The sequence below is a fragment of the Dromiciops gliroides genome, chromosome 3 (assembly GCF_019393635.1).
Source record: "Dromiciops gliroides isolate mDroGli1 chromosome 3, mDroGli1.pri, whole genome shotgun sequence".
Lineage (NCBI taxonomy): Eukaryota > Metazoa > Chordata > Mammalia > Microbiotheria > Microbiotheriidae > Dromiciops > Dromiciops gliroides.
The window spans coordinates 664,588,069-664,732,247 of record NC_057863.1 but is presented as its reverse complement, the minus strand read 5'-3'; the positions used below and the strand labels follow the sequence as shown (position 1 = coordinate 664,732,247).

General features: G+C 42.2%; 1 protein-coding gene and 4 pseudogenes across 1 annotated transcript; 3 read left to right on the top strand and 2 right to left on the bottom strand.

The window, feature by feature from the left end:
- Nucleotides 1-2,156: 2,156 nt before the first annotated feature.
- On the bottom strand, nt 2,157-3,258 carry LOC122751879 (annotated as a pseudogene).
- A 24,283-nt stretch (nt 3,259-27,541) lies between these two features.
- On the top strand, nt 27,542-28,588 carry LOC122748428 (RNA binding protein fox-1 homolog 1-like). The gene is made up of 2 exons (XM_043994063.1): nt 27,542-28,268; nt 28,575-28,588. Exons 1-2 carry the CDS (start codon nt 27,602-27,604, stop codon nt 28,586-28,588), a joined length of 681 nt encoding a protein of 226 aa, XP_043849998.1. The 5' UTR covers nt 27,542-27,601.
- Nucleotides 28,589-44,305: 15,717 nt separating this feature from the next.
- Nucleotides 44,306-80,593, bottom strand: LOC122748427 (annotated as a pseudogene).
- Nucleotides 80,594-95,515: 14,922 nt separating this feature from the next.
- On the top strand, nt 95,516-96,603 carry LOC122751880 (annotated as a pseudogene).
- Nucleotides 96,604-125,185: 28,582 nt separating this feature from the next.
- LOC122751871 lies at nt 125,186-126,024 on the top strand (annotated as a pseudogene).
- The last annotated feature ends 18,155 nt before the right edge of the window (nt 126,025-144,179 follow it).

Here is a 144,179-nt window from a genome sequence, read left to right as displayed (position 1 = left end):
GTGGAACTGTGACAAGGAATAAAACTTACTGGGGGACTGGATATGTTCCAGACCCCATCCCCAAAGTTTACAGAACTGACCCAAGTCCATTATCTCAACAATAAAACTTAAAGGAGACAGTGAGAATTTAACAAGCAAATAACTTTAAGGCAAAGGGAGAGACTAGCTATTCTGGGAGGGCTAGGTATCTTTCATACTCCATCCTCAGAGTTGAATCTGACCCAAATCCATAATCATACCATATATTGAACATTCTGTCATATGCAGTTACGTTTGCAGGCTTTACTGGTTTGTTCATTTTTTGAATATACATGTATGTTTGTATACATGTATACGTGTGTATACATGTGCATCTTTGTATTACAGAGAACTGGTCAATGGCGAAATTATGTTTGAATCTGTGAATTGCTGCCATATAAAGACATACTATATTAATAAACTTTATAAACCCCTCTCCCACAATATAATTGATGTGATGAGTTTCACAATGTTTATTAGTGTTTCAATGTGTTGTTTAAAAATCTAAATGGGGGTTCATTCTGTCCCCCCCAGTTTTGGGGGATGCAGAGAGACCTGGAAAGACTTGTGTGAGCTGAGGTAGAGTCAGTGCTCAGAAGCAGGAGAACAATTTCTGCTCTGACACCAACACAGTCAAGGATAAGAGCTGGGGAAGCCTCCAGGCCTGTCCTGAAAAGACTCAAGTGTGAAGGGGTTTTCCTTGACCTTCAGGTGCTACAAGGGACAGCTTGGCCCAAAGCAACTGAGAAGTGGGGAGAACTTGTGTGTACGGGGACGTGCAATAGGCATGAACAAAGAGAGCAAAGACATGATGCCCATGGGATAGGGACTAATGAAGGAGCTGGTGGTGCTTCTCAGTCACTTGTAATGAGGGAGGACCTACATCTGCATGCTTGTGGACTCACGGATGGGGGAGCACAGGGTGGGAAAGAAGGAGATAAAACAGAACCCAACACTATCAATAAAAATGTTTATTACACCAAAGATTAAATTCAAATTTAAAAATTAGCTATCTAATGAAATTCAGAATCTTTTAGAGATTTGACAATTAGATGTTGTTCAGTTTTTACATATGAATCCCAGATACAGGCAAAACAGAAAATTAGAAGCTCTTCTTCCTTCTACTTCTTCTTCCTCTTCTTCTTCTTTCAATTCTTTCTTCTTCTTCTTCTTTTCTCCTTATGACGATTATTATTTTTCTTGACATTATTCCATTCCCTCTCTTGTCAGGGGAGATTCCACTTCAGAATTTCAGAGTCCTAGTTATGGGTTGAACGGCAACACAAACACGAACTCAAAACAAAGCTGTCTGGATTGACCACCGCTGTCGTAACTGCTAAGAAAAGTGGATGTCCCTTTAAGGCATCGGTAAAGGAGTGAAGAGGTTGTGCCCATATGGCCTTCTTTAAGACAGGACTGAGACCATTGTGATATTGTCTAAGAAAATGATTCCTAACCTAGTTTCATCATTCTTTGTATCGTTTGCCTCATTAACCACCCCCATGCCATTAGGAGAAATGGAAGCATCTGCCTCAGCTAGCTGCTAAGAGATATCGAGGCCAAATCCCATACTCTGTTCATCCTATGGCATCTGAGATGATTACAGGAAGCTGCCACCAAAGAAGAGGGAAGAAACTCTCTATATGGTAAGGGAGGATAAGTCATGGCCAAACTTCATGACAGCTGCAGGCAACGGTGGTGCAGACCGGCAGCTGTGCCGGGTTAGGCTCAAAGTAAGCTCGGTGGGGTGTGTCCACTCCACGTGTCCTCCTGGGGAAGTTAAATCAGCACAATAGTACCTGGGCCCTTGCCAAAGTCCTTCTCCCAGACTTTCCCAGGACACTCTACCACGTGCTCATGGTCAGACTCAGGAAGATATCGATTCCTGGTCCCACAAGGACTGAAAGAGTATGTTCCAATAATCAAAGTGAATTGGTGAATTGGTTTCTTGACTCAGGATACAGCGACAACACACAATCCCCAAGAATACCACAGCTATGTCATTATTATCACAGAAAAATAAAGGACAAATGGGAATTCGTTGTTTGTTTGCTTGGAGGGGAGAGGTGAGGTAGAAGAGGGCATGAGAAAAGGGTTATGGGGTGGGGGATAGAAAGGTATCTGTAGGTCTTGTCCACTTAGTTTTTATACTGAAAGGATTGTTCTCCTCTCTCATTGAGGTGACAGGTATGGATAAGGGCCTCTGTCACTGAGTAAGGGTCACAGTTGGCAGAGGGGCAGAAATCTTCAAAGTAGCCCTTCTTGTCCTGCCCAACCATCGTGGTCATTCAGGTGCTGGTGCCATGGTTGGCTATGCCAGCAGAGAACTCCTTGGTGTTGGATGGCTCATGGAAACCTGTCAGGGGATGGGCATCATCCTGACCCCCTTTGGGGTCTTAGGCTCTGATGTGATACTTGTGTTGCTTACTTAGTCTCTCGATGGCTTCTTCATCAATCTTTAGACCATCCTCTTCTGGCCTGGCCTTGCTGCTGAAGTCAGGAGGGCAGCCAGTTCCATTCGAGTTTCCAGGGATTGGCTTGGGATCGAACGTCCCACTCATTCCAGAACCTTCACACACTTGGTGGAGGATGAAGCGACAATCCAGAGGTGATCCCCATTTCTATCCCTTCACACGGTCCTATCTGGAACTCCCACTGAGCGGGCATTACTTCAGCATCTGCCCCGCCACTTTTGACTCCAGCCAATAGGCAAGTACTGTAAGGAGCTTCTGCTCTATCTCTTCCATAGGCGTGACCAGCTCCCATGCCACAGTAAGAGGGACCCTGGGGCCCAGGAAACCACTGGAAGGACAACCAAAAGGGCGTCCATCTGTTCCCAGGAGAGTATACTCTTGCTCCATTCCAAACCAGGGTTTCTGGTTGGTCACCATATCCGTTATCCTTTTAAAGGTATGCCTCAAAGTGGTCGTCTCTGCTGGATTGCAGTTATACATGAAAACTTCACAAAGAAGCAGTCTGTTGGGGTCCCCTCTGAAGGGGTCTCAGAACAGAGCAGCAGGAATAAGGTCCATATCACTGTTAGAGCCTTTAGACTGAAACATGCTGGAGCCATTAAAATCCCATTCAGGTATTTCATCAATGCTCTTTGGTTCATTGTCTAGGGTGAGAGTTCTACAGTGCACTCCCTCACCAGTACAATCAATCCAAATGTACATGGTTCAGGTACATCGGCTTGATATTTTGGTTCAAGAGAGAGCTGGCTGAGGTGGCCATGTTGGAAGCTGTCCTGTGCCTTGAAGGGTGCAGAAACAAACTGTCAATGTCGAAGGTGTGGGACGATCTTTCTGCAGGCTGGCAGGCAGGTGGGCAGGTGGGCAGGTTGGCAGCTCTAGCTGTGGTTGGTGGAGATGGCTGTGGCTATAGCCAGGACAGCAACTTCTATTCTCAGTGACTTCCAGATCTCATTGGAAAGAAAATGGAAAGAGTTATTTTCAACTTGATGAGTCAGCAATAGTCTCTAATCTTTCAAATATTGAATATACAAATGAAACTTATTTAGCATCTTCTGGGGATGAAAACCCAATTTTCATCAGGATAAATTTCCTAGAAAGGAGCCTATGCTGGAAATGTCACTGAGAAAGATAATGTGCAAACAGCAAAGATTAATTATCTCCAGCAGAGATTAAATATATATATATATACATACATACATGTAGACAGACTTCACCATTTACACTATCTATACGGCAGGGGAAGAATTACGTATTTTGAACAATATGCATAAGATGATGAAATTACTTCTGTTCTAATGAAATCATTTCTACAATAGACCATTAGCAAAAAGCAAGTCAGCATTTCAAAAAGAACTAATTGACTTCAATGTTAATTGCCATTAAAATGGGAGATGGAGGGAAAAGAAAAAGAATGAACCTGACTTGACTGTGTATTAAGTAATAATAGGTTGAAAGAGTCCATTCTAGGGGGCACCTAGGTGACTCAGTGGATAAAGCACCGGCCCTGGGTTCAGGAGGACTTGAGTTCAAATCTGGCCTCAGACACTTGACATTTACTAGCTGTGTGACCCTGCTCAAGTTACTTAACCCCCTCTGGCAAATAAATAAAAATAAAAAGAGTTCATCTGCCTAAACAAAAGGGAGGAAAATCATCAGACTTAGACATGAAACCTCATATGGCAAGCAATTTGCTTCCTTTCTGTAAAACTGGGCATAGAGTAAAAGACAGGGCCCTAAGCAACATTTCCCTGATAAGCAATTCCCTCCTGAGGGGCAGTTTCAGGAGCAAGGAGGAGTCATATCTTTTCTGGGCCTCTAAACTCTGAGAAAAACCCAAGTTGTGAATTAAAAAGTGGGCAGCTTTGGAAATGACAGGAGGAGGACGCAGGGCCACTTTGTCCTTCTAGCCAGGACTGTCAGTTTTGTAGACACCCACTCCAGAAGGCACCAATTTTACAGAAAGATCAGGGAATATTCAGAGTGGCTGCCCAGCTGGACTTTACAGGGATAAAACCTCCTCTCTTGATCACTTCCCACCCACCCATTGCACCATGCTCCATTTTGTCAGTAGCCAGGGCAGATAGAGGACTAATAATTTCTACATCTCCAAACTGAAAATATATTAAGTTTTTTTACTTCTGCAATTCTGGAAAGAACCAAAGCAAGAGTTCTCAACATTCCAGAATGAGGGTGAGGGATCTTTATGTAATCATTTAAGACTGGAAATAAAATTTCCCCTTCATGAACTTTGCTTTCTAATTAAGAGAACCCAGTGGTAATTGCTGTTGAAAAAATCTAAAGCATTAACCTTCTTTAATTTGAAATGGTACCATCTGGGTTCAATTGTTCTGATCAATGTATGATTGAGTGTGCATTGCCCGGGACTCTAAAGGTTAACTTAGTCTAACAAAGGAAAGCTCAGGAAGGATTCAGCCAGAATATTTATATTCATGCTCTGAAAATTACTGATTTATGTCAACACTAATCCTGAGTTGCTTTTTTCTTCTGATTCTTCATGATGAAGTAAAAGAAAAAGATAGCATTATGAAAAAAAAACACTTTCCATCAGGGAGGTAAAAAATTTGATTAAACCTTGATATCCCATTTTAAAGATCACAGGAAAAAACCACACACACATTTTGATTACTTCAGAATGAATGGAATGTTGAGATTATCCCATGATTAACCTGTTGGCAAAGTCCTATTGATTTTGGAGGGGGGAGTTTCGGGGTCTAGGAGAATGAATCATATATTGTTATAGTGTGGTTATATCTTTTCCTTTTCCATTCACCACGTTTTATAACATAAGTTCTTAGAAGCCCCTTGCAGTTTAGTTGTATGAACTAGAAAGCCCCTATGGAGGGTGACCATCAGTGGGCTTTTGGTCTGCTTAAGCAGCCACTGGCCATGGAGAAGCAAATGTTTGGAATAAAACTCCATGCCCATCTCAGAGAACAAAATACACCCATTCTCCAGTGCCCCATTCTGAGACAGTCAGATGTCTATAGCTTGAAGTTTCTGGAAACTGCAAAGTCAAGAAAGGGAGACCGTGCTTAGTTGGTCACAGGTTATAAAATCTTAGAAGCTCATGTTAGAGTTGGATCCACGTGGCCCTTACAAGAACAATTTAAGCATATTAAATGGTTCTAATTAATTCATTCAGATTTATTCACTGGTTCATTTGTCAATTCCGCACCTTCTATGGATTCAATTCTGTTTTACCGATTGATTTGTGAAGCTTACATTTGAAAAGGTGTAGTCTAGTACTTTGGACTCAACAAGGAAATAAAATTTTTATCCTCCCAATAAAGGAAGGGAAGAATAGACTTAAAATGCTGGAATGGCATACAATCAGGAGATTCTAGAATACCAGAGGTCAAAGAAACCTTAAAGATCTTTTGGCTCCAGCTTCCCATTTCAAGTACTCTTTCATTCAGTCTTTTTACGTCCCTTTTCTTTTTCCTGACTTGATGCTAAGGTGTCAGGACAAGAAAGGGAGATGCTACTGAAAAGAAACGAATATCATACAATCTACAAACCATAGAATGTCAGACATGGAAAGGTTCTTAGAGGTCGCTTGCTCTAAGGCCTGCATTGAACAGTAAACTTTTCTAAGACTGCTTATCAACCTCACTTCTCACAACCACTCCATGGTAATTATGACACATAAACCAACCCACCACAACAGAAGCTTGCCTGTCTATTTTTCTAGCCCACAACCCAGCTTACAAAGAGACTGACCATAGAGGGGATAGGATGGGAAAACGGCCCTATTGAAATCGACAGCAAAAATTCATTAGGATGAAAGTTTACCTCAGGCTAGCCTTGTGTCCCTATTGGAGACACACGCGATCTCTTCATGAGGCTTCTGAAATCCAAAGGGAACAAAAGAGGACCCATTTTAATAAACAGTTAAGGCTGCATGGTAGAACCTGAGTCGAATTTATAATGTCATTGAACCAAGGAACTTTATCTGCTGTAAGTCCTCTATTTTTAGCAAGAAAGGGAAACATGTACATTAAAAATGTGTGTTCCTTTGTGTTCATGCATGTGGGCAAATGACTAAGGAATTCTTTTATGTTTGGGCACATTCACCAATGATTTCTTTCTCCCCCTTCATAAATTCTTTGATAATCACGCCAGAGTTGGAGGTACTTGATACTGTCCCAATCACTTTCTGATGTTTTATTCCTGCCCACAGTCACAGGAGCCTGTCTGCTGGGCCAGTCACACTATGGCTTGGCAGAAGAGAGTAATGCCACACTTTGAGATGTTGGGTGTTATTCTAGTCCTACTTCCTGATATTTAAGATGAGGAAATTAAGTCTGTAGAATTTGAAATCCTCTTGCCAATGGGCAAACAGCTAAATTGGAAGAGCTACGTCTGAACCAAGCTCCTCTGCCTGCCCACACTCAGAACTCTAGCTGAAAATCTGTGGACAGGACTCCAAGAAAGAGAGTAAAAAAAAGATGGTGGCTATACAATGAAAACCTATCTACAAGACAGGTCTTACCGTAAAGAAGGAAATCCCCAGCATCCGCAAGTGGCCTCTTCAATCGATGATTCCGAAGGTCCGGTTTTTTCCTCATCATTATCTAAAAATAAGATTTCAGTGAGGAAAACACTGAAAATTACCCCAATGATTAGCAAAGGTTAACAAAATAACTCATATTTCAGTTATATAAACACAAGTGTAGCACACGTGGTGTAGTATCATGAGCTCTGTATTAAAGGTCAAGAATATCAAGGGAATCAATGAAAAAAATGGAAAGGATACAGCAGCAATCATCTAAACTACTTGGTACTGGCTAAGAAGTAGTGAGGGGGATCAGGGGAATGGGTTAGGCACTCAAAAGAGTAAATGAATATAGCACTCTCCTGTTGGATAAACCCAAAGACTAGCATCCAGGATAAAAATGCACTATTTGACAAAACTGCTAGGAAAAGCAGAAAACAGCATGGCAGAAACTGGCATAGACCAGCATCTCATACCATTCACCAACGTAAAGTCAAAATGAGTATAAGGTCTAGACACAAAGGCTGATACCATAGGCAAATTAGAAAAGGAAGGAATAGTTTTCTGGTCACAACTGTGGAGAAGGGAAGAATTAATGAGCACAGATGAGATAGAGAACATTATGAAATGCAGAGTGGATCATTTTGACTACATTAAATTCAAAAGTTTTTGGCCAAAGGAAATCAATGCAAACAAGATTAGGAGGAAAGCAGAGGGGCAGCTAGGTGGCACTGTGAATAGAACACTGGGCCTGGATTCAGGAGGTCCTGAGTTCAAATCCAGCCTCTGACTCTTGACACTTACTAGCTGTGTGACCTTGGACAAAGCCCTTAACCCTCATTGCCAAGGCCTAAAAAAAAAATAAAAAGAAGAAGGAAAGCAGAAAGCTGGGAAACACCTTTTATAGGCAGTATTTCTGATACAGGCCTCATATTGAGAAGATATAAAGAATTGCTTCAAATATCCAAGAATCCATGTCATTCCCGAATTGAGAAATAGTCAAAGGATATGTAGAGACAGTTTTCAAATGATGAAATTAGAAGTTTAAGCAGCCATATGAAACAATGTTCTCAATCGCTACTGATTAGAAAAATGCAAATGAAATGACTCTGAAGTACCACCTCCCACCTATCCAGTTGGCTAATATGACAAAAGAGGACTATGACCAATGTTGGAGAAGATGTGGGAAAAACTGGAACACTGATGCACTGTTGGTGGAGCTGTGGACTGATCCAACCTTTCTGGAGAGCAATTTGGAACCCTGCCCAAAAGGTAAAGAAACGAACAAAAACAAATTTGTGCATGGCCTTTGACCCAGCAATACCACTACTAGGATTAAAATTTCCCCAAGAGATCATAAAAAGAAAAAGGATACACATGTACAAAAATATTTATAGCTGCTTGTTTTGTGGTAGCAAAGAATTGGAAATTGAGGGGATGCCCTTCAATTAGGAATTGGCTGATCAAGTTGTGGTATATGAATGTAATGACATACCATTGTGCTGTATGAAATAAGTAGATGGGTTACAAGAAAGACTTATATGAATTGATGCTGAATGAAATAAGCAGAACCCAGAGAACATTGCACACAGTATCAACAACATTTTATGATGGACCACTGTGATCAACTTAATTCTGCTCAGCAATACAATGATCAGAGGCAATGATGGAAAAGGCTCTCGACATTCCGAAAAAGAACTACAGATACTTAATGCAGAGTGAAGCTTAATATTTTCACTCTTGAGGTTACTTTTTTGTTCTTGTTCTTATTATTTCTTGCCTATTTTCCTTTAGTTCTGATTAACGTGGAAATATGTTTAACAGGACAGTAATATATAACCTACATCCAATTGCTTTCTGGCCTCAGGACTGGGGAGAGGAGGGAGGCTGGGAGACAAATCAGAAACTCAAAAAATATCTTTATATATAATGGAGAAAATAAAATGATTTTTTAAAGAGCATAAGCACATTATTAGCAGCCAGGAGCCTGGGAGTCTCCACTCCATGCCTGAAGAATCTCTCTGTGCCTCCTTCTTTGCACTTATAAATGACAGCAGGTTTGAAAAGATAACCTCCAAGGTTCCTTCTTATACTAACACTCTGTGACCACAAACAAAACAGTGATTCCTCCATGAAAATATTTCCTTCAGCCGACCCCTAACTTAACAAGGTCCTCTTGCTGGTATTTTTCATAAGCAGCACAAAAGAAGACCAAGCAAAGGAGGTGATTATCTACACAGAGGTCATTCCTTATCCAGGTGCCTGATTTGCTGGACAAAATCCAGATACAAGGCAATTCTAAATTAACTCTGTCACCACTCCTAATATCTCTGATATCTTTCTTCTATTCCCTTTGGCTGATCTTGAGCTACCCAATTTTTATTGAATGTCCTATGAACTGAGGCCACGATGATTCATTCTTACATGAACTGCATGCGTTGTTCCACAGCATTTGAATTGCTGATAGTTGTACCACTTCCTCGTTGCTGCATCTTTTATTCTTGTTTTCTTGCGCCTTTTCATCTTTGACCTGAAAATTTTCCAATGAGATTTTCACAACTTAGATTCTTGAGTCTGAAATATACCCCTCCCCCATTCACTCTACTCCTTGCTCCTCAGTAAATAGGATACTACTTATTCAGGCACAATCTGTTTACATGCAAGTTGCCTGTCTAGCTAATATGGCCTTGATTCAACTTCAAAGACATGGTTACTTTACCTCTGAGGAAGAGGTAATTCTATTTTTAATGGAAGAGATGAACACCAACAATGAAAAGAAAAGTCCTGAATGACCTCAGTGTTGTGTAAGTGTACAAAGAGAAATGACCAAGAGGAGATGACTTCCAGCTGGGAGTATATATCAGGGAGAGTCCATGAAGGAAGGACAAGGTTTGCAGAGGGAGAGAGGAGAGACCTGACATTCCACGGGGAGAGCTGTGTGTGGAGGTTGGAGAGTGTGGCAGTACAAGGGGCATTTGGCAAAGGCAAGTAAGGCGAGCTGCTTGCGCTATTAGGATTTCAGAGTGGCATCATGAAGAGTAATTCTAGAAAATCCCTGTTGGGGGTCAGTCTGCGGAAGGCTCAGAATCTGCATTTCATTTCCCTAGACAACAGGGATGCGTTGCCACTTTTTGAACTGGGGATTGGCTATGACCTTAGTATTCACGGAACCCTTTCTGATATAATAGCAGAACAATTCACTGTCAGCACTCTTTGAGAAATCCTGCAGAATTACCAAAAGTCTGGATAACTGGAGATGTTCCCATTTCCCTAAGGGGCCATGTAGTTTTCAACTCTAAAAATTCAAACCAGCATAAATTTTGAAAATTATCTTGAAATTGATGCCAAGTGAACTATTGAGGAGGAAATCCCTGATCAGCAAGAACCAACATGAGCTATCTGAAGATAACCCATACAAAAATCATTGATCACTAAATTCTCAGCTCATAATAAATCTCTTTTATTCTCCTTCCTTAAAACCTTCATTTATACCATCATTTTCACAGTCCCCAGATCCACAGTTGATAATGCTTTGTTTCCATGTTCTTCATACCCCAATGCTTTGACTTCATTAGGTCCACTGGCTATGTACATTAAAATGGAGGAATGTTATACACTCTGGAAATTCGAGAGTACAAGAGGTATAAAATAAGACTTAATTATCATTTGGCTCAGGCCTCCCATTCCACAGAAATCTGTCATTCAGTCAGTTCACCTCCTTTTTTCTTTTTCCTGATTGATGCCAAAGTGCCAGGATAAGAAAGGGAGATGCTGCTGGAAAGCTTAAAATGTCATACAATCTACAAACCATAGAGTATTCAGACATGGAAAGGCTCTTATCAGTGGTTTGCTCTAAGGCCTGCATTGAAGAGTCAACTTTTGTAAGACTGGTTATCAAACTCACATATCACACGCACTCCTTGGTAATTATGACACAGAAGCTGAACCACCAAATAAGTTTGTGTGTCTGTTTTCCTGGCTCACAATCCATGTTATAAAGAGACTGACCATAGAGGGGATAGAATGGGAAAATGGTCACATTTACATTGACAGCAAAAGTTCATTCACATAAAGTTTACCTCAGGATAGCCCTGTGTCCCTATCGGAGACACACGCGATCTCTTCAGGAGGCTTCTGAAATCCAAAGGGAACAAGAGAGGACCCATTTTGATAACCAGTTAAGGCTGCATGGTAGAAACTGAGTCAAATTTTATAGTATCATTGAACCAAGGAACTTGATCTGCCGTAAGTCCTCTTTGTCTAGCCAGATGGGGAAACATGCACTTTAAAAAAGTACGTCCCCTTGTGTGCATGCATGTGGGAAAATGACTAAGGAATTCTGTTCTGTTTGGGCGCATTCCCCGAAGATTTCTTTCTCCCCCTTGGTAAGGTCATAGATGTTGACCCCAGAGTTGGAAGGCACTTGAAATTGTCCCAAGCACTTGCTGCTGTTTCATTCCTGCCCACAGTCACAGGAGGGTGTCTGCTCATCCTCCCACTGTGGCTTGGCAGAAGAGAGGAATGCCACCCTTTGAGATGTTGGGTGTCATTCTAGTCCTACTCCCTGATGTTTAAGATGAGGAAATTAAGTCTAAAGGATTTGGAAGCCTCTTGCCTATGGGCAAACAGGAAAAATTGCAAGGTTTGAACCCAGCTCTTCTGCCTGCCCACACTCAGAACTCTAGGTGAATGTCTGTGGACAGGACTCTAAGAAAAAGAGAAAGGAAAAAAAGATGGTGGCTATAAATTAAAACCCGGGAGGACCAAACCATTGTATTCAGTTCCTTTTTGGTTGTGCATCTACAAGACAGGTCTTGCCTTAAAGAAGGGAATCCCCAGCATCTGCAAGTGGCCTCTTCAATCGATGATCCCGAAGGTCTGTATCTTTCATCATCATTACCTAGAAATAAGAACAATTAGGTGAGGAAAACACCTTTTGCTAAACGCAAAGGAAAACAGTAACTTGTCATTCACTCTTATAAGCACAAGTGTAGTACGGGTGGTGTAGTATCATGATCCCTGTATTAAAGGTCAAGAATATAAAGGGAATTAATGAAAAAAAAACGCAAAGGAAGGTGTCCCCACTGTACCAGTTCTAAAACTACATTATAAGGTAGCAACCATCTAAACTATTTGGTACTGGCTAAGAAAGAGAGAGGAGGATCAGTGGAATAGGTTAGGCACACAAAACCCAGCAATAAATAAATTTAGCACTCTTCCTGTTTGATAAACCCAAAGACTAGCCTCCAGGATCAAAATTCATTATATGACAAAAACTGCTAGTGAAACTAGAAAACAGTAAAGGCAGAAACTAGGCCATAGCCATACATAGACCAGCATCTCATCATCCCAAAAACCAAAGTAAAGTCAAAATGGGTACTAGATCTAGTTATAAAGGGTGATACCACAAGCAAATTAGAAAAGCAAGGAATAGTTTGCTTGTCACAACTGTGGAGAAGGGAAGAATTAATGAGCACAGATGAGATAGAGAACATTATGAAATGCAGAGTGGATCATTTTGACTACATTAAATTCAAAAGTTTTTGCCCAAAGGAAATCAATGCAAACAAGATTAGAAGGAAAGCAGAAAGGTGGGAAACAATTGTTAGAGGCACTATTTCTGATAAAGGCCTCGTATTGAAAAGATATAGAAAACTGAATCAAATATCCAAGGAGACACATCATTTTCCAGTTGAGAAAGGGTCAAAGGACATGAAAACCCAGTTTTCAGAGGAGAAAATTAAAACTGTCTATAGCCATATGAAAAACTCTTCTCAATCACTACTGATTAGATTAATGCCAAGTCAAATGACTCTGTGGTACGACTTCCCATCTATCCAGTTGGGTAATATGACAAAAAAGGATTCAGTGACCAATGTTGGAGAAGATGTGGGAAAACTGGAACACTGATGCACTCTTGGTGGAGCAGTGAACTGATCCAACCATTCTGGAGAACAATTTGGAACCCTGCCCAAAAGGCTTTCCAACTGTGCAGACCCATCAAAGCTATCTATTGACATAGGAAGAAAATGCTCTCAATCACGTCAGTGGAGAAATGGAAATTAAAACAACTCTGAGCTACCACCTCACACCTATCAGATCGGCTAATATGACTACAAAGGAAAATAACAAATATGGGAGAAACTGTGCAAAATTTGGAGGAGTAATGTATTGTTGGTGGACTTCTGAACTGATCTAACCATTCTGGAGAGCAATTTGGAACTATGCCCAACAGGCTATGGGGACTGTGTATAGCCTCTGCCCATGTAAGCAACACAGAACCAGACCAAGCAAATGGGGATGAATGTCTAGATATAGATCGGTCCTTAACCACATGCCTGTTTTGCTAGACAAAATCCACCGACGTGGCCATTGTAAATTAACTCTATCACCACTCCTAATGTCTCTGATATTTCTCTTGTTGACCCTTAATCTGATCTTGAGCTACCTGAATATTACTGCATCTCCCATCAGCTGAGGCCATGATCATTCCATCTTACATGAACTGGATGACTCTTGGATTTCTATGGCAATTGTACATCATTCTGCTTCTTTTTTGTTGGTAATCTGAAGTTCTGAAATATACTTACTTCTTTCCTTCTGCTTATTGTCTTCGGTTTGCAATCCTGTTTTTCGCTCGGGGTTTTCCTGAAAATTATCAACAGAATTCCAATGAGATTTTCACAACTTAGATTCTTGAGTCTGAAATATACCCCCCATCTCTGCACTATCTGCTCCTCAATAAACATGATTATTACTCATTCAGTCACAATCTGTTTATATGCAAGTTGCCTGCCTAGCTAATAGGACCTTGATGAAATTTCAAAGACCTGGTAACTCTACCTCCTTTCAGGAAGATGTAATCCCTTATGAGATGGGAGAGATCAACACCACCAATGAAAAGAAAACTGTTGAATGACCTTAGTGTTGTGTAAGTTTAGAAAGAGAAATGACCAGGAGGAGATGACTTCCAGCTGGGAGAATATATCAGGGAGCCTTCATGAAGGAAGGACAAGGTTGGCAGAGGCAGAGAGGAGAGGTCTAAGATTCCAGTGGGAGAGCTGCATGTGGAGGTTGGAGAGTGTGACAGTACCAGGGGCATTTGGCAAAGGCAAGTAAGGCAGGGAGACTGCACTACTAAGTTTTCAGAGTGACATCATGGAGAGAAAAGATTGGAAATCTTAGTTGGGGGTCAGTCTGTGGAAGGCCCGGAATCTGTGTTTCATTTCTTTTTTTGTATTTTTTTAACTTTTAATTTTCATTTTTTAGCATTTTCCCCAAGTTACATGTAAAAAAATATAAAAAATGTTTTGAAATTGATTTTCAAAAACTTTGTTTTCCAAATTTTCTTCCTCCCTCCCTCCTCAACCCTTCCTGTGAAATCAAGCAAGTCAATATATTTCATGCATTGGCAGGGGCAGCTAGGTGGTTCAGTGGATAGAGCACCGGCCTTGGAGTCAGGAGGACCTGAGTTCAAATCCAGCCTCAGACACTTGACACTTACTAGCTGTGTGACCCTGAGCAGGATGCTCACAGAAAAACCTGGAAAGACTTATATGACCTGATGAAAAGTGAAATGTACTATATACAAAACAACAGCAATATTGTGAGATGATCTGCTGTGAATGACTTGGTTGTTTTCAGCAATGCAATGACCTAAGACAACTCTGAAGGTTTTATAAAAAATGCAGTCCATCTACAGAGAGACAACGGATGGTATCTGAATACAGATGGAAGCATAATTATTTTTGTAAGTTACTTCATCTGAAGTTTTGTTTTTCCTCTGTTTTCTTTCACCTTACTCTCATCAGAACTGTCTCAAGGAACAAATAACATACACACTCAATTGGATGGAGTAATGTATCTAACCCTGCAGGAAAGACTGAGAATATACATTTGGAAGCTACCTCATTAACCCCAAATATTTCAATACACTTTAGAAGCCCTTCTGCCCTCCCCTCCAAAACTTTCAGATTGTTGAGCCTAGGTAAAGGGGTGTCATTTAAATGACCATTTAAAGAGAGGAAAATAGTGGAACAAAAACTGTGTTTCTATGCCCATACAATACCGTGCATTTGGGGCGAACATGAATTTCTTTGGTTGTCTGAATTCTCCAAAATGGCTGTTTCTTGAGTTCCTCTTTTAGAACACTTCTCCGAATGAGAAGCCTAGAAACCAAAAGACAGTCTCATTGAGTTTCATGTCCATAGAACAGAAATATGAGTAATTCGAATAGGTTTTCCAAAAGCTCTTTTGCTAGGGTGCTGTTTAATTACCAGAAGAATAAAAATTCATCAACTCAAGAAAAAAGTCAAAAAATCAAATTCATTTTTTCAAAAAGTCATTCTCAAGTTCTCCAGGTATGCTTTTAGAAATGCCATGAGGCCCTCAGAACAAAGTGTAGCAATGGATCACTGACCAAGAGAAAGCAATTTCCCTTTCACAACAACCAAAACTAGTCAGGGAAATGTTAAACTTGAATGAAATTTTCCACCCAGAAGAGTTAACAATATTTGCATCACAATGAATGGAGGAAAATGCACTTACTTGATACTTGGTTGGCTTTTTGCTAAAGCAAGATCAATTTCATCTTCATGCCAACCTTTTATCTTACAATCATTCACAGAAATTATCTCGTCAAATAGTTTAAGGCTGAAATGCAGAGAGAACATTGTTAACATTTTCATAAAACAAAGGGTAATATGTCATCTATATTTCCAAGATTCAAAGTTTCAGAAGTGTACAAACAATACTGTGTACACACACACACACACACACACACACACACACACACACAGACCCCAAACAAAGAAAACCATGATCTCTCCCCAAAATTACTAATAGATTCTGAGGGCTTCAGGAACCTTCCTAACTTACCACTATACAAAATTTTATGGCATATCCTCAGTTGGAATAAGCTATACATTACTCCAAGTGGGATGGCATGCAATCTCTCTCCAGAGCCATGATCATATCCTTTCCATCTTAGGACCCTTCTGAACCCAAGCTCTATTGGCAATGCCTTTAGGAACCCAGCATCATCTCCATTTCACCAACAGTCATGAGAAATGAACTTTGCTGAAGGCTGTTCAACTCTCAAAGTCCAAAATGTTTGAGAAAACAAGACAGAGGCATACACACTCTCCCATCATGACATTGTAGGTATTTCCCCCTGCTTGAGTGCATGTAGTATAAATCAAAATGCAAATGCCTTCACTGAGAAACAGACATCAATTTTGCCACTGAGGTCAAGTCCCATTAGAAGACAGGTGGTTAGGAACCTGCTATTTGATCACCTCCTGGAAGGTACTTCTGGTGACATTTATCAGAGTAATCAATGTCCTCAATGAACAAAAGCAAAAAAGAAGATCTCAGCCCTCAGCCTGGTATGACCAGGTTAGGCACAACAAAGGAAGGCAAGAGGGGAAGGCATCAGAGGAACATGGCCAGAGCAAAGCAGAAAAGGTTCTTTTCTGTCTTGCCTGAATTGTATTATAATTAGAGAAGATGGCTGACATTTTCCTTCAAGGAAAACATTTCAGATATTGAGGGTTAGAGTTTGGGGTAATTTGGAAAAATATCTATGAGAAAAAGAAAGCCAACTTAGTTAGACTTTAGAAATGAGAATCATTCTCATGCACATGGGCAGAGAATCTACAACTTGATATCATTTAGCCTTTATCCTATGGACTTGATTCGTAGGAATACTAGGCAACAGACTGGGATTTCTTGATGGAATCTTTTCTCAGCCAACTGTTTGTGAGTTGTTTCTTGCACAGCTTTGTAGGTACAGATGAATCCTACTTCCAGGAAGCCTGGTCTGGGACCAAGAAGTGGTTTCTAGCCTAGTCAAACCCCAATTGTATCTTTAGATTTGTTTTCCTTGAGGAGATAGTTATTCCACCTTCTCAACTAAATCAAAGGACTGAAGGATGGAATGGATCAGAGAGGTTCCATAAAACTCCCTGGAATGCAGGACCTTGCAAATGAGATCTATTCTAGCAGCAGATGGATGTTCAGGTAACAGACTCTTTGGGATCATCTAGAGGATGTGTACTGAAGGCTCTGTCCAATTTCAATGGTTGTGTGATAAGGAATATTATTAGGAGAGATGGCTTGAGAGGGAGGACTTTATACAGTCATTTTCAAGACCTTTAATTAAGTAGGAGTGTTAGGATGTGTGCGTGCGTGTGTTGTGTGTGTGTGTGTGTGTGTGAACTTGCTCAAGAATGCACCTGGAGATGTGACCACTTACTAAAGTAGCCTAGTTCAAAGTCTTCCCAGGTTCTTACTACAAAGCCAATTAGATTCAAGTTGCAAAATGTATTCCATGCTCACGTTTTCGATGTTGCAGCTGGACTTTCCTCGAATATCTTCGTGATTAAAATATGACGGTTAAGACATTTCCGATCCAAAGGGTGATAGAAGGCACAAAAATTGACCCCTAGTCCAGATCCATCTAGAAGTACAAAAACTCCAGGTGAAGTCTCACTCATTTCGCGAAATGCTAAGACTAAGCAAGCCGCACACATTCGGGTCAGCTTTTTGGGAACTCCTGCTGTGTTAAGGGCTTGGCTTCCCAAATTTCATTGAGAAGTCAGCCATTGATAAAGCAGAATGAATGTATTCCTCCTATAGAATTGAAATCAATTCCAGAAACTCTCATGAGGTATCTTAATTGGCCCTTGGCTCTAAACATTCAAGGAGGAATCAAGATACTGGCCTTGTTGACAACTAGGTGGGGCAGTGCATGAAGCTCCAGGCCTGGATTGAGCAGGACAGGAATTAAAATCTGGCCTCAGCCACTTGACACTAGCTGTGTGACCCTGGCCAAGTCACTTAACCCTCAGTGCCCCGCAAAAACAAACAAAAAAAAACTTGCATAGATAGACTCCACTTTAGAGGCAACTAGGTGGGGCAGTGGATCTCTAAAGTAACAGCCCAGAATTCACAAGGACCTGAGTTCAAATCTGGCCTCAAGACATTTGACACTTACTAGGTGAGTAACCCTGGGCAAGTCACTTAACCCTCATGCCCCACACCATGAAACAGGATACTGCCATTGGGATCAAAGAGTTTCCAATCTACTGGAAACATTGTTTTCGACAACAGCTTCCCAGGTGAGCCCACCAGAGACTATTTCATCAGATTTGTTGTTGATCTAGAATAGGTAGAGTGTTGTGGTTGTACAGTCACTCTTCTTGATCGAATTTAGACTTGGCTTTTTGGTTTTGTTTTTGTATTTGTATTTGTATTTGTTTTTTCTTTTCAGGGCAATGAAGGTTGAGGGACTTGCTCAGGGTCACACAGCTAGTTAAGTGTCAAGTGTCTGAGGCTGGATTTGAACTCAGGTCCTCTTGAATCCAAGACCAGTGCTTTATCCACTGTGCCATCTAGCTGCCCCCAAGACTTTTGTTTTTAAAGATACTGGAGTGCTTTGCCATTCCCTTTTCCAGCTCTTTGTACACATGTGGAAACTGAGGAAAACAAGGTGAAGTGACTTGTCCAGGTCACACAGCTGGTGCATGAGGCCACATTTAAACTCAGGTTCTCCTGAATCCAGGCCCCTCACTGGCACTCTACCCTACTGTACCGAGCCACTGCCCAGAGGAGGTAGAGTAGCCTTGGTTTATTCTGTAGTATTTCCTGAGGCAAGGGAAGGTTGACAACAGGAAGTGTACTGTTGGCAGATCTAGACCTGGGGACGAAGACCAGGGAATCTGCAATAGGCAGCTACCCCTTCCAGTAAACAGTGGGGAGGGACTCTACTCGGCAGGGCAGTGAGGTGGAGACTGGATATTCCTAGGAAAATATTCTTCAAGGAAATTGGGGGCTAATGTTTATTATACTTTCTCCATCAATATGAGTGAATCATTTGGAATTTTCATTTGAAAAACTTTGCATTATAGACATCTGAGTATGGGGAAAACATTGGTTTAGACACACCTGATGAAAAGAAATCTACATGGACTGACTAGGAAAGTGATGCAAAGACAGTTTCCATGTAGAACTCTACATATGAATGAAACACTTGTGCAAATGTATATACATGGATGTGTGTTTTTTAAATAAAAGAAAAGAATAGAGGTGGAGCCCACTTCTAACAATTCATTGACAAAGAGAACTCACCAATGAGAGAATTCCCTTTACCAGTGCATCTCCAGACTTTCTCTGCTGCACAAATTTGTGAGAGTGTCATAGGACACTATGGATTTCATTGATTTGCCCAGGGTCACACAGATGCAGTGAGTGTCAAGATGTGAAACTTGAATGGATGTCTTCTTGGCTCAGACACCAGCTGTCTGCCCACTGCATGACACCTGCCTCTCATATAAAAGAAGTGATTATACAAAGAATTTTGCTACTCACTTGTTTCTATTTCAAAGGAGAATAACTTGATTGTTCTGGTATAATCCATATGGATTTCTAATCAGGAAGGTCGCGCCAAAGCTCTGTTAGCACTCTCACCAGGGCAGAAGTGAGTCACAGAGATGCAACTGGTGACCTAAGAAAGGCGTCCGTGAGAATAAGGCAGAAAGGTTACAAAAGAATAACCCCTGCTATGCCAACCCATCCCTTTCAGTTCAAACAGTTGGAGTTGCTGCCCAAAAAATCCCCACACAGCTTCTCATGCAGAAAATGAAATACCATCTAGAAGAAAGTTCCCAAGGCCCAACACTAGTGAGGGAAACTCGGGAAAACTTGGTCAGCCTGAGGAACACCACATGATGGGTGCCTTCTATCTCCCCTGGAGCAAGGCACTCATCAGGAAAAGGAAGACAAAGCCTGACTGAGGCTTTCTTTTCACCCCCACAAATCGGGCCTTTTCCACCTTCTGGTTTTTATCCCTGGAAAACATCAGGAGAACATGGCTGAGAAGCCCTCACAATGGCAAGAACATGATTTTCCAATGGAATTCTTTGCGCAGTTGTGGAAAGTCCAAATCAAGTCCACATTCTTTTGCTGGGAAGTAGTTCTTCGAAGGAATCTTCTTCAAAGACTCTGGACAATGCAATTATCTGGTCATGTGTTCACTAGAACATCCCTGGCTCCTCTAGGCCCAATCCTTTGGATCCAGGTCCAATGAATAAATGGATTTGGAACGGTAAAGAGAGCAAATGCTGTAAGGACAGCTGGCACAGCTTTGGTGTCTATCAGTCTTTTCACATCCCAACTGTGGCTGCAGATCAAAGGCCCAAATGTTTCTCCTCCTCAATTGCCCCTACTGCTTCTCTCTTCCTCCTCTTCCTCAACATCCCTTCTGTCCACTTCATCACCATCCCACTTCCTCAATGGTGATAGTCCTCTGCCACCAGAGTCCGCTCCTGCTATGTAACTGCAGAAAAGTAGAGGTTGGCGAAGAATGAGATCAAAGACATTCAGAAGAGTCTTCTCGGTGCTGTCCCAATCATTCTTCCCTGAGAGAAACATTTGGATACACACACCCACACCCGAACACACACCCACACACACACACACACACTCACTCACACAATTTCTTGACCTGTACACACCCATGGGTGACTGGATGGATGGATGACTGAAATCTCACTGATTCAGAGAGTGACATCACAGGAAATGCTGCAAACACTGTGCCTGCCAACATATTGAGTTTATTCCTCGACCTGACATCCTCCTTTGCAGTTGATCTATACAACTGCTGGGATTGAGTGTCTGCTTGCTGTGCTGGGGGACTTTTTCTTTTTCTGGAGAACAAGTGAAGAAGATGCGAGGATCATTCTGACAAACACAGACAATGGGGATTGTCCACTCCTGCGAACCCTGCTCATGTCCACCAAAAGGCAGAGCAACCAAGAGGTCGATCCAGGGCTAGGGGTCCTCATTTCCAGAACCACATTGCCATCCCCCTTTAATGCCCAACAGTTTGGGTGGCCATGGAAGCCAATACCACTTCATGACTGAGCTGCCTCTTCCAGGAACACCACTCATTTATGTGGAAAGGTCTGTGGAACTCTCTTGGCATCAGCAGACATATCAAAATCTGGGGAAGATTGGCGAGGGGGGATGACACCTGAAAACACCTGAAAGAAACCCACAATTCTTCTGATCATGAAGGCTTAACAGGACTTCAGTTGTGACCATGCCATTGTGCCTACCTACAGACTAGAGAATTGAAACCACAAAAATCTTGCAACTTGTCTAAGGAACACCACCAAATGCAATCATCCAGAGGAGAAAGAAGGAGCACATACCAACTGGGACAAGGAAGGCTGTTGTCTCAAGGATTATTATTCTGGACGAGCGACTTAAAATATCTCCACAAAATAGTTCAGAGATATGGGGAATCCCTCATCCATCCACTCTCCAACAAAGTAGCAGGTAAATGCCAGGTTATTCCTCAGCTTCATGCCTTTTAACATCCTTGTAATTGGTTACCATGGTGAGAAAGTGTACGCACAACAATGCAGACCCCAGAGCAGCAAATCCTATGAGTTTTGGCCTCAGGAGCTTGAGGAGGCCCAAAGCCAGCCCACCATCCCTGAACCCTAAGTTCATTTGATCTCCTGATCCTCTCATGGGTCTTGCCCTCCATCATTTCTCTGGTATACACAAGGGCAATGCATCCTAAGGGATCCTGTCCAGCTCTTGGCTCGAACTTGCTCCATTCAGTCACTTCACTTTTTCCTTTAGCCCCTGACTAATTCTCCATTGGGATGTGCCAGAAGCCTGCATTTAGCCTAGATGACACCTCTTTCCTGACTTGCTTTGTGCATATATGTGAACCCCCCAGCCTCAATCGTCATCTCTCTGCTCCCTGTAGTCTCAGGTGCCACTGCTCTGACTTCCCAGTCCTTCAGGAACCACTAGAGGCCCAGCTTCTCCCCCCAAGGAACAAACACACATTGCCCACCATCTCTGTCTGCTGACCTTGCCTCCATTCCCCCAACACATTCCCTGCCCTAAGTTACCCTTTGCCTGTTCCTGGGAGCCCCTCTTTACCATTGCTATGGTTTCTTCTTTGCTGCTGTCCCCGAGGCATAATGGCTCCCTGCCCATGGGTAGCATTGCAAACTGACTCCCAATGGTCCTGCTGCTCTCTTTCAGCCTGGCCACTGCACTGCTTCCTCAAGGCTTCTCCCTCAGGCCTACACAGCCACTTGCCCAGCTTCTTTCTCACTCCTACCTGACCTCCATCCATGCTGGCTTTAGATCCTTGTTCCTTCCCAGCCACTTCCCAATACACCTCGATGGCCTAACCTCCTGACAAAGATAGACAGTGCGGATCATCTACACATGCCAACCCGGCTCAAGTCCCCGAAAAGACAGAGAAACCAGGAACTTGATCCAGAGCTAGGGCTTCACATTTCCAGAACCACATTTCCATCCCCATTGAATGCCCAACAGGTTAGGTGGCAATTGAAGCCAATACCACTTCCTGATGGAGCTGCCTCTTTGGGGTAATCATCGCATCCGGCAGATCTCTGAAGGATAATATATGCCTACTCCATTTCTGCTCCTCCCTGAAGACCACTCCTCAATGTGGAAAGGTCCGGGGAACTCTCTTGGCATCAGCAGACACAGCAAAACCTGGGGAACAATGGGGAGGGGCACTTCCACCTACAAACACCTGAAAGAAACACACAATTCTTCTGATCATGAAGGCTTAACAGGACTTCAGTTTTCATCATGCCATTGTGCCTACAGCCTGGAGAACTGGAACCACAAAACTCTTAACTTGTCTGAGGAACACCAGCAAATCCAATCATCCGGGGCAGAATTAGGGAGCACATACCAACTGGGACAAGGAAGGCCGTTGTCTCACAGACTATTATTCCGGATGAGCGACTTAGAATATCTCCACAAAATAGTTCAGAGATATGGGTAATCTCTCATCCATCCACTCTCCAACAAAGTAGCAGGTAAATGCCAGGGTATTCCTCAGCTTCATGCCTCTTTATAACCCTGTCATCGGTTACCATGGTGAGAAACAGTACGCACAACAATGCAGACCCCAGAGCAGCACATCCTATGGGCTTTGGCCTCAGTTGGTCGAGGAGGCTTGAAGGCAGCCCACTATCCCTTAACCCCATGTTCCTTTGATCTCCTGATCCTCTCATCGGCCTTGCCCTCCATTTCTTCTCTGGTACCCCCAAGGGAAATGCATCCTAAGTGCATGGGATAATTATGGATTGGAGTCAGATTAAACTCTAAGGATGGAGTATGAAAGATACCTAGCCCCCCACCCCCCAGAATAACTAGCCCCTCGCTTTGCCTAAAAGTTAATTGCTTGTTAAATTCTCACTGTCTCCTTTAAGTTTTACTGTTGAGATAATGGACTTGGGTCAGGTCTGTAAACTTTGGGGATGGGGTCTGGAAAATATCCAGTCCCCCACTAAGTTTTATTCCTTGTCACAGTACCACCAATTAGCACTATTTACTTTACTTCTGCTTAGTTTCCACAGGTCAGCCACACCTTAGTTTATGGCCTGTAATAAAAATCGTGTCTCTGAATCGTGGGCTTACTCCCCTCTCACATGTCAAAACCCCAGTCCCTGTCATGGATTAATTGCAGTCTGATAAGGGAGTGATTTCTGCCTCCCTCTTTCTTTGACATTCCTCAGACTTGTACCCCTTCCCCTTCTCCCCTCTGTTCTTGGACATATCTCCCCACATGGATCACGAGCTGGGCACGCACCTTGGTTGAGACAGGATTGAATGTTAGATTGTGAGCTCACCCACCCTAGGTATACCTGGGGACATTCCTTTTCAAGATTATTATAAAAACCTAGAGTATTGGGCCCATCTTTGCAAGATTTCAATGTGTAATTGGGTTTTGCCCATCCTCATGAGGATGCAATAAACCTGTCTCTGCTTGACTTGGTGTTCTCCTCGAGTTATTTGGGTAAACTGAGGCAGTTTGTCCCAAACAGATGGGGGTGCCTCCCCGACCTTTTTTTGAGGATCTTTGTAGCCTCTCAGGAGCTTGTCCTTCAGATCTAGGACGTCCCTGCTGCATTCAGCTGGTTCAGGGTTCTGGCTCTTGGTGAGGCTTCTCAGGTTCGATGCCTGGAGGGATAGAGAGAGAGAGAGAGAGAGAGAGAGAGAGAGAGAGAGAGAGAGAGAGAGAGAGAGAGAGAGAGAGAGAGAGACTTAAAAGCCAACCAGACACAGAAATGCCGGCTGAAGTATTTGATGGCAACATGAACACAGACCCAGATTGGTGAGTAAACTGGGTGACCATTTGGGGGGGGGGGAGGGGAAGCTTTCTATGAAGGGGTTGGACTTGAGTGGCCAGAGTGTGATGTGTGATGTGTGAATGAGACATGCGATTGAGCACGAAGTGAGAATGGAGCGGGGATGGAGGAAGGGGTGCTGTGTGAATGCCCTCTGGGAGGGAAGCGGGTGTCGTCTAACCAGCAGTGAGGAAGAAATCAAGAACCTCTACTTATAATCATCCTAAGGTCTGCTGAAGTTTTGCAGGGTTGAACATGTCAGTAGGACTGAATATTCCCACTGATACGAGATACAGCATCACTTTAGGACGCTTCTCTAGGGCCTATTGATTCTTGCGGGGTTGAAAACGGATCTGGGGATGCCTAACCAATAATAGACACCCTGAACCAAATACAGGAACTCCCCTAGGGGGGAATTAGGTTTACCTGTTGCGTTTGCGGGTCTGAAAACCCAGCCAGATGGTAGAGACCTTTTTAAGGAGGACCATGCTGGGCCAGGTTGATCAGGCATCCCAAGCAAAGACAGCAACCCGGTGAGTTCAGAGTCAAAAGGCCAGACCAGGCTGAGACCTTGAGCAAAAGACGGGTAGGACATCTAGAGTCGTGCAAAGTTTTAATAATTGGCAGGAGTCCCAAGTGACATTAAAGAAAAATAGAAATATTTTCAAGACAAAACAAAACAGACTTGGATAAGAATCAGTTTCCCTGTGAGACAACATGGGAAAGACACAATCTAAAAATACATAGTCTGATGAGGTGGGACCCTTGCCTGAGATTCCCAGAGACGAGTATAAGGGAATGAAGAGTGCAGTACCCTGTGAGCAGAACCTTAACAAGATATCAGAAATTACAGAAGATAAAGATGAATCCCCTATTGCCTTTTTCACCCGGCTCAGAGAAGGCAGGAGAAAATATTCAGGGCTGGATCCCGATGGAAATACAGCACAAATCATTCTTGGGGGGAATTTTGTAAGTAATTCTTGGATAGACATTAGTAAGCAATTGCAGAAAGAACAAAACTGGTCCACTAAATCTTTGGATTAATTGTTCCAGATGGCTCAGAGAGTTTTTGTAAGGCGAGGTGAGGCAGAGAGAAGAGAATACAGCCAAATGCTTCGTCAGCAATTACGACAGCAACAGGAGCAATCTAAAATTATGCTTCAGATAGCCCAAGCCTCAGTTTAATAATCTAGCCAGACGGATTCCAAACAGAAACCAGGGGAAAAGGATTCTGTCGGGAGCAGATCAGCAGAAAAATGGCCCAGAGCAGAGAGTCAGAGCCCTGATTTCATGTTTCAGATGTGGGTGACCTCGACATTTGTAGAAGAGTGTCCTGAGAGACAGCAGGTTTAATAGATGCCAGGACTTCCCGATCCCCCATGACAGAAATACCCAAACTGTCTTGACAAAAGAAGAAGAAAGGGAAATTGATTTCCTAGTTTGAGTTAGAGACAGGACTGAGAGGTTGTGGCAGGAGAGGTTGTAGAATTGTAAATTACTCAGAATTTGAATTAGGCCATTGGAATGTGGATTCGCTGTAGCTTCAGGTAAACAAAGGAAAAAGTGAATGTGACAAATTTGCTCTAAGAGAATACCTGAAATTTGTGATAGGTAGATTAAAGAAGAAAACCCCCTGGTTCTACCCTTAAAGTGTACAAATGGGGTCCTTTAGTGAAGTATTGGCTAAGCTGCCAGTTTGCTAGTTTCAGATGGTTTAAGTATGTTGAGAAGGCATAGTGAAGTTTGATTAAATGAGAAGGAGGAATGAATGGTTAGGAAGCTGTTTGCTGGCCTACATGGTCTGCCCTGTCTGCACTGACACTGTGACCAGGGGTATGAGAGTGAATAGTTGGGAGTTTTGAGAGGGAAAGAAGGAAAGAAGAAGGAAAGAGAAGAGAGAGAAAGAAAGAAGAAAGAAAAGAAAGCCCCCTTCTCCCCCACCCCCCACCTTTCCCCTTTTTCTGCTGTGGGGGAGGAGAGAGCAAATGCCTAGTGTATATCTGCCTTAAGATTTTCTTTTAGTGGAGTAGTTTAAAAAATCAGGAGTTATTTATAGTGTGTAAAAGTTTCAAGGAAAAATACTTTTTTGTGTGTGTGGTCTCTAATCATTGAACCACACTGCCTAAGTTCAGTTTTTGGCTTGGAATACAGGATAGCCATCAAACAATTCTAGGGGCTAAGAATATCTCAGAGTAAAAGGTAGAGGCATATCTAATTTAGCAAAGCCCTCTCTTAGATCTGTTGCATTGCCAGTGGTTAAGAAATATGCTTTTGATGTGCACAAACTTTGTTTAAAAATGATTAGAATTGACTAGAAATAATAAGGTAAATTGGCCTATTGGAACTTCTTTAACCAGTCTAAATCAGGATTAAGAAAGGAAATCTTAAAAAAATAAAATTATGTATGTCTAAATTTGTGCTTGGAATCTAGAAAGAAAAGGTTTTGTTTAATTGTTTGCTAAAGCTACACTAAAAACTGGCTAGGTTAAGGAAGTGGGGGAGGAGGGCGGAGCCAAGATGGCGGAGCCAAGTTGGTGGAGAGGAAGCCGCAAGCTGCCTGAGCTCTCCTTCTGTTCCCTCAAAACGAACATTAAATCAAGCCTCTGGAAGGATTCTGAAACTACAGAACTTGCAAAGAGACAGAGAGACACAGTCCTCCAACCAGAGATAATTTAGAAGACTTCAGGAAAAGGTCGGTCTGACTCGGGAAAAAGGGAGGCTCAGCGCAGGGCAGCAACCCAGCGCTGAGGGGGTCGGGGCAAGTCAGCAGGAGCTGCGGGCCACAGCCAAACAACTGAGGCCCCTGGAACCTGGCTCAAAAATCTGGTGGCCAAGAAGGACAGTGGAAAAACCTACCTGTACCAATTGGGAGGTCCACGAATGGGACAGGCGGGATTGGACGCCGGGATTGGGCACCTGGCCAAGCGCGCTCAGACAGGAAGTGCAGGGGGGCGAACTGCACACACTATAAAGGCCTCAGAGTAAAAAGCTGGTCACACAGCACCTATACCCCTGCACAAGAAGCCCAAAACAAGGACCCTGGTGCCCCCAGAGCAGACCTCAACTTAAAAAATAAATAATCAAGCTGCAATAATGAGTAAGAAGCAAAAAAGAGCCCTCTCCATTGAGAGCTTCTGTATTAATAGGGAAGAAGCCAACACAAACTCAGATGAGGACAATAGCCTCAAATTGCCTACATCTGAAGCCTCACGAGGGAAGGTGAATTGGTCTCAAGAACAAAAAGCCTTCCTGGAAGAGCTCGAAAAGGATTGAAAAAATCAATTGAGGCCCAGTTTGCTCCCCCTCAGAATGGAATCCCTGCAGAATACACAACTCCCCATCCTCATCCTGCTCCAGAGTACACAGGCCAGACAACAGTCCCAGAGCACATGTAAAACATGTACCCTCCTGCGCAGACGCATTCTGAACAGAGTGCCACCGACACGAGTGCTCAGACTGTCTCCGGCACAGCTACACAGACAGATGACGCAGCACAGACCGACGGCCAGCCTCAGACACAACCTTCTGAAAACACAGAAAACAAATCACAGCCCAAGCGGCTGCACGTCTCAAATATCCCCTTCAGATTCCGGGATCCGGACCTCAGACAAATGTTTGGGCAATTTGGTAAAATCTTAGATGTTGAAATAATTTTTAATGAGCGAGGCTCAAAGGGATTTGGTTTCATAACTTTTGAAAATAGTGCCGATGCGGACAGGGCGAGGGAGAAATTACACGGCACCATGGTAGAGGGCCGTAAAATCGAGGTAAATAATGCTACAGCACGTATAATGACAAATAAAAAGACAGTCAACCCTTATACAAATGGCTGGAAATTGAATCCAGTTGTGGGTGCAGTCTATAGTCCTGAATTCTATGCAGAAGGGACTTCTGGCCCAGACTCCTCGAGTTTCCAGCTCACCAATTTAGACTGGGTTTTGATAAGAGCCTGGAAGAGCAACAAGTTGGAACCTGATTGGGAAGGGCCGTTCCTGCTGTTACTTTTCACTGACATTGCAGTGAGGACTGTGGAGCAAAACTGGACTCACTATTCACCACTCTCAAGTAAAAGGGGCACCTTTTCCAGAAGAAAAACCAGAGCCAAAACATGAGCAGTGGACTGTTAATAAGGAATCTGATCGACCGAGGGTGAAGTTTAAAGAGACTTTAATGTACAATATACCAAGCCTGGTACAAAAAGGGGGAAGGGAGGTAACATTTTGGGGGTAGTGGGAGCTGCTCAGACAAACAAGTAGTGGAGAAGCAAAAAGGATTGTTTATATGGGCATCTGAAGGAGGAACTGATCCCGTAGGACAAATAGGAACATCCTTTGAAAATCTCATGGATCCTATATCCCCTTATCCTTTTAGAACTCCAGAAATAACCTCTCCAAGTCCAGAAGGGAAATTAGGAAACCCTGAAACTCCTGAGTTACAGGCCAGTGAAGTTAAGGATGTGAGACAGACTGGGTTTAGAGATTCAAATGCCCAGATGGAATGGATCAGTGCTTTGGGAAGACCAGGTGCCCATACTCTAAGTCCACATTTTAGCCTGGAGGGGTTCCGGTGTCTCCTTCAATTATACCAGAATGGGTTGGCAAAGGGTGGGAGTTGAGGGATTTGGAGCTACTCTTCCCTGTGATAAAAAGGACAGCAGAAAAGATCATACCCACTTTTTTTGGAGTCCCAGGAAACCATCCTGCCTGTCTCTCCAGATGGGTGAGAGGTTTTCTGGTCTTGGGTAATATGAGTTGTGTCCAAACATGGGAAGTAACCGAGAACAACTCGGTAGATTTTTAATCCCTGATCCTCCCCTGAGCCGACCTATGGTGGTATTGTGGTAGAAGATCAACCTTACCCCCTAACTGGGCTGGGACTTGTGGGTTGGTGCAGCTGGCCACCCTCTTTACCATGGCATCTGAGCATTTCTCCAAATCCGAGTCTAAATCAAGAAAGAAACACAGCCCAGAGTGGCAAAAAAGGGTCATCTGATGCTCTAGTCTGCCTAGATAGCATAGGATTCACAGATTTAGACCAAAAGGCAGAGGAGATATTCAATAAATAGAATGAGAGGAGCCAAATAGTCAAAAATAAAGAGGAGGGATTGTGAGAAATGGGTAATTGTCTCCTCTCAATGTGGATATAACAAGTCAGTCATACTCCCCTGACCTGTTTGTAGGACAAAGGTCTCAGATCCCCTGCTCCCCCTCAGGTTAGCAAGGTCACATGGTTCAAGGAGCCCTGATCTCAATTAGGTCCTCTCCAGAGTTCTGTCCATATAAGGAAGTATAAAGTCCGGTCCTGAGTTATGCCCATACAAGGAAGAGGGGTGGGAATACTGCATTCCGATTAGCTAGTTTTTGTATGTAGATTGTAACTCCAACCAGTGATGAAAAAGGGGAAGGTCCAATCGCGTTAGGGACCAAGGTATAAAACAGGGCCTGCAAGCCCCCTTTTTGGGCACCCACTAGCTGCACACTATGGTGCCTCCTCACGAGAAGAAAATAAAGCCTTTGTCAACTCAAAAAAAATTTTTTTTAAATCAATTGAGAGAGGTAGAAGAAAAAATGGGGAGAGAAATGAAAGCAAAACAAGAAAACTATGAAAAAAGAATCAGCAGCTTGGAAAAGGAAGCACAAAGATTGACTGGCCAAATGGGAAAAAAGTGCATAATCTCATTGAAGAAAACACTGCCTTAAAAAATTCACTTGGCCAAATGGAAAAAAAGGTGCATAATCTCATTGAAGAAAACACTGCCTTAAAAATTAAAATTGGACAGTTGGAAGATAAGGAATGCACGAGACATCAGGAATCAGTCAAGCAGAATCAAAAGAATGAAAAAATAGAACAAAGTGTGAAATACCTCATTGGAAAGACAACTGATCTGGAAAACAGATCGAGGAGAGACAATTTGAGAATCATTGGACTGCCTGAAAGCCATGACCAGAAAAAGAATCTAGACACCATATTCCAGGAAATTATTAAGGAGAACTGCCCTGATATCATAGAATCAGAGGATAAAAATCATCATTGAAAGAATCCACCGATCAACTCCAAGGAATATTGTAGCCAAATTCCAGAATTATCAGGTGAAGGAGAAAATAGTCCAAGCAGCCAGAAAGAAGCAATTTAAATATCATGGAGCCACAGTCAGGATTGCTCAGGACCTGGCAGCTTCAACATTAAAGGACCTCAAGGCTTGGAATATGATATTCCGGAAGGCAAAGGAGCTTGGATTGCAGCCAAGAATCAATTACCCAACAAAAATGTTCATTCTCTTTCAGGGGAAAAGATGGACATTTAATGACATTGGGGACTTTCAATCTTTCCTGGTGAAAAGACCAGAACTGAATAGAAAATTTGATCTCAACATACAAGACTCAAGAGAAGTTTAAAAAGGTAAACAGAGGGGAAAAAATGGTTACCCTATTAGGTTAAACTGTTTATATCTGTACACGGGAAGATAACACTCATAACTCTTAAGAATTGTAAATGTATTTGGGCAGAGAAAAGGAGTGTACACAGAGGGTATAAATATAAATTGTCTTTGATGTGATGATACAAAAAAATTAAGGGGTTAAAAAGGGAGTCTATGGGGTGGAGAGGAAAGGGGAGGTGGAATGGGATGAATTATATCATATGAAGAGGCAAAAAAAACCCCTATTACAATAGAGGGAACGAAAGGAGGGGTGAGCATTGTTTCAACCCTACTCTCATTAGATTTGATTCAAAGAGGGAATAACATATACTTTCATTGGGATAAAGAAACTTAACTCATTCTTTAGGGAAGCAAAAGTGGAAGAAGGGAAAGGGTGGACTGATAGAAAGGACAAAAGCAAGGGAGAAAAGGGTAAAGAAAAGAGAGGGGGGTGATAAAAAGGGAGGGCAGATTGGTGGAGGCAGGGGTAAGAAGTAAAACGTCAGTGAGGAGGAATAGGGTGAAAGAAGGGGGGAAAAGTACAAAGGGGATAAATAGAATGGAGGGGAATAGTAAGTCAGTAAAAATAACTATAAATGTGAATGGGATGAACTCTGCTATAAAATGGAAGCAAATTGCAGAGTGGATTAAAAACCAGAATCCTACAATATGCTGTTTACAAGAAACACATTTGAAGCAGAGATACACACAGAGTAAAGGTAAAAGGCTGGAGCAGAATATATCATGCTTCAGCTAAAGTAAAAAAAAAGCAGGGGTAGCAATCCTTATCTCAGACAAATCGCAGGCAAAAATAGATCTCATTAAAAGAGATAAGGAAGGAAATTACATCTTGCTTAAAGGTACTATAGATAATGAAGTAATATCAATATTAAATATGTATGCACCAAGTGGTATAGCATCCAAGTTCTTAGAGGAGAAGTTAAATGAATTACAAGAAGAATTAGATAGTAATACTATACTAGTGGGGGATCTGAATCTCCCCCTCTCAGAATTAGATAAATCTAGCCGAAAAATAAATAAGAAAGAAGTGAAAGAGGTGAATAGATTACTAGAAAATTTAGACATGATAGATGTCTGGAGAAAATTGAATGGGGATAGAAAGAATATACCTTTTTCTCAGCAGTACATGGCACATTTTCAAAAAATTGACCATGTATTAGGGCACAAAAACATCATAGTCAAATGTAGAAAGGCGGAAATAGTAAATGCATCCTTTTCAGATCATGATGCAATAAAAATTACATGTAAGAAAGAGCCAGGGAAAAGTAGAATGAAAATCAGTTGGAAACTAAATAATTTCATTCTAAAGAATGAATGGGCCAAACAACAAATCATAGAAACAATTCAATAACTATATCCAAGAGAATGACAATAATGAGACAACATACCAAAATCTATAATCTATGGGATGCAGCCAAAGCAGTGCTTAGGGGAAAATTTATAGCTCTAAATGCTTACATGAATAAAAAAAAGAAAGAGGAGATTAATGAATTGGGCATGCAACTTAAAAAGCTAGAAAAAGAACAAATTAGAAATCTCCAATTAGATACTAAATTAGAGATCCTGAAAATCAAAGGAGAAATCAATAAGACTGAAAGCAAAAGAACTATAGAATTAATCAATAAAACTAAGAGCTGGTTTTATGAAAAAACCAATAAAATAGATTAAATATTGGTTAATTTGATTTAAAAAAAATGAAAGAAGAAAACCAAATTACCAGTATCAAAAATGAAAAGGGTGATGTTACCACCAATGAAGTGGAAATTAAATCAATAATTAGGAATTATTTTGCCCAACTGTATGCCAATAAATTTGACAATCTAAATGAAATGGATGAATATTTACAAAAATAGAAACTGCCCAGGTTAACGGAAGAAGAAATAAAATCCTTAAATAAACCCATATTAGAAAAAGAAATTGGGGCAGCTAGATGGCGCAGTGGATAAGGCACCAGCCCTGGATTCAGGAGTACCTGAGTTCAAATCCGGCCTCCGACACTTAACACTTACTAGCTGTGTGACCCTGGGCAAGTCACTTAACCCCAACTGCCTCACCAAAAACAAAAAAAAAAAAAAAAAAAAAAAGAAAAAGAAATTGAACAAGCTATTAATGAACTCCCTAAGAAAAAATCCCCAGGGCCAGATGGGTTTACGGGTGAATTTTACCAAACATTTAAAGAACAATTAATTCCAATATTATACAAATTATTTGGAAAAATAGGTGAAGGAGGAGTCCTACCAAATTCGTTTTATGACACAAATATGGTGGTGATACCAAAACCAGGCAAAGCAAAAACAGAGAAAGAAAATTATAGGCCAATTTCCCTAATGAATATTGATGCTAAAATCTTAAATAAGATATTAGCAAGGAGATTACAGCAAGTGATCACCAGGATAATACACTATGACCAGGTGGGATTTATACCAGGAATGCAGGGCTGGTTCAACATTAGGAAAACTATTAACATAATCAACCACATCAATAAGAAAACCAACCAAAATCATATGATTATCTCAATAGATGCAGAGAAAGCTTTTGACAAAGTACAGCACCCATTCCTAATAAAAACACTAGAGAGTTTAGGAATAGGGGGAGCTTTCCTTAGAATAATAAACAGTATCTACCTAAAGCCATCAGCAAGTATTATATGCAATGGAGATAAATTAGAGGCCTTCCCAATAAGATCAGGGGTGAAACAAGGATGTCCATTATCACCCCTATTATTTAATATTGTTCTAGAAATGTTAGCTTTAGCAATCAGAGAAGAGAAAGGAATTAAAGGAATTAGAATAGGCAAGGAGGAAACAAAACTATCACTCTTTGCAGATGATATGATGGTATACTTAAGGAATCCTCGAGAATCAAGTCAAAAATTACTTGAAACAATTAACAACTTTAGCAAAGTAGCAGGATATAAAATAAATCCACATAAATCATCAGCATTTCTATACATGACTAACAAAGTCCAGCAGCAAGAGATAGAAAGAGAAATTCCATTTAAAGTAACGGTAGGTAATATAAAATACTTGGGAGTCTACTTGCCAAGACAAACCCAGGAACTCTATGAACACAACTACCAAACACTCTTCACACAAATCAAATCAGATCTAAATAATTGGAAAGATATCAATTGCTCATGGATAGGCAGAGCTAATATAGTAAAAATGACAATACTGCCTAAATTAATTTACTTATTCAGTGCCATACCAATCAGGCTACCTAAAAATTATTTTATACAGCTAGAAAAAATAATAACAAAATTCATCTGGAAAAACAAAAAATCAAGAATATCCAGGGAAATAATGAAAAAAAATTCACAGGAAGGTGGGTTAGCGGTACCAAGCCTGGAGCTTTACTATAAAGCGGCAGTCATCAAAACTATCTGGTACTGGCTAAAAAATAGAGTGGTAGATCAATGGAATAGGCTAGGCTCAGGAAATGCAGTAGTAAATGACACTAGTAATGTAGTGTTTGATAAACCCAAAGACTCCAGCTTCTGGGATAGGAACTCAGTATTTGACAAAAACTGCTGGGAAAACTGGAAGATAGTATGGCAGAAATTAGGCTTAGACCAACATCTTACACCTTATACTAAAATAAGGTCAAAATGGATACATGATTTAGACATAAGAGGTGATACCATAGGTAAATTAGGAGAGAAAGGAATAGTGTACCTATCAGATCTTTGGAAATGAGAACAGTTTTTGACCAAACATGAGATAGAGTATATTATAAAATGCAAAGTGGATGATTTTGATTATATTAAATTAAAAAATTTTTGTACAAACAGAAGCAATGCATCCAAAATTAGAAGGGAGGCAGAAAGCTGGGAAACAATTTTTGAGGCCAGTGCTTCTGATAAAGGCCTCATCTCTAAAATATATAGGGAATTAAATCAAATTTATAAGAATCCAAGTCATTCCCCAATTGAGAAATGGTCAAAGGATATGAACAGGCAGTTTTCTGATGAAGAAATCAAAGCTATCTATTCCCATATGAAAAAATGCTCTAAATCTCTAATGATTAGAGAGATGCAAATTAAAACAACTCTGAGGTACCACCTGACACCTATCAGATTGACTAAAATGACAAAAAAGGAAAATAATAAATGTTGGAGAAGCTGTGGGAAAATTGGAACACTAATGCATTGTTGGTGTAGCTGTGAACTGATCCAACCATTCTGGAGAGCAATTTGAAATTATGCCCAAAGGGCTATAGAGCTGTGCATACTCTTTGACCCAGCAATACCACTTTTGGGTCTTTTTCTCAAAGAGATCATGGAAAGGGGAGAGGGACCCACATGTACAAAAATATTTATAGCTGCTCTTTACGTGGTGGCAAGGAATTGGAAGTTGAGGGGGTGCCCATCAATTGGGGAAGGGCTGGACAAGTTGTGGTATATGAACACAAAGGAATACTATTGTGCTGTAAGAAATGATGAGCAGGAGGAGTTCAGAGAAACCTGGAGGGTCTTACGCGAGCTGATGATGACTGAGATGAGCAGAACCAGAAGAACATTGTACACAGTATCATCAACATTGAGTGTTGATCTACTGTGATGGACTATATTCTTCTCACCAATGCAATGGCACAGAAGAGCTCCAGGGAACTTGTGATGGAAGAGGATCTCCAAATCCAAGAAGAAAAAAAAAAGAGCTGTGGAGTATAGATGCTGAATGAACCATACTATTTCTTTTGGTTTTGGTGCTATTGTTTTTTTTTCTATTTTGAGGTTTTTCATCATTGCTTTGGTTTTTTCTCTCATAAAATGACTAATGCAGAAATAGGATTAATGCTATTATGTGTATATATATGTATGTATGTATGTGTGTGTGTATATATATATATGTGTATATATATATACATATACATAAAACCTATATCAGATTACCTGCTGTCTAGGGGAGGGGGGAGGGAGGGGAGGGAGGGAGAAAAATCTGAAATGGTAAAGCTTGTATAAACAAAAGTTGAGAACTATCTTTACATGTAATGGAAAAAATAAAATACTTTATTAATTAAAAAAAAAGATGAAGAAATGTTAGAAAAAATATTTTTAATTAAAAAAAAGGACGTGGGGGAGGAGCAGAGGGAATCTTGCTGCCCTGGCATTTTCTTTCAGACTGATTGGAGGGTTGAATATGGCATTAAAATATTCCTTTAAACTGGCAAAAGAAAAGTTTGTGTTATTAGGGAATGAAGAAGGGTAATTGAATTTGGGCTATCTATTGAAGAAACTTTATTGATCATACAAACTCTGTTCTGCCATTTAAAAAATTCTTTCGTAGTGGAACAATTTAAGGAAAAAACCAGGAAAATAGTGCTTAGATTAAGTGGTTATGGAATGAATTAATACTAAAGTGAAATTGTCAATGAGGTTGTATATAACATTCAGGAAACAAATTCGGGTTTAATTGAATTAATTCTGATTTAATTCTAAGTGAAATATATACTGTTCTATTTGTATAATTTTAAACCGACCACCTCAAGGTGATTTGTAAAATGTAAAGGAAAAGTGACCAACAGTTTAATAGTTTTTTGTATTAGAGATATGGTCAGATTTGGATTCTCTAAATTCCTTTGGGTTATGAATTTCATTGAATATGATAATGGTTTTCTGTAGAGTGGGCATAGTAAAAATATTCTCAGCTGTATACTAAGGTTTTATGATCTAACAGATCTTCAGTAAAGTAGAGTAATTCGCTTTTTGTCCTAAAAGGGATCTCTTTGTGGAACGTAATTTGGTATTAGGGGAGGATGGGATTTGAAATCCTTAGCACATTCTCTTATCTTGAAGGAAAGGAAGAAAAGAAAGTCAGAGGTAAAGACTCGGTCTGACTAAAAAGAAATTCTGGGTAATTTTAAGTTGTATTGGGATCTGGGATACTGTAATTTGAAATAGCAACAACTACGACAAAAACAATAATGAGAGAATTTTTGAAGGGGCCTAGTATAATTTGTGATTATAATTGGAATGAGTTAATTGAGTATTTCCTTTTTGGTTTAGAAGAAGCTGAAATTCCTCCCCACTGCAAACACTTTAGATGAGAGAGAAGGGGAGCAGAGATAAAGTTAAACTTTCCTCAATTCAATGCTGGGAAATTCCAGTCTTAAAGGTTTCTTTCTGAAGTTGAGGATTGAATAAGAGAGCTATATTTAGCATTTGAAAGTATTTTATGTCATGACGGGTTGGGGAATATTCCTTCTCACATAAGAATAAATTTTAAGCTGTTTCTTAAGAAGGGAAAAAGAAGACATATCCAGGATACAACATGTAACGTGTAATTTCGAAGGTTTTCTATCTTATTTGGAAGCCAATTTGTTGCAATGGCAATTTGAAATTGAAAACTATCATGTCCAAACCTACTGTGAGTTGTGAAATGTTATTAATGAATAGAAAAAGCTTTTTGGAACCCACACATGCTCCCTACAATACGCCCATACTTCCAGTCAGGAGATCAGATGGAACATACAGGCTTGTACAAGACTGGAGAGAAATCAATAAGATTGTACTCCCCTCACACCCGGCGGTACAGAAAGGCTTCCATCTCCTTGTTAATACTGATAAAGGAATAGCATTGTGAGTTTTGGCCCAGGTTTGGGGAGGACAAAAGAGGCCTTTTTATCTAAAACCCTGGACCCAGTAGCCCAGGGATGGCCAAGCTGCATTCAGGCAGTCGCAGCCATGGCAGTTCTAGTGGAAGAAAGTAGGACATTCACTTTTTTTTTTTTTTAGTGTGGCAATTGGGGCTAAGTGACTTGCCCAGGGTCACACCGCCAGTAAGTGTCAAGTGTCTGAGGCCGGATCTGAACTCAGGTCCTCCTGACTCCAGGGCCAGTGCTTTATCCACTGTGCCACCTAGCTGCCCTGGACTTTGACTTTTGGGGGAGGGTTAATCGTTAGTGCCCCCACACACACACCAGGTGTGGGCCATCCTGAGTCAGAGGGCTGGGTGATGGCTGATAGCAGAGCCCTAATTCCCCTTGACTTGGTTGGAATCCTGAGTAGAGGAACAAAAGAGGAGCAAGCTTTGGCAAAACAAATCTGGGCAGTGTGGAAGGAAGACAAAGGCTGGGAGATGCCAGACGGGAGAGTGGTATTGTCTGCTCCTATTATGAGACAGGTTTTTCAATAGTTACACCAAGGGAGTCACTGGGATGTGACTGTCAAGAGACAGGTTTATTACATCCTCATGAGGACAGGCAAAACCCAATTACGCATTGAAGTCTTGCAAAGATAGGCCCAATCCTCTAGGTTTTTAGAGTAATCTGGAAAAGGAACGTCCCCACGTATACCTAGAGTTGGTGAGCTCACAATCTAACATCCAATCATAGGGCAGGGGCGCTTCTTCCTCAGTGCTTTGTGCTTGTGGTTGGGGGCAGAGAAAGGGCTTGTGACATGATTCTCCCCCTGGCCGGAGAAAGGGGCGTGCTCCCTGCACCCTTTCTGCTCCCTCCTTTGGAGAGTAAGCTGCTGGAGGGCTTGGCCTTCCCTCACACAGTAGGCGCCTAATAAGTGCTCATTCATCTAATGGGGACCGGATCACCCCCTTCTCCCAGACAGGGAAACTGAGGCAGAGGCTGACAGCCGACCTCTTAAAGGGCACAGGATCCCTCCTCTGAAAGTCCCTTGGATCTTTGGGTAAATACTGCCACGAGTCTTCTTGGGGGGAGCAGGGGTGCTTCCTCCCAGTGATGTGGGCTGGAATAAAGGGTCAAATTGCTCTAGAGTCCCAAAAGAAATACAAGACTCAGTGACTCAGTTTCCCAAGTTTTATTGCAGGACTGTGAGTGACCACAGGGAGGGCACCATGGAGGTGTCTCTGGAATAGGGAACGATGAGACAGTTATATTTATACCCTGGATAAATTGATCATCATTCTCATTATAATAATCTCCACTTTAGGGAGGTACAGGTGTTGGCTTCTCCTAATTGGGAGTTTCTGGGGGCTTGAGCCAACCCCAAAGGTGGGTGCCTTTTTCTGTGGAGGTGTGTTTTGGGGGGCTACCAGTCATAAGGTGAATGTGGGGACAAATTTGAACTTTTCTGCACATGTCACCTTTTCATTCCCATGTCTACTTTTAATATCCTTTCATTTTTCAGTTTGAATTTCTATACCCTGTCTGTGTATCAATGTTATTGTTAAGGTCTCTATGACCTGCCTCTTTCTGTTCTTCTTGTGGGTTCTGATTCATGTGGGTAATGAGAACCTAGGCCCTGACTTGTATTAATGAAGACTCAAGTCTGAAGTTACCCATGACGGGGTCTGGATCCCTTTTAGAGCTCATACCTAAATTGGAACTTGGGTCTCAGGTTTTGCTGTTAAGCCCTTGTTTGCCTGCCCTGGAGGAACCTGGAGACACAGGACAGAAGCCTGGACCAGGAAGAGCCAAGTTCAAGTCTGACTTCAGACACCACTAGCTGGGTGACCCTGGACCAGTCACTTCCCCTGCTTGCCCCAGTTTCCTCCACAGTAAAATAATGACACCAAGGAAGGAACAGATGGATAGGGAAGAGAACGTGGTGCACAGAGACAGCTATACTGTTGGATGAACAACTCTGGATGACTCAACTATTCTCAACAAGACAAGGAGACACCAAAATCCCAGGGGACTATGGAGGAAACTGACTCTACTCCTCCAAAGAAAGAACTGCTATGGATGCAACGCACTGAAGCAGGTTCTTCTCACTTTCCTGCATTTTGCTCCTCTGAAAAATGATAAAGGTACTAATGTTTTCCATCATCACAGGTGTAGAACCTACATGTAAATGCTTGTGGACTCACGGATGGGGGAGCACAGGGTGGGAAAGGAGAGAAAACAGAACCCAACACTATCAATAAAAATGTTTATTACACCAAAGGTAAAATTCAAATTTAAAAATAGCTATCTAACGAAATTCAGAATCTTTTAGAGATCTGACAAGTAGACTTTATCCAGTTTTTACATATGAATCTCAGATACAGTCAAAACAGAAAAGTAGAAGCTCTTCTTCTACTTTCTTCTTCTTCTTCTTCTTCTTTTCTCCTTATGATGATTATTATTTTTCTTGACATTATTCCATTCCCTCTCTTGTCAGGGGAGATTCCACTTCAGAATTTCAGAGTCCTAGTTATGGGTTGAACGGCAACACAAACACGAACTCAAAGCAAGCTGTCTGATTGACCACCGCTGTCGTAACTGCTAAGAAAAGTGGATGTCCCTTTAAGGCATCGGTAAAGGAGTGAAGAGGTTGTGCCCATATGGCCTTCTTTAAGACAGGACTGAGACCATTGTGATATTGTCTAAGAAAAGGATTCCTAACGTAGTTTCATCATTCTTTGTATCCTTTGCCTCACTGTCCACCCCCATGCCATTAGGAGAAATGGAAGCATCTGCTTAGCTAGCTGCTAAGAGATATCGAGGCCAAATCCCATACTCTGTTCATTCTATGGCATCTGAGATGATTACAGGAAGCTGCCACCAAAGAAGAGGGAAGAAACTCTCTTTATGGTAAGGGAGGATAAAACGTGGCCAGACTTCATGACAGTTGCAGACAACGGTGGTGCAGACCGGCAGCTGTGCCGGGTTAGGCTCAAAGTCAGCTAGGTGGGGTGTGTCTACTCCACGTGTCCTCCTGGGGAAGTTAAATCAGCACAATAGTACCTGGGCCCTTGCCAAAGTCCTTCTCCCAGTCCTTCCCAGGACACTCTACCACGTGCTCATGGTCAGACTCAGGAAGATATCGATTCCTGGTCCCACAAGGACTGAAAGAGTATGTTCCAATAATCAAAGTGAATTGGTGAATTGGTTTCTTGACTCAGGATACAGCGACAACACACAATCCCCAAGAATACCACAGCTATGTCATTATTATCACAGAAAAATAAAGGACAAATGGGAATTCTTTGTTTGTTTGCTTGGAGGGGAGAGGTGAGGTAGAAGAGGGCATGAGTAAAGGGTTATGGGGTGGGGAATACAGAAGGTATCTGTAGGTCTTGTCCACTTAGTTTTTATACTGAAAGGATTGTTCTCCTGTCTCATTGAGGAGACAGGTATGGATAAGGGCCTCTGTCACTGAGTAAGGGTCACAGTTGGCAGAGGGGCAGAAATCTTCAAAGTAGCCCTTCTTGTCCTGCCCAACCATCGTGGTCATTCAGGTGCTACTCTAGCAGAGAATTTGTTGATGTTGGATGTCTCATGGAAACCTGTCAGCCGATGGGCATCATCCCGACCCCCTTTGGGGTCTTAGGCTCAGGTGTGATACTTGTGTTGCTTACTTTACATTGACTTTTGGGGGAGGGTTAATCGTTAGTGCCCCCCCCCACCAGGTGTGGGCCATCCTGAGTCAGAGGGCTGGGTGATGGCTGATAGCAGAGCCCTAATTCCCCTTGACTTGGTTGGAATCCTGAGTAGAGGAACAAAAGAGGAGCAAGCTTTGGCAAAACAAATCTGGGCAGTGTGGAAGGAAGACAAAGGCTGGGAGATGCCAGACGGGAGAGTGGTATTGTCTGCTCCTATTATGAGACAGGTTTTTCAATAGTTACACCAAGGGAGCCACTGGGATGTGACTGTCAAGAGACAGGTTTATTACATCCTCATGAGGACGGGCAAAACCCAATTACACATTGAAGTCTTGCAAAGATAGGCCCAATCCTCTAGGTTTTTAGAGTAATCTGGAAAAGGAACGTCCCCACGTATACCTAGAGTTGGTGAGCTCACAATCTAACATCCGATCATGGGGCAGGGGCGCTTCTTCCTCAGTGCTTTGTGCTTGTGGTTGGGGGCAGAGAAAGGGCTTCTGACATGATTCTCCCCCTGGCCCGAGAAAGGGGTGTGCTCCCTACACCCTTTCTGCTCCCTCCTTTGGAGAGTAAGCTGCTGGAGGGCTTGGCCTCCCCTCACACAGTAGGCGCCTAATAAGTGCTCATTCATCTAATGGGGACCGGGTCACCCCCTTCTCCCAGACAGGGAAACTGAGGCAGAGGCTGACAGCCGACCTCTTAAAGGGCACAGGATCTCTCCTCTGAAAGTCTCTTGGACCTTTGGGGAAATACTGCCACAAGTCTTCTTGGGGGGAGCAGGGGTGCTTCTCCCCAGTGATGTGGGCTGGAATAAAGGGTCAAATTGCTCTAGAGTCCCAAAAGAAATAAACGACTCAGCGACTCAGTTTCCCAAGTTTTATTGCAGGACTGTGAGTGACCACAGGGAGGGAATCATGGAGGTGTCTCTGGAATAGGGAAAGATAAGACAGTTATATTTATACCATGGATAAATTGATCACCAGTCTCATAATAATCTCCACTTTAGGGAGGTACAGGGGTGGGCTTCTCCTAATTGGGAGTTCCTGGGGGCTTGAGCCAACCCCAAAGGTGGGTGCCTTTTTCTGTGGAGGTGTGTTTTGGGGGGCTACCAGTCATAAGGTGAATGTGGGGACAAATTTGATCTTTTCTGTACGTCACCTTTTCATTCCCTTGTCTACTTTCAATACCTTTTCATTTATCAGTTTGAATTTCTATACCCTGTCTGTGTATCATTGTTATTGGTAAGGTCTCTATGACCTGCCTCTTTCTGTTCTTCTTGTGGGTGCTGATTCATGTGGGTAATGAGAACCTAGTCCCAGACTTGTATTAATGAAGACTCAAGTCTGGAGTTACCCATGAAGGGGTCTGGATCCCTTTTAGAGCTCATACCTAAATTGGAACTTGGGTCTCAGGTTTTGCTGTTAACCCCTTGTGTGCCTGCCCTGGAGGAACGTGGAGACACAGGACAGAAGCCTGGGCCTGGACCAGGAAGAGCCAAGTTCAAGTCTGGCTTCAGACACCACTAGGTGGGTGACCCTGGACCAGTCACTTCCCCTGCTTGCCCCAGTTTCCTCCACAGTAAAATAATGACAACAAGGAAGGAACAGATGGATAGGGAAGAGAACGTGGTGCACAGAGACAGCTATACTGTTGGATGAACAACTCTGGATGACTCAGCTATTCTCAACGAGACAAGGAGGCACCAAAATCCCAGGGGACTATGGAGGAAACTGACTCTACCCCTCCAAAGAAAGAACTGCTATGGATGCAACGCACTGAAGCAGGCTCTTCTCACTTTCCTGCATTTTGCTCCTCTGAAAAATGATAAAGGTACTAATGTTTTCCATCATCACAGGTGTAGAACCTACATGTAAATGCTTGTGGACTCACGGATGGGGGAGCACAGGGTGGGAAAGGAGATAAAAAAGAACCCAACACTATCAATAAAAATGTTTATTACACCAAAGGTTAAATTCAAATTTAAAAATAGCTATCTAACGAAATTCAGAATCTTTTAGAGATCTGACAAGTAGACTTTATCCAGTTTTTACATATGAATCTCAGATACAGTCAAAACAGAAAAGTAGAAGCTCTTCTTCTACTTTCTTTCTTCTTCTTCTTCTTTTCTCCTTATGATGATTATTATTTTTCTTGACATTATTCCATTCCCTCTCTTGTCAGGGGAGATTCCACTTCAGAATTTCAGAGTCCTAGTTATGGGTTGAACGGCAACACAAACACGAACTCAAAACAAAGCTGTCTGGATTGACCACCGTTGTCATAACTGCTAAGGAATGTGGATGTCCCTTTAAGGAGTAAAAGAGTGAAGAGGTTGTGCCCATATGGCCTTCTTTAAGACAGGACTGAGACCATTGTGATATTGTCTAAGAAAACGATTCCTAACCTAGTTTCATCATTCTTTGTATCGTTTGCCTCATTGTCCACCCCCATGCCATTAGGAGAAACGGAAGCATCTGCCTCAGCTAGCTGCTAAGAGATATCGAGGCCAAATCCCTTACTCTGTTCATCCTATGGCATCTGAGATGATTACAGGAAGCTGCCACCAAAGAAGAGGGAAGAAACTCTCTATATGGTAAGGGAGGATAAAACGTGGCCAGACTTCATGACAGTTGCAGACAAAGGTGGTGCAGACCGGCAGCTGTGCTGGGTTAGGCTCAAAGTCAGCTAGGTGGGGTGTGTCCACTCCACGTGTCTTCCTGGGGAAGTTAAATCAGTACAATAGTACCTGGGCCCTTGCCAAAGTCCTTCTCCCAGACTTTCCCAGGACACTCTACCACGTGCTCATGGTCAGACTCAGGAAGATATCGATTCCTGGTCCCACAAGGACTGAAAGAGTATGTTCCAATAATCAAAGCCTCACATGGATTTCAGAGTCGAAGATAATGATGATGACCAAAATGGTGAATTGGTTTCTTGACTCGGGATACAGCAACAACATATAATCCCCAAGAATACCACAGCTATGTCATTATTATCACAGAAAAATAAAGGACAAATGGGAATTCTTTGTTTGTTTGCTTGGAGGGGAGAGGTGAGGTAGAAGAGGGCATGAGTAAAGGGTTATGGGGTGGGGAATACAGAAGGTGTCTGTAGGTCTTGTCCACTTAGTTTTTATACTGAAAGGATTGTTCTCCTGTCTCATTGAGGAGACAGGTATGGATAAGGGCCTCTGTCACTGAGTAAGGGTCACAGTGGGCAGAGGGGTGGCGATCTTCAAAGCAGCCCTTCTTGTCCTGCCCAACCATCCTGATCATTCAGGTGCTGGTGCCATGGTTGGCTACTCTAGCAGAGAATTCGTTGATGTTCGATGTCTCATGGAAACCTGTCAGGCGATGGTCATCATCCTGACCCCCTTTGGGGTCTTAGGCTCGGATGTGATACTTGTGTTGCTTACTTTGTCTCTAGATGGCTTCTTCAACAACCTTTAGACCATCCTCTTCTGGCCTGGCCTTGCTGCTGAAGTCAGGAAGGCAGCCAGTTCCATTCGAGTTTCCAGGGATTGGCTTGGGATGGAACGTCCCAGTCATTCCAGAACCTTCACACACTCGGTGGAGGATGAAGCGACAATCCAGAGGTGATCCCCCATTTCTATCCCTTCACACGGTCCTATCTGGAACTCCCACTGAGCGGGCATTAAGTCAGCATCTGTCCCCCCACTTTTGACTCCAGCCAATAGGCAAGTACTGTAAGGAGCTTCTGCTCTATCTCTTCCATAGGCGTGACCAGCTCCCACGCCACAGTAAGAGGGACCCTGGGGCCCAGGAAACCACTGGAAGGACAACCAAAAGGGCGTCCATCTGTTCCCATGAGAGTATACTCTTGCTCCATTCCAAACCAGGGTTTCTGGTTGGTCACCATATCCGTTATCCTCTTAAAGGTATGCCTCAAAGTGGTCGTCTCTGCTGGATTGCAGTTATACATGAAAACTTCACAAAGAAGCAGTCTGTTGGGGTCCCCTCTGAAGGGGTCTCAGAACAGAGCAGCAGGAATAAGGTCCATATCACTGTTAGAGCCTTCAGACTGAAAAGTGCTGGAGCCATCAAAATCCCATTCAGGTAGTTCATCAATGCTCTTTGGTTCACTGTCTAGGGTGAGAGTTCCATAGAGCAGTCCCTCACCAGTACAATCAATCCTGTGCCTTGAAGGGTGCAGAAACAAACTGTCAATGTCGAAGGTGTGGGACGATCTTTCTGCAGGCTGGCAGGCAGGTGATCAGGTTGGCAGCTCTAGCTGTGGTTGGTGGAGATGGCTGTGGCTATAGCCAGGACAGCAACTTCTATTCACAGTGACTTCCAGATCTCATTAGAAAGAAAATGGAAAGAGTTATTTTCAACTTCATGAGTCAGCTATAGTCTCTAATCTTTCAAATATTGAATATACAAATGAAACTTATTTAGCATCTTCTGGGGATGAAAACCCAATTTTCATCAGGATAAATGTTCTAGAGAGGAGCCTATCCTGGAAATGTCACTGAGAAAGATAATGTGCAAACAGCAAAGATTAATTATCTAATTATATATATATATACATGTAGACAGACTTCACCATTTATACTATGTATAAGGCAGGGGAAGAATTACGTATTTTGAGCAATATGAATAAGATGATGAATTTACTTCTGTTCTAATGAAATCATTTCTACAATAGAGCCTTAACAAAAAGCAAGTCAGCATTTCAAAAAGAACTAATTGACTTCAATGTTAATTGCCATTAAAATGGGAGATGGAGGGAAAAGAAAAAGGATGAACCTGGCTTGACTGTGCATTAAGTAATAATAGGTTGAAAGAGTCCATTCTAGGGGGCACCTAGGTGGCTCAGTGGATAAAGCACCGGCCCTGGATTCAGGAGGACTTGAGTTCAAATCTGGCCTCAGACACTTGACACTTACTAGCTGTGTGACCCTGCTCAAGTTACTTAACCCCCTCTGGCAAATAAACAAATAAATAAATAAATAATAATAATAATAATAAAAAGAGTTCATCTGCCTAAATAAAAGGGAGCAAAATCATCCGACTTAGTCATGAAACCTCATATGGCAAGCAACTTCCTTCCTTTCTGTAAAACTAGGCATAGAGTAAAAGACAGGGCCCTAAACAACATTTCCCTCCTGAGGGGCAGTTTCAGGAGCAAGGAGGAGTCATATCTTTTCTGGGCCTCTAAACTCTGAGAAAAACCCAAGTTGTGAATTAAAATGTGGGCAGCTTTGGAAATGACAGGAGGAGGACGGAGGGCCACTTTGTCCTTCTAGCCAGGACTGTCAGTTTTGTAGACACACACTCCAGAAGGCACCGATTTTACAGAAAGATCAGGGAATATTCAGAGTGGCTGCCCAGCTGGACTTTACAGGGATAAAACCTCCTCTCTTGATCACTTCCCACGCACCCATTGCACCACCCTCCATTTTGTCAGTAGCCAGGGAAGATAGAGGACTAATAATTTCTACATCTCCAAACTGAAAATATATTAAGTTTTTTTACTTCTGCAATTCCGGAAAGAACCAAAGCAAGAGTTCTCAACATTCCAGAATGAGGGTGAGTGGATCTTTATGTAATCATTTAAGACTGGAAATAAAATTTCCCCTTCATGAACTTTACTTTCTAATTGAGAGAACCCAGTGGTAATTGTTGTTGAAAAAATCTAAAGCATTAACATTCTTTAATTTGAAATGGTACCATCTGGCTTCAATTGTTCTGATCAATGTATGTCTGACTGAGCATTGCCCAGGACTCTAAAGGTTAACTTAGTCTAACAAAGGAAAGCTCAGAAAGGATTCAGCCAGAATATTTATATTGATGCTCTGAAAATTACTGTTTTATGTCAACACTAATCCTGAGTTGCTTTTTTCTTCTGATTCTTCATGATGAAGTAAAAGAAAAAGATAGCATTATGAAAAAAAAAATACTTTCCATCAGGGAGGTAAAAAAATTGATTAAACCTTGATATCCCACTTTAAAGATCACAAGAAAAAAAACCCACACACATTTTGATTACTTCAGAATGAATGGAATTTTGAGATTATCCCATGATTAACCTGTTGGCAAAGTCCTATTGATTTTGGAGGGGGGAGTTTCAGGGTCTAGGAGAATGAATCATATATTGTTATAGTGTGGTTATATCTTTTTATTTTCCATTTATCATGTTTTATAACATAAGTTCTTAGAAGCCCCTTGCAGTTTAGCTGTATGAACTAGAAAGCCCCTATGGAGGGTGACCATCAGTGGGCTTTTGGTCTGCTTAAGCAGCCACTGGCCATGGAGAAGCAAATGTTTGGAATAAAACTCCATGCCCATCTCAGAGAACAAAATACGCACATTCTCCAGTGCCCCATTCTGAGACAGTCAGATGTCTATAGCTTGAAGTTTCTGGAAACTGCAAAGTCAAGAAAGGGAGACTGTGCTTAGTTGTTCACAGGTTATAAAATGTTAGAAGCTCATAATGTTAGAGGTGGATCGACACCTAGCCCTTACAAGAACAACTTAAGCACATTAAATGGTTCTAATTAATTCATTCAGATTTATTCACTGGTTCATTTGTTAATTCCGCACCTTCTATGGATTCAATTCTGTTTTACCGATTGATTTGTGAAGCTTACATTTGAAAAGGTATATTCTGGTACTTTGGACATGACAAGGAAATAAAATTTTATCCTCCCAATAAAGGAAGGGAAGAATAGACTTAAAATGCTGGAATGACATACAATCAGGAGATTCTAGAATACCAGAGGTCAAAGAAACCTTAAAGATCTTTTGGCTCAAGCTTCCCATTTCAAGTACTCTTTCATTCAGTCTTTTTACCTCCATTTTCCTTTTCCTGACTTCATGCTAAGGTGTAAGGATAAGAAAGAGAGATGCTACTGAAAAGAATCGAATATCATACAATCTACAAACCATAGAATGTCAGACATGGAAAGGCTCTTAGAGGTCATTTGCTCTAAGGCCTGCATTGAACAGTCAGCTTTTGTAAGACTGCTTATCAACCTCACATCTCACAACCACTCCATGGTAATTATGACACATAAACCAACCCACCACCACAGAAGCTTGCCTGTCTATTTTTCTAGTCCACAACCCAGTTTACAAAGAGACTGACCATAGAGGGGATAGGATGGGAAAACGGCCCTATTGAAATCGACAGCAAAAATTCATTAGGATGAAAGTTTACCTCAGGCTAGCCTTGTGTCCCTATCGGAGACACACGCGATCTCTTCATGAGGCTTCTGAAATCCAAAGGGAACAAAAGAGGACCCATTTTAATAAACAGTTAAGGCTGCATGGTAGAACCTGAGTCGAATTTATAATGTCATTGAACCAAGGAACTTTATCTGCTGTAAGTCCTCTATTTTTAGCAAGAAAGGGAAACATGTACATTAAAAATATGTGTTCTTTCTGTTCATGCATGTGGGCAAAAGACTAAGGAATTCTTTTATGTTTGGGCACATTCACCAATGATTTCTTTCTCCCCCTTCATAAATTCTTTGATAATCACGCCAGACTTGGAAGCACTTGATACTGTCCAAATCACTTTCTGATGTTTTATTCCTGCCCACAGTCACAGGAGCCTGTCTGCTGCTCCAGTCACACTGTGGCTTGGCAGAAGAGAGTAATGCCACACTTTGAGATGTTGGGTGTTATTCTAGTCCTACTTCCTGATATTTAAGATGAGGAAATTAAGTCTGTAGAATTTGAAATCCTCTTGCCAATGGGAAAACAGCTAAATTGGAAGAGCTATGTCTGAATCCAGCCCCTCTGCCTGCCCACACTCAGAACTCTAGCTGAAAATCTGTGGACAGGACTCCAAGAAAGAGAGTAAAAAAAAGATGGTGGCTATACAATTAAAACCCATGTACAAGACAGGTCTTACCGTAAAGAAGGAAATCCCCAGCATCCGCAAGTGGCCTCTTCAATCGATGATTCCGAAGGTCCGGTTTTTTCCTCATCATTATCTAAAAATAAGAAGAATTCAGGGAGGAAAACACTGAAAATTACCCCAATGATTAGCAAAGGTTAACAAAATAACTCATACTTCAGTTATATAAACACAAGTTTAGCACATGTGGTGTAGTATCATGAGCTCTGTATTAAAGGTCAAGAATATCAAGGGAATTAATGAAAAAAATGGAAAGGATACAGCAGCAATCATCTAAACTACTTGGTACTGGCTAAGAAATAGTGAGGGTGATCAGGGGAATGGGTTAAGCACTCAAAACAGTAAATGAATATAGCACTCTCCTGTTGGAGAAACCCAAAGACTAGCATCCAGGATAAAAACTCACTATTTGACAAAACTGCTAGGAAAAGCAGAAAACAACATGGCAGAAACTGGACATAGACCAGCATCTCATACCATTCACCAACGTAAAGTCAAAATGAGTACAAGGTCTAGACACAAAGGCTGATACCATAGGCAAATTAGAAAAGGAAGGAATAGTTTGCTGGTCACAACTGTGGAGAAGGGAAGAATTAATGAGCACAGATGAGATAGAGAACATTATGAAATGCAGAGTGGATCATTTTGACTACATTAAATTCAAAAGTTTTTGCCCAAAGGAAATAAATGCAAACAAGATTAGGAGGAAAGCAGAGGGGCAGCTAGGTGGCACTGTGAATAGAACACTGGGCCTGGATTCAGGAGGTCCTGAGTTCAAATCCAGCCTCTGACTCTTGACACTTACTAGCTATGTGACCTTGGACAAGGCCCTTAACCCTCATTGCCAAGGCCTAAAAAAAAAAAAAAAAGAAGGAAAGCAGAAAGCTGGGAAACACCTTTTATAGGCAGTATTTCTGATACAGGCCTCATATTGAGAAGATATAAAGAATTGCTTCAAATATCCAAGAATCCATGTCATTCCCGAATTGAGAAATAGTCAAAGGATATGCAGAGGGAGTTTTCAAATGATGAAATTAGAAGTTTAAGCAACCACATGAAACAATGTTCTCAATCACTACTGATTAGAAAAATGCAAATTAAAATGACTCTGAAGTACCACCTCCCACCTATCCAGTTGGCTAATATGACAAAAAAGGACAATGACCAATGGTGAAGAAGATGTGGGAAAAACGAACACTGATGCACTGTTGGTGGAGCTGTGGACTGATCCAACCTTTCTGGAGAGCAATTTGGAACCCTGGCCAAAAGGTAAAGAAATGAACAAAAACAAATTTGTGCATGGCCTTTGACCCAGCCAATACCACTACTAGGACAAAAATTTCCCCAAGAGATCATAAAAAGAAAAAGGATACACATGTACAAAAATATTTATAGCTGCTTGTTTTGTGGTAGCAAAGAATTGGAAATTGAGGGGATGCCCTTCAATTAGGAATTGGCTGATCAAGTTGTGGTATATGAATGTAACGACATACCATTGTGCTGTATGAAATAAGTAGATGGGTTACAAGAAAGACTTATATGAATTGATGCTGAATGAAATAAGCAGAACCCAGAGAACATTGCACACAGTATCAACAACATTTTATGATGGACCACTGTGATCAACTTAATTCTGCTCAGCAATACAATGATCAGAGGCAATGATGGAAAAGGCTCTCGACATTCCGAAAAAGAACTACAGATACTTAATGCAGAGTGAAGCTTAATATTTTCACTCTTGAGGTTACTTTTTTGTTCTTGTTCTTATTATTTCTTGCCTATTTTCCTTTAGTTCTGATTAACGTGGAAATATGTTTAACAGGACAGTAATATATAACCTACATCCAATTGCTTTCTGGCCTCAGGACTGGGGAGAAGAGGGAGGCTGGGAGAGAAATCAGAAACTCAAAAAATATCTTTATATATAATGGAGAAAATAAAATGATTTTCAAAAAAGAGCATAAGCACATTATTAGGAGCCAGGAGCCTGGGAGTCTCCACTCCATGCCTGAAGAATCTCTCTGTGCCTCCTTCTTTGCACTTATAGATGACAGCAGGTTTGAAAAGATAACCTCCAAGGTTCCTTCTTATACTAACACTCTGTGACCACAAACAAAACAGTGATTCCTCCATGAAAATATTTCCTTCAGCCGACCCCTAACTTAACAAGGTCCTCTTGCTGGTATTTTTCATAAGCAGCACAAAAGAAGACCAAGCAAAGGAGGTGATTATCTACACAGAGGTCATTCCTTATCCAGGTGCCTGATTTGCTGGACAAAATCCAGATACAAGGCAATTCTAAATTAACTCTGTCACCACTCCTAATATCTCTGATATCTTTCTTCTATTCCCTTTGGCTGATCTTGAGCTACCCAATTTTTATTGAATGTCCTATGAACTGAGGCCACGATGATTCATTCTTACATGAACTGCATGCGTTGTTCCACAGCATTTGAATTGCTGATAGTTGTACCACTTCCTCATTGCTGCATCTTTTATTCTTTTTTTCTTGCACCTTTTCATCTTTGACCTGAAAATTTTCCAATGAGATTTTCACAACTTAGATTCTTGAGTCTGAAATATACCCCTCCCCCATTCACTCTACTCCCTGCTCCTCAGTAAAAACGATACTACTTATTCAGGCACAATCTGTTTACATGCAAGTTGCCTGTCTAGCTAATATGGCCTTGATCCAACTTCAAAGACATGGTTACTCTACCTTTTAGGAAGATGTAATTCTATTTTTAATGGAAAAGATGAACATCAACCATGGAAAGAAAAGTATTGAATGACCTCAGTGTTGTGTAATTGTACAAAGAGAAATGACCAAGAGGAGATGACTTCCAGCTGGGAGTATATATCAGGGAGAGTCCATGAAGGAAGGACAAGGTTTGCAGAGGGAGAGAGGAGAGACCTGACATTCCACGGGGAGAGCTGTGTGTGGAGGTTGGAGAGTGTGGCAGTACAAGGGGCATTTGGCAAAGGCAAGTAAGGCGAGCTGATTGCGCTATTAGGATTTCAGAGTGGCATCATGAAGAGTAATTCTAGAAAATCCCTGTTGGGGGTCAGTCTGTGGAAGGCCCAGAATCTGCATTTCATTTCCCTAGACAACAGGGATGCGTTGCCACTTTTTGAACTGGGGATTGGCTATGACCTTAGTATTCACGGAACCCTTTCTGGTATAATAGCAGAACAATTCGCTGTCAGCAATCTTTGAGAAATCCTGCAGAATTACCAAAAGTCTGGATAACTGGAGATGTTCCCATTTCCCTAAGGGGCCATGTAGTTTTCACCTCTAGAAATTAAAACCATCATGAATTTTGAAAATTATCTTGAAATGGATGGCAAGTGAACTATTAAGGAGGAAATCCCTGATCAGCAAGAACCAACATGAGCTATCTGAAGATAACCCATACAAAAATCATTGATCACTACCTTCTCGCCTCATAATAATTTTTTATTCTCCTTCCTTAAAACCTTCATTTATACCATCAATTTCACAGTCCCCAAATCCACAGTTGATAATGCTTTGTTTCCATGTTCTTCCTACCCCATTGCCTTGACTTCATTAGTTCCACTGCCTTTGTACATTAAAATGGAGTAATGTTATACACTCTGGAAATTCGAAAGTACAAGAGCTATAAAATAAACCTTAATTATCCTTTGGCTCAAGCCTCCCATTCCACAGAAATCTGTCATTCAGTCACTTCACCTCCTTTTTTCCTCTTCCTGATTGATGCCTAGGTGCCAGGATAAGAAGGAGAGATGCTACTGGAAAGCTTAAAATGTCATACAATCTACAAACCATAGAGTATCAGACATGGAAAGGCTCTTATCAGTGGTTTGCTCTAAGGCCTGCATTGAAGAGTCAACCTTTGTAAGATTGGTTATCAAACTCGCATATCACACGCACTCCTTGGTAATTATGACACAGAAGCTGAACCACCACATAAGTTTGTGTGTCTGTTTTCCTGCCTCACAATCCAGGTTATAAAGAGCCTGACCATAGAGGGAAAAGAATGGGAAAATGGTCACATTTACATTGACAGCAAAAGTTCATTCACATAAAGTTTACCTCAGGATAGCCCTGTGTCCCTATCGGAGACACACGCGATCTCTTCAGGAGGCTTCTGAAATCCAAAGGGAACAAGAGAGGACCCATTTTGATAACCAGTTAAGGCTGCATGGTAGAAACTGAGTCAAATTTTATAGTATCATTGAACCAAGGGACTTGATCTGCCGTAAGTCCTCTTTGTCTAGCCAGATGGGGAAACATGCACTTTAAAAAAGTACGTCCCCTTGTGTGCATGCATGTGGGAAAATGACTAAGGAATTCTGTTCTGTTTGGGCGCATTCCCCGAAGATTTCTTTCTCCCCCTTGGTAAGGTCATAGATATTGACCCCAGAGTTGGAAGGCACTTGAAATTGTCCCAAGCACTTGCTGCTGTTTCAGTCCTGCCCACAGTCACAGGAGGGTGTCTGCTCATCCTCCCACTGTGGCTTGGCAGAAGAGAGGAATGCCACCCTTTGAGATGTTGGGTGTCATTCTAGTCCTACTCCCTGGTGTTTCAGATGAGGAAATTAAGTCTAAAGGATTTGGAACCCTCTTGCCTATGGGCAAACAGGAAAAATTGCAAGGTTTGAACCCAGCTCTTCTGCCTGCCCACACTCAGAACTCTAGGTGAATGTCTGTGGACAGGACTCTAAGAAAAAGAGAAAGGAAAAAAAGATGGTGGCTATAAATTAAAACCCGGGAGGACCAAACCATTGTATTCAGTTCCTTTTTGGTTGTGCATCTACAAGACAGGTCTTGCCTTAAAGAAGGGAATCCCCAGCATCTGCAAGTGGCCTCTTCAATCGATGATCCTGAAGGTCCGTATCGTTCATCATCATTACCTAGAATTAAGAACAATTAGGTGAGGAAAACACTGAAAATTACCCCACTGTTTAGCAAAGGAGAACAGCAACTTGTCACTCACTCTTATAAGCACAAGTGTAGTACGGGTGGTGTAGTATCATGACCTCTGTATTAAAGGTCAAGAATATAAAGGGAATTAATGAAAAAAAAAACGCAAAGGAAGGTGTCCCCGCTGTACCAGTTCTAAAACTACATTATAAAGTAGCAACCATCTAAACTATTTGGTACTGGCTAAGAAAGATAGAGGAGGATCAGTGGAATAGTTTAGGCACACAAAACCCAGCAATAAATAAATATAGCACTCTTCCTGTTTGATAAACCCAAAGACTAGCCTCCAGGATCAAAATTCATTATATGACAAAAACTGCTAGTGAAACTAGAAAACAGTAAGGGCGGAAACTAGGCCCTAGCCATACATAGACCAGCATCTCATCATCCCAAAAACCAAAGTAAAGTCAAAATGGGTACTAGATCTAGTTATAAAGGGTGATACCACAAGAAAATTAGAAAAGCGAGGAATAGTTTGCTTGTCACAGCTGTGGAGAAGGGAAGAATTAATGAGCACAGATGATATAGAGAACATTATGAAATGCAGAGTGGATCACTTTGACTACATTAAATTCAAAAGGTTTTGCCCAAAGGAAATCAATGCAAACAAGATTAGAAGGAAAGCAGAAAGGTGGGAAACAATTGTTAGAGGCACTATTTCTGATAAAGGCCTCATATTGAAAAGATATAGAAAACTGAATCAAATATCCAAGGAGACACATCATTTTCCAGTTGAAAAATGGTCAAAGGATATGAACCCGCAGTTTTCAGATGATGAAATTAAAACTGTCTATAGCCATATGAAAAACTCTTCTCAATCACTACTGATTAGATTAATGCCAAGTCAAATGACTCTGTGGTACGACTTCCCATCTATCCAGTTGGGTAATATGACAAAAAAGGATTCAGTGACCAATGTTGGAGAAGATGTGGGAAAACTGGAACACTGATGCACTCTTGGTGGAGCAGTGAACTGATCCAACCATTCTGGAGAACAATTTGGAACCCTGCCCAAAAGGCTTTCCAACTGTGCAGACCCATCAAAGCTATCTATTGACATAGGAAGAAAATGCTCTCAATCACGTCAGTGGAGAAATGAAATTAAAACAACTCTGAGCTACCACCTCACACCTATCAGATCGGCTAATATGACTACAAAGGAAAATAACAAACATGGGAGAACCTGTGCAAAATTTGGAGGAGTAATGTATTGTTGGTGGACTTCTGAACTGATCTAACCATTCTGGAGAGCAATTTGGAACTATGCCCAACGGGCTATGGGGACTGTGTATAGCCTCTGACCATGTAAGCAACACAGAACCAGACCAAGCAAATGGGGATGAATGTCTAGATATAGATCGGTCCTTAACCACATGCCTGTTTTGCTAGACAAAATCCACCGACGTGGCCATTGTAAATTAACTCTATCACCACTCCTAATGTCTCTGATATTTCTCTTGTTGACCCTTAATCTGATCTTGAGCTACCTGAATATTACTGCATCTCCCATCAGCTGAGGCCATGATCATTCCATCTTACATGAACTGGATGACTCTTGGATTTCTATGGCAATTGTACATCATTCTGCTTCTTTTTTGTTGGTAATCTGAAGTCCTGAAATATACTTACTTCTTTCCTTCTGCTTATTGTCTTCGGTTTGCAATCCTGTTTTTCGCTCGGGGTTTTCCTGAAAATTGTCAACAGAATTCCAATGAGATTTTCACAACTTAGATTCTTGAGTCTGAAATATACCCCCCATCTCTGCACTATCTGCTCCTCAATAAACATGATTATTACTCATTCAGTCACAATCTGTTTATATGCAAGTTGCCTGCCTAGCTAATAGGACCTTGATGAAATTTCAAAGACCTGGTAACTCTACCTCCTTTCAGGAAGATGTAATCCCTTATGAGATGGGAGAGATCAACACCACCAATGGAAAGAAAACCATTGAATGACCTTAGTGTTGTGTAAGATTAGAAAGAGAAATGACCAGGAGGAGATGACTTCCAGCTGGGAGAATATATCAGGGAGCCTTCATGAAGGAAGGACAAGGTTTGCAGAGGCAGAGAGGAGAGGTCTAAGATTCCAGTGGGAGAGCTGCATGTGGAGGTTGGGGAATGTGACAGTACCAGGGGCATTTGGCAAAGGCAAGTAAGGCAGGGAGACTGCACTACTAAGTTTTCAGAGCGGCATCATGGAGAGTAAGGATTGGAAATCTCAGTTGGGGGTCAGTCTGTGGAAGGCCCGGAATCTGTGTTTCATTTCTTTTTTTTCTATTTCTTCACTTTTAATTTTCATTTTTTAGCATTTTTCCCAAGTTACATGTAAAAAGATATAAAAAATATTTTGAAATTGATTTTCAAAAACTTTGTTTTCCAAATTTTCTTCCTCCCTCCGTCCTCAACCCTTCCTGTGAAATCAAGCAAGTCAATATATTTCATACATTGGCAGGGGCAGCTAGGTGTCTCAGTGGATAGAGCACCGGCCTTGGAGTCAGGAGGACCTGAGTTCAAATCCAGCCTCAGACACTTGACACTTACTAGCTGTGTGACCCTGGGCAAGTCACTTAACCCCAATTGCCTCACTAAAAAAAAAAAAAAGAAGAAGAAGAAATGATGAGCAGAATGCTCACAGAAAAACCTGGAAAGACTTATATGACCTGATGAAAAGTGAAATGTACTATATACAAAACAACAGCAATATTGTGAGATGATCTGCAGTGAATGACTTGGTTGTTTTCAGCAATGCAATGACCCAAGACAACCCTGAAGGTTTTATAAAAAATGCAGTCCATCTACAGAGAGACAACAGAAGGTATCTGAATACAGATTGAAGCATAATTATTTTTGTTAGTTCCTTCATCTGAAGTTTTGTTTTTCTCTGTTTTCTTTCACAACGTGGCTAAAGTGACCTTACTCTCATCAGAACTTTCTCAAGGAACAAATAACATACACACTCAATTGGATGGAGTAATGTATCTAACCCTGCAGGAAAGACTGAGAATATACATTTGGAACCTACCTCCTTAACGCAAAATATTTTAATACACTTTATAAACCCTTCTGTCCTCCCCTCCAAAACTTTCAGATTGTTGAGCCTAGGTAAAGGGGTGTCATTTAAATGACCATTTAAAGAGAGGAAAATAGTGGAACAAAAACTGTGTTTCTATGCCCATACAATACCGTGCATTTGGGGTGAACATGAATTTCTTTGGTTGTCTGAATTCTCCAAAATGGCTGTTTCTTGAGTTCCTCTTTTAGAACACTTCTCCGAATGAGAAGCCTAGAAACCAAAAGACAGTCTCATTGAGTTTCATGTCCATAGAACAGAAATATGAGTAATTCGAATAGGTTTTCCAAAAGCTCTTTTGCTAGGGTACTATTTAATTACCACAAGAATAAAAATTCCTCAACTCAAGGAAAAAGTCAAAAAATCAAATTCATTTTTTAAAAAAGTCAAAATCATTCTCAAGTTCTCCAGGTATGCTTTTAGAAATGCCATGAGGCCCTCAGAACAAAGCGTAGCAATGGATCACTGACCAAGAGAAAGCAATTTCCCTTTCACAACAACCAAAACTAGTCAGGGAAATGTTAAACTTGAATGAAATTTTCCACCCAGAAGAGTTAACAATCTTTCCATCACAATGAATGGAGGAAAATGCACTTACTTGATACTTGGTTGGCTTTTTGCTAAAGCAAGATCAATTTCATCTTCATGCCAACCTTTTATCTTACAATCATTCACAGAAATTATCTCGTCAAATAGTTTAAGGCTGAAATGCAGAGAGAACATTGTTCACATTTTCATAAAACAAAGGGTAATATATCATCTATATTTTCAAGCTTCAAAGTTTCAGAAGTGTACAAACAATACTGTGTACACACACACACACACACACACACACACACACACACACACACAGACCCCAAAACAAAGAAAACCATGATCTCTCCCAAAATTCCTAATAGATTCTGAGGGCTTCAGGAACCTTCCTAACTTACCACTATACAAAATTTTATGGCATATCTTCAGTTGGAATAAGCTATACATTACTCCAAGTGGGATGGCATGCAATCTCCCTCCAGAGCCATGATCATATCCTTTACATCTCCTTAGGACCCTTCTGAACCCAAGCTCTATTGGCAATGCCTTTAGGAACCCAGCATCATCTCCATTTCACCAACAGCCATGAGAAATGAACTTTTCTGAAGGCTGTTCAACTCTCAAAGTCCAAAATGTTTGAGAAAACAAGACATAGGCATATACACTCTCCCATCATGACATTGTAGGTATTTCCCCCTGCTTGAGTGCATGTAGTATAAATCAAAATGCAAATGCCTTCACTGAGAAACAGACATCAATTTTGCCACTGAGGTCAAGTCCCATTAGAAGACAGGTGGTTAGGAACCTGCTATTTGATCACCTCCTGGAAGGTACTTCTGGTGACATTTATCAGAGTAATCAATGTCCTCAATGAACAAAAGCAAAAAAGAAGATCTCAGCCCTCAGCCTGGTATGACCAGGTTAGGCACAACAAAGGAACGCAAGAGGGGAAGGCATCAGAGGAACATGGCCAGAGCAAAGCAGAAAAGGTTCTTTTCTGTCTTGCCTGAATTGTATTACAGTTAGAGAAGATGGCTGACATTTTCCTTCAAGGAAAACATTTCAGATATTGAGGGTTAGAGTTTGGGGTAATTTGGGAAAATATCTATGAGAAAAAGAAAGCCAACTTAGTTAGACTTTAGAAATGAGAATCATTCTCATGCACATGGGCAGAGAATCTACAACTTGATATCATTTAGCCTTTATCCTATGGACTTGATTCGTAGGAATACTAGGCAACAGACTGGGATTTCTTCATGGAATCGTTTCTCAGACAACTGTTTGTGAGTTGTTTCTTGCACAGCTTTGTAGGTACAGATGAATCCTACTTCCAGGAAGCCTGGTCTGGGACCAAAAAGTGTTTTCTAGCCTAGTCAAACCCCAATTGTATCTTTAGATTTGTTTTCCTTGAGGAGATAGTTATTCCACCTTCTCAACTAAATCAAAGGACTGAAGGATGGAATGGATCAGAGAGGTTCCATAAAACTCCTGGAATGCAGGACCTTGCAAATGAGATCTATTCTAGCAGCAGATGTATGTTCAGGTAACAGACCCTTTGGGATCATCTAGAGGATGTTTACTGAAGGCTCTGTCCAATTTCAATGGTTGTGTGATAAGGAATATTATTAGGAGAGATGACTTGAAAGGGAGGACTTTATACAGTCATTTTCAAGACCTTTAATTAAGTAGGAGTGTTAGGATGTGTGCGTGCGTGTGTATCTGTGTGTGTGTGTGTGTGTGTGTGTGTGTGTGTGTGTGAATTTGCTCGAGAATGCACCTGGAGATGTGACCACTTACTAAAGTAGCCTAGTTCAAAGTCTTCCCAAGTTCTTACTACAAAGCCAATTTGATTCAAGTTACAAAATGTACTCCATGCTCACGTTTTCGATTTTGCAGCTGGACTTTCCTCGAATATCTTCGTGATTAAAATATGACGGTTAAGACATTTCAGATCCAAAGGGTGATAGAAAGCACAAAAATTGACCCCTAGTCCAGATCCATCTAGAAGTACAAAAACTCCAGGTGAAGCTTCACTTATTTCGCGAAATGCTAAGGATAGGCAAGCCGCACACATACGGGTCAGCTCTTTGGGAACTCCTGCTGTGTTAAGGGCTTGGCTTCCCAAATTTCATTGAGAAGTCAGCCATTGATAAAGCAGAATGAATGTATTCCTCCTACAGAATTGAAATCAATTCCAGAAACTCTCATGAGGTATTTTAATTGGCCCTTGGCTCTAAACATTCAAGGAGGAATCAAGATACTGGCCTTGTTGGCAACTAGGTGGGGCAGTGCATGAAGCTCCAGGCCTGGATTGAGCAGGACAGGAATTAAAATCTGGCCTCAGCCACTTGACACTAGCTGTGTGACCCTGGCCAAGTCACTCAACCCTCAGTGCCCCGCAAAAACAAACAAACAAAAAATGCTTGCATAGATAGACTCCACTTTAGAGGCAACTAGGTGGGGCAGTGGATGTTTGAAGCACCAGCCCAGAATTCACAAGGACCTGAGTTCAAATCTGGCCTCAAGACACTTGACACTTACTAGCTGAGTAACCCTGGGCAAGTCACTTAACCCTCATTGCCCCCCACCATGAAACAGGATACTGCCATTGGGATCAAAGAGTTTCCAATCTACTGGAAACATTGTTTTCGACAACAGCTTCCCAGGTGAGTCCACCAGAGACTATTTCATCAGATTTGTTGTTGATCTAGAATAGGTAGAGTGTTGTGGTTGTACAGTCACTCTTCTTGATCGAATTTAGACTTGTCTTTTTGGTTTTGTTTTTATTTGTTTTTTCTTTTCAGGGCAATGAAGGTTAAGGGACTTGCCCAGGGTCACACAGCTAGTTAAGTGACAAGTGTCTGAGGCTGGATTTGAACTCGGGTCCTCTTGAATCCAAGGCCAGTGCTTTATCCACTGCGCCATGTAGCTGCCCCCAAGACTTTTGTTTTTAAAGATACTGGAGTGCTTTGCCATTCCCTTTTCCAGCTCTTTGTACACATGTGGAAACTGAGGAAAACAAGGTGAAGTGACTTATCCAGGTCACACAGCTAGCTGGTGCCTGAGGCTACATTTAAACTCAGGTTCTCCTGAATCCAGGCCCCTCACTGGCACTCTACCCTACTGTACCGAGCCACTGCCCAGAGGAGGTAGAGTAGCCTTGGTTTATTCTGTAGTAGTTCCTGAGGCAAGGGAAGGTTGACAACAGGAAGTGTACTGTTGGCAGATCTAGACCTGGGGAGGAAGACCAGGGAATCTGCAATAGGCAGCTACCCCTTCCAGTAAACAGTGGGGAGGGGCTCTACTCGGCAGGGCAGTGAGGTGGAGACTGGATATTCCTAGGAAAATATTCTTCAAGGAAATTGGGGGCTAATTTTTATTATACTTTCTCTATCAATATGAGTGAATCATTTGGAATTTTCATTTGAAAAACATTGCATTATAGACACCTGAGTATGGGGAAACCATTGTTTTAGACACACCTGATGAAAAGAAATCTACATGGACTGCCTAGGAAAGTAATGCAAAGACAGTTTGCATGTATAACTCTACATATGAATGAAACACTTGTGCAAATATATACATGCATGCATGTGTGTTTTAAATAAAAGAAAAGAATAGAGGTGGAGCCCACTTCTAACAATTCATTGACAAAGAGAACTCACCAATGAGAGAATTCCCTTTACCAGTGCATCTCCAGACTTTCTCTGCTACACAAATTTGTGAGAGTGTCCCAGGACACTATGGATTTCATTGATTTGCCCAGGGTCACACAGATGCAGTGAGTGTCAAGAGGTGAAGCTTGAATGGATGTCTTCTTGGCTCAGACACCAGCTGTCTGTCCACTGCATGACACCTGCCTCTCATATAAAAGAAGTGATTATACAAAGAATTTTGCTACTCACTTGTTTCTATTTCAAAGGAGAATAACTTGATTGTTCTGGTATAATCCATATGGATTTCTAATCAGGAAGGTCGGGCCAAAGCTCTGTTAGCACTCTCACCAGGGCAGAATTGAGTCACAGAGATGCAATTGGTGACCTAAGAAAGGGAATGAAGGAGTCCGTGAGAATAAGGGAGAAAGTTTACAAAAGATTTATCTCTGCTATGCCAACCCTTTCCCTTTCAGTTCAAACAGTTGGTTGTTGCTGCCCAAAAAATCCCCACAGAGGTTCTCATGCAGAAAATGAAATACCATCTAGAAGAAAGTTCCCAAGGCCCAACACTAGTGAGGGAAACTCGGGAAAACTTGGTCAGCCTGAGGAACACCACATGATGGGTGCCTTCTATCTCCCCTGGAGCAAGGCACTCATCAGGAAAAGGAAGACAAAGCCTGACTGAGGCTTTCTTGTCACCCCCACAAATCGGGCCTTTTCCACCTTCTGGTTTTTATCCCTGGAAAACATCAGGAGAACATGGCTGAGAAGCCCTCACAATGGCAAGAACATGATTGTCCAATGGAATTCTTTGCGCAATTGTGGAAAGTCCAAATCGAGTCCACATTCTTTTGCTGGGAAGTAGTTCTTCGAAAGAATCTTCTGCAAAGACTCTGGACAATGCAATTATCTGGTCATGTGTTCACTAGAACATCCCTGGCTCCTCTAGGCCCAATCCTTTGGCTCCAGGTCCGATGAATAAATGGATTTGGAACGGTAAAGGGAGAAAATGCTGTCAGGATAGCTGACGCAGCTTTGGTGTCTATCAGTCTTTTCACATCCCAACTGTGGCTGCAGATCAAAGGCCAAATGGTTCTCCTCCTCATTGCCCCTACTGCTCCCCTTCCTTTTCCTCTTTCTCAACATCCCTTCTGTCCACTTCCTCACCATCCCACTTCCTCAACGGTGATAGTCCTCTGCCAACAGAATCCACTCCTGCTATGTAACTGGGGAAAAGTAGAGGTTGGCGAAGAATGAGATCAAAGACATTCAGAAGAGTCTTCTCGGTGCTGTCCCACTCATTCTTTCCTTGGCATTCTTTCCTGAGAGAAACATTTGGATACACACACACACACACACACACACACACACACACACACAGACACTCACACACACACTCACACAGTTTCTTGACATGTACATAAAGGTATGCATACATGGGTGAATGGATGGATGGATGACTGAAGTCCCATGACATCGCAGGAAATGCTGCAAACTCTGTGCCTGCCAACTTATCAAGTTTATTCCTCGACCTGACATCCTCCTTTGCAGTTTATCTATACAACTGTTGATATTGAGTGTCTAATTGTTGTAGTGGGGGACTTTTTTTCTGGAGTACAAGTGAAGAAGATGCGAAGATCATTCTGACAAAGATAGACAGTGGGGATCATCTACACATGCTAACCCTGCTCAAGTCCACCAAAAGACAGAGCAAGCAAGAGGCTGATCCAGAGCTAAGGCTCCTCATTTCCAGAACCACATTTCCATCCCCACTGAATGGCCAACAGCTTGGGTGGCCATCGAACCAATACCATTTCATGACTGAGCTGTCTCTTCCAGTAACACCACTCATCTATGTGGAAAGGTCTGTGGAACTGTCTTGGCATCAGCAGACACCTCAAAACCTGGGGAACAGTGGGGAGGGGGGATGACACCTGAAAACACCTGAAAGAAACCCACAATTCTTCTGATCATGAAGGCTTAACAGGACTTCAGTTGTGACCATGCCATTGTGCCTACCTACAGACTGGAGAATTGGAACCACAAAACTCTTGTAACTTGTTTGATGAACACCACTATATGCAATCATCCAGGGGAGAAAGGAGTACATACCACCTGGGACAAGGAAGGCTGTTGTCTCAAGGATTATTATTCTGAATGAGTGACTTAAAATACCTGCACAAAATAGTTCAGTGATATGGGGAATCTCTCATTCATCCACTCTCCAAGCAAGTAGCAGGTAAATGCCAGCTTATTCCTCAGTTTCATGCCTTTTAACAACCCTGTAATTGGTTACCATGGTGAGAAACAATACGCGCAACAATGCAGACCCCAGAGCAGCAAATCCTATGGGTTTTGTCCTCAGGAGCTTGAGGTGGCCTGAAGCCAGCCCACCATCCCTGAACCCTAAGCTCATTTGATCTCCTGATCCTCTCAAGGGCCTTGCCCTCCATCACTTCTCTGGTACCCACAGGGTCAATGCATCCTAAGGGATCCTGTCCAGCTCTTAACTCAAACTTGCTCCATTCAGTCACTTGACTTTTTCCTTTAGCCTCTGACTAATTCTCCATTGGGATATGCCAGAAGCCTGCATTTAGCCTAGATGACACCTCTTTCCTGACTTGCTTTGTGCATATATGCGAACTCCCCCAGCCTCAATCGTCATCTCTCTGCTCCCTGTAGTCTCAGGTACCACTGCTCTGACTTCCCAGTCCTTCAGGAACTACTAGAGGCCCAGCTTCTCCCCCAAAGAAACAAACACACATTCCCCACCATCTCTGTCCACTGACCTTGCCATTTCTCCCTTGACACAGTGTTTCCTTTATCTTCTCTTTTCTCTCCCAGAACACCCCATATACATTTGGAGCAGAAAGTATCATAAAAGCCCCTTGGACCAGCTCAATAGATAAACAGAACTGATCTGATGGGGCATGGTGCGGGGGGATGTTGGCTTCTCGTCTCTGAGCCCTATCCAATCCATCCCTTCTTCTCCAAAACCATCGTTGTCACAACCTGGGGCTCCTTTTTCCTCTAGGGACTGCTGTGAGCTTTGGAAAAATCTGATTGGGGTATTATCTGGTCATGTGTTCACTAGAACATCCCTGGCTTCTCTAGGCCCAATCCTTTGGTTGCAAATTCAATGAATCAATGGATTTGGAACAGTAAAGAAAGCAAATGATCTCAGGATAGCTGACAAAGCTTTGGTGTCTATCAATCTTTTTACATATCAACTGTGGCTACAGATCAAAGGCCCAAATATTTCTCTTCCTCATTTGCCCCTACTGCTCCTCTTCATCTACCTCCCATTCCTTCTCTTCCTCCAAATCCCTTCCCTCCACTTCATCACCATCCCACTTGCTCAAAGGTAATATTCCTCTGCCAATAGAGTCCACTCCTGCTATGTAACTAGAGAACAGTAGGGTTTGGTGAAAAATGAGAGCACAGCCAATCATAAGAGTATTGTGGATTCTGTCCCACTCATTCTATCCCTGGCATTCTTTCCTGAAAGAAACATTTGGATACACTCCACACACCCACACACAATTTCTTGACATGTACATAGAGGTATGCATGCATGGATGGATGGATGACTGAAGTCCCCCTTTTTCAGAGAATGACATCACATGACATGCTGAAAACACTGTGCCTGACAACTTAACGAGTTTATTCCTTGACCTGACATCCTCCTTTGCAGTTGATCTATACAACTGTTGGGACTGAATGTCTGTCTGTTCTGCTGGGGGACTTTTTCTTTTTTCTGGAGGACAAGTGAAGAAGATACAAAGCTCTTTCTGACAAAGACAGACAGTGCGGATCATCTGCACATGCCAACCCGGCTCAAGTCCCCGAAAAGACAGAGAAACCAGGAGCTTGATCCAGAGCTAGGGCTTCCCATTTCCAGAACCACATTTCCATCCCCATTGAAAGCCCAACAGGTTAGGTGGCAATTGAAGCCAATACCACTTCATGATGGGGCTGCCTCTTTGGGGTAATCATCGCATCCGGCAAATCTCTGAATGATAATATATGCCTACTCCATTTCTGCTCCTCCAGGAAGACCACTCATCAATGTGGAAAGGTCCGTGGAACTCTCTTGGCATCAGCGGACACATCAAACCCTGAGGAACAATGGGGAGGGGGGCTTCCACCTAAAAACACCTGAAAGAAACACACAATTCTTCTGATCATGAAGGCTTAACAGGACTTGAGTTTTCATCGTGCCATTGTGCCTACAGCCTGGAGAACTGGAACCACAAAACTCTTAACTTGTCTGATGAACACCAGCAAATCCAATCATCCGGGGCAGAATTAGGGAGCACATACCAACTAGGACAACGAAGGCCGTTGTCTCACAGATAATTAATCCGGATGAGTGACTTAAAATATCTCCACAAAATAGTTCAGAGATATGGGTAGTCTCTGATCCATCCACTCTCCAACAAAGTAGCAGGTAAATGCCAGGGTATTCCTCAGCTTCCTGCCTCTTTATAACCCTGTCATCTGTTACCATGGTGAGAAAGTGTACGCACAACAATGCAGACCCCAGAGCAGCACATCCTATGGGCTTTGGCCTCAGTTGGTCGAGGAGGCTTGAAGCCAACCCACCATCCGTGAACCCCATGTTCATTTGATCTCCTGATCCTCTCATCGGCCTTGCCCTCCATCATTTCTCTGGTATACACAAGGGCAATGCATCCTAAGGGATCCTGTCCAGCTCTTGGCTCGAACTTGCTCCATTCAGTCACTTCACTTTTTCCTTTAGCCCCTGACTAATTCTCCATTGGGATATGCCAGAATCCTGCATTTAGCCTAGATGACACCTCTTTCCTGACTTGCTTTGTGCATATATGTGAACCCCCCAGCCTCAATCGTCATCTCTCTGCTCCCTGTAGTCTCAGGTGCCACTGCTCTGACTTCCCAAGTCCTTCAGGAACCACTAGAGGCCCAGCTTCTCCCCCCAAGAAACAAACACACATTCCCCACCATCTCTGTCTGCTGACCTTGCCTCCATTCCCCCAACACATTCCCTGCCCTAAGTTACCCTTCTCCTGTTCCTGGGAGCCCCTCTTTACCATTGCTATGGTTTCTTCTTTGCTGCTGTCCCCGAGGCATTGCTCCCTGCCCATGGGTAGCATTGCAAACTGACTCCCAACGGTCCTGCTGCTCTCTTTCAGCCTGGCCACTGCACTGCTTCCTCAAGGCTTCTCCCTCAGGCCTACACAGCCACTTGCCCAGCTTCTTTCTCACTCCTACTTGACCTCCATCCATGCTGGCTTTAGATCCTTGTTCCTTCCCAGCCACTTCCCAATACACCTCAATGGCCTAACCTCCTGTTTCTGCAGGACAAGTGAAGAAGATACAAAGCTCTTTCTGACAAAGATAGACAGTGCGGATCATCTGCACATGCCAACCCGGCTCAAGTCCCCGAAAAGACAGAGAAACCAGGAACTTGATCCAGAGCTAGGGCTTCTCATTTCCAGAACCACATTTCCATCCCCATTGAATGCCCAACAGGTTAGGTGGCAATTGAAGCCAATACCACTTCCTGATGGAGCTGCCTCTTTGGGGTAATCATCGCATCCGGCAGATCTCTGAAGGATAATATATGCCTACTCCATTTCTGCTCCTCCAGGAAGACCACTCCTCAATGTGGAAAGGTCCGGGGAACTCTCTTGGCATCAGCAGACACAGCAAAACCTGGGGAACAATGGGGAGGGGCACTTCCACCTACAAACACCTGAAAGAAACACACAATTCTTCTGATCATGAAGGCTTAACAGGACTTGAGTTTTCATCATGCCATTGTGCCTACAGCCTGGAGAACTGGAACCACAAAACTCTTAACTTGTCTGATGAACACCAGCAAATCCAATCATCCGGGGCAGAATTAGGGAGCACATACCAACTGGGACAAGGAAGGCCGTTGTCTCACAGACTATTATTCCGGATGAGCGACTTAGAATATCTCCACAAAATAGTTCAGAGATACGGGTAATCTCTCATCCATCCACTCTCCAACAAAGTAGCAGGTAAATGCCAGGGTATCCCTCAGCTTCATGCCTCTTTATAACCCTGTATTCGGTTACCATGGTGAGAAACAGTACACACAACAATGCAGACCCCAGAGCAGCCAATCCTATGGGCTTTGGCCTCAGTTGGTCGAGGAGGCTTGAAGCCAACCCACCATCCCTGAACCCCATGTTCATTTGATCTCCTGATCCTCTCATCGGCCTTGCCCTCCATCTCTTCTCTGGTACCCCCAAGGGCAATGCATCCTAAGTGCATGGGATAATTATGGATTGGAGTCAGATTAAACTCTAAGGATGGAGTCTGAAAGATACCTAGTCCCCCGCCCCCCAGAATAACTAGCCCCTCGCTTTGCCTAAAAGTTAATCTCTTGTTAAATTCTCACTGTCTCCTTTAAGTTTTATTGTTGAGATAATGGACTTGGGTCAGTTCTGTAAACTTTGGGGATGGGGTCTGGAACATATCCAGTCCCCCAGTAAGTTTTATTCCTTGTCACAGTTCCACCAATTAGCACTATTTACTTTACCTCTGCTTAGTTTCCACACAGCAGCTACACCTTAGTTTATGGCCTGTAATAAAAATTGTGTCTCCAAATATTCAGCTTACTCCCCTCTCACTTGTCAAAACCCCAGTCCCTGTCATGGATTAATTGCAATCAGATAAGGGAGTGATTTCTGCCTCCCTCTTTCTTTGACATTCCTCAGACTTGTACCCCTTCCCCTTCTCCCCTTTGTTCTTGGATATGTCTTCATACATGGATCACAAGCTGGGCACGGACCTTGGGTGAGATAGGATTTGGATGTTAGATATTGAACTCACCCACCCTACGTATACATGGGGATGTTCCTTTTCAAGATTACTATAAACACCTAGAGGATTGGGCCCATCTTTGCAAGATTTCAGTGTGTAATTGGGTTTTCCCCGTCCTCATGAGGATGTAATAACCCGGTCTCTGCTCGACTTGGTGGTCTCCTCAAGTTATTTGGGTAAACTGAGGCAGTTTGTCCCAAACATACAACAATTTGCATCTGTAGCCAACAGCCTCTCTGCCAAGGGGAGACAGCTGTGCTTTATTTTCTGTTTTCAAGGTTAAGGCTAGGATTTTTCCCAACAATAAGAGAATGGCAAACTTGCAGTATTGTTTTCATTTAAATTCATTTTGATTATACCCCATATTTTCCTTCCCTCATTCTGCATCAGTTCATAAAAGTTTACCTATACTGCTCTGCATTCTTTGAATCTCTCAGTTCCTACTGCACTAAATTAACCCCTCCATGTTGGTGATGACATCTGCTCCAAATCTAAAGGCTTGTTCTCAGGTCTTCTCTTTCTTGACCTCTCCACAAAATTTGACATTGATGATTCTCCTATTCTCTTGGATAGGCTTTCCTCTCTAAGATTTTGTGACACTGCTACCATGTGGAACTCCTATTTGTTTTATTAGTCCATCTGACTTTCCTTTTGTAGGCTACATACGTTCAGGCAATGCCACCGAATGTGGATTTGTCCCACTCCGCAAACATTTTTCTGTTCCCTCTTCTCCCTCCATAGTATTTTCCTTGGTCATCATGTCAGCTCCCATGCCTTCTGTGAATGCTCACTCCATGTATACAATGTCTTGTGAAGCCTGGTCATTTCTACCTATACAACATTGCTCTTATATATGCCCTTTCTTCTACCCGGTCAGTTATCAATTGATGCAGGCCTTCCTCACCTCATCCTCAGGTAATTGGAAGAGCCTCTCCCTTCCTCAACTGGAAGAACCCTAACAAAACAAGGATTGTAAAGAGGGCAATGATGCCATTTCACAAACAGAATTTTCTGTATGTGAAAGGACCTTTCTCTGGGGGTGAGGAGGGGTTGTGTTTGGTGAAGAGGACAGGGAAAAAAGAAATTCCCGTGTTTCAAATCAACTAGTTAAATCAGTACAAGCCCAGGGCATTCTGACAAATGGCTTTCCTTTGTTTTCTGGACTGTCTTAAGAGCTCTAATATTGATTTACTTCAGCAGAGAGGACAGCAACAGCAAAGAGTGTGGCATTAAAAATGCTTCTGTAGACTTCTGGGGCCCAGTGGCCTCTCTTCTGGGGAGCTTCAGTTCTTAAGATTTCAGTGTAATTTCCACCTCAGACGTTTGGAGTGGTCAGTAGAAAGATGACTGAGAATGTCCTTCTGAAGGTAGAATTGAGGGACCACTTGTGGTTTACTTTGGGTGTCAGATCAATCCCAATTGAGATATAGCCATCAAGAATTAAAAGTACACATATAGCCCCTTGAGGAGGATCAGAGGTCTCTGAGTTCAAAGAGCCCTTTTCACTAAATCAGACGTGTGGCTATCAATAAGTTCTGTCCTCTGTTCAGAAAGCAAAACAAAATGCAAAACCTGTGAAGCAAAGGAAAAAAAAGGAACCCAAAAGTAATCTTTTCCCTCAAAGTCCAGAAAACATTCGAGTTGCTGCTTTCACTTTAGTCACTGGATGTCTCTTGAGACCATGTTATAACAAATTGACTAAGCCTTCATAATGCATGCATACATACAAAGAAACATATTTATGTATATAAAGAAGAACAGTGAATGACTTAGCAATTCTCACTATTTACCATTCAACAAGCTTTGGTGTCCTCTAGCATTCTGCCTTATGTCATCTCTTTCTAATCCCTTTTCTTCCACAATTCATGAGCTCTCTGTGGGTGAATGATTATTTTTCCACAGAAGACTCCCAGATCTGTAGATCCCAGAACATTTCTCTTGACTTCCCGACACAACCAATGAATGAGTCAGGCAATCAATGTGCATCTCCTGCTCAACATCTCCAAATTCTCATTTCCCAAAACCTGTCAGTCTCCAAAACTTTGCTGCTTCTGTTATGGACACTGTCTTCTATCCGTCACCCGACTGTTTGCACTTAGAGTCATCTCTGTCTCTTAATTCTGCCTCACTTTTAGCAAGATGTCAACCTATCAGTTATCCAATCTTGTCACTTCTCCCTCTATTTCCTTTACTCCTTTCTCTCGACTCAGAGGAAGGCTACCTTTCTTGGTCCTGACCGTTACCTCTTGCCTGGAGCATTGAAATAACATTGTTTTAAAAGAAATTTTAATAGCTTTAAAAAAATCACGAAAATGTCTGCTGATGTCTCACCGTCCTCTCAGAGATCCCCACTGACTTTATTCTTTGTTTTGGCTTTTTGTTTGTTTGATTGTTTGATTTTTATTTGGTGTGGCAATTGGGGTTAAGTGACTTGCCCAGGGTCACACTACTAGTAAGTCTTTGAGGTTGGATTTGAACTCAGGTCCTCCTGAATCCAGAGTCAGTGCTCTATCCACTGCACCACATAGCTGCCCCGAAATAACATTGTTTTAAAAGAAATTTTGATAGCTTTAAAAAAATCACAAAAATTTCTGCTGATATCTCACCTCCCTCTCAGAGATCCCCACAGATTTTATTCTAAAACAATAAGGGAGAAGAAAGAGAAAAGGAAAACAATTAGCCAAATCAATCAGTACATTGAATCGTTTTAAAATATAACCAAGTTTACACCTCCTTGTACCTCTCACTGCTGCAAAGGCACGAGGACTGGGAGTCTCATCTCACATTTCTTCTTTTGGTCAACGTTTGCACAGTCATCCTCATTGAGCTGCAGAGGTTAAAGAAAAACTCTTGCAGATGTCTCAGTAGAATTTCCTTTCTGTACCAGTCAGTTTGACCTGTTGTTCGCTGGCCTCTCGTGTGTCTCTTAGGAAGTTATCCTGACTGCTTTGGAACTGATGACTCTTTCTTGATAGTAGTGCACTCATTCAGAGTTGGTTCCCAGTCAGTGTAACACGTTCACAGGTCTGCCTTGCAAAGGGGGCTGACAAAAGAAGGGTTATTTCCTTTAGAAATCTTTCTTGCTTGGAAAAAGTATCACTGAAGCATAAGTTAGAGTAGTCTCAACACAAATCATTGGATTTGAATTCCTTTAGAGGTAAATTTTCTCTCTCAAAATGTTTATTTTCTAAAGGAAAACATCAACGAGAAGGGAAAGATCACAATGGAGGAATATATAATTGTTTGGGACAAACTGCCTCAGTTTACCAAAATAACTCGAGGAGACCAGCAAGTCAAGCAAAGGCAGGTTTATTACATCCATGCAAGTATGGGCAAATTCAGTCCTGAGATTAAGCCACAATAATTAATACATGCCTTGAGATTTTATAGTTAATTTGAGGGGAGGGGGAAACTTCCCTATGCACATCATGAGCTCACAATCTAACATCCAATCCTGTCTCATCCAATGTGCCCATTTAGTTCGTGGTCCATGTATGGAGACATGTCCAAGAACAAAGGGGAAAGGGGAAGGGGTACAAGGTCTGAGGAATATCAAAGAAAGAGGGAGGCAGAAATCACTCCCTTTTCTGACTGCAATTAATCCATGACAGGGACTGGGATTTGGACATGTGAGAAAGGAGTAAGCCAACTATTCTGCGGCATGATTTTTATCACAGGCCATAAACTAAGGTGTAGCTGACATGTGGAAACTAAGCAGAGGTAAAGTAAATAGTGCTAAATGGTAGAACTGTGACAAGGAATAAAACTTACTGGGGGACTGGATATCTTGCAGAACCCATCCCCAAAGTTTACAGACCTGACCCAAGTCCATTATCTCATCAGTAAAACTTAAAGGAGACAGTGAGAATTTAACAAGCAATTAACTTTTAGCACAGCGAGAGGCTAGATATTCTGGGGGTGAGGGGCTAGGTATCTTTCTTACTCCATCCTTAGAGTTTATTCTGACTCAAATCCATAATTATCCCATACAATTCCCCTGTTTTCTTTTATGCTCAGAGAGCATTCTCTGGATTTGAGTCATTGTCGCTGAGCCCTTCAGCCATAGCGAATTTCAGTCCGCCAGTCCAAGTCCAATTCATCACCAGTCTCTCCTTTGTGAAGTTTCAGAATCAGGGTTTTTGCTCTTTTATCAGTGAACTGCTAGGTTGCCATTGGCTGCATCTGTTGAACTACGCATTGTATGAAACCTATAAAGCAAGGGACTAAACAGGGACAAGTATAAGGGGAACTCCAAAAATTACAACTGAATACCTAATCCTGTCCCATAGGTACCATTCATGAGATAAATTCAGTTTAATTAATTATCCCAATATACCATATACTTGTCCAATTCTTGGGAAGACATGTAAGCAGTTTTTGTCACAAATCCAATAATGTCCTCTCAAGACTGGTTTTGTTCCTTGAAATATTCTATAACAATCCCCAGATATAACACAAAAACTGGTATCAATAACTACCAATATTATAACAACAAACATGATTTAAAGTCTCTTTGTAATTTCAGTGATGTGCTCCCAGTGTCCATTTACTTAGGAATTTTCATCTTTGACCTCAGATGCCCCTATTTGTACCTTTTACAAAGCAAATTTTAATAGCAAATACAACTGTTTCTCAACTTTATCCAAGGAATGAGTAATCTCTAATTGACCCCTTCTAGGTCTGAGCATCCCCAACTAGACTCAGGCCCATCAGGCTACCACGAAATTTCCCCACCCCTTCTTCCAATAGCTAAGGGAAAAGAGGGTGAAGATCTCTTCTTCTGTAACTGCTTCAGATGAATGTGTGGGTAGAACTGGCAATACAAGGAACAGAAATCCTTGCAGGCCTGGTCCAGATGGTGAAGAAGTACATAGGCTGGAATTGCTACCATAAAATGGAAAGCCTTGAGCCTAGATAAAACAAACTCTCAAGAGGTTAGAGACAAGGGCAAAAAATTAAAAAGGACAATGACAGTAAAAGGGGCAAACTAAAAGAGTGAATCCAGGAACCCCAGGATCCTGCATCAGGAGTGAAAAACTGTTCACGAATGTCCTTCATCCAGTGAGAGGTGTCACAAATGCCCCCTGCTGTTCAAAGCTTTACCTAGTTCTATATCTGACAGACATTATTAACAACAGATCAAAGGGTTACCACTACCTTGCTACATGCAATCTAAATGTTTCAAAATACCACTGAAGGAAAAACCCTTAAATCTTTCCAAATTACATATATATCCATTTCACTTTATTTCTCCAAAAGTTTACACTCAATTGTTTAAGATCTAATCCTCACATAAAACTTAAGTTACAACATACCTTTGTTAGAAGATGACCACAAATTAACTCCCATAAGATTTACCAAGTGAACTTCAATTCTAATAAAAGATTTAGGATGACATTTAACGAATTAATTTCAAAACAGTGCATGTCAAATAAGTTGTCCATAATAAACCATATGTGTATTACAGGACATACTTTACAGACAGATATTATTTCTACATTACACAATAAATTTATAGTTGACCTCTCCATAGCTCCAACAAAACATTCTATAATTTACCCTCCTCTGTTTTCTTGAAACAGACTTCAGATGTTTCTGGTTCAGTTTTAACAGACAGATGACAAGAATAAATGCTTATACATTCTAGTTGTTTAGATTCTGAAAGGGACTAGAATTTCTAAGCCAAATAGCTTGAATCTTAAACCTGCATCTCACCCAGATGTCACAGTATTAATCTAGGGACGAAGAGACAATACTGTGTTCATGCCTATCAAGTGGCATGATTATAGGAACTTGCCAAAAAAAAAAACCCAAATCTCTGTGGAAAGGTACTTCCCAACTCCCAGTAGAAGTTTTGTAGACAGCCAATGTAATATGCGAGACTTAACATCAGCCAGGTGGGAAAGTTTACATTCCATAGGTAATATTTGGGGAAACCGAGTCAGGAGACACCTACCTCAGCCTTTGACAAACACTCGGTCTCCCATCCTTTCTGAAGAGAACTCCACCTGCAGTGTACACGTGTAAAAACCCCTATAGGGTTGCTGGTATCAATAAGCCCTAGAGAAGCGTCCTAAAGTGATTCTGGGGGCGGCTAGGTGGCACAGTGGATAAAGCACGGGCCCTGGATTCAGGAGTTCCTGAGTTCAAATCCAGCCTCAGACACTTAACATTTACTAGCTGTGTGACCCTGGGCAAGTCACTTAACCCCATTGCCCCATTAAAAAAAAAAGAAAAAAAAAGTGATTCTGTATCTCATATAAGGGGGAAATATTCAGTCCTACTGACCTGTTCAACCCTGCAAAACTTCAGCAGACCTTAGGATGATTATAAGTAGAGGTTCTTGATTTCTTCCTCGCTGCTGGTTAGATGACACCCACTTCCCTCCCAGAGGGCATTTACACACCACTCCTTCCTCCATCCCCGCTCCATTCTTGCTTCGTGCTCAATCATATGTCTCATTCACACATCACACATCACACTCTGGTCACCCAAGTCCATCCCCTTCATAGAAAGCTTCCCCCCCAGAATGGTCACCCCGTTTACTCACCAATCTGGGTCTGTGTTCACGTTGCCATCAAATACTTCAGCCAGCATTTCTGTCTGGTTGGGTTTTAAGTCTCTCTCTCTCTCTCTCTCTCTCTCTCTCTCTCTCTCTCTCTCTCTCTCTCTCTCTCTCTCTCTCTCTCTCTCTCTCTCTCTCTCTCTTAATCCCTCCAGGCATGGAAGCTGAGAAGCCTCACCAAGAGCCAGAAGCCTGAACCTGCTGAACTCAGCAGGGATGTCCTTGTTCTGAAGGACAGGCTCCTGAGAGGCTACAAAGATCCTCAAAAAAAGGTCCTGGAGGTGCCCCCATCGGGTTGGGGCATACTGCCTCAGTTTACCCAAAGAACTTGAGGAGACCACCAAGTCAAGCAGAGACAAGTTTATTACATCCTCATGAGGACGGGCAAAACCCAATTACACATTGAAGTCTTGCAAAGATAGGCCCAATCTTCTAGGTTTTTATAATAATCTTGAAAAGGAACGTCCCCATGTATACCTAGGGTGGGTGAGCTCACAATCTAACATCCAATCCTGTCTCACACACGGTGCGTGCCCAGCTCGTGATCCATGTAGGGAGACATGTCCAAGAACAAAGGGGAGAAGGGGAAGGGGTACGGGTCTGAGGAATGTCAAAGAAAGAGGGAGGCAGAAATCACTCCCTTGTCTGACTGCAATTAATCCATGACAGAGACTGGGGTTTTGACATGTGAGAGGAAAGTAAGCTGAATATTTGGAGACACGATTTTTATTACAGGCCATAAACTAAGGTGTAGCTGCTGTGTGGAAACTAAGCAGAGGTAAAGTAAATAGTGCTAATTGGTGGAATTGTGACAAGGAATAAAACTTACTGGGGGACTGGATATTTTCCAGACCCCATCCCCAAAGTTTACAGACCTGACCCAAGTCCGTTATCTCAACAATAAAACTTAAAGGAGACAGTGAGAATTTAACAAGAGATTAACTTTTAGGCAAAGGGAGGGGCTAGTTATTCTGGGGGGTGGGGGGCTAGGTATCTTTCAGACTCCATCCTTAGAGTTTAATCTGACTCCAATCCATAATTATCCCATGCACTTAGGATGCATTGCCCTTGGGGGTACCAGAGAAGAGATGGAGGGCAAGGCCAATGAGAGGATCAGGAGATCAAATGAACATGGGGTTCAGGGATGGTGGGTTGGCTTCAAGCCTCCTCGACCAACTGAGGCCAAAGCCCATAGGATTGGCTGCTCTGGGGGTCTGCATTGTTGTTCGTACTGTTTCTCACCATGGTAACCGATTACAGGGTTATAAAGAGGCATGAAGCTGAGGGATACCCTGGCATTTACCTGCTACTTTGTTGGAGAGTGGATGGATGAGAGATTACCCGTATCTCTGAACTATTTTGTGGAGATATTCTAAGTCGCTCATCCGGAATAATAGTCTGTGAGACAACGGCCTTCCTTGTCCCAGTTGGTATGTGCTCCCTAATTCTGCCCCGGATGATTGGATTTGCTGGTGTTCATCAGACAAGTTAAGAGTTTTGTGGTTCCAGTTCTCCAGGCTGTAGGCACAATGGCATGATGAAAACTCAAGTCCTGTTAAGCCTTCATGATCAGAAGAATTGTGTGTTTCTTTCAGGTGTTTGTAGGTGGAAGTGCCCCTCCCCATTGTTCCCCAGGTTTTGCTGTGTCTGCTGATGCCAAGAGAGTTCCACGGACCTTTCCACATTGAGGAGTGGTCTTCCTGGAGGAGCAGAAATGGAGTAGGCATATATTATCCTTCAGAGATCTGCCGGATGCGATGATTACCCCAAAGAGGCAGCTCCATCAGGAAGTGGTATTGGCTTCAATTGCCACCTAACCTGTTGGGCATTCAATGGGGATGGAAATGTGGTTCTGGAAATGAGAAACCCTAGCTCTGGATCAAGTTCCTGGTTTCTCTGTCTTTTCGGGGACTTGAGCCGGGTTGGCATGTGCAGATGATCCCCACTGTCTGTCTTTGTCAGAAAGAGCTTTGTATCTTCTTCACTTGTCCTGCAGAAACAGGAGGTTAGGCCATCGAGGTGTATTGGGAAGTGGCTGGGAAGGAACAAGGATCTAAAGCCAGCATGGATGGAGGTCAAGTAGGAGTGAGAAAGAAGCTGGGCAAGTGGCTGTGTAGGCCTGAGGGAGAAGCCTTGAGGAAGCAGTGCAGTGGCCAGGCTGAAAGACAGCAGCAGGACCGGTTGGGAGTCAGTTTGCAATGCTACCCATGGGCAGGGAGCAATGCCTCGGGGACAGCAACAAAGAAGAAACCTTTGCAATGGTAAAGAGGGACTCCCAGGAACAGGAGAAGGGTAACTTAGGGCAGGGAATGTGTTGGGGGAATGGAGGCAAGGTCAGCAGACAGAGATGGTGGGGAATGTGTGTTTGTTTCTTGGGGGGAGAAGCTGGGCCTCTAGTGGTTCCTGAAGGACTGGGAAGTCAGAGCAGTGGCACCTGAGACTACAGGGAGCAGAGAGATGATGATTGAGGCTGGGGGGTTCACATATATGCACAGAGCAAGTCAGGAAAGAGGTATCATCTAGACTAAGTGCAGGCTTGTGGCATATCCCAATGGAGAATTAATCAGGGGCTAAAGGCAAAAGTCAAGTAACTGAATGGAGCAAGTTCAAGCCAAGAGCTGGACAGGATCCCTTAGGATGCATTGCCCTTGTGTATACCAGAGAAATGATGGAGGGCAAGACCCATGAGAGGATCAGGAGATCAAATGAACTCAGAATTCAGGGATGGTGGGCTGGCTTTGGGCCTCCTCAAGCTCCTGAGGCCAAAGCCCATAGGATGTGCTGCTCTGGGGTCAGCATTGTTGTGTGTACACTTTCTCACCATGGTAACCAATTACAAGGATGTTAAAAGGCATGAAGCTGAGTAATAAACTGGCATTTACCTGCTACTGTGTTGGAGAGTGGATGGATGAGAGATTCCCGGTATCTCTGAACTATTTTGTGGAGATATTTTAAGTCGCTCATCCAGAATAATAATCCTTGAGACAACAGGCTTCCTTGTTCCAGTTGGTATGTACTCCTTCTTTCTCCTCTGGATGATTGCATTTGGTGGTGTTCCTTAGACAAGTTACAAGATTTTTGTGGTTCCAATTCTCCAGTCTGTAGGTAGGCACAATGGCATGGTCACAACTGAAGTCCTGTTAAGCCTTCATGATCAGAAGAATTGTGGGTTTCTTTCAGGTGTTTTCAGGTGTCATCCCCCCTCCCCAATCTTCCCCAGATATCAGCTGATGCCAAGAGAGTTCCACAGACCTTTCCACATAGATGAGTGGTGTTCCTGGAAGAGGCAGCTCAGTCATGAATTGGTATTGGCTTCGATGTCCACCCAAACTACTGGCCATTAAAGGGGGATGGCAATGTGGTTCTGGAAATAAGGACCCCTAGCCCTGGATCCACCTCTTGGTTGTTCTGCCTTTTGGTGGACTTGAGCAGGGTTAGCATGTGTAGACGATCCCCATTGTCTATCTTTGTCAGAATGATCTTCGCATCTTCTTCACCTGTACTGCAGAAAATGAAAAAGTCCCCCAGCACAGCAAGCAGACACTCAGTCCCAGCAGTTGTATAGATCAGCTGCAAAGGAGGATGTCAGGTCGAGGAATAAAGTCGATAAGTTGGTAGGCACAGTGTTTGCAGCATTTCCTGTGATGTCACTCTCTGAATCAGTGGGAGTTCAGTCATCCATCCATCCATACATTCACCCATGCATGCATACCTTTGTGTACAGGTCAAGAAATTGTGTGACTGTGTGTGTGTGTGTGTGTGTGTGTATCCAAATGTTTCTCTCAGGAAAGAATGCCAGGGAAAGAATGAGTGGGACAGCACCCACAAGACTCTTCTGAATGTCTTTGATCTCATTCTTCGCCAACCTCTACTTTTCCGCAGTTACATAGCAGGAGTGGATTCTGTTGGCAGAGGACTATCACCGTTGAGGAAGTGGACAGAAGGGATGTTGAGAAAGAGGAAAAGGAAGGGGAGCAGTAGGGGCAATTGAGGAGGAGAAACATTTGGGCTTTTGATCTGCAGCCACAGTTGGGATGTGAAAAGACTGATAGACACCAAAGCTGCGTCAGCTATCCTGACAGCATTTGCTCCTTTTACCGTTCCAAATCCATTTATTCATCGGACCTGGAGCCAAAGGATTGGGCCTAGAGGAGCCAGGGATGTTCTAGTGAACACATGACCAGATAATTGCATTGTCCAGAGTCTTTGCAGAAGATTCTTTCGAAGAACTACTTCCCAGCAAAAGAATGTGGACTCGATTTGGACTTTCCACAATTGCGCAAAGAATTCCATTGGAAAATCATGTTCTTGCCATTGTGAGGGCTTCTCAGCCATGTTCTCCTGATGTTTTCCAGGGATAAAAACCAGAAGGTGGAAAAGGCCCGATTTGTGGGGGTGACAAGAAAGCCTCAGTCAGGCTTTGTCTTCCTTTTCCTGATGAGTGCCTTGTCCAGGGGAGATAGAAGGCACCCATCATGTGGTGTTCCTCAGGCTGACCAAGTTTTCCCGAGTTTCCCTCACTAGTGTTGGGCCTTGGGAACTTTCTTCTAGATGGTATTTCATTTTCTGCATGAGAACCTCTGTGGGGATTTTTGGGGCAGCAACAACCAACTGTTTGAACTGAAAGGGGAAGGGTTAGCATAGCAGAGATTAATCTTTTGTAAACTTTCTCCCTTATTCTCACGGACTCCTTCATTCCCTTTCTTAGGTCACCAATTGCATCTCTGTGACTCAATTCTGCCCTGGTGAGAGTGCTAACAGAGCTTTGGCCCGACCTTCCTGATTAGAAATCCATATGGATTATACCAGAACAATCAAGTTATTCTCCTTTGAAATAGAAACAAGTGAGTAGCAAAATTCTTTGTATAATCACTTCTTTTATATGAGAGGCAGGTGTCATGCAGTGGACAGACAGCTGGTGTCTGAGCCAAGAAGACATCCATTCAAGCTTCACCTCTTGACACTCACTGCATCTGTGTGACCCTGGGCAAATCAATGAAATCCATAGTGTCCTGGGACACTCTCACAAATTTGTGTAGCAGAGAAAGTCTGGAGATGCACTGGTAAAGGGAATTCTCTCATTGGTGAGTTCTCTTTGTCAATGAATTGTTAGAAGTGGGCTCCACCACTATTCTTTTCTTTTATTTAAAAACACACATGCATGTATATACATTTGCACAAGTGTTTCATTCATATGTAGTTATACATGCAAACTGTCTTTGCATCACTTTCCTAGGCAGTCCATGTAGATTTCTTTTCATCAGGTGTGTCTAAAACAATGTTTTCCCCATACTCAGGTGTCTATAATGCAATGTTTTTCAAATGAAAATTCCAAATGATTCACTCATATTGATAGAGAAAGTATAATAAAAATTAGCCCACAATTTCCTTGAAGAATATTTTCCTAGGAATATCCAGTCTCCACCTCACTGCCCTGCCGAGTAGAGCCCCTCCCCACTGTTTACTAGAAGGGGTAGCTGCCTATTGCAGATTCCCTGGTCTTCCTCCCCCAGGTCTAGATCTGCCAACAGTACACTTCCTGTTGTCAACCTTCCCTTGCCTCAGGAACTACTACAGAATAAACCAAGGCTACTCTACCTCCTCTGGGCAGTGGCTCGGTACAGTAGGGTAGAGTGCCAGTGAGGGGCCTGGATTCAGGAGAACCTGAGTTTAAATGTAGCCTCAGGCACCAGCTGTGTGACCTGGACAAGTCACTTCACCTTGTTTTCCTCAGTTTCCACATGTGTACAAAGAGCTGGAAAAGGGAATGGCAAAGCACTCCAGTATCTTTAAAAACAAAAGTCTTGGGAGCAGCTAGATGGTGCAGTGGATAAAGCACTGGCCTTGGATTCAAGAGGACCTGAGTTCAAATCCAGCCTCAGACACTTGTCACTTAACTAGCTGTGTGACCCTGGGCAAGTCCCTTAACCTTCATTGCCCTGAACAGAAAAAACAAATAAAAACAAAACCAAAAAGACAAGTCTAAATTCGATCAAGAAGAGTGACTGTACAACCACAACACTCTACCTATTCTAGATCAACAACAAATCTGATGAAATAGTCTCTGGTGGACTCACCTGGGAAGCTGTTGTCGAAAACAATGTTTCGAGTAGATTGGAAACTCTTTGATCCCAATGGCAGTATCCGGTTTCATGGTGGGGGGCAATGAGGGTTAAGTGACTTGCCCAGGGTTACTCAGCTAGTAAGTGTCAAATGTCTTGAGGCCAGATTTGAACTCAGGTCCTTGTGAATTCTGGGCTGGTGCTTCAAACATCCACTGCCCCACCTAGTTGCCTCTAAAGTGGAGTCTATCTATGCAAGCTTTCTTTGTTTGTTTTTGTGGGGCACTGAGGGTTAAGTGACTTGACCAGGGTCACACAGCTAGTGTCAAGTGGCTGAGGCCAGATTTTAATTCCTGTCCTGCTCAATCCAGGCCTGGAGCTTCATGCACTGCCCCACCTAGTTGCCAACAAGGCCAGTATCTTGATTCCTCCTTGAATGTTTAGAGCCAAGGGCCAATTAAGATACCTCATGAGAGTTTCTGGAATTGATTTCAATTCTATAGGAGGAATACATTCATTCTGCTTTATCAATGGCTGACTTCTCAATGAAATTTGGGAAGCCAAGCCCTTAACACAGCAGGAGTTCCCAAAGAGCTGACCCGAATGTGTGGGGCTTGCTTATCCTTAGCATTTCGCGAAATAAATGAGGCTTCACCTGGAGTTTTTGTACTTCTAGATGGATCTGGACTAGGGGTCAATTTTTGTGCTTTCTATCACCCTTTGGATCTGAAATGTCTTAACCGTCATATTTTAATCACGAAGATATTCGAGGAAAGTCCAGCTGCAAAATCGAAAACGTGAGCATGGAGTACATTTTGCAACTTGAATCTAATTGGCTTTGTAGTAAGAACCTGGGAAGACTTTGAACTAGGCTACTTTAGTAAGTGGTCACATCTCCAGGTGCATTCTCAAGCAAGTTCACACACACACACACACACACACAAACACACACACACACACACAGATACACACGCACGCACACATCCTAACACTCCTACTTAATTAAAGGTCTTGAAAATGTCTGTATAAAGTCCTCCCTCTCAAGTCATCCCTCTTAATAATATTCCTTGTCACACAACCATTGAAATTGGACAGAGCCTTCAGTAAACATCCTCTAGATCATCCCAAAGAGTCTGTTACCTGAACATCCATCTGCTGCTAGAATAGATCTCATTTGCAAGGTCCTGCATTCCGGGAGTTTTATGGAACCTCTCTGATCCATTCCATCCTTCAGTCCTTTGATTTAGTTGAGAAGGTGGAATAACTATCTCCTCGAGGAAAATGAATCTAAAGATACAATTGTAGTTTGACTAGGCTAGAAACCACTTCTTGGTCCCAGACCAGGCTTCCTGGAAGTAGGATTCATCTGTACCTACAAAGTTGTGCAAGAAACAACTCACAAACAGTTGGCTGAGAAACGATTCCATCAAGAAATCCCAGTCTGTTGCCTAGTATTCCTACGAATCAAGTCCATAGGATAAATGCTAAATGATACCAAGTTGTAGATTCTCTGCCCATGTGCATGAGAATGATTCTCATTTCTAAAGTCTAACTACGTTGGCTTTCTTTTTCTCATAGATATTTTCCCAAATTACCCCAAACTCTAACCCTCAATATCTGAAATGTTTTCCTTGAAGGAAAATGTCAGCCATCTTCTCTAATTGTAATACAATTCAGGCAAGACAGAAAAGAACCTTTTCTGCTTTGCTCTGGCCATGTTCCTCTGATGCCTTCCCCTCTTGCCTTCCTTTGTTGTGCCTAACCTGGCCATGTCAGGCTGAGGGCTGAGATCTTCTTTTTTGCTTTTGTTCATTGAGGACATTGATTACTCTGATAAATGTCACCAGAAGTACTTTCCAGGAGGTGATCAAATAGCAGGTTCCGAACCACCTGTCTTCTAATGGGACTTGACCTCAGTGGCAAAATTGATGTCTGTTTCTCAGTGAAGGCATTTGCATTTTGATTTATACTACATGCACTCAAGCAGGGGGAAATACCTACAATGTCATGATGGGAGAGTGTGTATGCCTGTGTCTTGTTTTCTCAAACATTTTGGACTTTGAGAGTTGAACAGCCTTCAGCAAAGTTCATTTCTCATGACTGTTGGTGAAATGGAGATGATGCTGGGTTCCTAAAGGCATTGCCAATAGAGCTTGGGTTCAAAGGGTCCTAAGATGGAAAGTATATGATCATGGCTCTGGAGGGAGATTGCATGCCATCCCACTTGGAGTAATGTATAGCTTATTCCAACTGAGGATATGCCATAAAATTTTGTATAGTGGTAAGTTAGGAAGGTTCCTGAAGCCCTCAGAATCTATTAGGAATTTTGGGAGAGATCATGGTTTTCTTTGTTTTGGGGTCTGTGTGTGTGTGTGTTGTGTGTGTGTGTGTGTGTGTGTACACAGTATTGTTTGTACACTTCTGAAACTCTGAGTCTTGAAAATATAGATGATATATTACCCTTTGTTTTATGAAAATGTGAACAATGTTCTCTCTGCATTTCAGCCTTAAACTATTTGACGAGATAATTTCTGTGAATGATTGTAAGATAAAAGGTTGGCATGAAGATGAAATTGATCTTGCTTTAGCAAAAAGCCAACCAAGTATCAAGTAAGTGCATTTTCCTCCATTCATTGTGATGCAAAGATTGTTAACTCTTCTGGGTGGAAAATTTCATTCAAGTTTAACATTTCCCTGACTAGTTTTGGTTGTTGTGAAAGGGAAATTGCTTTCTCTTGGTCAGTGATCCAGTGCTACGCTTCGTTCCGAGGGCCTCATGGCATTTCTAAAAGCATCGCTGGAGAACTTGAGAATGATTTTGACTTTTTTAAAAAATGAATTTGATTTTTTGACTTTTTTCTTGAGTTGAGGAATTTTTATTCTTCTGGTAATTAAATAGTACCCTAGCAAAAGAGCTTTTGGAAAACCTATTCGAATTACTCATATTTCTGTTCTATGGACATGAAACTCAATGAGACTGTCTTTTGGTTTCTAGGCTTCTCATTCGGAGAAGTGTTCTAAAAGAGGAACTCAAGAAACAGCCATTTTGGAGAATTCAGACAACCAAAGAAATTCATGTTCGCCCCAAATGCACGGTATTGTATGGGCATAGAAACACAGTTTTTGTTCCACTATTTTCCTCTCTTTAAATGGTCATTTAAATGACACCCCTTTACCTAGGCTCAACAATCTGAAAGTTTTGGAGGGGAGGGCAGAAGGGTTTATAAAGTGTATTGAAATATTTGGGGTTAATGAGGTAGGTTCCAAATGTATATTCTCAGTCTTTCCTGCAGGGTTAGATACATTACTCCATCCAATTGAGTGTGTATGTTATTTGTTCCTTGAGACAGTTCTGATGAGAGTAAGGACACTTTAGCCACGTTGTGAAAGAAAACAGAGAAAAACAAAACTTCAGATGAAGGAACTAACAAAAATAATTATGCTTCAATCTGTATTCAGATACCTTCTGTTGTCTCTCTGTAGATGGATTGCATTTTTTATAAAACCTTCAGAGTTGTCTTAGGTCATTGCATTGCTGAAAACAGCGAAGTCATTCACAGCAGATCATCTCACAATATTGCTGTTGTTTTGTATATAGTACATTTCACTTTTCATCAGGTCATATAAGTCTTTCCAGGTTTTTCTGTGAGCATCCTGCTCATCATTTCTTCTTCTTCTTTTTTTTTTTTTTTTAGTGAGGCAATTGGGGTTAAGTGACTTGCCCAGGGTCACACAGCTAGTAAGTGTCAAGTGTCTGGGGCTGGATTTGAACTCAGGTCCTCCTGACTCCAAGGCCGGTGCTCTATCCACTGAGACACCTAGCTGCCCCTGCCAATGTATGAAATATATTGACTTGCTTGATTTCACAGGAAGGGTTGAGGAGGGAGGGAGGAAGAAAATTTGGAAAACAAAGTTTTTGAAAATCAATTTCAAAATATTTTTTATATCTTTTTACATGTAACTTGGGAAAAATGCTAAAAAATGAAAATTAAAAGTGAAGAAATAGAAAAAAAAGAAATGAAAAACAGATTCCGGGCCTTCCACAGACTGACCCCCAACTGAGATTTCCAATCCTTACTCTCCATGATGCTGCTCTGAATACTTAGTAGTGCAGTCTCCCTGCCTTACTTGCCTTTGCCAAATGCCCCTGGTACTGTCACACTCTCCAACCTCCACATGCAGCTCTCCCACTGGAATGTTAGACCTCTCCTCTCTGCCTCTGCAAACCTTGTCCTTCCTTCATGAAGGCTCCCTGATATATTCTCCCAGCTGGAAGTCATCTCCTCCTGGTCATTTCTCTTTCTAATCTTACACAACACTAAGGTCATTCAACAGTTTTCTTTTCATTGGTGGTGTTGATCTCTCCCATCTCATAAGGGATTACATCTTCCTGAAAGGAGGTAGAGTGACCAGGCCTTTGAAGTTTCATCAAGGTCCTATTAGCTAGACAGGCAACTTGCATATAAACAGATTGTGACTGAATGAGTAATAATCATGTTTATTGAGGAGCAGATAGTGCAGAGATGGGGGGTATATTTCAGACTCAAGAATCTAAGTTGTGAAAATCTCATTGGAATTCTGTTGACAATTTTCAGGAAAACCCCGAGCGAAAAACAGGATTGCAAACCGAAGACAATAAGCAGAAGGAAAGAAGTAAGTATATTTCAGGACTTCAGATTACCAACAAAAAAGAAGCAGAATGATGTACAATTGCCATAGAAATCCAAGAGTCATCCAGTTCATGTAAGATGGAATGATCATGGCCTCAGCTGATGGGAGATGCAGTAATATTCAGGTAGCTCAAGATCAGATTAAGGGTCAACAAGAGAAATATCAGAGACATTAGGAGTGGTGATAGAGTTAATTTACAATGCCCATGTCGGTGGATTTTGTCTAGCAAAACAGGCATGTGGTTAAGAACCGATCTATATCTAGACATTCATCCCCATTTGCTTGGTCTGGTTTTGTGTTGCTTACATGGGCAGAGGCTATACACAGTCCCCATAGCCTGTTGGGCATAGTTCCAAATTGCTCTCCAGAATGGTTAGATCAGTTCAGAAGTCCACCAACAATACATTACTCCTCCAAATTTTGCACAGGTTCTCCCATATTTGTTATTTTCCTTTGTAGTCATATTAGCCGATCTGATAGGTGTGAGGTGGTAGCTCAGAGTTGTTTTAATTTCCATTTCTCCACTGAGTAGTGATTGAGAGCATTTTCTTCCTATGTCAATAGATAGCTTTGATGGGTCTGCACAGTTGGAAAGCCTTTTGGGCAGGGTTCCAAATTGTTCTCCAGAATGGTTGGATCAGTTCACTGCTCCACCAAGAGTGCATCAGTGTTCCAGTTTTCCCACATCTTCTCCAACATTGGTCATTGTCCTTTTTTGTCATATTACCCAACTGGATAGATGGGAAGTCGTACCACAGAGTCATTTGACTTGGCATTAATCTAATCAGTAGTGATTGAGAAGAGTTTTTCATATGGCTATAGACAGTTTTAATTTCCTCCTCTTAAAACTGGGTGTTCGTGTCCTTTGACCCTTTCTCAACTGGAAACTGATGTGTCTTCTTGGATATTTGATTCAGTTTTCTATATCTTTTCAATATGAGGCCTTTATCAGAAATAGTGCCTCTAACAATTGTTTCCCACCTTTCTGCTTTCCTTCTAAACTTGTTTGCATTGATTTCCTATGGGCAAAAACTTTTGAATTTAATGTAGTCAAAGTGATCCACTCTGCATTTCATAATGTTCTCTCTCTCATCTGTGCTCGTTAATTCTTCCCTTCTCCACAGTTGTGACAAGCAAACTATTCCTTGCTTTTCTAATTTGCTTGTGGTATCACCCTTTATAACTAGATCTAGTACCCATTTTGACTTTACTTTGGTTTTTGGGATGATGAGATGCTGGTCTATGTATGGCTAGGGCCTAGTTTCCGCCCTTACTGTTTTTTAGTTTCACTAGCAGTTTTTGTCATATAATGAATTTTGATCCTGGAGGCTAGTCTTTGGGTTTATCAAACAGAAGAGTGCTATATTTATTTATTGCTGGGTTTTGTGTGCCTAACCTATTCCAGTGATCTTGCTCTCTATTTCTTAGACAGTACCAAATAGTTTAGATGGTTGCTACTTTATAATGTAGTTTTAGAACTGGTACAGCGGGGACACCTTCCTTTGCAGGTTTTTTTTTCATTAATTCCCATTATATTCTTGACCTTTAATACAGAGGTCATGATACTACACCACCCGTACTACACTTGTGCTTATAAGAGTGAATGACAAGTTGCTGTTCTCCTTTCCTAAACATTGGGGTAATTTTCAGTGTTTTCCTCACCTAATTGTTCTTATTTCTAGGTAATGATGATGAAACATACGGACCTTCGGGATCATCGATTGAAGAGGCCACTTGCAGATGCTGGGGATTCCCTTCTTTAAGGCAAGACCTGTCTTGTAGATGCACAACCAAAAAGGAACTGAATACAATGGTTTGGTCCTCCTGGGTTTTAATTTATAGCCACCATCTTTTTTTCCTTTCTCTTTTTCTTAGAGTCCTGTCCACAGACATTCACCTAGAGTTCTGAGTGTGGGCAGGCAGAAGAGCTGAGTTCAAACCTTGCAATTTTTCCTGTTTGCCCATAGGCAAGAGGGTTCCAAATCCTTTAGACTTAATTTCCTCATCTGAAACATCAGGGAGTAGGACTAGAATGACACCCAACATCTCACAGTGTGGCATTCCTCTCTTCTGCCAAGCCACAGTGGGAGGATGAGCAGACACCCTCCTGTGACTGTGGGCAGGACTGAAACAGCAGCAAGTGCTTGGGACAATTTCAAGTGCCTTCCAACTCTGGGGTCAATATCTATGACCTTACCAAGGGGGAGAAAGAAATCTTCGGGGAATGGGCCCAAACAGAACAGAATTCCTTAGTCATTTTCCCACATGCATGCACACAAGGGGACGTACTTTTTTTAAAGTGCATGTTTCCCCATCTGGCTAGACAAAGAGGACTTACGGCAGATCAAGTTCCTTGGTTCAATGATACTATAACATTTGACTCAGTTTCTACCATGCAGCCTTAACTGGTTATCAAAATGGGTCCTCTCTTGTTCCCTTTGGATTTCAGAAGCCTCCTGAAGAGATCGCGTGTGTCTCCGATAGGGACACAGGGCTATCCTGAGGTAAACTTTTGCTGTCGATGTAAATGTGGCCATTTTCCCATTCGATCCCCTCTATGGTCAGTCTCTTTATAACCTGGATTGTGAGGCAGGAAAAAAGGCACACAAACCTATGTGGTGGTTCAGCTTCTGTGTCATAATTACCAAGGAGTGCGTGTGATATGTGAGTTTGATAACCAGTCTTACAAAAGTTGACTCTTCAATGCAGGTCTTAGAGCAAACCACTGATAAGAGTCTTTCCATGTCTGATATTCTATGGTTTGTAGATTGTATGACATTTTAAGCTTTCCAGTAGCATCTCTCCTTCTTATCCTGGCACCTAGGCATCAATCAGGAAAAGGAAAAAAGGAGGTGAAGTGACTGAATGACAGATTTCTGTGGAATGGGAGACTTGAGCCAAAGGATAATTAAGGTTTATTTTATAGCTCTTGTACTCTCGAATTTCCAGAGTGTATAACATTCCTCCATTTTAATGTACATAGCCAGTGGACCTAATGAAGTCAAGGCAATGGGGTAGGAAGAACATGGAAACAAAGCATTATCAACTGTGGATTTGGGGACTGTGAGATTGATGGTATAAATGAAGGTTTTAAGGAAGGAGAATCAAAGAGAATTATTATGAGCTGAGAATTTAGTGATCAATGATTTTTGTATGGGTTATCTTCAGATAGCTCATGTTGGTTCTTGCTGGTCAGGGATTTCCTTCTCAATAGTTCACTTGCCATCCATTTCAAAATAATTTTCAAAATTTATGCTGGTTTGAATTTCTAGAGTTGAAAACTACATGGCCCCTTAGGGAAATGGGAACATCTCCAGTTATCCAGACTTTTGGTAATTCTGCAGGATTTCTCAAAGATTGCTGACAGCGAATTGTTCTGCTATTATACCAGAAAGGGTTCCGTGAATACTAAGGTCATAGCCAATCCCCAGTTCAAAAAGTGGCAACGCATCCCTGTTGTCTAGGGAAATGAAATGCAGATTCTGGGCCTTCCACAGACTGACCCCCAACAGGGATTTTCTAGAATTACTCTTCATGATGCCACTCTGAAATCCTAATAGCGCAATCAGCTCGCCTTACTTGCCTTTGCCAAATGCCCCTTGTACTGCCACACTCTCCAACCTCCACACACAGCTCTCCCCGTGGAATGTCAGGTCTCTCCTCTCTCCCTCTGCAAACCTTGTCCTTCCTTCATGGACTCTCCCTGATATATACTCCCAGCTGGAAGTCATCTCCTCTTGGTCATTTCTCTTTGTACAATTACACAACACTGAGGTCATTCAGCACTTTTCTTTTCATTGTTGGTGTTCATCTCTTCCATTAAAAATAGAATTACATCTTCCTCAGAGGTAAAGTAACCATGTCTTTGAAGTTGGATCAAGGCCATATTAGCTAGACAGGCAACTTGCATGTAAACAGATTGTGCCTGAATAAGTAGTATCCTATTTACTGAGGAGCAGGGAGTAGAGTGAATGGGGGAGGGGTATATTTCAGACTCAAGAATCTAAGTTGTGAAAATCTCATTGGAAAATTTTCAGGTCAAAGATGAAAAGGCGCAAGAAAACAAGAATAAAAGATGCAGCAATGAGGAAGTGGTACAACTATCAGCAATTCAAATGCTGTGGAACAACGCATGCAGTTCATGTAAGAATGAATCATCGTGGCCTCAGTTCATAGGACATTCAATAAAAATTGGGTAGCTCAAGATCAGCCAAAGGGAATAGAAGAAAGATATCAGAGATAGTAGGAGTGGTGACAGAGTTAATTTAGAATTGCCTTGTATCTGGATTTTGTCCAGCAAATCAGGCACCTGGGTAAGGAATGACCTCTGTGTAGATAATCACCTCCTTTGCTTGGTCTTCTTTTGTGCTGCTTATGAAAAATACCAGCAGGAGGACCTTGTTAAGTTAGGGGTCGGCTGAAGGAAATATTTTCATGGAGGAATCACTGTTTTGTTTGTGGTCACAGAGTGTTAGTATAAGAAGGAACCTTGGTGGTTATCTTTTCAAACCTGCTGTCATCTATAAGTGCAAAGAAGGAGGCACAGAGAGATTCTTCAGGCATGGAGTGGAGACTCCCAGGCTCCTGGCTGCTAATAATGTGCTCTTTTAATAAATCATTTTATTTTCTCCATTATATATAAAGATATTTTTTGAGTTTCTGATTTCTCTCCCAGCCTCCCTCTTCTCCCCAGTCCTGAGGCCAGAAAGCAATTAGATGTAGGTTATATATTACTGTCCTGTTAAACATATTTCCACATAAATCAGAAAGAAAGGAAAATAGGCAAGAAATAATAAACAAGAACAAGAACAAAAAAGTAACCGCAAGAGTGAAAATATTAAGCTTCACTCTGCATTAAGTATCTGTAGTTCTTTTTCGGAATGTCGAGAGCCTTTTCCATCATAAGTCTTTTGGCATTGCCTCTGATCATTGTATTGCTGAGCAGAATTAAGTTGATCACAGTGGTCCATCATAAAATGTTGTTGATAGTGTGTGCAATGTTCTCTGGGTTCTGCTTATTTCATTCAGCATCAATTCATATAAGTCTTTCTGTAACCCATCTACTTATTTCATACAGCACAATGATATGTCGTTACATTCATATACCACAACTTGATCAGCCAATTCCTAATTGAAGGGCATCCCCTCAATTTCCAATTCTTTGCTACCACAAAACAAGCAGCTATAAATATTTTTGTACATGTGTATCCTTTTTCTTTTTATGATCTCTTGGGGAAATTTTAATCCTAGTAGTGGTATTGCTGGGTCAAAGGCCATGCACAAATTTGTTTTTGTTCGTTTGTTTACCTTTTGGGCAGGGTTCCAAATTGCTCTCCAGAAAGGTTGGATCAGTTCACAGCTCCACCAACAGTGCATCAGTGTTTCAGTTTTTCCCACATCTTCTCCAACATTGGTCATTGTCCTTTTTTGTCATATTAGCCAACTGGATAGGTGGGAGGTGGTACTTCAGAGTCATTTTAATTTGCATTTTTCTAATCAGTAGCGATTGAGAACATTGTTTCATATGGCTGCTTAAACTTCTAATTTCATCATTTGAAAACTGCCTGTTCATATCCTTTGACTATTTCTCAATTCGGGAATGACATGGATTCTTGGATATTTGAAGCAATTCTTTATATCTTCTCAATATGAGGCCTGTATCAGAAATACTGCCTATAAAAGGTGTTTCCCAGCTTTCTGCTTTCCTTCTTCTTTTTTATTTTTTAGGCCTTGGCAATGAGGGTTAAGGGCCTTGTCCAAGGTCACACAGCTAGTAAGTGTCAAGAGTCAGAGGCTGGATTTGAACTCAGGACCTCCTGAATCCAGGCCCAGTGTTCTATTCACAGTGCCACCTAGCTGCCCCTCTGCTTTCCTCCTAATCTTGGTTGAATCGATTTCCTTTGGCCAAAAACTTTTGAATTTAATGTAGTCAAAATGATCCACTCTGCATTTCATAATGTTCTCTATCTCATCTGTGCTCATTAATTCTTCCCTTCTCCACAGTTGTGACCAGCAAACTATTCCTTCCTTTTCTAATTTGCCTATGGTATCAGCCTTTGTGTCTAGACCTTATACTCATTTTGACTTTACGTTGGTGAATGGTATGAGATGCTGGTCTATGTCCAGTTTCTGCCATGCTGTTTTCTGCTTTTCCTAGCAGTTTTGTCAAATAGTGAGTTTTTATCCTGGATGCTAGTCTTTGGGTTTATCCAACAGGAGAGTGCTATATTCATTTACTGTTTTGAGTGCCTAACCCATTCCCCTGATCCCCCTCACTACTTCTTAGCCAGTACCAAGTAGTTTAAATGATTGCTGCTGTATCCTTTCTATTTTTTTATTAATTCCCTTGACATTCTTGACCTTTAATACAGAGCTCATGATACTACACCACGTGTGCTACACTTGTGTTTATATAATTGAAGTATGAGTTATTTTGTTAACCTTTGCTAATCATTGGGGTAATTTTCAGTGTTTTCCTCACTGAATTCTTCTTATTTTTAGATAATGATGAGGAAAAAACCGGACCTTCAGAATCATCGATTGAAGAGGCCACTTGCGGATGCTGGGGATTTCCTTCTTTACGGTAAGACCTGTCTTGTAGATGGGTTTTCATTGTATAGCCACCATCTTTTTTTTACTCTCTTTCTTGGAGTCCTGTCCACAGATTTTCAACTAGAGTTCTGAGTGTGGGCAGTCAGAGGAGCTCGGTTCAGACTTAGCTCTTCCAATTTAGCTGTTTTCCCATTGGCAAGAGGATTTCAAATTCTACATACTTATTTTCCTCATCTTAAATATCAGGAAGTAGGACTAGAATAACACCCAACATCTCAAAGTAAGGCATTACTCTCTTCTGCCAAGCCACAGTGTGACTGGAGCAGCAGACAGGCTCCTGTGACTGAGGGCAGGAATAAAACATCAGAAAGTGATTGGGACAGTATCAAGTGCCTCCAACTCTGGCGTGATTATCAAAGAATTTATGAAGGGGGAGAAAGAAATCATTGGTGAATGTGCCCAAACATAAAAGAATTCCTTAGTCATTTGCCCACATGCATGAACAGAAAGAACACAGATTTTTAATGTACATGTTTCCCTTTCTTGCTAAAAATAGAGGACTTACAGCAGATAAAGTTCCTTGGCTCAATGACATTATAAATTCGACTCAGGTTCTACCATGCAGCCTTAACTGTTTATTAAAATGGGTCCTCTTTTGTTCCCTTTGGATTTCAGAAGCCTCATGAAGAGATCGCGTGTGTCTCCGATAGGGACACAAGGCTAGCCTGAGGTAAACTTTCATCCTAATGAATTTTTGCTGTCGATTTCAATAGGGCCGTTTTCCCATCCTATCCCCTCTATGGTCAGTCTCTTTGTAAGCTGGGTTGTGGACTAGAAAAATAGACAGACAAGCTTCTGTGGTGGTGGGTTGGTTTACGTGTCATAATTACCATGGAGTGATTGTGAGATGTGAGGTTGATAATCAGTCTTACAAAAGCTGACTGTTCAATGCAGGCCTTAGAGCAAACGACCTCTAAGAGCCTTTCCATGTCTGACATTCTATGGTTTGTAGATTGTATGATATTCGATTCTTTTCAGTAGCATCTCCCTTTCTTATCCTGACACCTTAGCATGAAGTCAGGAAAAGGAAAAGGGAGGTAAAAAGACTGAATGAAAGGGTATTGAAATGGGAAGCTTGAGCCAAAAGATCTTTAAGGTTTCTTTGACCTCTGGTATTCTAGAATCTCCTGATTGTATGTCATTCCAGCATTTTAAGTCTATTCTTCCCTTCCTTTATTGGGAGGATAAAATTTTATTTCCTTGTCGAGTCCAAAGTACCAGAGTATACCTTTTCAAATGTAAGCTTCACAAATGAAACGGTAAAACAGAATTGAATCCATAGAAGGTGCAGAATTGACAAATGAACCAATGAATAAATATGAACGAATTAATTAGAACCATTTGATGTGCTTAAGTTGTTCTTGTAAGGGCCACGTGTCGATCCACCTCTAACATTATGAGCTTCTAAGATTTTGTAACCTGTGAACAACTAAGCACAGTCTCCCTTTCTTGACTTTGCAGTTTCCAGAAACTTCAAGCTATAGACATTTGACTGTCTCAGAAAGGGGCACTGGAAAATATGCGTATTTTGTTCTCTGAGCTTGGCATGGAGTTTTATTCCAAACATATGCGTCTCCATGGCCAGTGGCTGCTTAAGCAGACCAAAAGCCCACTGATGGTCACTCTCCATAGGGGCTTTCTAGTTCATACAACTAAACTGCAAGGGGCTTCCAAGAACTTATGTTATAAAAAGTGGTGAATGGAAAATAAAAAGATATAACCACACTATAACAATATATGATTCATTCTCCTAGACCCCCAACCTCCCCCCTCCAAAATCAATAGGACTTTGCCAACAGGTTAATCATGGGATAATCTCAAAATTCCATTCATTCTGAAGTAATCAAAATGTGTGTGGGGTTTTTTTCCTGTGCTGTTTAAAATGGGATATCAAGGTTTAGTCAATTTTTTTACCTCCCAGATAGAAAGTGTTTTTTTTTTCTCATAATGCTATCTTTTTCTTTTACTTCATCATGAAGAATCAGAAGAAAAAAGCAACTCAGGATTACTGTTGACATAAATCAGTAATTTTCAGAGCATGAATATAAATATTCTGGCTGAATCCTTCCTGAGCTTTCCTTTCTTAGACTAGTTAACCTATAGAGTCCCGGGCAATGCACAGTCATACATACATTGATCAGAACAATTGAAGCCAGATGGTACCATTTCAAATTAAAGAATGCTAATGCTTTAGATTTTTTCAACCGCAATTACCACTGGGTTCTCTCAATTAGAAAGCAAAGTTCATGAAAGGGAAATTTTATTTCCAGTCTTAAATGATTACATAAAGATCCCTCACCCTCATTCTGGAATGTTGAGAACTCTTGCTTTGGTTCTTTCCCAAATTGCAGAAGTAAAAAAACTTAATATATTTTCAGTTTGGAGATGTAGAAATTATTAGTCCTCTATCTTCCCTGGATACTGACAAAATGGAGGGTGGTGCAATGGGTGGGTGGGAAGTGATCAAGAGAGGAGGTTTTATCCCTGTAAAGTCCAGCTGGGCAGCCACTCTGAATATTCCCTGACCTTTCTGTAAAATCAGTGCCTTCTGGAGTGTGTGTCTACAAAACTGACAGTCCTGGCTAGAAGGACAAAGTGGCCCTCCGTCCTCCTCCTGTCATTTCCAAAGCTGCCCACATTTTAATTCACAACTTGGGTTTTTCTCAGAGTTTAGAGGCCCAGAAAAGATATGACTCCTCCTTGCTCCTGAAACTGCCCCTCAGGAGGAAATTGCATATCAGGGAAATGTTGTTTAGGGCCCTGTCTTTTACTCTATGCCCAGTTTTACAGAAAGGAAGCAAGTTGCTTGCCATATGAGGTTTCATGACTAAGTCGGATGATTTTGCTCCCTTTTGTTTAGGCAGATGAACTCTTTTTATATTTTTTATTATTTATTTATTTATTTGTTTGCCAGAGGGGGTTAAGTAAATTGAGCAGGGTCACACAGCTAGTAAGTGTCAAGTGTCTGAGGCCAGATTTGAACTCAAGTCCTCCTGAACCCAGGGCCGGTGCTTTATCCACTGAGCCACCTAGGTGCCCCCTAGAATGGACTCTTTCAACCTATTATTACTTAATACAAAGTCAAGTCAGGTTCATCCTTTTTCTTTTCCCTCCATCTCCCATTTTAATGGAAATTAACATTGAAGTCAATTAGTTCTTTTTGAAATGCTGACTTGCTTTTTGCTAATGGTCTATTGTAGAAATGATTTCATTAGAACAGAAGTAATTTCATCATCTTATTCATATTGCTCAAAATACGTAATTCTTCCCCTGCCTTATAGATAGTATAAATGGTGAAGTCTGTCTACATGTATATATATATATGTATATATATTATCCGTTCTGGAGATAATTAATCTTTGCTGTTTGCATATTATCTTTCTCAGTGACATTTCCAGGATAGGCTCCTCTCTAGAACATTTATCCTGATGAAAATTGGGTTTTCATCCCCAGAAAATGCTAAATAAGTTTCATTTGTATATTCAATATTTGAAAGATTAGAGACTATAGCTGAATCATCAAGTTGAAAATAACTCTTTCCATTTTCTTTCTAATGAGATCTGGAAGTCATTGAGAATAGAAGTTGCTGTCCTGGCTATAGCCACAGCCATCTCCACCAACCACAGCTAGAGCTGCCAACCTGCTCACCTGCCTGCCAGCCTGCAGAAAGATCGTCCCACACCTTCGACATTGACAGTTTGTTTCTGCACCCTTCAAGGCACAGGACAGCTTCCAACATGGCCACCTCAGCCAGCTCTCTCTTGAACCAAAATATCAAGCCGATGTACCTGAACCATGTACATTTGGATTGATTGTACTGGTGAGGGAGTGCACTGTAGAACTCTCACCCTAGACAGTGAACCAAAGAGCATTGATGAACTACCTGAATGGGATTTTGATGGCTCCAGCACTTTTCAGTCTGAAGGCTCTAACAGTGATATGGACCTTATTTCTGCTGCTCTGTTCTGAGACCCCTTCAGAGGGGACCCCAACAGACTGCTTCTTTGTGAAGTTTTCATGTATAACTGCAATCCAGCAGAGACGACCACTTTGAGGCATACCTTTAAGAGGATAACGGATATGGTGACCAACCAGAAACCCTGGTTTGGAATGGAGCAAGAGTATACTCTCATGGGAACAGATGAACGCCCTTTTGGTTGTCCTTCCTGTGGTTTCCTGGACCCCAGGGTCCCTCTTACTGTGGCGTGGGAACTGGTCACGCCTATGGAAGAGATAGAGCAGAAGCTCCTTACAGTACTTGCCTATAGGCTGGAGTCAAAAGTGGGGGGACAGATGCTGACTTAATGCCTGCTCAGTGGGAGTTCCAGATAGGACCGTGTGAAGGGATAGAAATGGGGGATCACCTCTGGATTGTCGCTTCATCCTCCACCAAGTGTGTGAAGGTTCTGGAATGAGTGGGACGTTCGATCCCAAGCCAATCCCTCGAAACTCGAATGGAACTGGCTGCCCTCCTGACTTCAGCAGCAAGGCCAGGCCAGAAGAGGATGGTCTAAAGATTGTTGAAGAAGCCATCGAGAGACTAAGTAAGCAACACAAGTATCACACCTGAGCCTAAGACCCCAAAGGGGGTCGGGATGATGCCCATCGGCTGACAGGTTTCCCATGAGACATCCAACATCAACAAATTCTCTGCTAGAGTAGCACCTGAATGACCACGATGGTTGGGCAGGACAAGAAGGGCTACTTTGAAGATTTCTGCCCCTCTGCCAACTGTGACCCTTACTCAGTGACAGAGGCCCTTATCCATACCTGTCTCCTCAATGAGACAGGAGAACAATCCTTTCAGTATAAAAACTAAGTGGACAAGACCTACAGATACTTTCTGTATTCCCCACCCCATAACCCTTTACTCATGCCCTCTTCTACCTCACCTCTCCCCTCCAAGCAAACAAACAACGAATTCCCATTTGTCCTTTATTTTTCTGTGATAATAATGACATAGCTGTGGTATTCTTGGGGATTGTGTGTTGTCGCTGTATCCTGAGTCAAGAAACCAATTCACCAATTCACTTTGATTATTGGAACATACTCTTTCAGTCCTTGTGGGACCAGGAATCGATATCTTCCTGAGTCTGACCATGAGCACGTGGTAGAGTGTCCTGGGAAGGACTGGGAGAAGGACTTTGGCAAGGGCCCAGGTACTATTGTGCTGATTTAACTTCCCCAGGAGGACACGTGGAGTGGACACACCCCACCTAGCTGACTTTGAGCCTAACCCGGCACAGCTGCCGGTCTGCACCACCGTTGTCTGCAACTGTCATGAAGTCTGGCCACGTTTTATCCTCCCTTACCATATAGAGAGTTTCTTCCCTCTTCTTTGGTGGCAGCTTCCTGTAATCATCTCAGATGCCATAGGATGAACAGAGTATGGGATTTGGCCTCGATATCTCTTAGCAGCTAGCTGAGGCAGATGCTTCCATTTCTCCTAATGGCATGGGGGTGGACAATGAGGCAAAGGATACAAAGAATGATGAAACTAGGTTAGGAATCCTTTTCTTAGACAATATCACAATGGTCTCAGTCCTGTCTTAAAGAAGGCCATATGGGCACAACCTCTTCACTCCTTTACCGATGCCTTAAAGGGACATCCACTTTTCTTAGCAGTTATGACAACAGAGGTCAATCAGACAGCTTGCTTTGAGTTCGTGTTTGTGTTGCCGTTCAACCCATAACTAGGACTCTGAAATTCTGAAGTGGAATCTCCCCTGACAAGAGAGGGAATGAAATGATGTCAAGAAAATAATAATCATCATAAGGAGAAAAGAAGAAGAAGAAGAAAGAAGAAAGTAGAAGAAGAGCTTCTACTTTTCTGTTTTGACTGTATCTGAGATTCATATGTAAAAACTGGATAAAGTCTACTTGTCAGATCTCTAAAAGATTCTGAATTTCATTAGATAGCTATTTTTAAATTTGAATTTTACCTTTGATGTAATAAACATTTTTATTGATAGTGTTGGGTTCTATTTTCTCTCCTTTCCCACCCTGTGCTCCCCCATCCGGGAGTCCACAAGCATTTCCATGTAGGTTCTACACCTGTGATGATGGAAAACATTAGTACCTTTATCATTTTTCAGAAGAGCAAAATGCAGGAAAGTGAGAAGAGCCTGCTTCAGTGCGTTGCATCCATAGCAGTTCTTTCTTTGGAGGGGTAGAGTCAGTTTCCTCCATAGTCCCCTGGGATTTTGGTGACTCCTTGTCTTGTTGAGAATAGCTGAGTCATCCAGAGTTGTTCATCCAACAGTATAGCTGTCTCTGTGCACCACGTTCTCTTCCCTATCCATCTGTTCCTTCCTTGGTGTCATTATTTTACTGTGGAGGAAACTGGGGCAAGCAGGGGAAGTGACTGGTCCAGGGTCACCCAGCTAGTGGTGTCTGAAGCCAGACTTGAACTTGGCTCTTCCTGGTCCAGGCCCAGGCTTCTGTCCTGTGTCTCCAGGTTCCTCCAGGGCAGGCAAACAAGGGCTTAACAGCAAAACCTGAGACCCAAGTTCCAATTTAGGTATGAGCTCTAAAAGGGATCCAGACCCCGTCATGGGTAACTTCAGACTTGAGTCTTCATTAATACAAGTCAGGGCCTAGGTTCTCATTACCCGCATGAATCAGAACCCACAAGAAGAACAGAAAGAGGCAGGTCATAGAGACCTTAACAATAACATTGATACACAGACAGGGTATAGAAATTCAAACTGAAAAATGAAAGGATATTAAAAGTAGACATGGGAATGAAAAGGTGACATGTGCAGAAAAGTTCAAATTTGTCCCCAGATTCACCTTATGACTGGTAGCCCCCCAAAACACACCTCCACAGAAAAAGGCACCCACCTTTGGGGTTGGCTCAAGCCCCCAGGAACTCCCAATTAGGAGAAGCCAACACCTGTACCTCCCTAAAGTGGAGATTATTATAATGAGAATGATGATCAATTTATCCAGGGTATAAATATAGCTGTCTCATCTTTCCCTATTCCAGAGACACCTCCATGGTGCCCTCCCTGTGGTCACTCACAGTCCTGCAATAAAACTTGGGAAACTGAGTCACTGAGTCTTGTATTTCTTTTGGGACTCTAGAGCAATTTGACCCTTTATTCCAGCCCACATCACTGGGAGGAAGCACCCCTGCTCCCCCCAAGAAGACTCGTGGCAGTATTTCCCCAAAGATCCAAGGGACTTTCAGAGGAGGGATCCTGTGCCCTTTAAGAGGTCGGCTGTCAGCCTCTGCCTCAGTTTCCCTGTCTGGGAGAAGGGGGTGATCCGGTCCCCATTAGATGAATGAGCACTTATTAGGCGCCTACTGTGTGAGGGGAGGCCAAGCCCTCCAGCAGCTTACTCTCCAAAGGAGGGAGCAGAAAGGGTGCAGGGAGCACGCCCCTTTCTCCGGCCAGGGGGAGAATCATGTCACAAGCCCTTTCTCTGCCCCCAACCACAAGCACAAAGCACTGAGGAAGAAGCGCCCCTGCCCCATGATTGGATGTTAGATTGTGAGCTCACCAACTCTAGGTATACGTGGGGACGTTCCTTTTCCAGATTACTCTAAAAACCTAGAGGATTGGGCCTATCTTTGCAAGACTTCAATGCGTAATTGGGTTTTGCCCGTCCTCATGAGGATGTAATAAACCTGTCTCTTGACAGTCACATCCCAGTGACTCCCTTGGTGTAACTATTGAAAAACCTGTCTCATAATAGGAGCAGACAATACCACTCTCCCGTCTGGCATCTCCCAGCCTTTGTCTTCCTTCCACACTGCCCAGATTTGTTTTGCCAAAGCTTGCTCCTCTTTTGTTCCTCTACTCAGGATTCCAACCAAGTCAAGGGGAATTAGGGCTCTGCTATCAGCCATCACCCAGCCCTCTGACTCAGGATGGCCCACACCTGGTGTGTGTGGGGGGGCACTAACGATTAACCCTCCCCCAAAAGTCAAAGTCCAGGGCAGCTAGGTGGCACAGTGGATAAAGCACTGGCCCTGGAGTCAGGAGGACCTGAGTTCAGATCCGGCCTCAGACACTTGACACTTACTGGCGGTGTGACCCTGGGCAAGTCACTAAGCCCCAATTGCCACACTAAAAAAAAAAAAAAAGTGAATGTCCTACTTTCTTCCACTAGAACTGCCGTGGCTGCGACTGCCTGAATGCAGCTTGGCCATCCCTGGGCTACTGGGTCCAGGGTTTTAGATAAAAAGGCCTCTTTTGTCCTCCCCAAACCTGGGCCAAAACTCACAATGCTATTCCTTTATCAGTATTAACAAGGAGATGGAAGCCTTTCTGTACCGCCGGGTGTGAGGGGAGTACAATCTTATTGATTTCTCTCCAGTCTTGTACAAGCCTGTATGTTCCATCTGATCTCCTGACTGGAAGTATGGGCGTATTGTAGGGAGCATGTGTGGGTTCCAAAAAGCTTTTTCTATTCATTAATAACATTTCACAACTCACAGTAGGTTTGGACATGATAGTTTTCAATTTCAAATTGCCATTGCAACAAATTGGCTTCCAAATAAGATAGAAAACCTTCGAAATTACACGTTACATGTTGTATCCTGGATATGTCTTCTTTTTCCCTTCTTAAGAAACAGCTTAAAATTTATTCTTATGTGAGAAGGAATATTCCCCAACCCGTCATGACATAAAATACTTTCAAATGCTAAATATAGCTCTCTTATTCAATCCTCAACTTCAGAAAGAAACCTTTAAGACTGGAATTTCCCAGCATTGAATTGAGGAAAGTTTAACTTTATCTCTGCTCCCCTTCTCTCTCATCTAAAGTGTTTGCAGTGGGGAGGAATTTCAGCTTCTTCTAAACCAAAAAGGAAATACTCAATTAACTCATTCCAATTATAATCACAAATTATACTAGGCCCCTTCAAAAATTCTCTCATTATTGTTTTTGTCGTAGTTGTTGCTATTTCAAATTACAGTATCCCAGATCCCAATACAACTTAAAATTACCCAGAATTTCTTTTTAACCAGACTGAGTCTTTACCTCTGACTTTCTTTTCCTCCTGTCTTTCAAGATAAGAGAATGTGCTAAGGATTTCAAATCCCATCCCCCTCTAATACCAAATTACGTTTCACAAAGAGATCCCTTTTAGGACAAAAAGCGAATTACTCTACTTTACTGAGGATCTGTTAGATTTTAAAACCTTAATATACAGCTGAGAATATTTTTACTATGCCCACTTCACAGAAAACCATGATCACATTCAATGAAATTCATAACCCAAAGGAATTTAGAGAATCCAAATCTGACCATATCTCTAATACAATAAACTATTAAACTGTTGGGCACTTTTCCTTTCCATGTTACAAATCAATCACCTTGAGGTGGTCGGTTTAAAATTATACAAATAGAACAATATATATATTTCACTTAGAATTAAATCAGAATTAATTCAATTAAACCCGAATTTGGTTCCTGAATGTTATCATATGGAATCTCATTGACAATTTCACTTTAGTATTAATTCATTCCATAACCACTTAATCTACGCACTATTTTCCTGGTTTTCTTCCTTAAATTGTTCCACTACAAAAGAATCTTTTAAATGGCAGAACATAGTTTGTATGATCCCTAAAGTATCTTCAATAGATAGCCCAGTCAAATTCATTTACCCTTCTTGATTCCCTAATAACACAAACTTTTCTTTTGCCGGTTTAAAGGAATATTTTAATGCCATATTCAACCCTCCAATCAGTCTGAACAAAATGCCAGGGCAGCAAGATTCCTTCTGCTCCTCCCCCACTTCCTTAACCTAGCCAGTTTTTAGTGTAGCTTTAGCAAACAATGAAACAAAACCTTTTCTTTCTAGATTCCAAGCACAAATTTAGACATACATAATTTTATTTTTTTAAGATTTCCTTTCTTAATTCTGATTTAGACTGGTTAAAGAAGTTCCAATAGGCCAATTTACCTTATTATTTCTAGTCAATTCTAATCATTTTTAAACAAAGTTCGTGCACATCAAGAGCATATTTCTTAACCATTTGCAATGCAACAGATCTAAGAGAGGGCTTTGCTAAATTAGATATGCCTCTACCTTTTACTCTGAGATATTCTTAGCCCCTAGAAATAGTTTGATGGCTATCCTGTATTCCAAGCCAAAAACTGAACTTAGGCAGTGTGGTTCAATGATTAGAGACCACACACACAAAAAAGTATTATTCCTTGAAATTTTTACACACTATAAATAACTCCTGACTTTTTAAACTACTCCACCACAAGAAGATCTTAAGGCAGATATACACTAGGCGTTTGCTCTCTCCTCCCCCACAGCAGAAAAAGGGGAAAGGTGGGGGGTGGGGGAGAAGGGGGCTTTCTTTTCTTTCTTCTTTCTTTCTCTCTCTTCTCTTTCCTTCTTCTTTCCTTCTTTCCCTCTCAAAAATCCCAACTATTCAGTCTCATACCCCTGGTCACACTGTCAGTGCAGACAGGGCAGGCCATGTAGGCCAGCAAACAGCTTCCTAACCATTCATTCGTCCTTCTCATTTAATCAAACTTCACTATGCCTTCTCAACATACTTAAACCATCTGAAACTAGCAAACTGGCAGCTTAGCCAATACTTCACTAAAGGACCCCATTTGTACACTTTAAGGGTAGAACCAGGGGGTTTTCTTCTTTAATCTACCTATCACAAATTTCAGGTATTCTCTTAGAGCAAATTTGTCACATTCACTTTTTCCTTTGTTTACCTGAGGCTACAGCGAATCCACATTCTAATGGCCTAATTCAAATTCTGAGTAATTTACAATTCTACAACCTCTCCTGCCACAACCTCTCAGTCCTGTCTCTAACTCAAACTAGGAAATGAATTTCCCTTTCTTCTTCTTTTGTCAAGACAGTTTGGGTATTTCTGTCATGGGGGATCAGGAAGCCTTGGCTTCTATTAAACCTGCTGTCTCTCAGGACACTTCCTCTACAAATGTCGAGGTCACCCACATCTGAAACATGAAATCAGGGCTCTGACTCTCTGCTCTGGGCCATTTGTCTGCTGATCTGCTCCCGACAGAATCCTTTTCCCCTGGTTTCTGTTTGGGTTCCGTCTGGCTGGCTTATTAAACTGGGAGGCAGAGGCTTGGGCTATCTGGAGCACAATTGTAGATGGCTCCTGTTGCTGTCGTAATTGCTGACGAAGCATTTGGCTGTATTCTCTTCTCTCTGCCTCACCTCGCTTTACAAAAGCTCTCTGAGCCATCTGGAACAATTCATCCAAAGATTTAGTGGACCAGTTTTGTTCTTTCTGCAATTGCTTACTAATGTCTATCCAAGAATTACTTACAAAATTCCCCCCAAGAATGATTTGTGCTGTATTTCCATCGGGATCCAGCCCTGAATATTTTCTCCTGCCTTCTCTGAGCCGGGTGAAAGAGGCAATAGGGGATTCATCTTTATCTTCTGTAATTTCTGATATCTTGTTAAGGTTCTGCTCACAGGGTACTGCACTCTTCATTCCCTTATGCTCGTCTCTGGGAATCTCAGGCAAGGGTCCCACCTCATCAGACTGTGTATTTTTAGATTGTGTCTTTCCCATGTTGTCTCACAGGGAAACTGATTCTTATCCAATTCTGTTTTGTTTTGTCTTGAAAATATTTCTATTTTTATTTAATGTCACTTGGGACTCCTGGCAATTATTAAACTTTACACTCCTCTAGATGTCCTACCCGTCTTTTGCTCAAGGTCTCAGCCTGGTCCGGCCTTTTGACTCTGAACTCACCGGGCTCCTGTCTTGGCTTGGGATGCCTGATCAACCTGGCCCAGCATGGTCCTCCTTAAAAAGATCTCTACCATCTGGCTGGGTTTTCAGACCCGCAAACGCAACAGGTAAACCTAATTCCCCCCTAGGGGAGTTCCTGTATTTGGTTCAGCGTGTCTATTATTGGTTAGGCGTCCCCAGATCCGTTTTCAACCCCGCAAGAATCAATAGGCCCTAGAGAAGCGTCCTAAAATGATTCTGTATCTCGGATCAGGGGGAATATTCAGTCCTACTGACCTGTTCAACCCTGCAAAACTTCAGCAGACCTTAGGATGATTATAAGTAGAGGTTCTTGATTTCTTCCTCGCTGCTGGTTAGACGACACCCACTTCCCTCCCAGAGGGCATTCACACAGCACCCCTTCCTCCATCCCCGCTCCATTCTCACTTCGTGCTCAATCGCACGTCTCATTCACACATCACACATCGCACTCTGGCCACTCAAGTCCAACCCCTTCATAGAAAGCTTCCCCCCCAGAATGGTCACCCAGTTTACTCACCAATCTGGGTCTGTGTTCATGTTGCCATCAAATACTTCAGCCGGCATTTCTGTGTCTGCTTGGCTTTTAAGTCTCTCTCTCTCTCTCTCTCTCTCTCTCTCTCTCTCTCTCTCTCTCTCTCTCTCTCTCTCTCTCTCTCTCTCTCTCTCTCTACCTCTAGGCATCAAAGCTGAGAAGACTCAACAAGAGCCAGAACCCTGAACCTGCTGAACTCAGCAGGGACGTCCTTGTTCTGAAGGACAGGCTCCTGAGAGGCTACAAAGATCCTCAAAAAAAGGTCGGAGAGGCAACCCCATCTGTTTGGGACAAACTGCCTCAGTTTACCCAAATAACTCGAGGACACCACCAAGTCAAGCAGAGACAGGTTTATTACATCCTCATGAGGACGGGCAAAACCCAATTACACATTGAAATCTTGCAAAGATGGGCCCAATCCTCTAGGTTTTTATAATAATCTTGAAAAGGAATGTCCCCAGGTATACCTAGGGTGGGTGAGCTCACAATCTAACATTCAGTCCTGTCTCACCCAAGGTGCGTGCCCAGCTCGTGATCCATGTGGGGAGATATGTCCAAGATCAGAGGGGAGAAGGGGAAGGGGTACAAGTCTGAGGAATGTCAAAGAAAGAGGGAGGCAGAAATCACTCCCTTATCAGACTGTAATTAATCCATGACAGGGACTGCGGTTTTGACATGTGAGAGGGGAGTAAGCCGACGATTCAGAGACACGATTTTTATTACAGGCCATAAACTAAGGTGTGGCTGACCTGTGGAAACTAAGCAGAAGTAAAGTAAATAGTGCTAATTGGTGGTACTGTGACAAGGAATAAAACTTACTGGGGGACTGGATATTTTCCAGACCCCATCCCCAAAGTTTACAGACCTGACCCAAGTCCATTATCTCAACAGTAAAACTTAAAGGAGACAGTGAGAATTTAACAAGCAATTAACTTTTAGGCAAAGCGAGGAGCTAGTTATTCTGGGGGGTGGGGGCTAGGTATCTTTCAGACTCCATCCTTAGAGTTTAATCTGACTCAAATCCATAATTATCCCATGCACTTAGGATGCATTGCCCTTGGGGGTACCAGAGAAGAGATGGAGGGCAAGGCCAATGAGAGGATCAGGAGATCAAATGAACATGGGGTTCAGGGATGGTGGGTTAGCTTCAAGCCGCCTCGACCAACTGAGGCCAAAGCCCATAGGATGTGCTGCTCTGGGGTCTGCATTGTTGTGCGTACACTTTCTCACCATGGTAACCAAATACAGGGTTATAAAGAGGCATGAAGCTGAGGAATACCCTGGCATTTACCTGCTATTTTGTTGGAGAGTGGATGGATGAGAGATTACCCGTATCTCTGAACTATTTTGTGGAGATATTCTAAGTCGCTCATAACAGTCTGTGAGACAACGGCCTTCCTTGTCCCAGTTGGTATGTGCTCCCTAATTCTGCCCTGGATGATTGGATTTGCTGGTGTTCATCAGACAAGTTAAGAGTTTTGTGGTTCCAGTTCTCCAGGCTTGTAGGCACAATGGCATGATGAAAACTGAAGTCCTGTTAAGCCTTCATGATCAGAAGAATTGTGTGTTTCTTTCAGGTGTTTGTAGGTGGAAGTGCCCCTCCCCATTGTTCCTCAGGGTTTGATGTGTCTGCTGATGCCAAGAGAGTTCCCCGGACCTTTCCACATTGAGGAGTGGTCTTCCTGGAGGAGCAGAAATGGAGTAGGCATATATTATCCTTCAGAGATCTGCCGGATGCGATGATTACCCCAAAGAGGCAGCTCCATCAGGAAGTGGTATTGGCTTCAATTGCCACCTAACCTGTTGGGCATTCAATGGGGATGGAAATGTGGTTCTGGAAATGAGAAGCCCTAGCTCTGGATCAAGTTCCTGGTTTCTCTGTCTTTTCGGGGACTTGAGCCGGGTTGGCATGTGCAGATGATCCGCACTGTCTATCTTTGTCAGAAAGAGCTTTGTATCTTCTTCACTTCTCCTGCAGAAACAGGAGGTTAGGCCATCGAGGTGTATTGGGAAGTGGCTGGGAAGGAACAAGGATCTAAAGCCAGCATGGATGGAGGTCAAGTAGGAGTGAGAAAGAAACTGGGCAAGTGGCTGTGTAGGCCTGAGGGAGAAGCCTTGAGGAAGCAGTGCAGTGGCCAGGCTGAAAGAGAGCAGCAGGACCGGTTGGGAGTCAGTTTGCAATGCTACCCATGGGCAGGGAGCAATGCCTCGGGGACAGCAGCAAAGAAGAAACCATAGCAATGGTAAAGAGGGGCTCCCAGGAACAGGCAAAGGGTAACTTAGGGCAGAGAATGTGTTGGGGGAATGGAGGCAAGGTCAGCAGACAGAGATGGTGGGGAATGTGTTTGTTTCTTGGGGGAAGAAGCTGCGCCTCTAGTGGTTCCTGAAGGACTGGGAAGTCAGAGAAGTGGCACCTGAGACTACAGGAAGCAGAGAGATGACGATTGAGACTGGGGGGTTCACATATATGCACAAAGCAAGTCAGGAAAGAGGTGTCATCTATGCTAAATGCAGGCTTCTGGCATATCCCAATAGAGAATTAATCAGGGGCTAAAGGAAAAAGCGAAGTGACTGAATGGAGCAAGTTCGAGCCAAGAGCTGGACAGGATCCCTTAGGATGCTTTGCCCTTGTGTATACCAGAGAAATAATGGAGGGCAAGACCCATGAGAGGATCAGGAGATCAAATGAACATGGGGTTTAGGGATGGTGGGCTGGCTTCGGGCCTCCTCAAGCTCCTGAGGCCAAAGCCCATAGGATAGGCTGCTCTGGGGTCTGCATTGTTGTGCGTACACTTTCTCACCATGGTAACCAATTATAAGGATGTTAAAAGGCATGAAGCTGAGGAATAACCTGGCATTTACCTGCTACTTTGTTGGAGAGTGGATGGATGAGAGATTCCCCATATCTCTGAACTATTTTGTGGAGATATTTTAAGTCGCTCGTCCAGAATAATAATCCTTGTGACAACAGGCTTCCTTGTCCCAGTTGGTATGTGCTCCTTCTTTCTCCTCTGGATGATTGCATTTGGTGGTGTTCCTTAGACAAGTTACAAGATTTTTGTGGTTCCAATTCTCCAGTCTATAGGTAGGCACAATGGCATGGTCACAACTGAAGTCGTGTTAAGCCTTCATGATCAGAAGAATTGTGGGTTTCTTTCAGGTGTTTTCAGGTGTCATCCCCCCTCCCCAATCTTCCCCAGATTTTGATATGTCTGCTGATGCCAAGAGAGTTCCACAGACCTTTCCACATAGATGAGTGGTGTTCCTGGAAGAGGCAGCTCAGTCATGAAGTGGTATTGGCTTCGATGGCCACCCAAACTGTTGGGCATTAAAGGGGGATGGCAATGTGGTTCTGGAAATGAGGAGCCCTAGCCCTGGATCCACCTATTGGTTGCTATGCCTTTTGATGGACTTGAGCAGGGTTAGCATGTGTAGACGATCCCCATTGTCTATCTTTGTCAGAATGATCTTCGCATCTTCTTCACCTATACTGCAGAAAAAGAAAAAGTCCCCCAGCACAGCAAGCAGACACTCAGTCCCAGCAGTTGTATAGATCAGCTGCAAAGGAAGATGTCAGGTCGAGAAATAAACTCAATAAGTTGGCAGGCACAGTGTTTGCAGCATTTCCTGTGATGTCACTCTCTGAATCAGTGGGATTTCAGTCATCCATCCATCCATCCATTCACCCATGCATGCATACCTTTGTGTACAGGTCAAGAAATTGTGTGTGTGTGTGTGTGTGTGTGTGTGTGTGTGTGTGTGTGTGTATCCAAATGTTTCTCTCAGGAAAGAATGCCAAGAAGAATGAGTGGGACAGCACCCACAAGTCTCTTCTGAATGTCTTTGATCTCATTCTTCGCCAACCTCTACTTTTCCGCAGTTACATAGCAGGAGTGGACTCTGGTGGCAGAGGACTATCACCTTTGAGGAAATGGGATGGTGAGGAAGTGGACAGAAGGGATGTTGAGAAAGAGGAAGAGGAAGGGGAGCAGTAGGGGCAATTGAGGAGGAGAACCATTTTGGCTTTTGATCTGCAGCCACAGTTGGGATGTGAAAAGACTGATAGACACCAAAGCTGTGTCAGCTATCTGAGAGCATTTGCTCTCTTTACCGTTCCAAATCCGTTTATTCATTGGACCTGGAGCCAAAGGATTGGGCCTAGAGGAGCCAGGGATGGTCTAGTGAACACATGACCAGATAATTGCATTGTCCAGAGTCTTTGAAGATTCTTTCGAGGAACTACTTCCCAGCAAAAGAGTGTGGACTCGATTTGGACTTTCCACAATTGCGCAAAGAATTCCATTGGAAAATCATGTTCTTGCCATTGTGAGGGCTTCTCAGCCATGTTCTCCTGATGTTTTCCAGGGATAAAAACCAGAAGGTGGAAAAGGCCCGATTTGTGGGGGTGACAAGAAAGCCTCAGTCAGGCTTTGTCTTCCTTTTCCTGATGAGCGCCTTGCTCCAGGGGAGATAGAAGGCACCCATCATGTGGTGTTCCTCAGGCTGACCAAGTTTTCCCGAGTTTCCCTCACTAGTGTTGGGCCTTGGGAACTTTCTTCTAGATGGTATTTCATTTTCTGCATGAGAACCTCTGTGGGGATTTTTGGGGCAGCAACAACCATTTGAACTGAAAGGGAAAGGGTTGGCATAGCAGAGATAAATCTTTTGTAAACTTTCTCCCTTATTCTCACGGACGCCTTCATTCCCTTTCTTAGGTCACCAATTGCATCTCTGTGACACACTTCTGCCCTGGTGAGAGTGATAACAGAGCTTTGGCCCGACCTTCCTGATTAGAAATCCATATGGATTATACCAGAACAATCAAGTTATTCTCCTTTGAAATAGAAACAAGTGAGTAGCAAAATTCTTTGTATAATCACTTCTTTTATATGAGAGGCAGGTGTCATGCAGTGGACAGACAGCTGGTGTCTGAGCCAAGAAGACATCCATTCAAGTTTCACCTCTTGACACTCACTGCATCTGTGTGACCCTGGGCAAATCAATGAAATCCATAGTGTCCTAGGACACTCTCACAAATTTGTGTAGCAGAGAAAGTCTGGAGATGCACTGGTAAAGGGAATTCTCTCATTGGTGAGTTCTCTTTGTCAATGAATTGTTAGAAGTGGGCTCCACCTCTATTCTTTTCTTTTATTTAAAAACACACATGCATGCATGTATATATTTGCACAAGTGTTTCATTCATATGTAGAGTTCTACATGCAAACTGTCTTTGCATCACTTTCCTAGGCAGTCCATGTAGATTTCTTTTCATCAGGTGTGTCTAAAACAATGTTTTCCCCATACTCAGGTGTCTATAATGCAAAGTTTTTCAAATGAAAATTCCAAATGATTCACTCATATTGATAGAGAAAGTATAATAAAAATTAGCCCACAGTTTCCTTGAAGAATATTTTCCTAGGAATATCCAGTCTCCACCTCACTGCCCTGCCAAGTAGAACCCCCTCCCCACTGTTTACTAGAAGGGGTAGCTGCCTATTGCAGATTCCCTGGTCTTCCTCCCCAGATCTAGATCTGCCAACAGTACACTTCCTGTTGTCAACCTTCCCTTGCCTCAGGAACTACTACAGAATAAACCAAGGCTACTCTACCTCCTCTGGGCAGTGGCTCGGTACAGTAGGGTAGAGTGCCAGTGAGGGGCCTGGATTCAGGAGAACCTGAGTTTAAATGTAGCCTCAGGCACCAGCTGTGTGACCTGGACAAGTCACTTCACCTTGTTTTCCTCAGTTTCCACATGTGTACAAAGAGCTGGAAAAGGGAATGGCAAAGCACTCCAGTATCTTTAAAAACAAAAGTCTTGGGGGCAGCTAGATGGTGCAGTGGATAAAGCACTGGTCTTGGATTCAAGAGGACCTGAGTTCAAATACAGCCTCAGACACTTGTCACTTAACTAGCTGTGTGACCCTCGGCAAGTCCCTTAACCTTCATTGCCCTGAAAAGAAAAAACAAATAAAAACAAAACCAAAAAGACAAGTCTAAATTCGATCAAGAAGAGTGACTGTACAACCACAACACTCTACCTATTCTAGATCAACCACAAATCTGATGAAATAGTCTCTGGTGGACTCACCTGGGAAGCTGTTGTCGAAAACAATGTTTCGAGTAGATTGGAAACTCTTTGATCCCAATGGCAGTATCCGGTTTCATGGTGGGGGGCATTGAGGGTTAAGTGACTTACCCAGGGTTACTCAGCTAATAAGTGTCAAATGTCTTGAGGCCAGATTTGAACTCAGGTCCTTGTGAATTCTGGGCTGGTGCTTTAAACATCCACTGCCCCACCTAGTTGCCTCTAAAGTGGAGTCTATCTATGCAAGCATTTTTTGTTTGTTTGTTTTTGCGGGGCACTGAGGGTTAAGTGACTTGGCCAGGGTCACACAGCTAGTGTCAAGCGGCTGAGGCCAGACTTTAATTCCTGTCCTGCTCAATCCAGGCCTGGAGCTTCATGCACTGCCCCACCTAGTTGCCAACTAGGCCAGTATCTTGATTCCTCCTTGAATGTTTAGAGTCAAGGGCCAATTAAGATACCTCATGAGAGTTTCTGGAATTGATTTCAATTCTATAGGAGGAATACATTCATTCTGCTTTATCAATGGCTGACTTCTCAATGAAATTTGGGAAGCCAAGCCCTTAACACAGCAGGAGTTCCCAAAGAGCTGACCCGAATGTGTGCGGCTTGCTTAGTCTTAGCATTTCGCGAAATGAGTGAGACTTCACCTGGAGTTTTTGTACTTCTAGATGGATCTGGACTAGGGGTCAATTTTTGTGCTTTCTATCACCCTTTGGATCGGAAATGTCTTAACCGTCATATTTTAATCACGAAGATATTCGAGGAAAGTCCAGCTGCAAAATCGAAAACGTGAGCATGGAGTACATTTTGTAACTTGAATCTAATTGGCTTTGTAGTAAGAACTTGGGAAGACTTTGAACTAGGCTACTATTTAGTAAGTGGTCACATCTCCAGGTGCATTCTCCAGCAAGTTCACACACACACACACACACACACACAGATACACACGCACGCACACATCCTAACACTCCTACTTAATTAAAGGTCTTGAAAATGTCTGTATAAAGTCCTCCCTTTCAAGTCATCTCTCTTAATAATATTCCTTATCACACAACCATTGAATTTGGACAGAGCCTTCAGTAAACATCCTCTAGATCATCCCAAAGAGTCTGTTACCTGAACATCCATCTGCTGCTAGAATAGATCTCATTTGCAAGGTCCTGCATTCCAGGAGTTTTATGGAACCTCTCTGATCCATTCCATCCTTCAGTCCTTTGATTTAGTTGAGAAGGTGGAATAACTATCTCCTCAAGGAAAACAAATCTAAAGATACAATTGGGGTTTGACTAGGCTAGAAACCACTTCTTGGTCCCAGACCAGGCTTCCTGGAAGTAGGATTCATCTGTAACTACAAAGTTGTGCAAGAAACAACTCACAAACAGTTGTCTGAGAAACGATTCCATGAAGAAATCCCAGTCTGTTGCCTAGTATTCCTACGAATCAAGTCCATAGGATAAAGGCTAAATGATATCAAGTTGTAGATTCTCTGCCCATGTGCATGAGAATGATTCTCATTTCTAAAGTCTAACTAAGTTGGCTTTCTTTTTCTCATAGATATTTTCCCAAATTACCCCAAACTCTAACCCTCAATATCTGAAATGTTTTCCTTGAAGGAAAATGTCAGCCATCTTCTCTAACTGTAATACAATTCAGGCAAGACAGAAAAGAACCTTTTCTGCTTTGCTTTGGCCATGTTCCTCTGATGCCTTCCCCTCTTGCCTTCCTTTGTTGTGCCTAACCTGGCCATGTCAGGCTGAGGGCTGAGATCTTCTTTTTTGCTTTTGTTCATTGAGGACATTGATTACTCTGATAAATGTCACCAGAAGTACCTTCCAGGAGGTGATCAAATAGCAGGTTCCTAACCACCTGTCTTCTAATGGGACTTGACCTCAGTGGCAAAATTGATGTCTGTTTCTCAGTGAAGGCATTTGCATTTTGATTTATCCTACATGCACTCAAGCAGCGGGAAATACCTACAATGTCATGATGGGAGAGTGTGTATGCCTGTGTCTTGTTTTCTCAAACATTTTGGACTTTGAGAGTTGAACAGCCTTCAGCAAAGTTCATTTCTCATGACTGTTGGTGAAATGGAGATGATGCTGGGTTCCTAAAGGCATTGCCAATAGAGCTTGGGTTCAGAAGGGTCCTAAGATGGAAAGTATATGATCATGGCTCTGGAGGGAGATTGCATGCCATCCCACTTGGAGTAATGTATAGCTTATTCCAACTGAAGATATGCCATAAAATTTTGTATAGTGGTAAGTTAGGAAGGTTCCTGAAGCCCTCAGAATCTATTAGTAATTTTGGGAGAGATCATGGTTTTCTTTGTTTTGGGGTCTGTGTGTGTGTGTGTGTGTGTGTGTGTGTGTGTGTACACAGTATTGTTTGTACACTTCTGAAACTCTGAATTTTGGAAATATAGATGACCTTTCTTTTATGAAAATGTGAACAATGTTCTCTCTGCATTTCAGCCTTAAACTATTTGACGAGATAATTTCTGTGAATGATTGTAAGATAAAAGGTTGGCATGAAGATGAAATTGATCTTGCTTTAGCAAAAAGCCAACCAAGTATCAAGTAAGTGCATTTCCTCCATTCATTGTGATACAAAGATTGTTAACTCTTCTGGGTGGAAAATTTCATTCAAGTTTAACATTTCCCTGACTAGTTTTGGTTGTTGTGAAAGGGAAATTGCTTTCTCTTGGTCAGTGATCCAGTGCTACGCTTCGTTCCGAGGGCCTCATGGCATTTCTAAAAGCATCGCTGGAGAACTTGAGAATGATTTTGACTTTTTTAAAAAATGAATTTGATTTTTTGACTTTTTTCTTGAGTTGAGGAATTTTTATTCTTCTGGTAATTAAACAGCACCCTAGCAAAAGAGCTTTTGGAAAACCTATTCGAATTACTCATATTTCTGTTCTATGGACATGAAACTCAATGAGACTGTCTTTTGGTTTCTAGGCTTCTCATTCGGAGAAGTGTTCTAAAAGAGGAACTCAAGAAACAGCCATTTTGGAAAATTCAGACAACCAAAGAAACTCATGTTCGCCCCAAATGCACGGTATTGTATGGGCATAGAAACACAGTTTTTGTTCCATTATTCTCCTCTCTTTAAATGGTCATTTAAATGACACCCCTTTACCTAGGCTCAACAATCTGAAAGTTTTGGAGGGGAGGGCAGAAGGGTTTATAAAGTGTATTGAAATATTTGGGGTTAATGAGGTAGGTTCCAAATGTATATTCTCAGTCTTTACTCCAGGGTTAGATACATTACTCCATCCAATTGAGTGTGTATGTTATTCATTCCTTGAGCCAGTTCTGATGAGAGTAAGGTCACTTTAGCCACGTTGTGAAAGAAAACAGAGAAAAACAAAACTTCAGATGAAGGAACTAACAAAAATAATTATGCTTCAATCTGTATTCAGATACCTTCTGTTGTCTCTCTGTAGATGGATTGCATTTTTTATAAAACCTTCAGAGTTTTCTTGGGTCATTGCATTGCTGAAAACAACCAAGTCATTCACTGCAGATCATCTCACAATATTGCTGTTGTTTTGTATATAGTACATTTCACTTTTCATCAGGTTATATAAGTCTTTCAAGCTTTTTCTGTGAGCATTCTGCTCATCATTTCTTCTTCTTCTTTTTTTTTTTTAGTGAGGCAATTGGGGTTAAGTGACTTGCCCAGGGTCACACAGCTAGTAAGTGTCAAGTGTCTGAGGCTGGATTTGAACTCAGGTCCTCCTGACTCCAAGGCCGGTGCTCTATCCACTGAACCACCTAGCTGCCCCTGCCAATGCATGAAATATATTGACTTGTTTGATTTCACGGGAAGGGTTGAGGAGGGAGGGAGGAAGAAAATTTGGAAAACAAAGTTTTTGAAAATCAATTTCAAAACATTTTTTATATCTTTTTACATGTAACTTGGGGAAAATGCTAAAAAATGAAAATTAAAAGTGAAAAAATAGAAAAAAGAAATGAAACACAGATTCCAGGCCTTCCACAGACTGACCCCCAACTGAGATTTCCAATCCTTACTCTCCATGATGCCGCTCTGAAAACTTAGTAGTGCAGTCTCCCTGCCTTACTTGCCTTTGCCAAATGCCCCTGGTACTGTCACACTCTCCAACCTCCACATGCAGCTCTCCCACTGGAATCTTAGACCTCTCCTCTCTGCCTCTGCCAACCTTGTCCTTCCTTCATGAAGGCTCCCTGATATATTCTCCGAGCTGGAAGTCATCTCCTCCTGGTCATTTCTCTTTCTAAACTTACACAACACTAAGGTCATTCAATGGTTTTCTTTTCATTGATGGTGTTGATCTCTCCCATCTCATAAGGGATTACATCTTCCTGAAAGGAGGTAGAGTTACCAGGTCTTTGAAGTTTCATCAAGGTCCTATTAGCTAGACAGGCAACTTGCATATAAACAGATTGTGACTGAATGAGTAATAATCATGTTTATTGAGGAGCAGATAGTGCAGAGATGGGGGGTATATTTCAGACTCAAGAATCTAAGTTGTGAAAATCTCATTGGAATTCTGTTGACAATTTTCAGGAAAACCCCGAGCGAAAAACAGGATTGCAAACCGAAGACAATAAGCAGAAGGAAAAAAGTAAGTATATTTCAGGACTTCAGATTACCAACAAAAAAGAAGCAGAATGATGTACAATTGCCATAGAAATCCAAGAGTCATCCAGTTCATGTAAGATGGAATGATCATGGACTCAGCTGATGGGAGATGCAGTAATATTCAGGTAGCTCAAGATCAGATTAAGGGTCAACAAGAGAAATATCAGAGAAATTAGGAGTGGTGATAGAGTTAATTTACAATGGCCACGTCGGTGGATTTTGTCTAGCAAAACAGGCATGTGGTTAAGGACCGATCTATATCTAGACATTCATCCCCATTTGCTTCGTCTGGTTCTGTGTTGCTTACATGGGCAGAGGCTATACACAGTCCCCATAGCCCGTTGGGCATAGTTCCAAATTGCTCTCCAGAATGGTTAGATCAGTTCAGAAGTCCACCAACAATACATTACTCCTCCAAATTTTGCACAGCTTCTCCCATATTTGTTATTTTCCTTTGTAGTCATATTAGCCGATCTGATAGGTGTGAGGTGGTAGCTCAGAGTTGTTTTAATTTCCATTTCTCCACTGACTAGTGATTGAGAGCATTTTCTTCCTATATCAATAGATAGCTTTGATGGGTCTGCACAGTTGGAAAGCCTTTTGAGCAGGGTTCCAAATTGTTCTCCAGAATGGTTGGATCAGTTCACTGCTCCACCAAGAGTGCATCAGTGTTCCAGTTTTCCCACATCTTCTCCAATATTGGTCACTGAATCCTTTTTTGTCATATTACCCAACTGGATAGATGGGAAGTCGTACCAAAGAGTCATTTTACTTGGCATTAATCTAATCAGTAGTGATTGAGAAGAGTTTTTCATATGGCTATAGACAGTTTTAATTTCCTCCTCTGAAAACTGGGTGTTCGTGTCCTTTGAACATTTCTCAACTGGAAATTGATATGTCTCCTTGGATATTTGATTCAGTTTTCTATATCTTTTCAATATGAGGCCTTTATCAGAAATAGTGCCTCTAACAATTGTTTTCCACCTTTCTGCTTTCCTTCTAATCTTGTTTGCATTGATTTCCTTTGGGCAAACACTTTTGAATTTAATGTAGTCAAAATGATCCACTCTGCATTTCATAATGTTCTCTATCTCATCCGTGCCCATTAATTCTTCCCTTCTCCACAGTTGTGACAAGCAAACTATTCCTTGCTTTTCTAATTTGCTTGTGGTATCACCCTTTATAACTAGATCTAGTACCCATTTTGACTTTACTTTGGTTTATGGGATGATGAGATGCTGGTCTATGTATGGCTAGGGCCTAGTTTCCGCTTTTACTGTTTTCTAGTTTCACTAGCAGTTTTTGTCATATAATGAACTTTGATCCTGGAGGCTAGTCTTTGGGTTTATCAAACAGGAAGAGTGCTATATTTATTTATTGCTGGGTTTTGTGTGCCTAACCTATTCCACTGATCCTCCTCTATCTTTCTTAGCCAGTACCAAATAGTTTAGATGGTTGCTACCTTATAATGTAGTTTTAGAACTGGTACAGTGGGGACACCTTCCTTTGCAGGTTTTTTTTCATTAATTCCCTTTATATTCTTGACCTTTAATACAGAGGTCATGATACTACACCACCCATACTACACTTGTGCTTATAAGAGTGAATGACAAGTTGCTGTTCTCCTTTCCTAAACATTGGGGTAATTTTCAGTGTTTTCCTCACCTAATTGTTCTTATTTCTAGGTAATGATGATGAAAGATACAGACCTTCGGGATCATCGATTGAAGAGGCCACTTGCAGATGCTGGGGATTCCCTTCTTTAAGGCAAGACCTGTCTTGTAGATGCACAACCAAAAAGGAGCTGAATACAATGGTTTGGTCCTCCCGGGTTTTAATTTATAGCCACCATCTTTTTTTCCTTTCTCTTTTTCTTAGAGTCCTGTCCACAGACATTCACCTAGAGTTCTGAGTGTGGGCAGGCAGAAGAGCTGGGTTCAAACCTTGCAATTTTTCCTGTTTGCCCATAGGCAAGAGGCTTCCAAATCCTTTAGACTTAATTTCCTCATCTTAAACATCAGGGAGTAGGACTAGAATGACACCCAACATCTCAAAGGGTGGCATTCCTCTCTTCTGCCAAGCCACAGTGGGAGGATGAGCAGACACCCTCCTGTGACTGTGGGCAGGACTGAAACAGCAGCAAGTGCTTGGGACAATTTCAAGTGCCTTCCAACTCTGGGGTCAATATCTATGACCTTACCAAGGGGGAGAAAGAAATCTTCAGGGAATGCCCCCAAACAGAACAGAATTCCTTAGTCATTTTCCCACATGCATGCACACAAGGGGACGTACTTTTTTAAAGTGCATATTTCCCCATCTGGCTAGACAAAGAGGACTTACGGCAGATCAAGTTCCTTGGTTCAATGATACTATAACATTTGACTCAGTTTCTACCATGCAGCCTTAACTGGTTATCAAAATGGGTCCTCTCTTGTTCCCTTTGGATTTCAGAAGCCTCCTGAAGAGATCGCGTGTGTCTCCGACAGGGACACAGGGCTATCCTGAGGTAAACTTTATGTGAATGAACTTTTGCTGTCGATGTAAATGTGGCCATTTTCCCATTCTATCCCCTCTATGGTCAGTCTCTTTATAACATGGATTGTGAGCCAGGAAAACAGACACACAAACTTATGTGGTGGCTCAGCTTCTGTCTCATAATTACCAAGGAGTGCGTGTGATATGTGAGTTTGATAACCAATCTTACAAAAGTTGACTCTTCAATGCAGGCCTTAGAGCAAACCACTGATAAGAGCCTTTCCATGTCTGATACTCGATGGTTTGTAGATTGTATGACATTTTAAGCTTTCCAGCAGCATCTCCCTTTCTTATCCTGGCACCTTGGCATCAATCAGGAAAAGGAAAAAAAGAGGTGAACTGAGTGAATGACAGATTTCTGTGAAATGGGAGGCATGAGCCAAATGATAATTAAGTTTTATTTTATACCTCTTGTACTCTCGAATTTCCAGAGTGTATAACATTCCTCCATTTTAATGTACATAGCCAGTGGACCTAATGAAGTCAAGGCAATGGGGTAGGAAGAACATGGAAACAAAGAATTATCAACTGTGGATCTGGGGACTGTGAAATTGATGGTATAAATGAAGGTTTTAAGGAAGGAGAATCAAAGAGAATTATTGTGAGCTGAGAATTTAGTGATCAATTATTTTTGTATGGGTTATCTTCAGATAGCTCATGTTGCTTCTTGCTGATCAGGGATTTCCTTCTAGATAGTTCACTTGCCATCCATTTCAAGATAATTTTCAAAATTTATGCTGGTTTGAATTTCTAGAGGTGAAAACTACATGGCCCCTTAGGGAAATGGGAACATCTCCAGTTATCCAGACTTTTGGTAATTCTGCAGGATTTCTCAAAGATTGCTGACAGCGAATTGTTCTGCTATTATATCAGAAAGGGTTCCGTGAATACTAAGGTCATAGCCAATCCCCAGTTCAAAAAGTGGCAACGCATCCCTGTTGTCTAGGGAAATGAAATGCAGATTCTGAGCCTTCCACAGACTGACCCCCAACAGGGATTTTCTAGAATTACTCTTCATGATGCCACTCTGAAATCCTAATAGCGCAAGCAGCTCGCCTTACTTGCCTTTGCCAAATGCCCCTTGTACTGCCACACTCTCCAACCTCCACACACAGCTCTCCCCGTGGAATGTCAGGTCTCTCCTCTCTCCCTCTGCAAACCTTGTCCTTCCTTCATGGACTCTCCCTGATATATACTCCCAGCTGGAAGTCATCTCCTCTTGATCATTTCTCTTTGTACAATTACACAACACTGAGGTCATTCAATACTTTTCTTTCCATGGTTGATGTTCATCTTTTCCATTAAAAATAGAATTACATCTTCCTGAAAGGTAGAGTAACCATGTCTTTGAAGTTGGATCAAGGCCATATTAGCTAGATAGGCAACTTGCATGTAAACCGATTGTGCCTGAATAAGTAGTATTGTTTTTACTGAGGAGCAGGGAGTAGAGTGAATGGGGGGAGTTTATTTCAGACTCAAGAATCTAAGTTGTGAAAATCTCATTGGAAAATTTTCAGGTCAAAGATGAAAAGGCGCAAGAAAACAAGAATAAAAGATGCAGCAATGAGGAAGTGGTACAACTATCAGCAATTCAAATGCTGTGGAACAACGCATGCAGTTCATGTAAGAATGAATCATCATGGCCTCAGTTCATAGGACATTCAATAAAAATTGGGTAGCTCAAGATCAGCCAAAGGGAATAGAAGAAAGATATCAGAGATAGTAGGAGTGGTGACAGAGTTAATTTAGAATTGCCTTGTATCTGGATTTTGTCCAGCAAATCAGGCACCTGGGTAAGGAATGACCTCTATGTAGATAATCACCTCCTTTGCTTGGTCTTCTTTTGTGCTGCTTATGAAAAATACCAGCAAGAGGACCTTGTTAAGTTAGGGGTCGGCTGAAGGAAATATTTTCATGGAGGAATCACTGTTTTGTTTGTGGTCACAGAGTGTTAGTATAAGAAGGAACCTTGGAGGTTATCTTTTCAAACCTGCTGTCATCTATAAGTGCAAAGAAGGAGGCACAGAGAGATTCTTCAGGCATGGAGTGGAGACTCCCAGGCTCCTGGCTGCTAATAATGTGCTCTTTTAATAAATCATTTTATTTTCTCCATTATATATAAAGATATTTTTTGAGTTTCTGATTTGTCTCCCAGCCTCCCTCCGCTCCCCAGTCCTGAGGCCAGAAAGCAATTTGATGTAGGTTATATATTACTGTCCTGTTAAACATATTTCCACGTTAATCAGAACAAAAGGAAAATAGGCAAGAAATAATAAACAAGAACAAGAACAAAAAAGTAACCGCAAGAGTGAAAATATTAAGCTTCACTCTGCATTAAGTATCTGTAGTTCTTTTTCGGAATGTCGAGAGCCTTTTCCATCATAAGTCTTTTGGCATTGCCTCTGATCATTGTATTGCTGAGCAGAATTAAGTTGATCACAGTGGTCCATCATAAAATGATGTTGATACTGTGTGCAATGTAAACTGGGTTCTGCTTATTTCATTCAGCATCAATTCATATAAGTCTTTCTGTAACCCATCTACTTATTTCATACAGCACAATGGTATGTCGTTACATTCATATACCACAACTTGATCAGCCAATTCCTAATTGACGGGCATCCCCTCAATTTCCAATTCTTTGCTACCACAAAACAAGCAGCTATAAATATTTTTGTACGTGTGTATCCTTTTTCTTTTTATGATCTCTTGGGGAAATTTTAATCCTAGTAGTGGTATTGCTGGGTCAAAGGCCATGCACAAATTTGTTTTTGTTCGTTTGTTTACCTTTTGGGCAGGGTTCCAAATTGCTCTCCAGAAAGGTTGGATCAGTCCACAGCTCCACCAACAGTGCATCAGTGTTCCAGTTTTTCCCACATCTTCTCCACCATTGGTCATTGTCCTTTTTTGTCATATTAGCCAACTGGATAGGTGGGAGGTGGTACTTCAGAGTAATTTTCATTTGCATTTTTCTAATCAGTAGCGATTGAGAACATTGTTTCATATGGCTGCTTAAACTTCTAATTTCATCATTTGAAAACTCCCTCTACATATCCTTTGACTATTTCTCAATTCGGGAATGACATGGATTCTTGGATATTTGAAGCAATTCTTTATATCTTCTCAATATGAGGCCTGTATCAGAAATACTGCCTATAAAAGCTGTTTCCCAGCTTTCTGCTTTCCTTCTTTTTTTTTTTTTTTTAGGCCTTGGCAATGAGGGTTAAGGGCTTTGTCCAAGGTCACACAGCTAGTAAGTGTCAAGAGTCAGAGGCTGGATTTGAACTCAGGACCTCCTGAATCCAGGCCCAGTGTTCTATTCACAGTGCCACCTAGCTGCCCCTCTGCTTTCCTCCTAATCTTGTTTGAATCGATTTCCTTTGGGCAAAAACTTTTGAATTCAATGTAGTCAAAATGATCCACTCTGCATTTCATAATGTTCTCTATCTCATCTGTGCTCATTAATTCTTCCCTTCTCCACAGTTGTGACCAGCAAACTATTCCTTCCTTTTCTAATTTGCCTATGGTATCAGCCTTTGTGTCTAGACCTTGTACTCATTTTGACTTTACGTTGGTGAATGGTATGAGATGCTGGTCTATGTCCAGTTTCTGCCATGCTGTTTTCTGCTTTTCCTAGCAGTTTTGTCAGATAGTGAGTTTTTATCCTGGATGCTAGTCTTTGGGTTTATCCAACAGGAGAGTGCTATATTCATTTACTGTTTTGAGTGCCTAACCCATTCCCCTGATCCCCCTCACTACTTCTTAGCCAGTACCAAGTAGTTTAGATGATTGCTGCTGTATCCTTTCCATTTTTTTCATTAATTCCCTTGATATTCTTGACCTTTAATACAGAGCTCATGATACTACACCACGTGTGCTACACTTGTGTTTATATAACTGAAGTATGAGTTATTTTGTTAACCTTTGCTAATCATTGCAGTACTTTTCAGTGTTTTCCTCCCTGAATTCTTCTTATTTTTAGATAATGATGAGGAAAAAACCGGACCTTCAGAATCATCGATTGAAGAGGCCACTTGCAGATGCTGGGGATTTCCTTCTTTACGGTAAGACCTGTCTTGTAGATGGGTTTTCATTGTATAGCCACCATCTTTTTTTTACTCTCTTTCTTGGAGTCCTGTCCACAGATTTTCAACTAGAGTTCTGAGTGTGGGCAGGCAGAGGGGCTGGATTCAGACATAGCTCTTCCAATTTAGCTGTTTTCCCATTGGCAAGAGGATTTCAAATTCTACAGACTTAATTTCCTCATCTTAAATATCAGGAAGTAGGACTAGAATAACACCCAACATCTCAAAGTGTGGCATTACTCTCTTCTGCCAAGCCATAGTGTGACTGGGCCAGCAGACAGGCTCCTGTGACTGTGGGCAGGAATAAAACATCAGAAAGTGATTGGGACAGTATCAAGTGCCTCCAACTCTGGCGTGATTATCAAAGAATTTATGAAGGGGGAGAAAGAAATCATTGGTGAATGTGCCCAAACATAAAAGAATTCCTTAGTCATTTGCCCACATGCATGAACACAAAGGAACACACATTTTTAATGTACATGTTTCCCTTTCTTGCTAAAAATAGAGGACTTACAGCAGATAAAGATCCTTGGTTCAATGACATTATAAATTCGACTCAGGTTCTACCATGCAGCCTTAACTGTTTATTAAAATGGGTCCTCTTTTGTTCCCTTTGGATTTCAGAAGCCTCATGAAGAGATCGCGTGTGTCTCCGATAGGGACACAAGGCTAGCCTGAGGTAAACTTTCATCCTAATGAACTTTTGCTGTCGATTTCAATAGGGCCGTTTTCCCATCCTATCCCCTCTATGGTCAGTCTCTTTGTAAGCTGGGTTGTGGGCTAGAAAAATAGACAGGCAAGCTTCTGTGGTGGTGGGTTGGTTTATGTGTCATAATTACCATGGAGTGATTGTGAGATGTGAGGTTGATAAGCAGTCTTACAAAAGCTGACTGTTCAATGCAGGCCTTAGAGCAAATGATTTCTAAGAGCCTTTCCATGTCTGACATTCTATGGTTTGTAGATTGTATGATATTCGATTCTTTTCAGTAGCATCTCCCTTTCTTATCCTGACACCTTAGCATGAAGTCAGGAAAAGGAAAAGGGAGGTAAAAAGACTGAATGAAAGGGTATTGAAATGGGAAGCTTGAGCCAAAAGATCTTTAAGGTTTCTTTGACCTCTGGTATTCTAGAATCTCCTGATTGTATGTCATTCCAGCATTTTAAGTCTATTCTTCCCTTCCTTTATTGGGAGGATAAAATTTTATTTCCTTGTCGAGTCCAAAGTACCAGAATACACCTTTTCAAATGTAAGCTTCACAAATGAAACGGTAAAACAGAATTGAATCCATAGAAGGTGCAGAATTGACAAATGAACCAATGAATAAATATGAACGAATTAATTAGAACCATTTGATGTGCTTAAGTTGTTCTTGTAAGGGCCACGTGTCAATCCACCTCTAACATTATGAGCTTCTAACATTTTATAACCTGTGAACAACTAAGCACAGTCTCCCTTTCTTGACTTTGCAGTTTCCAGAAACTTCAAGCTATAGACATTTGACTGTCTCAGAATGGGGCACTGGAGAATATGCGTATTTTGTTCTCTGAGATGGGCATGGAGTTTTATTCCAAACATATGCGTCTCCATGGCCAGTGGCTGCTTAAGTAGACCAAAAGTTCACTGATGGTCACCCTCCATAGGGGCTTTCTAGTTCATACAACCAAACTGCAAGGGCTTCCAAGAACTTATGTTATAAAAAGTGGTGAATGGAAAATAAAAAGATATAACCACACTATAACAATATATGATTCATTCTCCTAGACCCCCAACGTCCCCCCTCCAAAATCAATAGGACTTTGCCAACAGGTTAATCATGGGATAATCTCAAAATTCCATTCATTCTGAAGTAATCAAAATGTGTGTGGGGTTTTTTTCTTGTGATCTTTAAAGTGGGATATCAAGGTTTAATCAATTTTTTTACCTCCCTGATGGAAAGTGTTTTTTTTTTCATAATGCTATCTTTTTCTTTTACTTCATCATGAAGAATCAGAAGAAAAAAGCAACTCAGGATTACTGTTGACATAAATCAGTAATTTTCAGAGCATGAATATAAATATTCTGGCTGAATCCTTCCTGAGCTTTCCTTTCTTAGACTAGTTAACCTTTAGAGTCCCGAGCAATGCACACTCAGACATACATTGATCAGAACAATTGAAGCCAGATGGTACCATTTCAAATTAAAGAATGTTAATGCTTTAGATTTTTTCAACAGCAATTACCACTGGGTTCTCTCGATTAGAAAACAAAGTTCATGAAAGAGAAATTTTATTTCCAGTCTTAAATGTTTTACATAAAGATCCCTCACCCTCATTCTGGAATGTTGAGACCTCTTGCTTTGGTTCTTTTCAGAATTGCAGAAGTAAAAAAACTTAATATATTTTCAGTTTGGAGATGTAGAAATTATTAGTCCTCTATCTTCCCTGGCTACTGACAAAATGGAGGGTGGTGCAATGGGTGGGTGGGAAGTGATCAAGAGAGGAGGTTTTATCCCTGTAAAGTCCAGCTGGGCAGCCACTCTGAATATTCCCTGATCTTTCTGTAAAATCAGTGCCTTCTGGAGTGGGTGTCTACAAAACTGACAGTCCTGGCTAGAAGGACAAAGTGGCCCTGCGTCCTCCTCCTGTCATTTCCAAAGCTGCCCACATTTTAATTCACAACTTGGGTTTTTCTCAGAGTTTAGAGGCCCAGAAAAGATATGACTCCTCCTTGCTCCTGAAACTGCCCCTCAGGAGGGAATTGCTTATCAGGGAAATGTTGTTTAGGGCCCTGTCTTTTACTCTATGCCCAGTTTTACAGAAAGGAAGCAAGTTGCTTGCCATATGAGGTTTCATGACTAAGCCTGATGATTTTGCTCCCTTTTGTTTAGGCAGATGAACTCTTTTTATTTTTTTTATTATTTATTTATTTATTTGTTTGCCAGAGGGGGTTAAGTAACTTGAGCAGGGTCACACATTTAGTAAGTGTCAAGTGTCTGAGGCCAGATTCGAACTCAAGTCCTCCTGAACCCAGGGCCTGTGCTTTATCCACTGAGCCACCTAGGTGCCCCCTAGAATGGACTCTTTCAACCTATTATTACTTAATACACAGTCAAGTCAGGTTCATCCTTTTTCTTTTCCCTCCATCTCCCATTTTAATGGCAATTAACATTGAAGTCAATTAGTTCTTTTTGAAATGCTGACTTGCTTTTTGCTAATGGTCTATTGTAGAAATGATTTCATTAGAACAGAAGTAATTTCATCATCTTATTCATATTGCTCAAAATACGTAATTCTTCCCCTGCCTTATAGATAGTATAAATGGTGAAGTCTGTCTACATGTATATATATATATGTATATATATATGTGTGTATATATATATATATATATATATATATATATATATATATATATAATCCGTTCTGGAGATAATTAATCTTTGCTGTTTGCACATTATCTTTCTCAGTGACATTTCCAGGATAGGCTCCTCTCTAGAACATTTATCCTGATGAAAATTGGGTTTTCATCCCCAGAAAATGCTAAATAAGTTTCATTTGTATATTCAATATTTGAAAGATTAGAGACTATAGCTGAATCATCAAGTTGAAAATAACTCTTTCCATTTTCTTTCTAATGAGATCTGGAAGTCACTGAGAATAGAAGTTGCTGTCCTGGCTATAGCCACAGCCATCTCCACCAACCACAGCTAGAGCTGCCAACCTGATCACCAGCCTGCCAGCCTGCAGAAAGATCGTCCCACACCTTCGACATTGACAGTTTGTTTCTGCACCCTTCAAGGCACAGGACAGCTTCCTACATGGCCACCTCAGCCAGCTCTCTCTTGAACCAAAATATCAAGCCGATGTACCTGAACCATGTACATTTGGATTGATTGTACTGGTGAGGGAGTGCACTGTAGAACTCTCACCCTAGACAGTGAACCAAAGAGCATTGATGAACTACCTGAATGGGATTTTGATGGCTCCAGCACTTTTCAGTCTGAAGGCTCTAACAGTGATATGGACCTTATTCCTGCTGCTCTGTTCTGAGACCCCTTCAGAGGGGACCCCAACAGACTGCTTCTTTGTGAAGTTTTCATGTATAACTGCAATCCAGCAGAGACGACCACTTTGAGGCATACCTTTAAGAGGATAACGGATATGGTGACCAACCAGAAACACTGGTTTGGAATGGAGCAAGAGTATACTCTCCTGGGAACAGATGGACACCCTTTTGGTTGTCCTTCCAGTGGTTTCCTGGGCCCCAGGGTCCCTCTTACTGTGGCGTGGGAGCTGGTCACGCCTATGGAAGAGATAGAGCAGAAGCTCCTTACAGTACTTGCCTATAGGCTGGAGTCAAAAGTGGGGGGACAGATGCTGACTTAACGCCCGCTCAGTGGGAGTTCCAGATAGGACCGTGTGAAGGGATAGAAATGGGGGATCACCTCTGGATTGTCGCTTCATCCTCCACCAAGTGTGTGAAGGTTCTGGAATGAGTGGGACGTTCGATCCCAAGCCAATCCCTGGAAACTCGAATGGAACTGGCTGCCCTCCTGACTTCAGCAGCAAGGCCAGGCCAGAAGAGGATGGTCTAAAGATTGTTGAAGAAGCCATCGAGAGACTAAGTAAGCAACACAAGTATCACATCAGAGCCTAAGACCCCAAAGGGGGTCGGGATGATGCCCATCGCCTGACAGGTTTCCTTGAGACATCCAACATCAACGAATTCTCTGCTAGAGTAGCCAACCATGGCACCAGCACCTGAATGACCACTATGGTTGGGCAGGACAAGAAGGGCTACTTTGAAGATTCCTGCCCCTCTGCCAACTGTGACCCTTACTCAGTGACAGAGGCCCTAATCCATACCTGTCTCCTCAATGAGACAGGAGAACAATCCTTTCAGTATAAAACCTAAGTGGACAAGACCTACAGATACCTTCTGTATCCCACACCCCATAACCCTTTACTCATGCCCTCTTCTACCTCACCTCTCCCCTCCAAGCAAACAAACAAAAAATTCCCATTTGTCCTTTATTTTTCTGTGATAATAATGACATAGCTGTGGTATTCTTGGGGATTATATGTTGTTGCTGTATCCGGAGTCAAGAAACCAATTCACCATTTTGGTCATCATCATTATCTTCGACCATGAAATCCATGTGAGGCTTTGATTATTGGAACATACTCTTTCAGTCCTTGTGGGACCAGGAATCGATATCTTCCTGAGTCTGACCATGAGCACGTGGTAGAGTGTCCTGGGAAAGTCTGGGAGAAGGACTTTGGCAAGGGCCCAGGTACTATTGTGCTGATTTAACTTCCCCAGGAGGACACGTGGAGTGGACACACCCCACCTAGCTGACTTTGAGCCTAACCCGGCACAGCTGCCGGTCTGCACCACCGTTGCCTGCAACTGTCATGAAGTTTGGCTATGACTTATCCTCCCTTACAATGTAGAGAGTTTCTTCCCTCTTCTTTGGTGGCAGCTTCCTGTAATCATCTCAGATGCCATAGGATGAACAGAGTATGGGATTTGGCCTCGATATCTCTTAGCAGCTAGCTGAGGCAGATGCTTCCATTTCTCCTAATGGCATGGGGGTGGACAATGAGGCAAATGATACAAAGAATGATGAAACTACGTTAGGAATCGTTTTCTTAGACAATATCACAATGGTCTCAGTCCTGTCTTAAAGAAGGCCATATGGGCACAACCTCTTCACTCCTTTACCGATGCCTTAAAGAGACATCCACTTTTCTTAGCAGTTATGACAACAGAGGTCAATCAGGCAGCTTTGTTTTGAGTTTGTGTTTGTGTTGCCGTTCAACCCATAACTAGGACTCTGAAATTCTGAAGTGGAATCTCCCCTGAGAAGAGAGGGAATGGAATAATGTCAAGAAAAATAATAATCATCATAAGGAGAAAAGAAGAAGAAGAAGAAAGAAGAAAGTAGAAGAAGAGCTTCTACTTTTCTGTTTTGACTGTATCTGAGATTCATATGTAAAAACTGGATAAAGTCTACTTGTCAGATCTCTAAAAGATTCTGAATTTCGTTAGATAGCTATTTTTAAATTTGAATTTTACCTTTGGTGTAATAAACATTTTTATTGATAGTGTTGGGTTCTGTTTTCTCTCCTTTCCCACCCTGTGCTCCCCCATCCGTGAGTCCACAAGCATTTACATGTAGGTTCTACACCTGTGATGATGGAAAACATTAGTACCTTTATCATTTTTCAGAGGAGCAAAATGCAGGAAAGTGAGAAGAGCCTGCTTCAGTGCGTTGCATCCATAGCAGTTCTTTCTTTGGAGGGGTAGAGCCAGTTTCCTCCATAGTCCCCTGGGATTTTGGTGCCTCCTTGTCTTGTTGAGAATAGCTGAGTCATCCAGAGTTGTTCATCCAACAGTATAGCTGTCTCTGTGCACCACGTTCTCTTCCCTATCCATCTGTTCCTTCCTTGTTATTATTATTTTACTGTGGAGGAAACTGGGGCAATCAGGGGAAGTGACTGGTCCAGGGTCACCCAGCTAGTGGTGTCTGAAGCCAGACTTGAACTTGGCTCTTCCTGGTCCAGGCCCAGGCTTCTGTCCTATGTCTCCAGGTTCCCCCAGGGCAGGCAAACAAGGGATTAACAGAAAAACCTGAGACCCAAGTTCCAATTTAGGTATGAGCTCTAAAAGGGATCCAGACCCCTTCATGGGTAACTCCAGACTTGAGTCTTCATTAATACAAGTCTGTGCCTAGGTTCTCATTACCCACATGAATCAGCACCCACAACAAGAACAAAAAGAGGCAGGTCATAGAGACCTTACCAATAACAATGATACACAGACAGGGTATAGAAATTCAAACTGAAAAATGAAAGGATATTAAAAGTAGACATGGGAATGAAAAGGTGACATGTGCAGAAAAGATCAAATTTGTCCCCAGATTCACCCCCAAAACACACCTCCACAGAAAAAGGCACCCACCTCTGGGGTTGGTTCAAGCCCCCAGGAACTCCCAATTAGGAGAAGCCCACCCCTGTACCTCCCTAAAGTGGAGATTATTATAATGAGACTGATGATCAATTTATCCATACTATTAATATAACTGTCTTGTCTTTCCCTCTTCCAGAGACACCTCCATGATTCCCTCCCTGTGGTCACCCATAATCCTGAAATAAAACTTGGGAAACTGAGTCACTGAGTCTTGTATTTCTTTTGGGACTCAAGAGCAATTTGACCCTAAATTCCATCCCACATCACTGGGGGGAAGCACCCCTGCTCCCCCCAAGAAGACTCGTGGGAGTATTTCCCCAAATTTCCATGGGACTTTCAGAGGAGTTTAAGAGGTCGGCTGTCAGCCTCTGCCTCAGTTTCCCTGTCTGGGAGAAGGGGGTGACATGGTCACCATTAGATGAATGAGCACTTATTAGGCGCCTACTGTGTGAGGGGAGGCCACGCCCTCCAGGAGCTTACCCTCCAAAGGAGGGAGCAGAAGGGGCGCGGGGAGCACGCCCCCTTCTCCGGCCAGGGGGAGAATCATGTCACAAGCCCTTTCTCTGCCCCCAACCACAAGCACAAAGCACTGAGGAAGAAGCTCCCCTGCCTCATGAAGCCTGCGCTGTGACGTCAGGCCATCCAGGCACCTCTTCCTGGGCCCCCGACGCGCCCCATGTATGGGGGAGTCTGCAGGTGCGCAGGGGCAGCTTCCCCAGAGACCAGGCTGTCGCCCCAGCTCTTGCTTCCTGCACCCGGTTGGTTGATTGGCGGCAAGGAAGCTAGGGTTGGAGGGAGTCAGTGTGCAGGCGTGGCCCGTGCTCCCGCCCTCTGGGGCCACCCCTCCTGAACCCCGTTTGGTGCGAGCTTCTCCCAGGTCCCCAGGTTGCTCCGCCTGCGCTTGTGAGAGGGGCCCCCGGATGGGGCAGAGGAGGGGTCAGGGCTGCTCCGTGGGGTGACTCCGCTCCTTAAGGAGGCCTTGCCCTCCCCCACGGGTTCCCCGAAAGATGCCCCTCCCCCCAACTTTCTTCACTGTTAGAGGGGGAAGGGGAGAAGCCCCGAGCCTGACATGGTGATGTCATCATGTAATTTCCCAGGACCCCGGAAGTCCTGCTGGAGTCAGGAAGACCTGAGATCAAATCTAGCCTCCAATATTTCCTAGCTGTGTGACCCTGGCTCAGTGATGTCACCCCTGATTGCCTCAGTTTCCTCCTCTGTAAATGTTGATAACAGCAGCGCCTGTCTCCTGCCCAATTATATCATAGTTGTAATGCATACAGCAGGTGCTGTATAAATGTTATTGCTCACTGCAAATGTAATCCAACCCCCTCATTTCCCTGGGAGAAGGAGTGGGGGAAGAGGTTCTGTGGAGGAGGGGAATATTTTAGAACAAAATACAAACGTTTTTCAGCATCAGAAAATTCATACTGATAAAAAGGATTAGCTACACATAGTTTGATTTGAGTATGGTTGGCACTGAATGACTTTCTTGTAACCAAGATGAAAATTAACTCCATTTTAATAAGAAACTCTGTGGAGGTTCTGTGGAGGAGGGGACCCCCAGAGGGGCCTGGGGATCAGCTGCAGGGGAGTGGGATGTGACAGGAGAAGAGTAAAGACAGGGGTGTCTGCTGAGAGCCTTCAGCAGGGGAGCCAGAGGTCAACCCACACCCTCCACTCCTGCCCCTCACCCCAGGTGCTGGTCACTCCCCTGGCATCTCTTCCTCCTGGTTCTGAGCAGCCTTGTCCAACTCCCCTTGTAAGGGCTGGGTGGCTCTGTCTGGGGAGTGAGGGAGGGCTAGACTGGACCCTTCCCCAGAATGAGAGAATGGGCCAGCAGGGCTGGAGTCAGGAGGCAGCTGAGGCTGGACAGTGGAGTCAGAGAATGGAGGATGGCTGGTCTGGACCCCTCCCCAAGTGCACGTTCAGGTCAGCGCTCACCAATGACAGAAGCAGCCACCATGAGGATAGGCAGGAGGCGGCTTAGGGGTGCCCATCACCTCCATCTTGTCACTGGCTCAGATCTTGGGCACAAAAGAAATGCCAACACATTCCCCCCAGCCCCAGCTTGATGCCCACCTCCAGATTTTGCCTCTCCCACCTTTACCAGCAGCCTCTCCAACTAGGAGTTTCATTCAGTCCACATCTTTCACCTGATCCTGTTTCTGGCTCTTCTTTGCTAACCTCTGTGGTCATCTCCTTTCTTCCTCAAGGATTTGAAGCACAGAAGGGAGAGCCCCAAAGTTCCTTTAATCTTGATGAGAGTCAGAGAGAACACTTGACACCATGTCTAATTAGAGCCCAATGGAATGTGGAGAAAACATCTATATCTGAACTGAGAATCATGTTGGAATACTGAATGTTCAATAAAAAGAATAAGGTCTCATTGTGAAATGTTTCTCCCCATAGGCTCAGGGAGAAGGGATGTGCTCTCAGAGTGAGGTATGAGAGTCTGTGGAGAAGAAAGCAAGGTGATATGAAATCCAGCCTCACTGGAAGGGATATTTTACACGTCATCAGGGATATTAAAGAAATTTATAAAGATTTTGTGACAAGTTGGTCAATATTCTGTACTCTGGGGGGAATAACATTATTAGTCATCAATGAGAAGAGCAAAAAAAAAAAAAACACTTCGTTAATTTCCTAAAAGGCTGAAATAAAGTCGTACTTGGATAATAGCAAGAAGAGCATTTCTAAGTAATATTGCTGACAATGTGCCCTGAAGTGAGAGTTATGAGAATCTGTTTACAGAAAAGTGAAGAAAAGTTACATACTGTAATATTGAGGGATTGGGGTAACATGGAGTATGATATGTTATAACCAAAATAAGTCTTATTTCTTTGCTTTATGATTGTTTTCAATAGTTTATGAATATATTCATTCATGTTAATATTTAGTTACATAGAAATAAGAGTACCTATGATGAGGAATGAATACATTTTTACACATTTTTTTTCTTGACTGTGGTTTGAGATTGAGCTAATACATATATTAACTCTTTTTAAAAATTTTAATTTAATTTTAATTTTTTATTTGCGGGGCAATGGGGATTAAGTGACTTGTCCAGGGTCACACAGCTAGTAAGTGTCAAGTGTCTGAGCCCGGATTTGAACTCAGGTACTCCTGAATCCAGGGCCGGTGCTTTATCCCATGCACCACCTAGCTGCCCCCATATATTAACTCTTTATGAAAAAGAAATTCTCTCAACTTATCCCTAAAACGTTAGAACATTTGGGACCAAGAGTCAAGACAAACAGTTAAGAAGCAGACTGATGAATAACAAGAGAGCAGCTACATCTGCAAGTCCTTTGATACTTGGGAAGGCTCCTCTATTTGTCCAGTCTGCTACATGCAGAACCTGAATTTGGCCAATGCACTTGGTTTTTGATGCTCTTCCATTGTTAGTGGAATGATAGGATCGACATTTTTAGAGGGGAGAAATGGACTTAGGTACAAAGAAATGAATGATTTTCTATTGCCTCCAAACCTTTGGGTGAGCTAGACCCAGATCCAGGCCACGAGTCTGCCCCACATTGGCTTCCTTCACTTCTCAGCAAAATCCTCACCTTCTGAAAATGAGCTTTTCCTGGTCCCTGACCCTGCTTGGGCCTTCCCTCTGAGGGGGCCTCCCATTCATACTGTAGAGACCTTGTGTGGACCCAGCTGCTGCCATGTTATCACCCAAGGAGATTCTGAGCCCCTTGAGGGCAGGACCTGTTATGGTTTGAACCTTCCTTTGCATCCCCAGTAGGTTGGCACAGTGCTCGGCACAGAGGGGCCACTGTCTAAATACTCACTGATGTGACATAAGAAATGACAAGTGAGAGGGATTCTGAGAGACCAGGGAAGACTGGGGTGGCCTGAGGCAGAAGGAAATGAGCAGAACCAGGAGGACAATGTCTGCTCTGCTGACAGCCCTGCAGAGGACAATGTACATGTAACAGGATAAAGCTTCCTGGGCTCTGCTGGATCCCACCTTTGCTGATGCTGGTCAGGTCTGGGGATGGGCTGCACTCACCTGGGATGAGGGTGTCTGGGTCCCTGGGGCCATTCTCTCTGGTTCCAGGTTCTCTCCTTGGAATAAGCTTTGGTTGTCTGCAAACTGGCCTGGGGAGGGAGAAGGGTCTCAGAGTTGGGGAGACATTGTCCTTACCTCTTCTTCCTAGGGTGGACACTGGCCTACCTGGAATTACAGAGTTTGAAGTCTCAGAGCACTTACAAAGGCCCTCCCCTCAGGGGAGAGACTCTAACCAGAACAGGAGGACAGCAGGGAGGGTCAGGGTCAGGCTCAGACCTGAACTTGGTGTGAACAGAAGAGGACTTGCCACCCTCTTAAACTGGGGTTTCTAATATATGTGTTTGTTACTTATAAATTAGAAGCTTTAGCACCAGTTTGGGGGCATTAAGCATGTATTAAAGTATATTCAATATTAATAAAGAGAGAACACATGGAGCTCAGAAAGTTCAGGAAGCCCTACATACCTAGGATAGAAGAGTCAGAATAAAGTGCTCTCACCACCTCAGAGTCTCAGGCCAAAAAGGAAGTTCCTGTGTCCCTGAGAACTGAAGCTCCCTCTGGATCCAGGTGAGAGGGGGGGGCCCCTACACACCACTCCAAGCTAATTGGCTAGCATCACCCAAATCCATTGGTTCACTGGACTTGAGGACAGTCCATGAGCAGATGAGGCCTAGGTCAGAGAACCCTCCCTCTGAGGGCCAGGTTCTCAGGTGGTTTCAATCAAGTCAACTTCAAGTGAGTCAATCAGCAAAGTCAATTCAATCACTCTTAATATAATCCCCTCAAGAGGGGGGCCTCTGCCTGTTCTAAAACCCATTATTTTCAGCACTTGAAAGAAAAAATGAAAGGCAAAAAGAAGCAGTGAAACTGTAATACTTAGACATAACAAGAGACCACTAGGACAGAAATTAAAAGGATAAGTAAGAAAGAAGATTTAGCCCCTAATTGGCTACAGGGAGATGGGGCCAAGACAGAGGGAAGACTCAGGGATGGCTTCTAGGTTGCTAATGTGGAGGAAATGGCTAGGTTGCCAATGAGAATTTGGGGGGAACAGCTTCTCCCCCAATAGAATGACCCTGGAGGTCAAAGAAACTGAACTGTCTTACAGGATTATGTGAACAGAGAGAGACCTCAGGGAAGCCTCCAAAAACTGGGGAGTCACCAATAAGATCTTCTGAGGGAATTAACCAGAGACCCACCTCCTCTGGCCCCACCAGATATTCTGGGCATGAGAAAACATCCCCATTGAAATAACCTCTGCAACTCCTGAGAGGAAGATTAACATTCTCCCCAAATCACCCGACATTCTGTCTCTATACCCAACCAGCCCAATGAGCAAAGTGGCTGCCCAGCCTCCCCAGATGGACCGAGGCTGTGTAAAACCCTATTTATGCCTCTACTTCCCCTTGTTCCCTTGAGATGCTCCCCACAGGGCAGCTGCCAGGGAGCTGATGCTACTTTACCTTCAGGCAGGGATTCCAGCTAGATGGGCCTGGAGGCAGGAAGAACTAAGTTCAAATCTGACCTCAGACACTTTCTCTGTGTGACTCTGGGCAAGTCACTTGACCTGCTTGTCTCACTTTCCTCAATTATGAAAGAAGGAGAATAATGGCATCTACCCCAAAGGCTGCTGTGAGGATTCCATTTCCCAAGTGCTCAGCAGTACCTGGCACCTGGGTGCTAGAGAAAGGCTGGCTCTGATTTTGTTTTCTTTACTTTCTCTTTAAGGTGAATGGGAGAGGTACATGGAATATTTTCTGTTTAGAAATATTTTTTAAAAATTGAAGTAAATATTCAGGGAATTTCAAAACTGTGGCTCGGAGAAATTCTTGATCTAAGATATAGGTTTAAAATTAGAAAATTGTAACTACACAAAACTTAAATGTTTTAATAAAATAAATGAAGAATAAGAAGAGAAATTGTGGCAAGCAAAATATATCAAATGTTACATGAAAAATGACCACCCCCACCAATTCATTTATATCCATGATGGGGAGAGAACTGACATCCATGTCTCCCAAGGAACCAATGCCAATAGATAGATGAGTGCTGAAAGGACAGGAAGTTTTCCAATGTCCTCAGAACCATAAAGGACACATGAAAAGATGCTACACATCACTGATAATAAGAGAACATCATATGAAAATAATGTTTCCATTTCTTGTTATGCCTTCAAAATTGGTGAAAATGACAAACAGGAAGCCATCAAAATTTGATTTTTAATTTGTGAATTCATAAAATGAACATTTTATACCCCATCAAACAGAAAAGGGGAATTATATATGAAACAAATGTGCATAGCTTGACTTCCTTTGAGCAATAATGGGTTCAAAATAACACTTTCAAACCTGTTCTCCTTCCTTCTGGCCTCCATTCTTTTACATTGACATTACATTTTACATATACATTACTTCTTTGACATTTTTACATTATTATCACATTCATTTCCTTCCTTATTGTTTTGGATTGTGAAGGATCAGGGGCAGGACACACTGTAAGTTGACACTAACATAGTGATGCCACTTTGGTCCTCTTCGAGAATGGACAACAACCCACCAACAATAAGAGGGAGGATGTCTTGCCAACTTGTTGGCCTTCACAATGGTGTTATTGTTATCAATGACCCCTTGTAGTCCGTTACAACTGCTCCTGGTTTCATTGAAATTACCTGTGCTTTGTGGCATGTTATTATTCCATAACACTCACATACTAAAATTGATTCAGGGGGCAGCTAGGTGGCACAGTGGATAGGGCACCGGCCCTGGAGTCAGAAGTACCTGAGTTCAAATCCAGGCTCAGATACTTAACATTTACTAGCTGTGTGACCCTGGGCAAGTCACTTAACACCAATTGCCTCACTAAAAAAATTAATTTTAAAAAAATTTTTAAAAATAAATAATTGATTCAGTTGTTTCCCAACTTATTGTTTGGCATCACATCTGACTTTCCGGTCTTTGACACAACAAAAGGAGCTGCTATCATTATTTTTGTACACTTGGGTCCCTTTCCTTTCTGGAAAGGCAATGCCCTCTAGTGGTATCACTGAGTCAAAGATTTTTATAATTTGGAGTGAATTTCACAACTTCAGCAACAGTGACTTGATGTTTTCCTAGAACCCTTCAAACTCTTCTTTTTTTTCTTTTCTTTTCATCTTTGTCACTAACATGGGGTTGGAGTTGATTTAATTTGCACTTAATTAATTACTGATTTGGACCATTTTTGTTTAAGCTTCTTTTTTAAAAAATTACAATTTTTTTCTCCCTCATTGATCTCCCCTCTGTGACAAGAAAAAGGAAAAAAATACAAAACTCTTGAAACATGTACACAAGGAAGGAAAACAATCCTCTCCAATATTTGTGATACTCACCTAGGTTGCTAATGTGTAGGAAAGAAACAGAATTTGGGGGAAATAGCCCCAGAAAATGTTACCTTAGATGTCAAAGAAACTATCTCATAGGATTATGTAAACAGAGACAGACCTGGGTCTGGATAAGTGTTGTGATTAAAAAGTTATAGGGTTAGAGAAAAAAAAAAAGAAACAAAGGAGAAAAAAAAGTTATGGGGTTGGGACAGCTAGGTGGCGAAGTGGACAGAGCACCAGCCCTGGAGTCAGGAGGACCTGGGTTCAAAGACTTAGGGTCTTTTCTAGAAAGAGATATTCCCTTTGAAGATTTGAAAAAAGCTGGTACTTGTGCTGGGAACGACATCATTGTAGCCTTTGCCAAACAAAACCAACTGAATGTAATCATTCACCAGTTGAATGAACCTCTATGGCAAATTTGTGGCACAGAAAAAGCCGACACTAAAGAACTCCATATTTTCTACCGTAACGGTCATTGTGATAGCATTAGAAGAATCAGTGATGATCGGAAACCCCTGCCACTTTGGCATGCAGAGAATTGGGGAACCAGTTTAAAAAATGTGGTGTACCCCAAATTCTAGCATTATAAGCTCTTACCTTAAACAAGCTTTTCCTCCTACAGGTGAAGAACTCCACCAAGAGCATATAGCTCTGTCTTCTAGAAAGCATTATTGAACTTTATTGCTTGATTTATAAGACAATTAACATATCGAGTCTGGCTGATGTTTTATTTCCTTTTGATAAATTGTTTATCATTTCAAGTATCTGTTACTGTCATTGTACTAGATAGAAAATTCATGGACAAGATGATGTGGTTTACTTGCTTAATGAAGATTCCGTGATAATGTTTCATAATATCAGTCATTTACATTCATTTATCATTTGTATGTTATTGTGACTATGTATACTCTGGCTATGGTTTGGGATTATATATAGATTCCAAGTATATCCTAAGTTATGCAGTGTAGCACACATTTTTACCATCATATTGTCTTTGGTGAAACTAATACGAGATTTATGATTTATGGAAACTTACCATTTCAGAGTCTAATTGCTCTTACAATGAGATTGATGGAGATTGTTCAACTCCACAATGCAGGCCCTGGAGAGAATATATGTACAACCGGAAGAGAGACAGGTACATGTAAGATACCCTGATGGAGGCTGAGAGAACAGCCAAATACATTCAGGAAGTCCATGGTTTGCTTATGAGAGTGGCTATGTAGAGCACAATTGCTGGACATAGTCCAGTTTCTTCCTCTATTACTCCAAAAATGTTCTGGTGTCATGTTAGCCCTAATGCATGCACCTGGTTTACCTTAACTTGGCTTCTTCACTCAATCTGGTGGCATGGTCAGAATCCATCCACCTGAGGCCTAGCACAATTATTAGATGTATATGCACCATGAGATGTGGTATGGTAACCTTTCCATAACATTTTCAGGTGTCATCATGGACACATAATTAAATTTGGCCTTGATCCAGACATATAGTGGTAAAAATTGTTAGTGATGTCATCACTGTCTCAATTTTGTATTGTGTATGGATATGAGTATCCTCCAAAGGGGGGACTCCAATAAGCTGCATATATCAAGTTTAAATTTGTCCAGTATATTTTGAAGAACTTTCATCATTTAATTTGAACATTTTTGGACAATGCTATGCTAAAGATTAATGAAAATCCAGCAGTTCCAGAAACAACCAGAATCCAGAGACAGCCAGAATCCAGACCAGAGTCCAGTTCCCCAGATGACATCTCAACCCTCCTTTGAAGACAAGATTTTAAGGACTTTAAACGGACATTTTTGTTTTTTTTTTCCTTCTGTTACTATATACATCATCTGTAATATGTATTTTCCCTTTCCTATATTGTTATTAGTATATTGTTTGTCAGCATTGGTTATGATATTCTGTTATTTTTTAATTTATTGTTTATTATTTATTGTTCCATCAAGGAAACAAAGAGGGGGGGGAATGTAAAGAATTAATTGTTACTTGAGGTTTTTATGACTCCATCTTTTGGCTAGAATTTAAAAAAAACAAAACCTCAGTGCACTCACTGGCCTGGACTCTGCAAACCACACGATGCTCCACCCACTGGTTGTAGCCAACCCCATGGCGCTGGCACCTCATGTCATCACCACTCACTGACGCCTACAAGGGCCTGGCAAAATTATAATGATTGGAAGCCTAGTGAGGGCAGTCATGTGACTGTCAGAGCAGCTAGCCAATTGGCTTGGGGCTGTGTGTGGTCAGCCTGGGGTCTGCTGGGAAGAAGGAATTTTTTTCCGCTATTCTCACTTGAAGCTGGAAGGTGACAGGACACTGCTGTATGTTCTCAGCTGATTCCTGGGTGATGGTATTGTTCAGGTTGTATAATTTCCCTTTCCCATTTTGTTTCCTTTCCCTTGATCCTACTGATCCTGTTTGTGTTTTTTAAGTTGGTTCTTGTTAAATAAATCCTGCTCTGTTTTGAGGGACGCTGTCTATCTCCTTCCTTGCCCCAATATCGCGGCAAGCCGCTTAGCTAACCCTCCCCAATTAAAAATTGGTCTCTATAGGGTACAAGAGAAACTGGCCAGGAGGAAGGTTTTGGAGAAACAAAATGCTTTCCTCCCCGACTAGCTTGGGGAGCCCCTTTTTATAGGGTTCAGATGTCATGGGTAAGAATGTCCCTTATTGGGGTCAAAATGGATACATGATTTAGACATAAGAGGCGATACCATAGGTAAATTAGGAGAGAAAGGAATAGTGTACCTATCAGATCTTTGGAAAGGAAAACAGTTTTTGACCAAACAAGAGATAGAGTATATTATAAAATGCAAAATAGATGATTTTGATTATATTAAATTAAAAATTTTTTGTACAAACAGAAGCAATGCATCCAAAATTAGAAGGGAGGCAGAAAGCTGGGAAACAATTTTTGAGGTCAGTACTTCGGATAAAGGCCTCATCTCTAAAATATATAGGGAATTAAATCAAATTTATAAGGATGCAAGTCATTCCCCAATTGAGAAATGGTCAAAGGATATGAACAGGCAGTTTTCTGATGAAGAAACCAAAGCTATCTATTCCCGTATGAAAAAATGCTCTAAATCTCTAATGATTAGAGAGATGCAAATTAAAACAACTCTGAGGTACCACCTGACTCCTATCAGATTGACTAAAATGACAAAAAAGGAAGATAATAAATGTTGGAGAAGCTGTGGGAAAATTGGAACACTAATGCATTGTTGGTGGAGCTGTGAACTGATCCAACCATTCTGGAGAGCAATTTGGAATTATGCCCAAAGGGTGATAAAGCTGTGCATACCCTTTGACCCAGCAATTCCACTTTTAGGTCTTTTTCCCAAAGAAATCATGGAAGGGGGAAAGGGACCCACATGTACAAAAATATTTATAGCTGCTCTTTACGTGGTAGCAAGGAATTGGAAGTTGAGGGGGTGCCCATCAATTGGGGAATGGCTGGACAAGTTGTGGTATATGAATACAATGGAATACTATTGTGCTGTAAGAAATGAGGAGCAGGAGGAGTTCAGAGAAACCTGGAGGGTCTTATGTGAGCTGATGATGAGTGAGATGAGCAGAACCAGAAGAACATTGTACACAGTATCATCAACATTGAGTGTTGACCTACTGTGATGGACTATATTCTTCTCACCAATGCAATGGTACAGAAGAGTTCCAGGGAACTCATGATGGAAGAGGATCTCCAAATCCAAGGAAAAAAAAAAAGAACTGCGGAGTATAGATGCTGAATGAACCATACTATTTCTTTTGTTTTGGGTGCTGTTGGTTTTTTTTTCTATTTTGAGGTTTTGCATCACTGCTCTTATTTTTTCTCTTGTAACAGGATTAATGCAGAAATAGGATTAATGTTATTATGTGTATATATATATATATATATGTGTGTGTGTGTATATATATCTATATGTATATGTATAGAGATATATAGATATAACCTATATCAGATTACCTGCTGTCTAGGGGAGGGAGGGAGAAAAATCTGAAATTGTAAAGCTTGTATCAACAAAAGTTGAGAACTATCTTTACATGTAACGGAAAAAATAAAATACCTTATACATTAAAAAAAAAAAAGAGGAGTTTCCAGGAAAAAAAAAAAGAATGTCCCTTATTGGGTGATGGGCTAGGGGTCCTCTGGTGGTAGGCTGGGGTAGGTGATGATCGGTTGTGAGGAATCTGGTGATGAGTGTTAACTTCATCCTGGTGGGTCTGAGCAGTCTGCTGGTGGGCCGTTCCAGGTGGTCTTCTCCTGGTACAGTCTCTCCCAACAGGATTACCTCATCCAGGTGTTCAGGAGGACTGGAATGCGGGGTGGTGGTCCTGGAGCATGCTCAGTTCTATCTGGTGCTGCTTGTCTCTTTTGGGTGTGTCTGTCCTTGATTGAGCTTAAGGAGAGGCCTACTTGATTTCAAGGGAAAACTCAGGTTTCAAGGAAAAAGTTCCTTGACCTCCCCAGGCAACTTTTGGGGTAACTGGGGCCCATAATCCTCCCAGAACACAAAGGAACTCAGGGGTTCTAAGAGAGGGATGGCATTTTGATAATGGGAAGAGCACCATAAAAACAAAGCCTGGGGAAGAAGCATCAGAAAGAAGGGGAAGCCAAAAGTCCAGTTTGGCGGCTCAGGGCTGGGTGAAGAGGACTGTGTGTCCCCACCTTGGATGGTAGCTGGGGCCAGGTTCTGAAGAGCTTTCAAACAGCATCCAGAGGCATCCAGAATTGCTCATTGATTCTTCTCACCAATGCAATGGTACAGGAGAGTTCCAGGGGACTCATGATGGAAGGGGATTTCCAAATGCAGAAAAAGCAAACTGTGGAGTATGGATACTGATTGAGCCAGACTATTTCTTTTGTTTTTGGTGCTGTTGTTTTTATTTTTTAAGGTTTTTCCTTTTTGATCTGATTCTTCTCTTATGACTAATGCTAAACTATGTTTGATGTTATTATATAAAACTTATATCTAGCTGAGGGGGGAAGGGAGGGGAGGAAGAAAAATTTGAAATTGGAAATCTTATAAAAATGTTGAAAACTATCTCTACATGTAACTGGAAAATAATAAAATACTTTTATTTTTTAAAAAAACGAAATGAGGGGAAAAAACAACAACAAAGAAAAAATGAAAGGCAAAAATAGTCAGTGAAACTGTGTAATACTTAGAGATAACAAAAGGCCACTATCAGACAAAAATTAAATGGATAAACAAGAAGCCTGAGAACCTAATTTGCAATGGGGACTTGGTGACAAGACAGAGGGAAGGCTCAGGGATGGCTTCTAGATTGCTAATGTGGAGGAAATCAACTGAATTTGGGAGAAACAGCTTCTCCCCTGAAAGAGTTAGCCTGGCTGGCAAAGAAACTGAACTAACAGGATTATGTAAACAGAGACAGACCTCTCAGGAAAGACTCCAATAACTGGGGAGTCACCAATAAGATGTTCTGAGGGCATTTACTAGAGACCCAGCTCCTGTGGCCCCACCAGATAGTCTGAGCAAGAGAAAACATCCCCATTGAAACAACCTCTGCAACTCCTGAGAGGAAGGTTAACATTCTCCCCAAATCACCTGACATCCTATCTCTATACCCAACCACCCTGACTGGGATATGGTGGACTTGAGTCAGTTCAGACTCTGAGGCTGGGGTCTGGAAAGGTCCCAGCCCCCCCAGTCCCTGTCATTGTTAGACCATTCTGTCCATATTCCATCCCACTGCTAAAACACAAATTGATCCCCCCTTGTTCTGTGACCAAGCAGGAGAGCTGTGTCCTGTTAGTGCAGACCCACCCTGATACCACCTCTCCCTTCTTGCATTCCTAAGCCCTAGCTCCAGGTGGCTCTTCTCTCCCTTCTTCCCCCACCCCCCTCCTTACACCTGTGGAGTGGTTTCACCCTGTCCCCCTCCCCTCCCCCCAGCTCTCAGACCTAGCTGAGCATGCCTCCCACTATGATAACAGAATTGGACATTAGAATGTGAGCTCACCCTGTGCATAAGGGGACTGCACCCTCAAACTTCAATAAAAAGCCAACTCATGAGCTCATCAGCTCGCTCCACATCTCTTGCATGGGGTCACCCATTCTCATGACAATGAAATAAATCTGGCTCTGATTGACTTAGTCTCCTCAAATTATTTGGGTAAACTGAGGCAATTGTGCCATACACACCCCAGTGAGCAAAGTGGCTGCCCAGACACCACCCCAATGGGCTAAGGCTGTGTAACCCCCTATTTATACTTCTACTTCCCCTTATTCCCTTGAGAGGCTCCCCACAGGGCAGCTGCCAGGGAACTGGTGCTACTTTATCTTCTCGGAGGGATCCCAGCTAGATGGGCCTGGAGGCAGGAAGAACTGAGTTCAAATTTGACCTCAGACATCTTCTGTGTGACTCTGGGCAAGTCACATGACCTGCTTGTTTCACTTTTCTCAATTATACAATAAAGAGAATCATGGCATCGACCCCAAAGGCTGCTGTGAGGATCCCATTTCCCAAGTGCTTAGCAGTGCCTGGCACCTGGGTGCTAGAGAAAGGAGAGCTCTTATTTTTCCTTTTGTTTTTGGTGGGTTAATGAGGGTTAAGTGACTTCCCCAAGGAGACATGGTTAGTGTCAAGTGTCTGAGGCCAAATTGGAACTCAGGTGTTCCTGAATCCAGGGCCAGTGATATATCCACTGCACCACCTAGCTATTCTTATTCTTATTACTGTCCAGCTAGTTCCTTTCAGAGAGATGGCTCAGAACTGCTTCAGAAAAGCAGGCCCAGGACTGAGGGAGAGTTCCCCCCAATATGGGGGGAACTGGGGCAAGGAGAAATCAGATCAGATCAGAGGAAGCACTTATGGATCCCCTGGCCATCAGTCCCACAGGCAGGAGGAGAACCAGGACGGGTGACAATCTCCAAGGACAAGTGTTTATCCAATGGGGGGGGGGGATGGTTGACAAGAACCATGTTACAGAGAAGTCAGGAAAAAGCCCATGAAAGGGGTGGGCTCTTTACCAGAGACCTCGGCTTTTAGCTGACTGCATTAGATCTGATTTCCAGGAGGAGGAAAAGGGAGCAGGGGGTCTTTTGTAGGGAAATCACCTGTGGAGAGGAGGAAAGAGGTAGAGGATGAGAGGGCTCAGAGAAGGGTTTTTGAAGATGGGGGAGTTCTGGGCATTCCATGTTTTGTTAGACGAGTGGATGGAGTGCTGAAAGGAACTTGTTGCTCAGTCATTTTCAGTCAGCAACGAGTCTCCAGTTAGGGAGTTTCTTGGCAAAGGTACAGGGGTAGTTTGCCATTTCCTATTCCAGTTTGTTTTACAAATGAGGAAACTGAGGCAAACAGGGTTAAGTGACTTGCTTAGGATGACACTGCTACTAAGTCTGAAGCTCTAGTTTGCTATCATTTTTTTTTTTTTTTGCTGAGGCAATGAGGGTTAAGTGACTTGCTTAGGATGACACTGCTACTAAGTCTGAAGCTCTAGTTTGCTATATTATTATTATTTTGATGAGGCAATGAGGGTTAAGTGACTTGCCCAGGGTCACACAGCTAGTAATTGTTAAGTGTCTGAGGCCGGATTTGAATTCAGCTCCTCCTGAATCCAGGGCTGGTGCTTTATCCACGGTGCCACCTAGCTGCCCCCTAGTTTGCTCTTATGTGCGTTTATGTGTCTGAACAGAAAATTGCCTATAAGGTTAATCTCTGCAAAACCATGACAAGGGTGAACCTGATGGATTCTTTTTAATTTCCAAAATGGTGACACAGGGCTTGAATCAAAGTGGAGGCCACGTTATGTCCTAAAGGCCCCCCTCTTTCCATGTGGAAGCTACTAAGAGGAATTTAGCATGATTGATCTGTTATATACTAGTACTTTCGAAATTTTTTGTAATAGGATAGCTTAAATTTAGGAATTGTTTAGAATGTATATTTTTAAAAGTCTCTGATCATTGAACCACACTGTCTTTAAGAACAGCCTTTGGCTTTAATTTACTTAACTCTGGTCAATTGGACCACATCCTGTCTTTGTTAAGACTTTTGGAGGGCGATAAAGCTGTGCATACCCTTTGACCCAGCAATACCACTTTTGGGTCTTTTTCCCAAAGAGATCATGGAAAGGGGAAAGGGACCCACATGTACAAAAATATTTATAGCTGCTCTTTACGTGGTAGCAAGGAATTGGAAGTTGAGGGGATGCCCATCCATTGGGGAATGGCTGGACAAGTTGTGGTATATGAATACAATGGAATACTATTGTGCTGTAAGAAATGATGAGCAGGAGGAGTTCAGAGAAACCTGGAGGGTCTTATGTGAGCTGATGATGAGTGAGATGAGCAGAACCAGAAGAACATTGTACACAGCATCATCAACATTGAGTGTTGACCTACTGTGATGGACTATATTCTTCTCACCAATGCAATGGTACAGAAGAGTTCCAGGGAACTCATGATAGAAGAGGATCTCCAAATC

Excerpts from the sequence above, each read along its gene's own strand:
- LOC122748428 (XM_043994063.1), top strand. The coding sequence starts at position 27,602 with ATGTACCCTCCTGCGCAGACGCATTCTGAACAGAGTGCCACCGACACG.